This window comes from Eucalyptus grandis, chromosome 11 (assembly GCF_016545825.1).
Source record: "Eucalyptus grandis isolate ANBG69807.140 chromosome 11, ASM1654582v1, whole genome shotgun sequence".
Taxonomy (NCBI): domain Eukaryota; kingdom Viridiplantae; phylum Streptophyta; class Magnoliopsida; order Myrtales; family Myrtaceae; genus Eucalyptus; species Eucalyptus grandis.
The window spans coordinates 23,697,584-23,833,968 of NC_052622.1; the positions used below are offsets into that span (position 1 = coordinate 23,697,584).

General features: G+C 39.8%; 19 protein-coding genes across 28 annotated transcripts; 12 read left to right on the plus strand and 7 right to left on the minus strand.

Moving 5' to 3' along the window:
* The first annotated feature begins 7,410 nt into the window (after positions 1-7,410).
* On the plus strand, positions 7,411-11,245 carry LOC104445672 (plastid-lipid-associated protein, chloroplastic). Its single transcript, XM_010059580.3, has 3 exons — positions 7,411-8,162; positions 9,776-9,971; positions 10,716-11,245. The coding sequence occupies exons 1-3, from the start codon at positions 7,663-7,665 to the stop codon at positions 11,028-11,030; spliced, it is 1,011 nt and encodes a 336-aa protein (XP_010057882.2). The 5' UTR covers positions 7,411-7,662; the 3' UTR covers positions 11,031-11,245.
* Positions 11,246-11,954: 709 nt separating this feature from the next.
* LOC120289841 (probable transcription repressor OFP9) lies at positions 11,955-12,419 on the minus strand. The gene has a single exon (XM_039305206.1). It carries the CDS (start codon positions 12,417-12,419, stop codon positions 11,955-11,957), a length of 465 nt encoding a protein of 154 aa, XP_039161140.1.
* A 3,584-nt stretch (positions 12,420-16,003) lies between these two features.
* Positions 16,004-21,933, plus strand: LOC104445673 (pyrophosphate--fructose 6-phosphate 1-phosphotransferase subunit beta). The gene is made up of 16 exons (XM_010059581.3): positions 16,004-16,275; positions 16,582-16,743; positions 16,886-17,007; positions 17,322-17,375; positions 17,467-17,573; positions 17,705-17,810; positions 17,998-18,061; positions 18,964-19,052; positions 19,691-19,822; positions 19,945-20,115; positions 20,200-20,315; positions 20,520-20,631; positions 20,750-20,834; positions 21,185-21,229; positions 21,315-21,383; positions 21,546-21,933. Exons 1-16 carry the CDS (start codon positions 16,080-16,082, stop codon positions 21,620-21,622), a joined length of 1,707 nt encoding a protein of 568 aa, XP_010057883.1. The 5' UTR covers positions 16,004-16,079; the 3' UTR covers positions 21,623-21,933.
* Positions 21,934-24,002: 2,069 nt separating this feature from the next.
* LOC104445675 (probable 26S proteasome regulatory subunit 10B) lies at positions 24,003-31,341 on the plus strand. Of its 2 annotated transcripts, XM_039305415.1 has the most exons (14): positions 24,003-24,246; positions 24,887-25,041; positions 25,328-25,489; positions 26,204-26,334; positions 26,484-26,625; positions 26,799-27,070; positions 27,722-27,846; positions 28,996-29,039; positions 29,479-29,610; positions 29,840-29,917; positions 30,337-30,419; positions 30,504-30,626; positions 30,826-30,886; positions 30,983-31,341. In XM_039305415.1, exons 1-14 carry the CDS (start codon positions 24,108-24,110, stop codon positions 31,145-31,147), a joined length of 1,812 nt encoding a protein of 603 aa, XP_039161349.1. In that variant the 5' UTR covers positions 24,003-24,107; the 3' UTR covers positions 31,148-31,341. The 2 variants fall into 2 exon arrangements, with proteins under 2 accessions (XP_039161349.1, XP_010057886.2); XM_010059584.3 differs by lacking the exon at positions 24,003-24,246 and having other exon boundaries at positions 24,893-25,041; positions 25,328-25,481.
* Positions 30,930-32,186, minus strand: LOC104445674. Its single transcript, XM_010059582.3, has 2 exons — positions 31,664-32,186; positions 30,930-31,548 (listed from the first exon to the last, which is right to left on the minus strand). The coding sequence occupies exons 1-2, from the start codon at positions 32,107-32,109 to the stop codon at positions 31,500-31,502; spliced, it is 495 nt and encodes a 164-aa protein (XP_010057884.2). The 5' UTR covers positions 32,110-32,186; the 3' UTR covers positions 30,930-31,499.
* A 1,081-nt stretch (positions 32,187-33,267) lies between these two features.
* Positions 33,268-36,631, plus strand: LOC104445677 (plant UBX domain-containing protein 4). The gene is made up of 4 exons (XM_010059587.2): positions 33,268-33,527; positions 34,888-35,173; positions 35,729-35,824; positions 36,063-36,631. The coding sequence occupies exons 1-4, from the start codon at positions 33,379-33,381 to the stop codon at positions 36,441-36,443; spliced, it is 912 nt and encodes a 303-aa protein (XP_010057889.2). The 5' UTR covers positions 33,268-33,378; the 3' UTR covers positions 36,444-36,631.
* Positions 36,632-37,960: 1,329 nt separating this feature from the next.
* LOC104445676 (O-fucosyltransferase 15) lies at positions 37,961-42,634 on the minus strand. Of its 2 annotated transcripts, none has more exons than XM_039305557.1 (10): positions 41,812-42,634; positions 41,136-41,228; positions 40,951-41,033; positions 40,646-40,724; positions 40,449-40,537; positions 39,835-39,955; positions 39,596-39,739; positions 39,123-39,454; positions 38,727-38,967; positions 37,961-38,537 (listed from the first exon to the last, which is right to left on the minus strand). In XM_039305557.1, the coding sequence occupies exons 1-10, from the start codon at positions 42,244-42,246 to the stop codon at positions 38,229-38,231; spliced, it is 1,926 nt and encodes a 641-aa protein (XP_039161491.1). In that variant the 5' UTR covers positions 42,247-42,634; the 3' UTR covers positions 37,961-38,228. The 2 variants fall into 2 exon arrangements, with proteins under 2 accessions (XP_039161491.1, XP_039161490.1); XM_039305556.1 differs by having other exon boundaries at positions 40,646-40,707; positions 40,935-41,033; positions 41,812-42,628.
* Positions 42,635-46,170: 3,536 nt separating this feature from the next.
* Positions 46,171-53,895, plus strand: LOC104445681 (malonyl-CoA decarboxylase, mitochondrial). 4 transcript variants are annotated; one of them, XM_039305514.1, is made up of 16 exons: positions 46,172-46,511; positions 46,736-46,848; positions 46,993-47,083; positions 47,181-47,307; positions 47,406-47,589; positions 47,847-47,991; positions 48,071-48,161; positions 48,778-48,836; positions 48,908-48,985; positions 49,444-49,527; positions 50,645-50,826; positions 51,696-51,824; positions 52,067-52,139; positions 52,264-52,349; positions 53,124-53,208; positions 53,335-53,895. In XM_039305514.1, exons 1-16 carry the CDS (start codon positions 46,428-46,430, stop codon positions 53,347-53,349), a joined length of 1,626 nt encoding a protein of 541 aa, XP_039161448.1. In that variant the 5' UTR covers positions 46,172-46,427; the 3' UTR covers positions 53,350-53,895. The 4 variants fall into 4 exon arrangements, with proteins under 4 accessions (XP_039161449.1, XP_039161448.1, XP_010057894.2 ...); XM_010059592.3 differs by having other exon boundaries at positions 46,173-46,511; positions 46,733-46,848; XM_010059595.3 differs by having other exon boundaries at positions 46,174-46,511; positions 46,694-46,848.
* A 446-nt stretch (positions 53,896-54,341) lies between these two features.
* On the minus strand, positions 54,342-56,114 carry LOC104445680 (chaperonin-like RBCX protein 1, chloroplastic). The gene is made up of 6 exons (XM_010059591.2): positions 55,898-56,114; positions 55,712-55,806; positions 55,103-55,220; positions 54,885-54,901; positions 54,727-54,789; positions 54,342-54,633 (listed from the first exon to the last, which is right to left on the minus strand). The coding sequence occupies exons 1-6, from the start codon at positions 56,052-56,054 to the stop codon at positions 54,553-54,555; spliced, it is 531 nt and encodes a 176-aa protein (XP_010057893.2). The 5' UTR covers positions 56,055-56,114; the 3' UTR covers positions 54,342-54,552.
* A 1,327-nt stretch (positions 56,115-57,441) lies between these two features.
* LOC104445679 (transcriptional elongation regulator MINIYO) lies at positions 57,442-68,700 on the plus strand. 3 transcript variants are annotated; one of them, XM_039305511.1, is made up of 12 exons: positions 57,511-57,655; positions 58,559-58,624; positions 59,555-59,936; positions 60,379-61,525; positions 62,450-62,565; positions 62,733-62,920; positions 63,500-63,605; positions 63,687-63,944; positions 64,028-64,216; positions 64,317-66,629; positions 67,468-67,677; positions 68,105-68,700. In XM_039305511.1, exons 3-12 carry the CDS (start codon positions 59,700-59,702, stop codon positions 68,294-68,296), a joined length of 4,956 nt encoding a protein of 1,651 aa, XP_039161445.1. In that variant the 5' UTR covers positions 57,511-57,655; positions 58,559-58,624; positions 59,555-59,699; the 3' UTR covers positions 68,297-68,700. The 3 variants fall into 3 exon arrangements, with proteins under 3 accessions (XP_039161447.1, XP_039161445.1, XP_039161446.1); XM_039305513.1 differs by lacking the exon at positions 58,559-58,624 and having other exon boundaries at positions 57,442-57,655; XM_039305512.1 differs by lacking the exon at positions 57,511-57,655 and having other exon boundaries at positions 58,498-58,624.
* Positions 68,331-73,984, plus strand: LOC104445678 (heterodimeric geranylgeranyl pyrophosphate synthase small subunit, chloroplastic). Of its 3 annotated transcripts, XM_039305518.1 has the most exons (7): positions 68,349-68,468; positions 69,199-69,360; positions 69,651-70,105; positions 70,967-71,095; positions 71,329-71,401; positions 71,528-71,613; positions 73,262-73,984. In XM_039305518.1, the coding sequence occupies exons 3-7, from the start codon at positions 69,690-69,692 to the stop codon at positions 73,296-73,298; spliced, it is 741 nt and encodes a 246-aa protein (XP_039161452.1). In that variant the 5' UTR covers positions 68,349-68,468; positions 69,199-69,360; positions 69,651-69,689; the 3' UTR covers positions 73,299-73,984. The 3 variants fall into 3 exon arrangements, with proteins under 3 accessions (XP_039161451.1, XP_039161450.1, XP_039161452.1); XM_039305517.1 differs by lacking the exon at positions 69,199-69,360 and having other exon boundaries at positions 68,331-68,464; XM_039305516.1 differs by lacking the exon at positions 69,199-69,360 and having other exon boundaries at positions 68,335-68,468.
* Positions 73,985-84,589: 10,605 nt separating this feature from the next.
* LOC104445682 (chitin elicitor receptor kinase 1) lies at positions 84,590-89,729 on the plus strand. The gene is given in 12 exon segments (XM_039304571.1): positions 84,590-85,294; positions 85,297-85,356; positions 86,139-86,172; positions 86,417-86,562; positions 86,693-86,898; positions 87,376-87,465; positions 87,953-88,046; positions 88,128-88,279; positions 88,357-88,448; positions 88,581-88,719; positions 88,830-88,928; positions 89,146-89,729. Coding segments are annotated over 12 exon segments (1,857 nt in total). The 5' UTR covers positions 84,590-84,714; the 3' UTR covers positions 89,311-89,729.
* A 1,566-nt stretch (positions 89,730-91,295) lies between these two features.
* On the plus strand, positions 91,296-98,238 carry LOC104445683 (leucine--tRNA ligase, chloroplastic/mitochondrial). The gene is made up of 21 exons (XM_039305653.1): positions 91,296-91,812; positions 92,097-92,241; positions 92,344-92,400; positions 92,955-93,074; positions 93,154-93,258; positions 93,380-93,603; positions 93,702-93,768; positions 93,856-94,010; positions 94,229-94,493; positions 94,615-94,809; positions 94,910-94,989; positions 95,102-95,164; positions 95,293-95,374; positions 95,816-95,893; positions 95,963-96,064; positions 96,154-96,326; positions 96,434-96,611; positions 96,851-96,928; positions 97,075-97,206; positions 97,344-97,652; positions 97,778-98,238. The coding sequence occupies exons 1-20, from the start codon at positions 91,406-91,408 to the stop codon at positions 97,584-97,586; spliced, it is 2,949 nt and encodes a 982-aa protein (XP_039161587.1). The 5' UTR covers positions 91,296-91,405; the 3' UTR covers positions 97,587-97,652; positions 97,778-98,238.
* A 1,179-nt stretch (positions 98,239-99,417) lies between these two features.
* On the plus strand, positions 99,418-104,798 carry LOC104445684 (glycosyltransferase BC10). Its single transcript, XM_010059598.3, has 11 exons — positions 99,418-99,621; positions 99,712-100,019; positions 100,126-100,242; positions 100,722-100,822; positions 101,508-101,579; positions 101,695-101,776; positions 102,303-102,383; positions 102,470-102,511; positions 103,339-103,398; positions 103,616-103,762; positions 104,240-104,798. The coding sequence occupies exons 2-11, from the start codon at positions 99,744-99,746 to the stop codon at positions 104,417-104,419; spliced, it is 1,158 nt and encodes a 385-aa protein (XP_010057900.2). The 5' UTR covers positions 99,418-99,621; positions 99,712-99,743; the 3' UTR covers positions 104,420-104,798.
* Positions 104,799-106,000: 1,202 nt separating this feature from the next.
* Positions 106,001-107,926, minus strand: LOC104447557 (peroxidase 29). The gene is made up of 3 exons (XM_010061279.3): positions 107,725-107,926; positions 106,921-107,272; positions 106,001-106,524 (listed from the first exon to the last, which is right to left on the minus strand). Exons 1-3 carry the CDS (start codon positions 107,908-107,910, stop codon positions 106,127-106,129), a joined length of 936 nt encoding a protein of 311 aa, XP_010059581.3. The 5' UTR covers positions 107,911-107,926; the 3' UTR covers positions 106,001-106,126.
* Positions 107,927-109,949: 2,023 nt separating this feature from the next.
* LOC104445687 (pyridoxal phosphate homeostasis protein) lies at positions 109,950-114,576 on the minus strand. The gene is given in 8 exon segments (XM_010059600.3): positions 109,950-110,451; positions 110,646-110,744; positions 110,845-110,978; positions 112,340-112,427; positions 112,543-112,589; positions 113,882-113,948; positions 114,268-114,359; positions 114,362-114,576. Coding segments are annotated over 8 exon segments (732 nt in total). The 5' UTR covers positions 114,486-114,576; the 3' UTR covers positions 109,950-110,370.
* A 2,466-nt stretch (positions 114,577-117,042) lies between these two features.
* LOC104447559 (stigma-specific STIG1-like protein 2) lies at positions 117,043-117,474 on the plus strand. Its single transcript, XM_010061281.2, has one exon. The coding sequence runs from the start codon at positions 117,043-117,045 to the stop codon at positions 117,472-117,474; it is 432 nt and encodes a 143-aa protein (XP_010059583.1).
* A 10,889-nt stretch (positions 117,475-128,363) lies between these two features.
* Positions 128,364-129,149, plus strand: LOC104445689 (stigma-specific STIG1-like protein 1). Its single transcript, XM_010059603.3, has one exon. The coding sequence runs from the start codon at positions 128,398-128,400 to the stop codon at positions 128,890-128,892; it is 495 nt and encodes a 164-aa protein (XP_010057905.2). The 5' UTR covers positions 128,364-128,397; the 3' UTR covers positions 128,893-129,149.
* Positions 129,150-130,599: 1,450 nt separating this feature from the next.
* On the minus strand, positions 130,600-132,156 carry LOC104445690. Its single transcript, XM_010059604.3, has 3 exons — positions 131,186-132,156; positions 130,968-131,009; positions 130,600-130,812 (listed from the first exon to the last, which is right to left on the minus strand). Exons 1-3 carry the CDS (start codon positions 132,042-132,044, stop codon positions 130,685-130,687), a joined length of 1,029 nt encoding a protein of 342 aa, XP_010057906.2. The 5' UTR covers positions 132,045-132,156; the 3' UTR covers positions 130,600-130,684.
* Between the last annotated feature and the right edge of the window lie 4,229 nt (positions 132,157-136,385).

Consider the following 136,385-nt stretch of genomic DNA (forward strand, 5'->3'; position numbering starts at 1 on the left):
ATGCCGGTTTGGGGTTTTTTAAGGTATTAACCCATAAATTTTTTATACATGTTCAATTTGGTTCATGGATTATATGCAAATATTCAATATTATCCTTGAATATATTGAATATTTTCATATAGGTCAGGGGTTAAATTGAACATACACCAAAAGTACATAATTATATTAAACAATTTAAAAGTTTAGGAATGATGTTGCACATTAGGATAAAATTTAGGAACCACATTAAACAAATTAAAGGTTTAAGGACCATATTTCATATTGGAGCAAAATTTAAAGGCCATCTATGTCATTTTCCCCATCAATAATTATTTGGGTGTTTGCTTATTTAATGATTTCATAAGAACATTGACATCACTATGAAAGAAAATTTAAAAAAAAAAAAAAGTTCTCATAATATTTGAAATTCATATATGAATAAATTAATGAATGAGGAGATCAATTTATTAAAGGGGATAAAGAATTAAAAAAAAATTAAAGGACACCTTTGAAATGAAGGGTATGGTTGCTTGTTTACGTATGACTTAGTAGCCAATTGTGCTAGTTTTTTTTTTTTTTTTTTTTGGTCGAAAGCCAATTGTGCTAGTTGACCCTTTGCACAGAACTAGGCAAAACCCTAACTATCTCGCAATGTCAACTAGTTGCTTTTGTCTAATATCAAAATTGTGAAGTTATATATTTCTTCTGCACACATGTGCAGCCAGCTAGGTTTTCTTTGTCTACTCAGGTTGTTTCGTACATTTGAGGGTTTTCATGCCCGAAGCAACATCGTTCTAAGGTCATTAGTGCATACCTTACATACAACTCTTAGAGAAATCCGGAAGGTTTTTTGCTTTATTAAGACAATACAAGCACATGATTAGAGCAAACTCTTAGAGAAATCCGGAAGGTTTTTTGCTTTATTAAGACAATACGAGCACATGATTAGAGCAACGAAAGTCGGATCCATCGGTAGATTCTAAGAAAACCTAGAATCGTAGAGATTTTAAGCGGTGTGTATTGATATAACTGTTGAGGTGTGGATATAATTGGAGATTAAATCAATCAGTGCTTTTTTTTCCCTTATGAATGATACATATGCATCATGCTTGTGCGAATGTGATAAGTAAAATTAGGAAATCACAGAGCAAAAAAAATTTAGTTATAGTTTTCCTGTCTTAGTATTGCTTTAACCCTGAAGAATCATTTATATGTAATCAAGTCGAGTCGATGGTCCCCAAGTGAGTTCTCGCCCATATCTTGTACGTCCACCTCCCATCATCATCAATTCAAGTTTATGTTCAAAACCTTAACTTTGATTGACTTGAAATCCGAGTGTGAAAATCAACAAATTTAGAATCCTATCAGGAATCTGAGTGAGTCAATTCTTGACCTATAATTAAAAACCAATCTTGCGATTTCCAATTGCAAAAGACCAAAACGGGGAATTGAATCGCTCAACTTTTGCACCAAGCGATTCCTGATCCTCGAATCTATTTGTGAAACTGATCACATTTCTTTCTCTTAGCAAAAACACAATAGTTTGTCATAAAATTTAAGAATTGCATCTTTCCAATAAGAAAACTAATTTATTGACAAAGGGGACCATTGTTCAAATCATAATGATCACAGCCGATTCTCAATTGAACCAAACTCGATAATCACCCCTGTCTTTGGCGAAATCAAACCATCCTCACAAGCGATGTCTACTTCAGTACTATACACTCAAAATAGTTTGAATCAATTATTCATTACACATACACCTAAAAGAACAAAGGTATTTGATTCTTGATCTTAATGTACAATTGTTGAGATGATTTTCATTATTTATAGATATTACAAATTTTACACTTTGTAAGGAAATAATATGACACAATGGAAAATAATAAATGAAGAGATCATTATATTACAAAAGTTGTCAATCTCTTATTTCTAGCATATCCAAAAATCAGCTTGTGATTTTAATTGATATCTTCAGATTTTTTTCCTTGATTAATAAACCGGTGCCTCTACTACAATGGAAAATAATAAATGAAGAGATCATTATATCACAAAAGTTGTCAATCCCTTATTTTAGCATATCCAAAATCCGATTGTGATTTTAATTGATATTTTCAGATTTCTTTTTCCTTGATTAATAAACCGGTGCCTCTACTATAACGGAAAATAAAAAAATGAAGAGATCATTATATTACAAAAGTTGTCAATCCCTTATTTCTAGCATGTCCAAAAACCAACTTGTGATTTTAATTGATATTTTCAGATTTTTTTCCTTGATTAATAAACCGATGCCTCACTCTTCTTTGGTGGTCGCGATGGTTTAAGCTCTCCTCCCTCACGAAGAGGAGGAGTTCAAATCTTCTCACGGTCGCTTTGGGTCTTAAGTGGGACGTCGGGGGTGGTGAGCCCTCCCGCTACATGCCCCCCAAATTTACTCACAAACCGACTGTACAGAATTTTTGAGTTACAAAAAAAAAAAAAATGATAAACTAAACCAGTGCCTCTACTACACCATCTATCCAACTCTGTAAATCTACACAATCAATCTTTCTCCACCATCCATCTAGTTGAACTTGACTCAATAATGTCTGCATCTATATAATAAATAAATAAATAAAAACTCAATTAGGCAGTCCAGCGTCAACTAATGAGGATAACAACAAATGATTAGGATGGAGAGACTATTTGGTGTTGGGATTAGAGCCAAAGGGAAAGCGCCGGGACTGAAGCAAAGTACGCAATGCCTCGAATCCTTTACTTTAGAAAAAGTGGGAGAACAAGAAGAAAGCTGGACCTACCGAAGTTGACGTGACCCCTATCAGATCATCAAGGGCGCCACATGGCGCATCATTTTTCCTCCTCCTCCTCCGTGGTCTTCGCTCCCAATTTTCAATTTCGAAACGGCTTGCCGCTTTGGCCCTTTGGCCCTTTGGCCCTCTGGTCAAAGGAATCCCTCCGCCCAACGGCTGGGTGAAGAAGGATATGATGCGATCACATTTTTTTGGGGAATCAATGATTGGGGATCGAGGGTTGGTGCCTGGTCCTTTTCGCTGCCTTTTTTCTTTGGTTTGGTCCAAAAGATGCGAATTTGGAATTGACTCGAGAAACGCGAAGGGGAATTGTGTATGTAGGAGAGGTTTCCATGGCGGGTTTCATTGTGTGAAGCTCGGCACGGCATGTTAAATCCGGAGGATTAGTCAATTCGTATGTGGAGCTCGATTGGGTTTGATAGTTTTGAAGGATATGAGGGGTGTATGCTTCTAGATTGCGGAACGATTTTTCAATGTTTAGCATTCAAGAATTAGGGATGATCATTGGATCCGATTCAATTTGGAATCTGACCTAAACTAACTGGTTCAAGGCCAGTTTCAAGAGCCACTAGGGGTTGCCTAATGGCCAGCGAGAAGGGGAAAATAGAGAGTTCAATTCCCTCCACATTTTCAGGGGTTGGGTTGGGGTGGGGAACGTTTAGTTTCATATGGAAAATTTGACTCTTACACTTTATAAAGAGGCAAAATAAAAGTTTAAAAGTAAGTTGAGAGTTAAAGTGGCATAGACAAAAAGCAAAAAAGAAAAAAAAAAAAATACTGGTTTTAAGGAACATTAGTTTGGTTCTTGAGATGATTTTAAATTGATTTTGGACTATTTTTAGAAAAATTCGTTTCCACCCATTAAGATTTGAACCATGATTTTCAACATGAACAAATAAACTTTTGAGCTAATATGTGTGAGCCAAAGGCCGAGTTCAATGAGAATCGATTTGGTTCTTGAACTAATTTAAAATTGATTTTGGATTATTCTTTAGAAAATACTTTTCACCCATTAAGATTCAAACCATGATTTTCAACATGATAAATAATCTTTTGAGCTAATATATGGTGATGGACCACATGCTTATAAAAAACATATAATTTTCATAGATGTATTTCAACAACCCCTTTTATGTGCAAGCCACATTAGGAACGACACGTGGATTTTGATGAATGAAGTCAACGCTCACACAAAATAAATTGGTATAAAACTTAACTATGATACTATATTAAAATGTTCAATCCAAAAGCTTAAATCGATAGGTGAGGAAGTCCACACATCTATGAAACGTATACAAACCCAATAGTCATGTGACGTGGGATGATACTTCTATAAATCACAGTATAACTAGTAGCTCTTGGATCAACCAGTTTGGTTTTCAATTTCAATCTTTTGAATATGGAGGTCACATGATCAATTCCTGATTCTAGTCCAAGAACCGACCTCATTTGAAACCGATCGCCTCTAACCCAGATTATCGTTGACAACAAAGATAAGTGACAAAAAGCTCAAGGCCCAATTGAGCACTAACCTTGCTTTGACAAAAGAATTCTCCATGCAGACCCGCCCAAAGAAGAAGAAAAGAACTCTGGCCTGTTCATAGGCCTATCATGTGAGCTCGGAACAGGCCTTTATGAAACATTTCATGTCCGCCCAAATTGTCTTGTTGGGCTTAAAGATCAACCCTCTAGTGTTCAAACCCAAGGCCGTTCATTACTTTTTTTTTTTTTTTTTGTCCCGGATAAAAAAAATTACTTCATGTCGAGATATTTCATGATTTAGGGTAAGTTCGAGCAGATCAGGACAGACCCCAAAACTATTTTAGGTCAAGCATATTACGATCATCTAAAAGATATTTCGCAATTGGGACTAGGGAACCAGTTCTACCTAGGAACCGGATTGAATCAACCATAGAAATGGGTCCAATTTTAGGTTAGAACCTATTATATGAAGTTGGAATAAAATGATTTATCTTTCCTAAATGAATTTAACTTCTCCATTGCTTCATATTTTTATTTGTTTTGTATTAATATTTTGCTAAATCTTCTTTTGTTGCTCATATTATTTTGCCATAACTATTATTTGTTTAAGTTTTTTTTTTTAAATGAAGCAAAAAAAGAAAGAAAGAAAGAAAAAAAAGAGCCTAGTTCTTGGCTAGAACATGGAACTAAACATGATAAGTTCTGAGATCGGTTTTCAAGTTGAATATCGTAGGTTTTGGGTTCTACACCCATAATCGAGACAATGCAACCTAATCAGCTGAAAATTGTATCCAAACGATGGGCTGAACAAACAAGCTTAATTAAGGTCAAAACTAAGTGGGCAATTAACAATAGATAAAAAAAAATAACAGGAGCTTTCAACTATACGTAAGCAAGCATTATTTTGTAATATCTATGTAAATCTTCATCCGCTCGAAACCGGTAGCTTAGCCACGTCAGGTTCAATTATAATTTGACACCTGGTGGACAAGCATTTAATTTAATCGATAGGAATATCCCTTTATCATCGATGAAAACTATGGCTTGTTCACATAGGAAGTTTCCAACTTGGATTTCTCCTTCTCCGACAGGACCAACACTTGCAGATAATATATTTTCTTATTTCTCTAGATAATAAAACTCTTGAGCTACTGTACAACTTTTGATATAATAAAACTCTATATATTACATAGCTTACCAATTCCCAACCTACAATCTTTCAAGTGGTTCCAAAAAATTAAAACTAGGAACTACCGATTCTCAATTCAAATCCCCGATTCTGTCAAAGAATAAGCTCATTTGTTTTTTTTTTTTTTTTTTGTGAAAAATAAAACTCTTGTAATAAAAGATAAAGTTGTATCATTGCACTATAAAAGCATATGTTGTTCAAGTGATTATGTTATTTATTAATGTGAGAAAATCCTGGTTCGATTCTCGATAAGTATAGAAATATACTTTCTTCAAAAGAAACTCTAAAACCGATGTAAATAGTTGAATTGGTTTGAATAGGTTCTCGTGTAGAACCTGTTCTAGGTTGGTCAAACCGGGAATTGAACCGGTTGTTCTTAAAATTCATGTGAGTCCTGAAAAGTTCCAGAATTCATGGTCATGCCAAAGGCATTATTTGCGGGATTCATTCAGAACTACGAAGTCAATTCCCAACCTCTCATAAAAAGATGGTCTTTGTTCTTTTTGCTAGCTCCAGAGTCCACGTGTCAGCCTCACGTGGATCTCCACTGATTTGCGCGGGCCTTACCTTATTCGCAATGACCAAAACACCCTCCACATAAATTAAGCCCATGATGATTTGTGGCAGCTTCTTTGGAGGCGCAACGCGCTGCTCAATTTGGTTTTCAGCTGCACCATCTCCCCCGGCAAAGGTGTCTGATTTGGGCTTAATTCCCTTTTAATTTTTTTTTTCCATCTTAGATCCAATTTCAATCCTGTAATCCCAATTCTAATCTAAAAAGTTTCTCTAAAAAAATTGCAAATTTCCACTATAGCCCCAAATCTACCTCTACTCCTAAAAATCACTATCGATTTCTTCAAAATTATAAACATTAGAGCCAGTTGGGGGTTCATTATCATGACATGTATCTTCATCAATGTCTTCACTTTAGTGTGGGGGTTCATTATCATGACTTGTATCATCATCAACATCTTCATTTTGATATGGGATAACAATAGCCTCTTTATACTTTACCAAAAAAAACAATAGCCTCTTTATATTAGTGACTTTGAAAAAAAAAAATTCGATTTTTAAACACGGGGTAGATTTGAAACTATAGTGGAAATTGATGAGTTTTTTATAAACAAAAAAAAGGGTTTCGGGGTAGTATTAGAACTGCACATAAATATGACTTATTTAAATTGTCTCATGAATATTGCAAAAGAATAGAGCTCAAGGACAAAATGTGACAATTTAATTGGGAAAGTGAAATGCATAATAATGTATTTGAGCATCAAATTCATAGTCTCTTGATTCATTAAATAACCTTTCATGTCTTCTTTCAAATCTTGGGCCGTATAGATTGATATGATGGTTCTTCCGGCATTGATCAATTCACGCGCAATGGAGGTTCACTTCTTTATATACCATGAAATACAACATCACGTCAAGTCATTAACTCATTCTTTGACAATTTATTTTCTTATCTCATGAGTTAATGAGAGATTTCATTAGTTCATAGTGCTAAGAGTCACAATAGGCTTATTTGTTCAATATAGATGGCATCCTTATCTACATATTCCTACCAATTGAAGATATACTACCTTTGACAGCATGAGTGCCAAATTAAGAGTGGATTAACATTTCCATCACTACCAAATCGAGAGCGATTGACATTTCCATTACTACCAATCTCATGAATTAATAAAACACTTCGTGAGCTGTAATCCAATATAGGCTTCTAGACTAATCAAAGATACATTGTATTTGACCCTGAGTACAACTCCCGATCATCGAGAATGATTAACATATCTATTGTTCCCAAATCAAGGGTGATTCCCATTTTAATTAATACCAAATTAAGAGATGGAAAAAAACTGAGTGCTGACTCAGGGGCAAAAGCGTCTTTCCGCCGGAGATGCCAAAACCTCATTTTGTCAGTGGTTTAAAACGTAGTCTTGCATCGCTCGAACCTCGAACTCTCCAAGTCTCCGATTGTCGTCGGACTCTTCTGTCGTTTCATTCGATTCGTCTTCTTGCAACTCGAGTTCGGAACGAAAGCGCGTCGTTGGTTCCTCGTTCCTCGTTCCTCGTTCCGGGCCTTGCTCTGTCCGCAGAAACCTTCCCCTGTTCTCCGTTCGTGCGGTCTCTGTTCAACGAGAAACCTCCCCTGTTTCTTGCCGGAAAATCAAGAACCGTCGGAATCCGGTTCTTGGCCCGAAAATGTCCACCGTCTCGCAGCTCATCCATTTTCCATGCGTTTCCCTCTCGTCGAGCCCTACCCAGCACCGTTTCTCCCCCAAGCCTTCGGTCCTCGCCGTGGCCAACCCCGGAATCGCCTCCAGGATCGCCTGCGGCTCAAGAATCCGGCACGGCAACCCGGGTCGCCGCGTCCGACCCGTGTTCCGGGTCAGGGCCGCTGAGGACGGCGACGAAGGGGTGCCCGAGAAGGGGGAGGAGGAGCCGGTGAGTGGGACCAGCGGCGGCGGGGCTGCGGTGGCGGTGGCGGAGCCGGAGGAGCCGGAGCCGCTGAAGGAGGTGCCGGAGATCGCCGCGCTGAAGAAGGAGCTGGTGGATTCGTTCTACGGGACGGACCGTGGGTTGAGGGCGACGAGCGAGACGCGGGCGGAGATCGTGGAGCTGATCACGCAGCTCGAGGCGAAGAACCCGACTCCTGCTCCGACGGAGGCTCTGACGCTGCTCAACGGGAAGTGGATTCTTGCGTAAGTTTCCGTTTTTTTGGGGTTTTCATCGGATTAGATTGGTTGATGAATGGGAATCTACTGGTGACTTTCTTGCTTTCGTTTGGAGTTACATGGAGAACGTGTTTCTTGATCATGGTTAGTCCTTTCTTTTAGCTTAACCAGGAACTGCATTAACTGAATTAACTGTGCGTTGGTACTCAATCGAACTTTGAAGAAAGATTTCAGAGGAAACATTGAATGTGAATTCAAGGAGCTTTGAAGAAATCATAAAAGTTAAACAAAAAGTTTTCTAAAATGTTTCAGTAAAAAACGGAATATTGCAAAACAGCTCATCCGTAACTTAGGATTGACGTTGAGTATGATTTGCCTGCGTATGATAGAACTATCAGGTTGATCATGTGATCTGTGATGAATAATTGGGAAGAAGTTTGACAATTCAGCGTGGCTTTAGTATCACATGCCATGTGTAGATATCAATTCGACAAGCATTTGCTAGAAGTGGCAGGACAAGTGACCCCGGCGTGTAAAACTAGAAGGTGTCGAGTCACTATCTACCAGTACCAATTATTGGTTTCTACTGTTTCAAAGGACCAGAATGGGTACCGCAATATATTAGGTTCATGTACCATGAGACTAGCGAATTGACCAAACTCGGCCATCATGTTTGGAATTGTGTTTGGTTGTTTGGGTTATGATGAAATTTAACTGCTTAGCTTAGCTGTAAATAAAATCTCAATCGAATCTTAGCATGGTAACACTATTATGCTTATGCCATGGAGCTGCTCTATGACAGCAACACACGAGCTTTTTCCTCTATAGGAGGTCGGTTACATGATCCTCTTTCAACAGTTCTTTTTTCTAGAACCATTCATATCTCTAGCAAGATCCAAGTGCCCAACATCTTTCCTTAAAGTGTCATTTGTTTCATCTCAGTGTGGCCACTATAGTTGATACTTACATCTGCTGCTTTGTTTTGAACACATGGTGTTCAAACCTATTGTCTCAGCTTGAGTATAGTGCTTTTATTGTGCTTTCCAGGTGAGATGTCTTTTAAGATTGCTGACACGGTTTATGTAGCTCAAACTCTTCTTCATGATGGAGATTTCATTAGGAATATGTACCTTATATTGATGACAACTACTGACAAGGACGGAGTATTTAGAAACTGTTCCAAGTTGCAGACTTTGCTTGAGTTGCTTGCTATACTTTCTTTCATGAATCTAAATGATGAACCGAGAGTAAAATCATATTCCGGTTCTGTGGTAACAGTGGTATAAGCTCCACGAAAGTTTGTCAGAGTAGTCTAAAGTAATTGATCTACTAGCCGGTATCATGTGCAGCTGGTTCCATGTCTGAGGACCTAATGTGCATGCTTGCAGAGATAAGTTTGCATGTTTGTTTACGCATATAATTATTCATTGCTTTGTGCTTGTTCCATTTGTCTTCTGCTGTTTCCCAAAGTTTTCCGAAGGATCTACTATTATATCTCCAATTTTCCTCTTTGAGTTTGTACCTCATATTAGCTGTTTCCTAGAGTGCCCATTCATCTTCACTGTGCATATAGACACTATGCAGTTCTCTCAAAGTGCATGTTGTTATATTGTGTTTTCAACTAAATTATGTGGTTGCAGGTACACCTCTTTTGCGCAATTATTCCCATTGTTGGCACGGGGTACCCTGCCATTGGTGAAGGTGGAGGAGATATCTCAGACCATTGATTCGGAGAATTTCACTGTCCAGAACTCTGTCCTGTTTTCTGGGCCACTGGCTACGACTTCTTTTAGCACCAATGCCAAATTTGAAGTCCGAAGCCCCAAGCGCGTGCAGGTTCATTCTTAGTTCTTTAATGTTATTCTCTCTGTTACAACTCTAAGGGTCATTTGATTTGAGAGTTTCAATAGTTATTTGCTAAGAAAATTAAGGAACTGAGAAAATTGCTTTCTTCAATGCCATATGGGTAAAATTGGATGCCGGATTGATGGAGTACTACTTTTGCTGTATAAATGTCAGCCAAATGAGAATGAAAGACAAAACATGTGAATGAAAAATGGATAAATTCTACTTTTGGTTCCTGTATTTTGATGCTTTTACTGATAAGTCCCTGTACTAGTAATTCATCTAATCAATTTATTCTCTTTTCGCAAATTTTCTAATCAAGTTCCTCAGCACCAAATCCAGCCAAATGCAGCTGATGTAGCCATCGGATGATGTCGTAGTGTCGTGTGGACTACATTTTTCCAATATTGAACGTCCACTTGGTTGTCCATATTGGCTTTTTTTTTATCCTCATGAGCATCTGCATATTTTATCTGCATCATACTGGTGATGTCCAGCAGCCATGTCAGTTGAATTTGATTGGATTCAATGTCAGAGGGACTTGATTAGAAGAAGAGTGAAAGTACAATAGCACAATGTAAAATTTTCTCTGAAAAGTAATACATAAAGAGCTCATGAAAATTCCTGGAGAATCAACATCATTAATTATCAGGAGTCGGATCTTCCTTGTTCTATATGTTTCTCACCTACCTACATGCAGAGACAGCGGTCATGCATTCTCCTCTGTTATTTCAGATCAAGTTCGAAGAAGGCATCATTGGAACTCCGCAGCTCACCGACTCAATTGTCTTACCGGAGAATGTCGAGTTCTTAGGACAAAGGATCGATCTTGCTCCTTTGAAAGGTTTGATCAACTCTGTTCAAGACACTGCTTACTCTGTTGCAAAGACCATCTCCAGCCAACCACCCATCAAATTCTCCCTCTCAAACAACAATGCCCAGTCATGGCTACTCACCACCTACCTCGATGAGGAACTCCGTATCTCGAGGGGAGATGCTGGAAGCATCTTTGTTCTTATCAAGGAAGGTAGCTCCTTGTTGTCGCTGTAATTGACTAATAAGTGAAGACTCCTTGTAGTGATCACCATACTTCATCGAGAGGATATCTATGTTTGAGCTGTGGTGTATGTTGATGATATTATGTGTAAAATAAGTCCTCCGATCATAGTCTGCTAAGGATTCATAGAGGTTTTTAGTAGTTGAGAACTGAAGTTTAGCTCATCTATGAAATTCATATCGATCATTTATCTTCTCGAAAGTTAAAAGGAGTTTTAGATAGCGTAGAGAAAATTCTTTGTTTCAAAGCCTTACCTCCTCCACTTCATCAGTTACCTAATTTTCGTTATGAATTGATTTTGGACCAAACAATGGTTTTTCTCCTTTGGATCAATGACCTCAACTCTGGCAAGCCCTGACTACTCAAATTTACTCGTGAACTCAAATTATCAGTCTGCAAACCTCAGTAGATACCCAAGCACGATATTCATCTCCAGGAAGATGAGGTTTCTTGATCTATCAACTGATTGAATCTGATCGAAGGTTTCTTGATCTTACTTTTGTTTCCCTGATTAAGACAAGCGCAAAGATTCCTTTCTGCAGCTGTGCAATGTTTTTACTGATAATCTTTCTCTGGCATGATGGTATTAAATGAATCACTGATGTATATTTGATAGACTAGAATCGACTTGATCCTCTCTATCAACCGAACGGCCATGTTATATCTTGTTTGATTCGAAGGCTATTTGTCAAGTAGTTAATGTCGTCGGACCTCACCATGTTTCCCACGATGAATACTTACAGATTTCATTGCATGCATCCCCTAATTTCCTTATGAAGATCAGGTGGTTAGGTTTGTGTTTGAACCAGGATGCCTCTCTTGCTTAGCAAGAGATTTCTACATACAAATGTGATTTGAATGCAGGCTTGACGGCATGAGCCTTCCCCTTGGACAATCCAAAAGTCCATCATTTTCATTTACTTCCTAACAAACAAGTTAAAGCAAACATCATAAAATGCCTCCAATATAACTCCCCTACTATCCTCACAATTCACAGAGAGGTACCAATCCAATAGTCGCCGAAGGCCTTTCGCATCTACAATTCCGGTTGACGTTATCATCTGGGCCATGGAGTCTTTGAAATCTTGCACGGGATCATATGATTCCATCTCTACAGCGACTATCAAAATGAATTCAGTCCTTCCCATTCTTCGCTTCCTTTGCTCTGCACGCCTCGCCTCTTGCCTTTCTCTTATCATTTGGTCAAGCCGCTCTTGAACCAAGGCGTGTGCCAGGCTCGAGATTGCTCCGACCCGGTCCAGACCGTCGCTCTCGTCATCCTCCTCCGACGAGGAAACGCTGAGTCTGCAGCCGCAACACAGGTACTCACACCCTCTGCTCTGAGGCCTCTGCTTCTTGGATAGCCCTGAGCTCCTCCTCATTCTTAGTCATGAAGGAGGAACTACTGAGGAAAACTCTTGCAGGAACCAACCATTTATGAGCAAAATTAGCAAGTGGGTCTCATTGGGAATGATTATGTCTTGAGTTGGTAACTTGTGGTACATGTCCTTTAAAAGGAGTTGAAGCTGTGGTTGGGAGAGGAAGAGCTTTTGGAGGGGAATGGAGGGGGTGTGAATTGTTAATTGGGATTTGTGATGATGGTGTGGACAAATCTCAAAGTATCTTGATTCCCTTTGTAGATTAGGGGTTGGTGGCAATGCTTTTCTTGAAGTTGAGGTTGATTGGGAAGCAATAGGATTAGTGAAGCTCCTAGGGTTTGAGTAGTAGTCACATGGGGAGTTTTGTTGAGTAACAAAGTTGAAATAAGCCTAATTCGGATCAAATGGTGCTTAGTTAACATCCCTAGTAGTGTTGCTCTTTTTATTTGTGATTAGGTCTAGGAATTTTGCCCCCACGAACAAGCTTGATCATCTCGGTCATGAGCAATTTGCTTGAGGAGCAGAAGGAGAGGAAGAAAGAAATGTGAAAATTTGATGGAAGGACCCGATCCCAATTCAATTTGACAATTCTCTTCATTTTTTACCCAATTATGAATTTTGAATAATATTGCCCCCATTCTACTTGCCGAAAAATGTCTATTGGCAAGCTCAGGCTTTTATTTAAAACTAATTTAGTTGCTTTAGAGTTTTATTTGAAATAGAGTTCACTTTTTTTTTTAAAAAAAAAGACCCTATTTTAGGTCCTCATTTGAAAATTTTCTAAAAGTTAATAATTATTGATAAGAAGTGAAATGCTATACTCTAAGAAAGACTGGTGTGAACAAAACTTTCAAGTGTACACCTTCAAAGATAATAAAGGATTATTATATTAGGGCCAATCATGAAAAGGCTTATTATATGTTAATCTTTTCATCGTGTCTTGAATGAGTGATAGATTGCGATACGACGAGAGCAAAGTTATATCTTTAAAAACACAAGACTTAGGGCGCGTTGGTAACGATTCTGTTCCAGGGTGTGATCAAAACTTTCAGGAACCGATTTTAAGCCGTTTTGGTAACCTATCCAAAATTCCGATCAGGAATAGAATCCGTTTGAATGTACCGTATTCATTAATTCTATTCCAAATCAATTTCTTTTAATTTTTAAATATTTTTTACTTTTTCCTTTGTTTTCTTTTCTTTTTTTTCTTTTTTTTTCATTTTTTTTCATTTTTTTCTTTTCATTTTCCTTTTTTTCTTTTCTTTTTCTTTTTTTTCCTTTTTTTCTTTTCTTTTTCTCACCTTCTTCTTCTTCTTCTGGCTCTGGGCGACCTCACCGGGCGTCGCGGGCCCTCGGCGAGGCTGGCCCTCGTAGGCCAGGCGGCCCTCGCGGCCGACGGGCGAGGCTGCCTAGCCTCGCCGAGGCTCGGCCGAAGGCGGGCCTCGCCGCCTCGGTTATATCCGGGTTAATCTTTTCATCGTGTCTTGAAGTGTGCGGTGGGACGGCGGTGGCGGATTGCGGTGGCGGGCGGCGGTGGATGGCGGTCGTGAGATGGGAAGGGAAGAAGAAAATTTATTGATTTTGATTCTCAAACGAACAAGAATCAAGATTCTTGAAAGAACAAAAATTTTCAAATATCTTTAAAAAAACATAAAAGACTTAGGATGACATTACTGTACTTTGACAAGATTTGAGAATGGAATCAAAAAGAATCAAAACATTTTCCATCTAGGTTACAGTAGCCGGGCGAGCTCGCTCACGGCCGGACGAGTCACTTGATGCCCTAAACCTTCTTCACCCAAATGAAGAAGAAGAAGAAGAATAGAAAAAAGGGAAAAAAAAGAAAAAAAAAAAAAAAAAAAAAAAAAAGAAAAAGAGGAAAAAGAAAAGTAAAAAGTAAAAAAATAAAGAAATTATTTAAAATTTATTTAAAAATCAAAAGAAATTAATTTGGAATGTAATCAATTAATACGGTACCAAACGCAATTCTATTCCGAATAAAAAAATTTTAGCTGGAATTGGATCCTAAACCTTCTTCTACCCTTTACAATTGGTGCTCTTTAGCTGGAATTGGATCCACTTTTCCGGCCAAGTGCCGATGCGGCAAACATGTACAAAAAAATGGCCAAAATTTGGTCAGAGCATATCAATGCAAAACATCATAACATGGTCATCCCATCAACAATTTGACACAAGTTTAGTGAAAAACGTTGCAAAAAACCACAAATTCAATTTATAGAAATTGAAATTGAAGTTCAATGTAATTGTAAAGTTCACAAAACATTTAGGGATCATCCACCTCGATCGAATTTACACGATTTCTGTTTCATTAGTTGTTTCTGTCTTTAGTAATCCAACCCTTCCACTAGTGGTGAAAACTCCTTGACATTTGCATCCTTCATCCCTAATTGAATGAGAAAAATGCCCCAAATGCTACACTCTTGTCTTCCCATTCAAGATGCTAATGGGCTAAAACAAAAAGAAAAATAATTCACAAGAACTATGTCCCAAAAGCCACTGCGGCATGATATCTCAACTAAACCATCAAATTCGAATTAAATGAATTTAAATCAAGAAATTCTATGGTCTTTGTGATTTCCACAAGGTAACCAACAACCAAATTACACATCCTTGTCATTGGGCTGATCCCAACAAAGGGCAAAAAGCAACATCCCAACTTGAATTGGCCCACCCAAATTGACCTGAATTGGAGATATAGAATATCCCCAACAAATCTCCTCCCATACCACCAATTATCACCATAAAAAGGCAAGTTTTTCCCAATAATAAAGATCTGATTAATAAGCATCATCGATATCCAATTAGGCAATTAACCCACAAGCTAACCCTCTTTCAAAGAGAAATCTTATATGGCACAATATCCCCATGGGATATTCCCTTCCTTGCTTCTCAAAGCCTCAAATCCACACCAACCCCCAAGAGGGAAGGTTAGGTAAGCACTGAACCACACACACCAAGATCTGAACTGACCCCATAAACCATGGCAATAGAATAAGCACAGATAGATACCATCCAACCACCCTTATTAGCAAGTGAATTAATGTTGTAGACATAACCCTAGCACGGAGAACCAACCCGTTAGAAAAAAAAACAGAACATATGGGCGAGCTGAATTACCCCAATACCAATCTCTTAAAACCGATAAATTCCCACGAGATCGAGTTCACCGTCGACGCTACATCATGCAATAATTTGCGTCCGGCCTCAGTCGATCCCTATACTATAATAGCGATGTAATCGTGTCGAAATTCGCATGAATCTCTCAACGATTGATTAACCAAAAGTGCTGATTAATTTATTCTTTTCCTTAGGATCAGCATGTGAAAATCTACGTTCTAGAGATCCCACGAATCGCACCCCCCTACCGTCATCGTCATCATCCGACGGCACGCGCACCAAACCGTCCAAACACTTCACCCCTGGGAAATCCCCAAACTGCCCTCGCGCCCGGACGGGCGTGGGGGCAACCAACTTTCTCTTCGCTTACGCCGGGGGGCGGAGCACCGAAGCACGAAAAGACTATTTTGCCCCTCTGGCGGATTTAAGATTTATCGCCCGATTTCGCACACTCGCGCACTCTCACTCTCTCTCTCTCTCTCTCTCCCTCGCAGTCTCGCAGCGTTAGGTACAACCGGAACGCCGATGTCGCCGAGCTTCGTGTACAACGGCGATCTCGCCGCCGCCGCCGGCGGGAAGCCGGCCGGCACCGGCCGCGTGGCCTCCGTGTACAGCGACGTCCAGACGAGCCGCATCGACCACGACCTCCCCCTGCCGTCCGTGCTCAAGGGCCCCATCAAGGTCGTCGACGGCCCCCCGAGCTCCGCCGCCGGCAATCCAGGTCCCCCCCTCTTTGCCACATCCGTTGGATCCGGTTAAGCGTAGAGGCCTCGGTTTTTTAGCTTGGCTGTAGAGTAGAGCCTTCGCGATCGTTGGAGGAGTTGTTGATCCGCGGTTTCGGATTGCGTGCGCGTGATTTTGCGAGGGAATACTGTGCGCTTCGCATTTTGAGGACCGACGATATGTAGTTTTTCTTCTTTTGCCTTCGGTCGGCTGTTGCTTGCTGAGTCGAGCACGCTGTTTGGAATCGAGGTTACGTTTGCGGTGGGGTTTGATAGTGTGCGTGGTCGTGGTGGTGTTTTCGCAGGGGAGATCGCGAAGCTCTTTCCGTGTGTGTTCGGGCAACCGTCGGCAATGGTGGTGCCCAGTGATTCCGCCTCCGATGGACCAAGCCAGAAGTTGAAGATAGGAGTGGTGTTGTCGGGAGGTCAGGCTCCTGGAGGGCACAATGTGATTGCTGGAATCTTCGGTGAGAATCATAATAATCTTATGATGCTCTGGTTGATTATTATGTGATTCCTCTTTCAATCGGTTGATTCAGTTATGATTGTGTCTCTAAAGATGGACCTTTAATGACAATTTGTTTTTAAAAAATTTAAATTTGGTGCTAGATTACTTGCAAGATCGCGCTAAAGGCAGCACATTGTATGGGTTCCGTGGTGGTCCTGCTGGCATCATGAAGTGCAAATATGTGGAACTCACTCCTGAGTACATATACCCTTACAGAAACCAGGTGAGGCTGTTTAATTGTACAAAGGAAATGATGGCATCCATTGTGAGATATGACGTGCCAGTTATTCATTTCAATCATGGGATTTCAAGAAACCTTTGGAACAAATAGTTGGGTGGCTGCTCTGTTTTTTTTTTTTTTTTTTTTTGGTGCATGGGGAAGCTATGTGCATAAATCTAAAAATGTAGGTTGCAAAATAATCAGACTTTGACTGTGTAGTAATGCATCATCAAACTGCAGCGTGCACATGTTTGTTAAGTGAATGTTTGAGCAAGCTGGCTAAGCACTTCACATTATTTTCTTCTTGCTTCGATTAGGGTGGCTTTGACATGATCTGCAGTGGGAGAGACAAAATTGAAACTCCAGAGCAGGTGAGTCCACTTCCTTTTTGTTCTCTTGGTTGAATAGGATTACCATTTTATGCAAGAAGATGAGACTGACAACTTCTGACCCTTTTTTCAGTTTAAACAAGCTGAAGAAACAGCAAAAAAACTTGACTTGGATGGCCTTGTTGTTATCGGTGGAGATGACTCAAACACAAACGCTTGCCTCCTTGCTGAAAATTTCAGGTACATTTTCCCTATGATTATGTTTGTAGTTATCACTTTATGGAATTGGATTGCCCTATAATAGGGATATTCTCTGCTTTCACTCTTATCACTTTTTGTTTTGATTCTTTTGATGGCATTGGTACATCCAGGAGTAAAAACATGAAAACTCGAGTAATTGGATGCCCCAAAACCATTGATGGTGATCTCAAATGCAAAGAGGTTCCTGTGAGTTTTGGATTTGATACTGCTTGCAAGGTAAACTTTAGCTGATTATGGGATGCTGAACTCCTTGTTCTTAATTTGGTTTTATATTTGAACCGTTCTAATCATGTTATATGCTGATTGTGCTGATGTGGGATGCTTTGATAGAGATGCAACGAGAATTGATAATTGTAATTCCATCTTGGAGAGGCTTCTCATGTGGTCTATGTCTCTCATGCAGATCTACTCTGAACAGATTGGCAATGTGATGGTAGATGCTCGGTCAACTGGAAAATATTACCACTGTTAGTACCTGATTTGAGTGTTATAATATAAGTTACTATACTACTATGTCGTCAATCTTGAAATTTCTACTTTGCTCAGTCCCTTCCTTTAAACAACATCAGTTTTTAGTATTTGGAAAGTTGTTGGACATTGCGAACAACATATAAGCAAGCAGGTCAGATCAATCATCTTGAGCAGATCTTACTTTGATTCTGCTTAAATGTCTAATTATTTTAAAGTTAAAACAATCCGAAAAGAGAAGTCAAATTCGTATGGTTACTCTAATGTTTTAGGACACTACTGATTTCCTTAAAATTATAAGCAAAGCACCGCAAACTTTTTCAACCTCTCCCTAGACTTTCACACACCTCCCTTTCTACCAGTAATGTCAAACACTTATCGTCTTCTGTGTTGTTTTAGTTATATCTGATCTCATCTTTTAAAACATCAGCTTTCCTTCTCAGGCTGCATTGTTCAACCTAACAATTTGCCTCCTGGTCTGATGGCGATTATGTATCTTCTAAATCCTTTATTTTTTTGACATTCCTAAATTGCAATTCACATTTTCTGAAATACTTTTGTGCTGCAGTGCTGTTCTTTTTCCTCTAGGTGTGATTGTATTTATTACTAATTATGGTCCTATCTCAGTCTAAACAATGCAGCTTGCCTAATACTTCTACAATTCTCTATCTTTTGCATGATCAGTTTCATTGCTGATGGTGGTCCTCTCTAATCTCAAATCTATTCTTGTTTGCTTTCCCTGTCAGTTTCCTTCACTCAAGTTCTCTGGTCTCAAAAGAAATGCATCCGCTATATTCATTCATTTAAGAATTGAATATGCTGTGATAGCTTGTTGGAGACATGATGCGTTGCATGATCCTTTCTCATCTGCTTGTTCCTTATCCTATGCTTGCATATGCAGTTGTGAGGCTAATGGGACGTGCAGCTTCTCACATCACTCTAGAATGTGCTCTGCAAACTCATCCTAATATCACCATTATTGGAGAAGAGGTAATTTTCTTAGTCTTTCATTTTGCTTGGATATGGGAATGGCGTAGCCTAGAGGAGAGGAAAAGGAACTATGTTATGTTCTCTTGCACTTTAATTCTCTGTCTATTATATTTGTATATATACTCATCTGTTGACTGATTTTGTCAATAATGATCCACCTATGGTAAAAAGTTTTAGCTTTAGACATCTCAATGTCGCTTGAAAAGAAGAGCAATATATGGCACACCACAGTAATTGAGTGTTTCAGTCTGGTGTCTGTCCTGAAACGTTTTTGGCATTTTTCTTTAGTACATTTATGTGCACTAGAAGAAGCTTTTCTGGTTCCCCCATGCTTAGGATGCTCTTGAATTTTTGCTGATGATTCTGAGGCAACTTTTTGTATTTCTAGCTTATTGCTGGAGTAGCTTGTCCATTTTGTCATAGACCATTTCTTGATTAATACTGACTTTAGGCTTTACCTAGTTTTCTTCCACTTGAATTTCCAACTTAATCTTTGCCTAATTTAGTTGAGTGTTCACTTGTATATGGATGTCACTCGTACAATAACTAAGTAAAAGTGTTAATAACAAGCCTTTTCGTAGAAATATCATTGCCATAACTGTTGAATGACCAGTCATATGAATTACAACTCGATGCAGGTCGCTGCCAAGAAGCTGACTCTTAAAAATGTCACTGACTACATCGTTGATGTTGTCTGTAAACGTGCGGGATTTGGTTACAACTATGGAGTCATACTCATACCAGAAGGCCTTATCGATTTCATTCCAGAGGTAAACTTGTACTTCTTTTAGATGTAGTTTGCAAACCTTTTTAAAAATTAGTACTTAGGACTGACAAGTGACTAGTGAGGATACATCCATGGTAGATACTAATTGAACTGTACTATTTGCAGGTGCAGCACCTTATTTCAGAACTAAATGAAATTCTTGCTCATGATGTCGTGGATGAAGGTGGGCTTTGGAAGAAGAAACTCCAAACTCAGTCTTTAGAGCTCTTTGAATTTTTACCTCAAGCAATTCAAGAACAATTGATGCTTGAAAGAGATCCACATGGAAATGTACAGGTAATTGTTATCATCTTGAACCGTTTCACCTAATATTCAGTTTCTTTGGGTTCTGTCATCATTCTTATTTGTTTCTTTGTTTAGGTTGCTAAAATTGAGACAGAGAAGATGCTCATTCAAATGGTTGAAACTGAATTGGAGAAGAGGAAGCAGGAAGGTACATACAAGGGGAACTTCAAAGGACAATCCCACTTTTTTGGGTAATACCGATTTGTCTGTGAAAATCTGGCATTTCTTTTGTTGTTTTGCTGGAAAGGTGTACTCAGGAAGGGTATCAAATAATTGTACCCTTTTTCTGATGGTTGTAAAATACTTGAAACCTGTAGTTATTCTCGGTGCATTTTCATTTGACCTTGACCATATTGCCTTTACTCTTTATTTAATGCATGCTAATTGCTTTTCAGGTATGAAGGCAGATGTGGTCTGCCGACCAACTTTGACTCTACGTATTGCTATGCTTTGGGTTTTGCAGCGGGAGCTCTCCTCCAGAGTGGGAAAACTGGGTTGATATCTTCAGTATGTCTTTTTCCCCTAACAAAGTTCACTTTATTCTTGATGGTGGTCCTCATTTCCAGTTGACTGGTCTTTATCATCTGCTGAACTGATAGAGCTCACGAGCATAATATATCTTCAGGTGGCAAACTTAGCTGCCCCACTTTCGGAGTGGACTGTTGGTGGAACCGCTTTAACATCATTGATGGACGTTGAGAGGAGACATGGTATACTAATTTATTGAGATTCTTTGTAGGATGATGCTTATTCTCTTTTCTGAGACTGAATAATTAAATGGTTCTGAAGCTAGATCATCCTATTTAGTAATTGCGTGCTTCATGGAAGCAATGGGGAGAATGACCGTGGACTAGGTTTATCCCTGTTCTGTTGATAGTGTGGCTGGATCTTTAAGTGGGGTTCAGTTTTGATTTATCCATCCTAATATCCCGGCGGTTTGTTTATGTCTCACAAAAATGACAGTTATTCCTGTCTGTCTATACACGTGTGCATGATTGTATGTATCTATGCCCTTAAATTTACATCTTAAGCTGAGTCCGAAATTTTTATCTTATCCCAGGTAAGTTCAAGCCTGTGATCAAGAAGGCAATGGTGGAGCTTGAAGGTAAAAACTGCTGCATGCAGTACACCTGCTAAATTTGACGGTACAAACCTGGATCTTCTAAGCAATGGATATTTTATTGATGTAGGTGCACCATTCAAGAAGTTTGCGTCGATGCGGGACGAGTGGGCCATCAAGAACAGATATATCAGTCCTGGTAGGTTCTCTCTCCTTTTTATAACTAGTGTGGCTTTTCAGAATGTTCATCACTACGTATGATCTGTTTGATGCATGTTTGCTATTTCTTTGTGGTCTGTGGTCGTGCATTCCCTTCCTTATATGAGTGTCTTGTTATATTATTCCTTGCATTTCATTGCAGGTCCTATTCAATTTAATGGCCCAGCATCAGATGCAGTCAACCACACCCTTTTGTTGGAACTTGGAGCTCAAGCTTAGATAAGTGAACAATCTCGTGGTAACGAGTTCCTGGAGAAACTCAAACTTTTCTTGGCTCAGCTCCTGATCTTTTTATGTTTGTTTTTCTCGTTGCATTGGATTTTTGTAGAACTTAGAGGTTGGTTAGAAGTATCGTCCAAGTATGATGGCACAAAGGCTTTCCACATCAACTTGGTATCTATAGGTGTTCATTTCAGATTCACGGCCTCATTCTGCTTTGTGACTACTTATTAGTTGCTCATGTTGTAGCTCTGAAACTAAATTATGATTTGAGCTAATAAATCGATCGTTTGGCGATGCTGGGTAGATGATATTGAGATGCCTCATGGGCTGCCAATAAAACTTTTATTCGTGATCATCTTTTATGGTGGGATGGTTGGTATCGGTTGTTCAAGAGTAAAATTCCGAGTCAGACTGGATAGCGTTTCTATAGGTAGTATCACTCTTTTTAATTGTGCCGAGTAATTTTGTAGTAGTAATTTCTCGAATCACCTAAAAATTATCAATAGGTGAATAAGTAACGTTTAGAATGTTAGTGAATATGAATGGTCAGACATTGATGCCAATCGTGTAATCCTAGAAATGATGAATTGCGCAAAATGAGCTGTAGACAGGCAATGGCCGATAAAGACCATTGTCTCCTGGTAAGGCAAAACGAAGACAGATAAATCTGTGTTTGGTTGTCTAGATGTAAAAAGGATTTTTGTGAGTTATATCTATTGTTTGGTGAATTGTAGTAATAAAGTTAGATGTTTTCTTATTTTATCATGTCCGGAAACTGCATATTGGTATAAATTTGCCCTTGTGTACTGCTTGTAAAAGAGTACCCTTCGTGTCGTCATTGACTCTCAAGAAAAAAGGAAAAAAAAAAATACAAACCCATTACTCTAGAAAATTTGCATATTAATTCTGGAAAAAACGTTATAAGAGGCTTTTTATTTGTTGAAGAAAAATTGTAAAAATGTATAATTTGAAAAATATGTTTTGTCAAAATTATTGTTTGAAATGATTAGTCAATGGAATATGCAACAAATGATTAGTTAATGGAATATGCAACTATGCATTAATGACAATAAATTTATGTTTAAATATTTTCGTGGACGAAGAAAATACATTTCATGCATTTTTGTAATTGATACAAACAATTTTTTTAGAAAATTATTTTCTAAATTGTTCATTTTCTGCAAAATAAATGAATTTATTCTATTTTGGAAAGTAGGCAAAATAAGACATGATAAAATTTATCATATTTCAATTTTTATTGTGATTATCAAACATGGTCCAAAATTTTGGACAATCACGAGAGAGGACATGTCTGTGCTAAAACCTCCTTTTTAAAAATTTCCTCTTTGTTTCAAAGGTGTATATTCCCACGGTAAATTTGGAATAATCATGTATATAACACCATATCAATAAAGTTTTAGATTTCGAGTGCAATGCAAGTCTATTCCATTTCGTTGTTACCGAGTCAGTTGTTCAAAAATTGGGAAAGAGTAATTTCATTGTCGTTCCACTTCTAACTTTCATTGAACTGATGATGGCTAGAGTGTACACATCACTCTCGAATCCTTTCAAGGAGATCCATGCAAGAGCCAGATCGATCCATACTTGACCTTTTTTCTGTTTATGTTAGATTCATGAGCATACTATACAATTTCCTGCGAGAACTGTCTTTCAAAAACTCGGATTATCTGAAAGTTCACTTTCCATGCAAGCAAATGCCCTTTCATCACAATGCCAACGATCGCGGATCCCCTCATCACCGTTGAGATCCTTGTGGCAATCATGTCACTTTGCCAACAAGCTGCTTCCGCTACCATCCATCGCCAACACTCAAATTCTCATCCAAGTCCGTCATCTTCTTGGATACCATTGTTACATTGCGCCACCACCGTGCAAATTCAAAGCCACCATTTGATTTTGAATTCTTGTTGTTTTTAAAATATTAAAAGAAATTTTATGTTACAAAAAAAAATTGAATATCATAGCAAATGCACTTTTACTCTTTTTCTGTTATGATAATATAAATTTTTTGTAATTACAAGATGCGTTCGTATGGTAAAAAACTTATTTAAAGAGCAGAAATTAAAAAAGGCTATGACGTTACCATAAACGCCGCTCACGCAAAAGGCCAAAAAGGATTGCACGTTTCACAAGAGCACTTTCGTCATCGAATCTTCCAGGATGTGTCAGGAGCCAATTAAGGTTGCAATTAACTACTACTTTTTCTGCCGACCAAAAAAAAAAAAAAAAAAAAAACGACTACTTTTTCTACCATACATAATACAATCTCCTCAGAAAAGCCCAAATTCCATTTTCACCACTTTGAAAAAAATGTACTTTCCGGACCGACTCTGAAAAGACACACAATCTCTCTCTCTTTACCAAAAAAAAAAAAAACAACACACAATCTCTCTCTCTCTTTCTCTTCTCCACCGGCTTACTTTTTTCTCCGGCGGAGACTCGCCGAGAGCGAGCAACCACCATGTCGGCCCCCAGGAAGCTGCTGCTGACGTCAGCTCGCTCCTGCCGCCGCTCCGCGCTCTCCTCCAGAACCCTAGCGCCGCCGCCTCCGCCTCCGCCGCCGCCGGGATCGCGCCGCCTCGCTCCCCCGCTCGCCCCACGTAACGCACCGCCTCCTCCTCCTCCTCCTCCTCTCTCGTCCGCGTGTCTTTCTCCCGACGGTGCGGATTCGATCGCTTCGGTCTGCTCCGCCGTAGCCGCCGACCGAGCGCGCTTGCGTGGATCGTAGTGAGAGCTGCGGATTACTGCTTTTTGAGCACTTCGTTTGGTCTTCTCGGTCATTGTCCTCGTTAGCTCTCGCTGTTGAAGTTCGCTTCTGCTGAACTTACACGCGATGTTCGTGGTTATCGAGCAGAGTGTCAAAAAGTTTGAATTTTTCCGAGTCCTTTCCATTTCGCTTGTTCGGGCTTTCGATGGGTCGGCAGCAAAAAATCGCCTCGGAGTTGCTTCGGTTTGGTGTTTGCGCGACAGAGTGGTGTTACTTAATTTCTTTTGAAAGATATGTTCTTTTCTCGGTTCAGTGTCTGTGCTTGCTCCTGGAGGACTTGCTTGAGCCTGAATTAGTTTTCTTATATCGTGAGGAATGCTTGTTGCCTTGGTGGATTCGTGTCGGGCATAAATTGATGAACTGAGAGTAAATGATCATGGTCGATGAAATGAAAAGATCCATTTGATTCCTTTTCCCGTGTCTTTGCAATTGGCGAATTGAATATCTCTGTCTGTCTGTAATGACAATTGCAGGGGCACTAGAGCAACTTGTTAATCTTGATATGGGTAAGATCCAGGAGGCTAAATTACTGCCCGATGTTCGCGGAGCACAATTTCTATTGCCAGCTGTCTTGGCTGGACTCTTTGGAGCTGGAGCTTTGGAAGTAGCATATGCAGATGCTGATAAGGTCTGATTAGGAATTTAATTGAAAGACCTTGTTCTTTGATCTTTAAATGTTTTGATGGGAAGGACAAATTTTATTTATGAATAAGTGAGCTAGGAGAGATCAGTGTGTCCTGCTTATGCTGACACATACAGAGTTGGCCTTGTTGCCAAGTTGATACCTATCTTATCAAGTTTAAGTTGTGATCTGAATTCCAGGTTCCTGATGTAATTGCCAAAGTATAGGGTAAATTTTGTTACATGATTGTTTATATTGAGTATTGTACAGAACCTAATTTCACTTTGTACAGCCTGTTGAGAGTCCTCCATTGCAGTCAGAGTCACCATCGGTCGGTGAAAAGCTGGAGGAAATTGCCAGGACAGAGCGACAGCGTGTTGAAGAGTTGCTCAAAAGTAAAGGAATGCATTATGGTTCCTACCCCAGGTTTTCTGTCGGTGTTAAAGGTCAAAAGGTTAATTCAGTAGGATGTTTTCTTCACAATAATTTTTTCTTATTCATGGCGTAACAGTGATGGCTCTTTTCTATAGTGTAGTTTCAAGAATTAAATTCTGGCCGACGTGAAGGAGTGTGACATGATTTTTATCATTGGCTATAGAACTGATTGATACTTCTGAAGAAGATTTATGGTTGACCTTGGATCAATGTTCTTAATCTTGTATAATTTGGAGAAGTTGGAGTAAGGTGTAGAATGACTTATGAAGCAATGCATATTTATGACTGATTTATGAAGTCTTTCAGCATATTTTGACAATAGGAAACACATATTTTGTATTTTCTAGCGTGAAGAATATAATTTTGACTTATCTTTGAATACGTGGTTTTGTCCTATCTTCGAATACATGGATTTGAAGTTAAATTCAACCATGTGCTATTTCATTGAAATTGAGGTGAAAATATTACTTTGAGATTTGGCTCTCTATAGCATGCATCATCGTTTGAATATGTGTTTGTAAATTCAACTACTTATCAAGAAATAAGATTATTTGTTAATTAAACAAAAAATTAGCGTCATTGGCACAACTTATGATTTACCAAACTACATGTTCTTGTTGCTCTGTGGGATGTGCTGCCCTCACCTCCATTGTGCTTTACATGGACCCGAATTCCATCTAAACATAATTGCATGGTTTGAAGCTCTTAAATAAAAATTTATTGTGTACTGCAGGTAACACTGAAGTTTCAGGTCCCTCCTGCATGTGAAATATCCCAACTAATTGCAAACCTTGTTTCCAACCTTGGAGTGAAGGCTGAGGAGCACAGTGGTGGTTCAGATGTGCTGTTGCGTGGTTGGGACAGGTAAGTTGATTGCCTTTGAGTGGTCGACTCTCATCCTCATCACTGATGGCAGTTCATTTATTGTTTCCTTTTGATTCCTTGTATTCCTTTGGAAGTATGATGGTTCTGCAACGAGTTCACTTAAGAATGCTTTGTGCTTGTTTTTCCAGTGCAGTTGCTTGGCAGCTAATGATCAATCCTCCAGAAAGGCAAAGAGAAGCAGAACAAGAGGATCGTGCTGAAAATATAAAGAAACAGGAGGGTGATTTATGCATTCTTATATTTCACTCTCTTATCACTGCAGATAAAGCGGTGAGTTGTCATTTCTCATTAATGGAATTTCGTAGTTGCCTCATTATTTTGCGTTGGAGCTGAAAAACTTGTAAAATATCTATCTCATGAACTGTTTCTTTATATTTTCAGCACGATCCTCTTGTTCTGCTTCTGAAAAACTAGTAAAATATCTATCTCATGAACTTTTGCAGGAAATTGAGTTCATGAAGCCAGGAAGCTTGACTCTGAAAGAGCTGGAAGCTTTTGTGTCTGCCTTGCAATTGGCGGGTAGAAAGTTGGGGAGTAATAAGTCTTTAGAAAGTAGACCTAGGGAAGGTACCGAAAGGAAAACAACCCCAGAAAAGACGATTACTAGTCTTCAGTCAATGGGAGTGAGAATTTACGGTATTGATGAACCTCCTGTTGATGTTGAAAGCAAGAAGTTATCGTGGGACAACATTGCTGGGTATGAAAAGCAAAAACGGTATGTGAAGTATTACATTTATAAAACCTCATTCATATAGTTTCAGTTAGCTTATTGTGCACGTATTGGGAGGCTATTTGAAGAGCTGTATTTATAAAGGTATTGGATAATGCTTTGCTAATGCAATAGCGTACTAATTTTAGAGATTTAGTGTCATAATTGTTCTGCTTTAGCCCACAGCAATGGCATGGATGTGTGCCATGTAAAAGATGGATTAAAAATCCATGTAGTTAGCTGTTTCTACTTGCCTCTTCTCTGGAAATTTAATGAAGGCGGTGACACAGTCCTACTTTTACTTGTGTAGAAGTGGATGTGCAGAATTATCTAAGGTAATAATTGAGGATGCAGACTTGGGAAGTCGAGGACAGCTTATTCATTCTACAGTGAACTATTATCAGCTTTTGTTGATTGTCAGCATTTTCTTTATTCATAGGTTTTGTGATCTATTTTTGTTTTTAGAGGAAAAATTATCGAATCATTTTGTCAAAGGTAACCTAAAAGACTTCTATACTACATAGCAAGAATACTGGTTGAACTCTATTTGATGTTTGTATTATCAGAATTTATTGCATCCTTTCCATTAACCATTCGATAGCATCATGGCCACATGTAATACTTATGTACAGTATCTTTCACATGCTTGTCCTGAAGGGAGATAGAGGACACCATATTACTGGCTTTACATAGTCCAGAGGTGTATGATGATATTGCTCGTGGAACAAGGCGCAAGTTTGAGTCGAACAGGCCTCGAGCAGTGCTCTTCGAGGGTCCCCCAGGTTTGTCTACTATTCATTATTTAGTTAGTGAAAAGAATTTAAGTGAACTAGCGGTTATGGCCGATGATTTTACTGACCTCTTTCTAGTCGTACTTTTTTGGAGACTTACCATCTAAGGCCCTGATCTATCTCTTTTCTATTTTCTGGGATTTTTTTTTTAACTGTATGAGCCTTGGAGTAGTTATTGAACATTGGCCAGGTTTCACTTGAAAGGATAAGAGCAGAGAGCATTTCAAGGAATAAACTTCTACTCAGATTTTGGATTTTTTTTTTTTTTTTTTTTTTTTTTTTTAATAATGGACGCTCTCAGTTGAGTTGAAGAGTAGATTTTGGTACTACACGAAAAGTTGACATTGTTAAATCGACCAGCTTCTTTTTTTAGTTGGGCTGGCAACCCTTGGTGTGCATTAATGATAGTTCACTTTAAATAAAAATGTGTTTGTGTGGCAATTTGTAATTATCATGCTAGAGTGCACAATTGGCACAACAGTTATTTGCTGCCTGTTGCAATGACCATAATAAAAGCGTGGCTAATTTTTTCTTTTTTATTTGCTCAAGTTCCTTTTGACAACTTCTGTATGTGACAAGTGTTGATGTTATTGTCACTTATGAATGGAAAAGCTAGAGAAGCTGCTGAGTTCCTGATCGTTTATAGGTGCTGCCTTAGTTTACTGACATTAAAAGACCTTTTAGACTGTATCCCCCTCCCCCACCCCCCTCCTCTTAAATAAAGCATATGATGCTTGTTAATGTCGGCACTTGAGCTAATAAGTGGGTTAATTCTCCTAATAGTGGTCCATGAGTTATTTAAAATACATAGAAACTCTCCTAAATTTGGTAGGAAGAGTGAACTTTATAAAGCATGTATCTTTTTTTATGCCTGAGTGGCAATAAGCTTTTTCTGTTCATTTATCATAGTTATTCCAACATTCTTAGTAACACTTCTATAAATAGGGAAGCCATTTAGTTTGAGGGTTTTGAAAATTCACCTCGAGTCGCATCAATTATTTTGTGCAATATTTTAGGCTGCTTCCATTGGAACAAATTACTTGCGTTAAAAATTGCACTGGCATATCTTGTTTCTCTGTCCTTTCTTAGTATGACAAATTAGTCTGGCAAAGCTTAACTATGGTACCTGTCCAATTGCAGGTACAGGGAAGACATCATGTGCTCGTGTTATCGCCAATCAAGCGGTATGATACCACATCAGCTGATAAGGACATTCATAGCTGCTATCTTATCTACGTGACGCATGGCTTTTGCTTTCTGCATCATGCTCTCAGTTAATTGGCTGTTGTGTTTAATATCGCCCTCAAGTGATAGATATATTTCTCTCCTTATGATGACTATGCTAAATAGTTAATAATATGTGCTGCATGGTTGGGTGCATTCGTTGTGTTATGCCTTATAAGAGGAGTATTAGGCGAGAAGTGTTAATTTTATTGTGTCTAATACTGATTTCTTAAAGTTATGTTGCTGGAGTTGCTTTCACTCTAATTCTAGCTGCTCTTTGTAGGGGCTATGGAATGTGGGGTTCGAATTTTGTTTTCCTTCTAGTGATAGTAGCGGGATCTTTGGACTGCCTTTGATTGAATTAATATCGCAATACATGCTTACTACATGTCTTTGCAGGGTGTCCCATTACTGTATGTACCACTGGAGATTGTCATGTCAAAGTACTATGGTGAAAGCGAAAGATTGCTGGGACAAGTGTTTTCACTTGCCAATGAATTACCAAATGGCGCTATTGTTTTCCTAGATGAGGTATGTCTGGATGATAGGCAAGCTCTTCTTGCTGAAGTAAATTTCTGTGGGAGTTCATGTTATACTTTGTAGAAAGAGACAACTAGCAAGCATGGAGAGATCATAGAGTCCAACATACGACAACTCTTCATCCATTTCGTTATCTTATACGATTGAGCTGGTTCTAATGTTTCTCTCCTATCAGTTGAATATGTTGAGCTCCTAGTTATGATAACTTTGTACCTTGAAGGTCGATTCTTTTGCTGTTGCTCGTGATAGTGAAATGCATGAAGCTACAAGAAGGATCTTATCAGTATTGCTGCGACAGGTAGGAGAGGGTGTTTCCCTAGGTTTCGTGCATCTATGATATCTGATATTGTCTAGTGTGGAAAGAATATCACTCTTATGTGAATTTCATTTCTGAATACTACTTTCGATCAATGATGTAGATGTGACTAAACAAATCTGTGTCGGTGTTGTAGTCAACCTATATTTGCAAGAACACCATTCTTATCAGACTTGTTTAGATTAATAATCTAGACATTAATGGTAGAACGTCTTGGTCCTTTGCCACTTGATCATGAGGTCAATTCTGCAAGTTAGCTTAAGCTAGTAACCCTCGAAGGTCCTTTATTCTGTCACTTTATACATTTTGCCGTGCTATTCTGTCATATGCTGTCTCAACACCTGCCTTTAGCGTTCCTAGCAATTGCAGGACTCCCAGCAAATTGTTTTCCCTTCTTGTAGATTGATGGATTTGAACAAGATAAGAAGGTGGTCGTGATAGCCGCAACAAATAGGAAGCAAGACCTGGATCCTGCATTAATCAGGTAAAGCAGGTGCATGTGTCTGCAAAGCACCAATTATGAGTTGATCCAGTCACTTGGTAATTTGCGCTACTCATGTTCTTCCAGTCGGTTTGATTCAATGATCACCTTCGGCCTTCCCGACCAACAGAACCGCCAGGAAATAGCAGCTCAGTATGCAAAGCACTTGACAGAACCTGAGTTGGTTGAATTCGCTAAAGTCACTGAAGGGTTAGTCCCTTAAAGTCTATATTCCATAGCAACTTCTTGTTTTGGTGCTTTAGAGCCAGGAATCTGTTTATTCTACCGTTCTTTTTTTTATTTTCGCATTCTGGTCCATACTAATGGAGATTATTACTTTCTGTCCTTTAATTCGTTCCCAAATGCTTTTCTGTGAAGCCCAACTAATCTGAATGTTCTGTTAAACCAGGATGTCTGGAAGGGACATCAGAGATGTGTGTCAACAAGCAGAGAGATCATGGGCTTCAAAGGTAATAGTTGGCATGGACGATGAGTTTTTCCTAAGCCATAGAATGGGAAACAAACGAACTCAATCAGGGTTTCTGATTTTTTTGTTACATTTGCAGATAATTCGCAGGCAAGCGAACAAGGACGAGGAGGGGATTCTCCCGCCTCTGCAAGAGTACATCAAGAGCGCCACAAGCCGACGGAATGCATTGCTCAGCGTCGCGGAAGAGAGGGCTGGAGATCCCACGACTCACAAGAAGAAATTCCAGTTGGATCTAAGCTAAATTGAAGAGGCATTATTGCCTCCAATTGGCGGGACGCGTCCCTTACTCTTTTACATTCTTCTCTTGTCCAAACTCACCTAATTCTGACTCTTTCCACTGTAAAAGCATCACATCTAGTTTACTCATGGCCACAAGCGGATTTACAGTCATTCCTGTCCGAGGCGGCAAACGCGGGCACTTCGGAATCTTATAAACATCAACTGATGGTGAAGATTCGCAGACATCGACATGTACGTGAAAAACTAACATCAAAGTTACATCCTTTTTGCACACTTTTGAAATGAATCTTGTAGCTTACCATAGAGACGAGAATGAAAGCAGCAACTGAAGATCCCACGCGCGTCTACCCACTTCAGAAGAAGAGATTACAGTGCAGCAAGCTGAGCAAGAGAGCTCCTTCCCTGCATTTCGACCGCACCCAGAAAGGCGAAAAGAACAAAAATTCATGAATTCAGCCGGTTCAGTGAAATCGGCGCGAGCCGCCGGGAGCGGCAAACGGGTGAACTAGTGCGTTACCTGGTGGAGGCCGACGGCCGGTCATCGTCCTCGGCTTGCTTCCGCTTCCTCCCGCCGCCGCCGCCGCCGCCGCCGCGGCCCTTCCCGGCCACGGCCGCCGCGACCTGCAGCTGCGTCTGCAGCAGCATCCGGGTCATCTCGCCCTCCAGCTCCGCCCGCCTCCGCTCCGCCTCCACCCTCAGGGCCTCCCGGGCCTTGGCCATCTCCACCTCGGCGTGCTCCATCCTCAGCATCGACTCCGAGAACAGCCTGAAGCTCGTCGCCACGCCCGCGGCCGCCGCCGCCGCGTCGCCGGAGCTCTCCGAGTCGGAGGAGCTGCCCCAGTCGCCGCCGCCGGAGTCCTCGCTCGAGGTGTGCGCGCCGGAGAAGTGCCCGGTGTCGGCGGCGTGCCCGAGGCGGCAGCCGCCGGCGGTGTCCGGTGTGGTGCGGGGGGAGGGATCGGCCATTGGAGGTGGGAAGGAGTGGAGGTGGTGCGCGCGCTCCGTTCGACGCTGAAAAGGACGAAGCTTTTCTCTCCTTCCTCTGCTTTTCCTTTCCTTTTCCAGAGGCGTTTCCCACTTTCGTCGGCCCCCATTGGTCCACGCGTCGTCGGCGTGCCACGTCAGCTGCCGACGCTTTGAATAATTTAAAATGAAAAGAAATAAAGAGAAAGCTGTATTAAAAGAAAATCCTAAATCTTGGGAGATTATAAATCGGTTAGCAAGGTCGGAGATTAAGAAAAAAAAAAAAAACGAAAGTAAAATACGGTTGCAAAATTATAAATAAGTTTTTTACTCTAGTGGGGACCAATGTCATGTGGCTTGTACTATATATGGAAGCATGCGGTGATTAATGAAGTCAAATCATTGATTGATAAATTGGACATATATGACATATGAAGGTACGAATAAAAAGATATTCAAAAAAATTCATAAGAACTTTTAAAAAAAATTAAAGTTGATTAGAAAGATTATATTGATAAATTGTTAAAATATTATAATGATAAATTGGTTAAATTAAAAGTTTTATAATTAAATTGACATTTGTATAATAAATTTATATTTTTTTTCAAAAAAAATTCTGATTATATGAGTTTGCTATCAATAAACTAATTAATCATTAATCAATACGTTTAAACGAGCCCACAAAACAAAGAGTGTCATAGTCTCAAACTATTTCATACCCAAATGCATTTGTGGGGCATCAAATATAAGGATTCAAATTGTGTCCATTATTAATGTAACAAACTTTTTGCACATTTAACATCAAATGAACGATAGGTGCACCTACAAATAGTTGCGTAACCGAATCTCGATATTAACTAATATTAAAACTGAAAAATACACTGAGAGATGGATTGCAAGGGCCTATGGAAAAAGCTGATGTGGCAAAGACCGTCGGAATTCTTGGAGCATGCTGACGTGGATTTTTGACTGGATTACTTGCTTTGAGATTAGCCCACATGCTTCTAAATACCTCACATATAAGAATAATAATAATAATAATAATAATAATAATAATAATAATAATAATAATAATAATTGTAAGATACTATTTTTTGGCTAAATTGAATAAAATATTTTTAAATAGATGCCGAAACAACAAGCTAACGAGAATCAGAATAATCGCCAATCTCTCTCTCTCTCTCTCTCTCTTTCTTTCTTTCTTTCTCTCTCTTCTGCGGAGCGGTGATTCGATCGGACCGAGCGGCGACCGGCGGCGACGACGACGGCGACATGGCCTCGCGCGACAAGAAGCCGGCGAAGCCCTCCGGCAGCCGGTCCGGCGGCATCCGGACCCTCTCCGATCTGAACCGCCGGTCCGGCCCCGACTCCGACAGCGACTCCGACAACCCCCAGGAGTACTACACCGGCGGCGAGAAGAGGTCCTCCCCCCCTTCCTCCTCCTCCGCCGAAACCCTAATCCCCTCTCTCTCTCTCTCTCTCTCATTTCGATTCCGCTCCTCCGGTTTGCCCCGATTGGATTGGATTAGATTCGTCTCGAGGCGTTCGGCCGAGGGGAAGCGATCGTTTTCGATGGGTCTTTGCTTGCTCTGACTGAAGATGGAGATTGGGATGTTTGTTGTTTCTTGAAAGCTTCTTGTGATTTTTGTTGTTTCTTGAAAGCTTCTTGTTTTTCATCGCTGTTTTCAAGACGTTCCGTGAAGTATGTCATGCATTTTGCCTGTGGTATTCTATTGAGAAAAAGTCGATTTTTGAGTGTTCCGACTTCGTTTGTGTCCACTAGGCAATGAGTTAGATGCCAGTGGAAGGGGAAAAAAGCACTGAAATTTACAGATTGACAGGGATCCCTTGATCGATGATGGCGTGGTAATGGTGGCGATGGCGATGGGTTGGTTTATTGGGAGAAAATTTGGTTCTTGAGTTGATTTCGGCATTTGGGGTTTGTATGCAGCAGCATAAATGGATGTACTCATCGTAGATTTTCTACATCGGAATAAGCTATGTGCATGACGGGTCCAGGTATGTAGAGTGGAGCACTTTTAAGGGGGAGTAGCGTCAAGGTAATCGGGAGTGCACATGTAATTAGATACTGGATGGTGTCTACCTGTAGCGTGGTGATTTCTTAGGTCATTTTACATTGGTTTATGAAAAGAAGGTTGAAATTAGTCTAACTTAATGTTTCATTTGGAACTTACATGCCAAGTCACAATTGCTGGGCTTTTATCTTTTGGTCCACACCTGTACTTGGGGGGCTAATTCTGGTATATATTCTCAAATGCACTGGGCTCGTAGAAAAATGTGGCGTGAAGCCTTAAAATGAGGTTGGGATTCCACAGTATTGAATAGGTATCCTTTTTTATATAAATGTTAGGACAGGAACATAGGTTGTCATTGACAAGAATTCCTTGAAGGTTTCAGTGATTGCTGCTTCTGGCTAAGGGACAGATGAAGGATGCATGAGAATGTACAAGCTACTTTTCTCTGCAACGACCTGGAAACTTAAGGGCTGATGTGTCGATCAACTGCTTTTTTATATTGGATTTATTTATTTATTAATTCAATATTTATGTGCTGATGTTTCTGCAGTGGTATTACTCCTGCGGAAGGACATGAATTTTTTTGTTTATAAATCAGGTTTTGTTTGCGGTGTGATAACTGAGCAGTTAGTTTCCATAACTGAGCAAGTGGGTTGTCTGAAGAAATCTTTGGCACTTGTGTCAGATCACAATGTTATTGACTGTCACAGCTGAAGGCTGACACTTTATGATTTATAATTTGCAGTGGGATGCTTGTGCAAGATCCTTCAAAAGGCAATGATGTGGATTCAATCTTTAATCAGGCTAGACAAATGGGTGCTGTAGAAGGTCCTATAGACAACCTGCTTCCATCTTCAAGTTCAAGGAGCTTTACTGGAACTGGACGACTACTTTCAGGAGAAACAGTGCCGTCAGCTCCTCAGCAACCTGAGACTGTCATTCATAATATTGTTTTCTGGAGCAATGGGTTCACTGTGAATGATGGCCCTCTAAGGAGATTGGATGATCCTGAAAATGCAGCTTTCCTTGAGGTATAAGATCTGATACTTATACTTGAACTGAAAACAAAAACTGAAATTTGTTCTCTAGAGATTTCATTGCGTGAATATCTATGATGTATTTTCAGTTTAACATGTTTAGGCGGGCAATGAAACTAATTGAAATTTGAGCACTGCACCTTTTATTTTTCTCCAAGTGGAAAGAGACATGAAGAATTGATGTGGAGTACTTGGTTCTACGGAAGTCCTGATACATAATAGAGTGCGTCGGCGTTAAAAAAATCTATAGGGCCAATTTGTTCTTCTGTTGTTGATGCTGCTGGTGGAGATCAACTATATAACTGTCAGGAATTTAATCCAAACTCGTTGATTGTTCTTGCCTTTAGCTTGTTTTATTTTGATGAGTGTCTGATGTTCTTTTGGTCTAAATCAAAAGGCCTTGGTATGATTCTTGGGAATTTTTATTCCTGGATCTGGATAACAAATGTGTTGTTAATCTTACAGATAGTTGTCTCCTGGCTAGAACTTCATTTATTTTTCCAGTTCTTCTTTTGCTGCAGTGTTCATGTCTTATTTCTCTCCATGCAGAGCATTAGGAAGTCTGAGTGTCCAAAAGAGCTTGAGCCTGCCGACAGGAGATCCTCTGTTCATGTGAATCTCATAAGGAGGGATGAGAAGTGCCCTGTGAGTAATTTCTGTACTGCTGTTCTTGTTGCAGTGTCTCCCTTCCTTATATTAATAGAGGGGTATACTTAGCTGATACCAGAGAATACACTAAATGGTCTTTTTCATGAAATCATGTGTTTTTATCATTTCTGCTTTTGGTACACGTTAAGAAAACCCCCTTGGTACCACCGCTATAAGACTATATCTAGGCCATTCAGACTCTGTAATTATCGAGTTAACATGCATTGTCTTGCAGGAACCAGAAAAGCATCACGTTCCATTTCAGGGTGTTGGAAGAACACTAGGAAACAGTTCTACCCCTGCAATGGCAGCGCCTGAGACCGCCCCTGCTTCTGTTGACAGTGCTCCTACCCCATCAGCGGGCCTGGTTGTGGATGAGACAATGCCATCAACTTCGATTCAGCTTAGATTGGCGGATGGAACCCGGATAATTGGACGTTTCAATCACCACCATACTATCAGGGACATCCGTGCCTTCGTTGATGCATCTAGACCTGGGGTTTCCAGGACTTACCAACTGCAGATGATGGGATTTCCTCCCAAGGTCCTGACTGAACTCGACCAGACAATAGAGCAGGCAGGCCTTATCAATTCAGTTGTCATGCAAAAGTTCTAGACCCTGCCTCTAACAAGAGTACCGAGGAGGTGAATATGCTGGGTGTCGGTTATGTCGTTGTGGCTTGCTCGTGTTGACTCAGTATACACTTTTGAGGCTGTGATGAATTTCAGAATAACTCACTAGTATTGCCAAATTTGTTGCGTGATGTCATTTGCATGTTCTGTTGGTTCTGTTCCTCGGTGTAATCGCTCTTTGCTTCCTTAAAATAACAAAAGTAAGTTAAGATTAGATCCCACTTCCAAGATCGAAACTAAAAGGCTCGAGTAACACCACCAATCAATCAAACAGGAAATAAATTAAAACAGGCTCCGTTGGAAGTCGAGGTTGAGAATGTCTTGGTATCTTCTCAGGTTGTCCATTAAGGGACCGTCTTTTTTCTGACGGTTTGAAAATGACTTGTTAAATGGGCACTGACCCAGTAGCCAGGGCGGGGATGGAGCCACCTCGCTGTCGGAAACCTAGAAGACCATGAAACTTGGAGTATGCTTACCAAGGTAAATTTCGATAGAATGGCACTACGCGTTACTCCAATAGATAATTAAGGAAGACTTTATCGGTAAATCCTGACTACCTGGGTTGGCCAGATGAGAGTCCTAGTCATCTAGGAAAATCCTTGGAAGCGGTCAACCGCGGTATTGTGACCGCACATTTTAGCTCCTCCATGCTGTGTTGGTATCATATCACACTTCCTGTGTTCATTCTCGATCCTTCGCGCCGACCTCAGAGAGATGGAGGGACAGGCACCAGAAATACAGATGTTCCGCCTACCGCGAACAAAGCGAGAGAGCAAGCATCCGATGAACCGAGACAGACAAAGGGAAAGCGTTTGCTGCTGCAGAATCTTCTCATCGACTCCATACGGTTGAACAAGGAGAAAATGGCATGGAGAGAGTTGGTCCTGATGCTGATGCAAGATCAGACTCCGGTGACTTGGAGGATACAATCAACAAATGGCTGGCTAATTTTAGGAGTGAAATCTGTAGAAAGGGAGTACAAACAATAACGAGGAATCTGAACCCAGATCGTTCGTTCGTTCTGTAGACTTCCTCAGGCTTTTTGTGGGATCAACAACAAGGCCCATCCTGAGGTTGTGTCCATAGGCCCTTATCACAAGGGAGGAGACCATTTAGAGGAATTTGAAGTGTACAAACGGCCGTTCTTACGCAAATTTCCGGATCAAATGAATGGAACTTTTCATTCGCTCATCCGAGTAATGGCAGCTTCCCTCGGAGGAACCATGAATTGCTGAATGGGTACATTCTTAATGTCTGATGCTGACTCTGGGCGAGCAAACCCGCCCAAGAGGTAGTTCAGGCTAATTCACTTGAATTCCGGCCTTAACAGCTGTGGACTTGTCTTATTCAATAAGTAGGTGCCGTTCCTCCCCAGCCTTACATGAGCTGAGGCTACACTCATCTAATATACATGCACTTATTTGAGAAATATTCAGAACAATCCATACCGTGTGAAACAGACCTAAGGTCATTAGGAATCAAGCATAAAGTCGAAAATCAGAAAGAGAAAAGAGGTTCGTTTGCATAAATAATAGCATGAATTGGGCAAGAGAAGTTGGTTGTTATGGGGTGAAAGAATAATGACAATGCTATCATCTCCAAAAATGTAATGTATGAAGATCTTTCTAAGGAACTTTCTCATCAGCTGTCAATCTTCGGTTGATCTGATGACTGCTTATGGTTGTTACAAAATTCAATTGAATTAGCATGTGAAAAAGAATGTTAAAACAATAAACAACTAACAATTGACAGACCCTACTTGGATATATTATTCGGTAAAGCACATACACTCGTTGCCGCGCGGGTACCGGTAAATGCTCCTTGCTACTGGCCTCGTTTGAACATGTTTAGTTTGCCTCACCGCTTTCCTCACCCTCTGTTCAAACACGCGCCATTCTATTGTGTTGTTCTTCGTAAAGATGTCTGCGAGTCTTCTCTTGTTCGGCCTTATTGTCGGCATCTTTCCTCCACCGTAATATATTCGGTAACCAGAGACCAAGGATGACAGCTGACTCCCCGAGTCTGTCATGGCAAAGGCATCTGCTGCGGTGCAGACGATAAAGTCCAAAGCAGCTAACTGCAGAAATTTGAATTATTATGTGGAAAGGCAACAGACAGTCAGACTAACAATAGTTGCGATAGAGCATGGTCCATAATCATTGCATGCTTCTCAAATCGTCCCAAGAAAATGCAGAAAAGAGAAATAACATGTAGAGAAGGCTAATGAAATCAAGCTAGAGGCGACTACTTCACACAGACTGTATACCTGAGACGAAAAGTTTTTAAAAGGTTCCAGTTCACTTGCTGAAAGAAGAGTCTCCTTGGTGACCAAATTAGGATACAAGCTGTTCAAAGCAACCAACCTCGACCTCCCCCCATATATATTCGCTCCAGCAACATATACGTATGTTTTTCTTTTAAAACCAAGAGCAGCTAGCATAAGCACCGCTTCTTCAGGTGTCAAAGGGCACAAGCCTTCTTCCCTCAGGGCAGCAGGAGAAGGCAACCTGTCTCATACAAACAATTTAGGTAGTCAATGAGAAATGGCCATTCTATCAGAAGGAAAATGCTAGACTGTTTCACCAAACAGAAAACCAGGAATGTGCCATCTAAAAAGCAGAAGAAAATAAAAATTTACTGCAGGATGCAAAATAACTCATACTTCGAGCTCTTCTTTAAAAGAGTCAATGCAGGGAAATGGACTTTGCGGAATGCCTCCAATTCCTGTCTCTCTTCTTCGCCTCCACCAAATTCACACAGGGAATGAGCCACCATGTCAATCTCGAACCTCAGGTGCAGAGCAAGGTACTTAGAAGCTTTCCCAGAATGACCTCCCTTTTCTTTCAGCATTGACTCTGCATAAGGACCTACGAGATAATGATCTAGCAATCCAGGCTGTGGACACCGTCGTACTCTCTGAAGAAGCAAAGCCCCGGTTTCTTGTATCTTTGGGACGAATTCGAGAGCGTGAAAATTACATCTGCAACGAAGTCTCTAGATGAAGTTTCCTCAATTAGAAAGAGCAAGCATAAAGAAGGAAACAATAAAAAATAAAGTAAGACTGACTTTAAAGAGAATGTTAAAATCCCTCACAGGGTCATGCTACAATAACTTTGTCTAAGCTTAAACCATTACCTGCAATTGAGATGGTATGGGGTCAAATGCTAGACGATTTCCAAATCCAAGGAAATGGACAACTCTATTCTGGATCAGAAGAGGAAGAATATTCTTCACATAAAAACTTGGTTTTGATTCCTTTCTGATGTCAGTATCTGTAATCTGGAAAAATGCCCATGTAATTAGCACCACCAAAGATGAAGCCTAACAATACTAATTAGAAAGCCACCGGCATTGTTTTGAAGTGAGTAACTCACAAGGCTGCCAATTGCCTCCAAGTCTAGTGATTGTAGCTCTTCAGGGAGCTCCTTCACTATCCGAATATCAGGAGTCAAGTAGTTAATAAAATGCTCCTCCTGATAGATATCGCTGAATCGACTATAATGGAATTAAAGGGTTACTTTCCAATGAGAAAGATAAAGGATAGAGAAGGAAATATCTGACCAAGAAATGTATATTGTGCAAATGTTGAGCCTAATAAACTTTCAGACTTAACAGCGTAGAAGATCAACATTCACCATGGGTATCAACAATAAAGCAACACCAGAAGCATAGTATCTTAACACCCTAATAGACGACAATCTGTATAATGTGTACCCTCCACTACAGTTTCACTGCAACAGAGTTTTTTCCTAAAAGGGAAAATAACATCATCTAGAAGAAACGGGTAATTTGATGAGTTCCTGTTTGAAAAATCTAAGACGACAGAAACTGAGAATGAATTGTCACCTAAATAGTAAAGGCTTTGAATTAATATCTAAACCAAACTATCAGTTTCAACTAATTGTTAACCACAATGATCACAGAGGAATGCGTAGATTGAAGGAAAGTAACTTGCAAAGAATAAATGAAAGATGTGGTAGCAAGTTACCTAACATCTTTCCAGACACTGCTGTATAAAAATCGTGGAACAACAAGAGTTGCATTGAGTAATCTTGCAATAGCAACAGCATTACAGACCTGCTTAGAATCAAGTTGAGAATTTAGTAGAGAAAAGACACAAGCTGCTATAATTTGGCCATCACTGGAATTGAAGTAGTGTTATAATTTTGCAGAGGCATTACTTACAGCTACTCTCTGCTGGTTCAACCCACCATTTGCAGTGACCATTATGTATCCATTGTTACCACCTGTAGAAGTAAAGCTATGTATAGTAGATGGCCCAAGCATTTTCATGGTTTTCTTTTTCATGATGATGCGCTAATTGTTTCCATGTACACAAAGAAGATGACATCATCATCATCATCCACATTTACAAACTCTCCATTTTAATACACACAACCAATGTATCTACACAAGCGCATGCATGCATGGACATGCACGCACATGCGCGCACACAAAGAGAGAGGGAGCTTACCACTGGTTTCCAGTTACGTTGATCTGAACAAGGTTTCCATGCAGAAGCTGGAACAAATGGTTCCTGCCATAAGTCTTTGGGCTCAGGTTTTTTATGACCCTGTTTGACATAACCCAGAGCCAACAGAGCTACCGTCAGATGATTAAGCTCTCCACTCTCCGAAGGCCAAACTGACAAAGTATAAAGATAGTGCATTTGTACCTCTGCCAAGGCATGGGCAGCCCAAGCCAACAACCTTCCATACACACCCGTCCAAGGCTTCACTCGTTTCCAGACACTTTTCATGCCTTCCTTCTGATAAAAGTGAACAGGATCAATAGACTAAAACGTTGGTCTCTGTATATTGCCATCTAGATGCAAATCTTAGCTGCACAAGGTTCGGTACATAATATTTTACCAAACTAAGGTGAGCTTCCACTTTGTTGAACAATACAAAATATTTTCAATATAGAATAAACTCCCAGGAACTTTCGGAGTATTGGCTTTCCTCCAACTACAATAACTTTTTACTTTGGTGGGATTATACTTACATATCAAGAGATCACGTTTGTAAGCCAGTTTAGCAAAATGAAAAGCAAATTCTTGGACAAAAACACTGGACCTTGGCAGAATCAAATACCATAATAATATAGCGACCTACGTTCGTTGTACTACTTCCCTCAATGGATCAATAATGAATGCCAGCCCATTTACAAGGTCTAAAGAAGAATTCATCCATGGAAGATGTCTAAGCTATTCCATTGAAATCTTCCCAGCATACCCTTTTTAGTGACACGTCTAATGAAAAGCTCCACAACCACGGAATGCTTATGCATATAATCCACCAAATAAAAATTCTTCCCAAGAATTGAATCTCAACAGCTGCCGCGGGACATACCTTGACATGAAATGAAACTGCAGAAGACGAATTCCCTGCAACTCCACCTTCAATGCCAACCTTTTGATCTTGCAAGCTCAAGAGCATCCACCAATTCACCAAGAGAAAGCAACCCACCAACCCAATCACCAAAACGACCCCCCTTCTCTTGTACCACCTTCTCGCCATCCTCCTCTTCACCCTCTGCTGAGTTCTGGAGACCTCCTTATCACGGCCCCACAGGAACTCCCAAGCTTTCATCTTTACGGAAGCAAAAGAGGACCCACCATCGCAAGAGACGTCGGGGCTCGAGAACCGGCTCGGCCGGGGCCTGCCGGGCTCGGCTGGGCTGCTCCTCGGGGACCTGGGGCGGAGCGAGTCGGCCCGGAAGCCGGCCGACCCGGGCTGGTTTTCTTCGTCGGGTTGATCATTGACTTCTCCGTTCGACCTTCCCATCTCATAGTTTTGGATCTGGGATTGATCGAAGCAAGTGGGTCCTTTGCTGACGCTCCAAGGATTCGACTTTCCCGATGAACCGGGTGTTCTTTTCTAGGACAAGATGGCAAGTGGATGCGGGGTGGTGTCTTGAGTTACAAGGATCTGGTGTCAAAACATCATCAGCATGCGCGTGTGATTTGAGGATGGCAAATTGCCGAATGAGGAATTTTTCGTTTTCAGTTTGGTTTTTGAGTGGAGGTGGGAGGATGGGGGAGTTCGTGGTCTGGTCAGGTTTCTTCCGTTCGTTGTCTGAAAATCTGCGTTCTTTATTTGTCTGCTCGGGGCAACAGACACGTTGAGACAGTCTGGTCAAAGGCAACGAGATCGGAAATGACGAGGAGCGGAAGCAAGACAACGGCTTGGCCTAGTCTTTGCACAAATCTCGGGATGGTGTTTATTTAGGCTGGGCATGACGGCGTTTCTTATTTTGGAAAGAGTTTATTTTTAAAAGTAATTTTTTTGATAATTTTTTCAAAAATAATTTTTTTCTATTTCTATTTCAGAAAAATAATTTCTAAGTAAAATAAGGTATTTGATAATTATATAAAATTTATACTCCGAAATAGAAAAATAATAAAAATGCGTTTAGTACGAAATAATTTCTTTTCTATATTTATTCATTTTTTATTTTTTTTCACGAATCGTAGGCTACGCCACCATCGATTGGCGGTCGGCGTGATGGCAGTGGACGTTGGAGGTGGTGGCAATGGTCGTGCGGCGGTGGCCAATGGTTGAAGGTGGCCACGGCAAAAGGGAGAAGCAAAAGAAAATACAAAAGAAAATTGGCTTATTTCTAGAATTTGTTCTAGAAACAAAGAAGCCTATTTTTTTTATTTTATGTTTTTGTTTCTATTCCAAAACTTGTTATCGGGAATAAAAGTTTTACTAAACGGATTTATCTATTCTTTTTTGTTTGAAAAACAAAAGAATGAAAAACCTAAGAAACATAAATGTTACCATGCGAGACCCTTAAGCGTGACAAATTTTTTATTGCTTATTATTTTACTATTTGAGTTTCATTGTTTGCGAAAAATATTGACTTGAGTATTGTAATTTCTTAATAAAAGTCCTTATTTGATTGTTATAATTTTCAATAGATTGCTTGACACTTAAGTGAATATATACCAAATAAATATCATGTTAACTAATGTGATGATAATGCGATGGTACTATGATGGCACATGCCGTGGATGCGATTCGATAACTAAGAATGTAAAGGCAAGCAAGCATTTTACCACCATTTGGCTGGAGGACGAGCGAAAATGGTTTGTTTTCTTATGGTTCCATGATGGGTAATGAATTTTATAAGAATATTCGAAATCATGAAAAATTGAGATGTCAACGTTGATCTTTTCTTGACTTTAAGGATTCATATGGTAACATTTTTATTCTGGAAAATAATTTCTTTTAAGAAATAATATTTTCTATTTCTATTCCTTAGAATAAATTCCGAATAAAGAACGTGTTTAGTAATTATACAAAATTTATATTATTGGAATAGAAAAAAATAAAAATATGTTTGGTACGATCCACAAAATTTCCATTTCTTTTAATTTTTTATGATTTTTTTTCTTTTTCTTATTCTTATTCTTCCTTGCCGACCCATCACGATGTTGTTTATTGGCCAACGGCCGATCACCCAGGTTAGCTCGGCTTGTGATAAATTGACGGACGACGGTCGACGGGTCGGTTTGCGAGGTGATGGAGAGCGGCAACGGTGGCGAGGGTGGTCAGCCAGCGGTGGCAGTAGGCGACAATAGTTGACCGATGGTTGGTTGGTAGTTAGCCAACGAGCAATAGTAGGTGATCAATCAGCAGTAGGCAAGTGGCGGCCGACCGACAACTATGGCTGGATAGCAAGGGGGCAATAGCGAGGGGTGAGGGGGTAGTAAAGAAGAAGAAAATAAAAAAATAATTTATTTCTAGAAATTATTCTTGTTAAAAAAATAATTTATTTCTAGAAATTATTCTTGGGAACAAAGGTTGTGAATGACAAAATTTCTGAAACAAAAATTGATTTTTGGCCGAAATCAATTTCTTAATTTCTATTCCAGGACAAGTTTTGAGAAAGAAATCCATTTGATAATGACTCAAAATTTTCATTTCAAAAATAACTGTTTGATAAAGAACAAAATTTCTATTTCTAGGAATAAAAATTGATTAGATAACAACATAGGAAATCCTCAAATACAAAATAATAGTCGAAATAATACTAATACATTACAAAAATTGAAAATACAATTTCATGGAATTTTTGGCATATTATTATCCCTTGCCATTTTGTTAGCAATTGTTTTCCTAAGCGTATTTATTTGGTTTCCCTCCTCGGTCAATGTATCGTTTGCAAGCTTATCATGTGTAGATTCGGATAAGTACTTTGCGAAAGCATGAAAACAGTACCATCAATGGCGCTTATACAACCTTGTCATTTTATCAAAAACTAGTATTATACAAGATTATCAACAAAATAAAATTAATGATATGAGAATTTTACTTTAAAGTAATATTTATGGTTAGAAACCAATCGGAATGTCGGTTTATTTTGATTCTCGAATTGAATCAGTCCAGTTGCTCATTCCTAATTTTTTTATTGTTGCTCAATGAACCTTTAATGGCCCTTGCATAGCAAAGAGAGAGATTTTCTCAAATCTCTTGCCTTCAAATTAAAATTCAAGATTGTGCAACAATCTAATTATTTTGATTTTGCAAGAATTTTGAATCCGTAAAAAAATAAGGTTAAATTTCTAGGCACGTTTTTTATTCACCTATTATGTAAGAACTTTTTCTTCAACTGGCCATGCACTTGCCTTTTCTAGGAGGAAAGAGTCCCATTGTTTTTAAGTAAGCATTTAAGAACTTTGGTCGTTTTTTTAAAATTGGGACCCATTCAATTGTCTTTCATCTTAAAGAGAAAGTTATCACAAAAAATGCAAAAAAAGAAAAAAAAAACACGAGCAAAATAAGAAAAAGAAAATTAGCAATAATTTGTGAAGTTGTGGTTATGAGTGAATTAAGTTAGCAAGAAAGCGCAAGGTTCTTTTATATAGTTTGATTTCGGTTTCGATTTCTATTTCAAAACCGGAAGTTAAAAATTTCAACATGATTTCTTCAATTTCTTTATTTCTTGGAATAAAAATCTGTTTGAAATAGATAAATTAAATGCGTTATACAAACGGTTTATGTCCAAACCTGTTTTGGGGAACAGGAAACGAGAGAAATCGAAAGCAAAAATTTTATCATGTGCCCAAAAAGTTACTTTTTGTTTTATTTCTTATGTTTGTACCAAATTTATTTCGGCCACTTTTTTTATTTTGAGAAATAAAAAAATTAATTAATATTATCAAACGAAATCTGTTCTTTTTCTATTCGGGGGAGCAAAAGAATAGAAAAACCAAGGAACATAAACGTTTCCAAACAACACCTTAATCTCCAATTGAGTGAACTTCAGAAAGGGTGAAATTGGCTAGGCAATTGGATTCGTTCTTCATGAATTTGAGATTAGTTTTGTCTCAAGCCATAGTACATCTTTGCATATTTGTAATTTGATGTGACAACTCACCTTCTTTTCCATAATGATTTTATCCAATCTTTTTCCAAAGCTAATGAAAAGTAGATCTAATTTACAAATTAAACATTTGGGTTTAGGGAAAATAGGCAATCTACAGCAAATTCGATAGTCGCAATACCTCTAAATAGCAATTCAAACCATGAATAGTTTAATAAACTAGTGGTCATTGCTCAAAGTGGGTATGATTCCAATATCTCCAAATAGCAATACAAATCATGAATAGTTTAATAAACCAATTGTCATTACTCAACGTGGGTATGATTCCACTAATAAACGTATGAAAAGTCGCACTTCCCATTCGAGGGTGCGAAGTCCAACACTTCCCAAAATTCGGGAGTAAAATGCAAAATTTCCAAGAAAAGGAGAACTTCGCCACGAAGAAAGGGGGGGAGAGAGTTCCTTCACCGAAGGATCCGGATGGCGGTTGTCGCAGACGACGGGTGAACAGACAGAAGCTCTGTCCGAAAAAGTCGGATTCTTTGCTCGTTATGGAAGCAAACCGTTCAAGATATGACCTTTTCCACATGCTAGTGTAGCAGCAGTGGGAATCAAGAACCGCCCAGAAAAAGGCATGAACAAGAAGGGATTGGCCATTTTGATGAGAGCCAGGATGAGGCCCAGCGATCCCAGCAAGATCCTTCTCTCCCCTCTCGCTGTAATCACTTCCCAAGTTCTCTTGATGTTTCTTGGAGCGTGTCTGGATTTCGGTTTCAGTGTTGTTGCGTTGACCTCTGAGGATGCTGCATTTCTTGATTTTTGGACATGGGACTCTCTTTTGTGGGAAAAGTTGAATTTTTTTTCTCTGCTTTTGTTTTTGTTTCCGGGTGATTGGAGAAGATGATGAGGCTGTTCTGTTTTGAATCGATTACCCAATAGGAGAAAGTGAACCGGGTCGCGCCTGATAATCAAGCAAATCAATCTGGTGGAAGTGGCATGGAACCTGCTTCAGAGAATGGAAATGAACAAACGAACTTCTCATGCCGAAATAAAAGGTTTTCTTTTGATTCTCTACTTTTAAAGAAAACAAAGAAATGGTTTTGAGTCTACCTTTTTGGACCCCAAGGTATAGTTTTTGGTTGTTGTTGAGTTCTTTAACCTGGGATGAAAACATATGGTGTTGTGAATTTGATGGGCAGGCCGTTTGAGCTTGTGAAGGAGTCAATGCACTCGGCAATATCGATGAACAAAACGGAGGTTTTGGATGATGTGCTCAATGATTTCACAGAGGTGGGATGAGTGGTTTGACTGATTGTTAATCAAATTTGTGAGTCAATAGACAGTTATACTTATCGGGTTCTCACAGTGTCAAATATGAAAAATGTAGGGTTATTTTAGCCTCTCTGGAGAAAGCCGTAAGGCATTGCTGCTTTCACTTGCCAAAGAGTACGATCTTAATAGAGCACAAGTGAGGGAATTGATAAAGCAGTATCTTGGACTTGAGCTTCCAAAAGGTTAGCAATTTGGTTTTACATGCGTCTATCAGTAATCATCATTCTTGTATGTGCTCTTGTTGAAAAATTAGTGATGTTTTCGAACTTTGACATTTTAGCTGATCCAGCTGAAGAGGGTAATGTTGTCGAGGAAAGCTCGCTTTCTGCTTTCTATCGTATAGAGAGAAATTTGAGACATGCTCTTAAGCCAGCATATGAAGTTCTTTTTGAGAGATTGAACACGCATCCTGGAGGGTTGAAGTTCTTGTCCATCCTTCGAGCTGATATCTTGTCAATTCTCGCGTAAGGTTATGGTTCATATCATATAAATGATTTGGTTATGTATGGCCTGGACAGCTTCTAACTTTTTGGTGAAGTCAATTTTTTCACCTTGTTTTATGCATGTTCATACTGCATTGAGCAGTACAATAACATTTTTACTATTTAAATTTTCTAATTTCTGATTAATCCTGAAGTTCAGACATTTACATAAAAAGGGCAAGTGTTCCGGCCATAATTAGGAGATCTGATTTTGATTGATATAATCTTCATAAAAACAGAGAGGAAAATATACCATCCCTGCGAGCACTGGATTCCTATTTGAAGGAGAAGCTTGGCACGTGGCTTAGTCCTGCTACTTTGGAGCTTCATCAAATCACATGGGATTATCCTGCTTCTTTGCTAGAAAAGATCGTGGCCTACGAGGTTTGTTCTCTTATTCTTCCTACCTCTGGAGTGTGACAGTTAAGAGCCCTTGCTAGTTTTTTTCCCCTTTTCACTGCAGGCTGTGCATCCTATCAGCAATCTTCTAGATCTCAAGAGACGGTTAGGCGTGGGACGTCGTTGTTTTGGATATTTACATCCAGCAATACCTGGTTAGATCTTCAACATTTGATGCTGCCTATCAATGCTTATCCTTTTTAATGCACTTATTTGCCAGTTGTGTGTTTTTTCTCATATTCCTTGCTGTTACAGAGTTATAGCTAGCACTGAACAGTATATATGATTTCATAAGTTGGAATTTACTTTGCTAGTGCTTTTATGGTATCCCCTTGTTAAGTATGTCCAACCAGCAGTATAGAATATGAAGTTTTGCATTGCTGGACTACATTTCAATGTAATTAAATGCAGCTCTCTTCACGGCATGTTTTACTGGTGTGTGTTAGAACAGTCAAAGATTGTCAATTCAACCATCAAATGATATTTTATTTATTTGGGTGGCTCGGTTTCTTAATTGGTTGGTTGCAATTCATATTTCCCTTGAGCCCCATTCTGTTCCCAAGCATTTTAGCGTCACTTACTTACATTTTGATGATCTCCAACCTTCAAATGATATAACTTCCACAAATGCATGAAATTTGAGTTTCTGGATGTGAGGAACACTGGAGTGATCTCATCGAGAATCTGTCCTCCTCCTCCTCCTCCTCTCTCTCTCTCTCTCAAATTCTCTACTATATTGAAGTCATTGCTTCTGCATGTGATCTTGTGCAGGAGAACCTCTCATATTCATTGAAGTTGCACTCTTGAAAACTGTGGCTCAGACAATACAGGCATGTCTTACATCATATGAATTTTCTTATTTTTAGAGATCTCTATATTTAACTCTTTGATTGGATGACAGGAGGTTTTATGGGATGATCCTCCCATACTTGAACATGAAGCAACATGCGCATTGTTTTACTCTATATCATCAACTCAGGTTGGCTTCTTAGTTTTCGCTTATATGAAATATAGAAATCACAAAGCACGTGATTGTCAATATCCATATCTATCAACAGGATTTAGTGGATTGTTTACAAGTTTTGGATCACGTTTAGCTCAATACTGTCCTTTGTAGCATGCAATCTGGATCTATCTGGATGCCTGAATTTAGCAATTGGAACCTGCTAGGGGGAGTTATGGCTTTTCAGTTAATCTGTAAACTACCATGCTTCAAGTTTGCGCTAATAAAACGATAAAAGTTTGGAAATAGATAAGTTTGACCAAAGCATTTGTATAATTGTTGGTGCTGGGGATTGGCCAAGCAGATGTGAGTCATGCATATGATGAAATACACCAATGGTGTTTCAATGACTATACTAGCATCTACTGTTTTTATGGCTGAAATCAAAAGATGTTTTACATGACTAATAGTATGTGTACTTGGAAATGTTGCAGCCTGGTTTGGCAGGGATCAACCTTGGAAAGTTTCTTATTAAACGGGTCATCACATTGGTGAAACGAGAAATGCCTCAAATTTCTGTGAGTATTTCCAGTATCAGCTAGAACTTGGATACATGTTTTTAATGAGAGAATGTTTGCTTATTCTTTTATATGTAAGACTGAGAAGTTGAATAACTTGTTAGCTAGTTTTGTTATATGTTAAGCTAGCTTACCCATTTGCAGACTCTTTAACTTGGGTTTAACTAGTTTAGAGATGAAATGTTCACTCGATTAATTCCATGAATACTTCACCTGTAATTTTTTAAATTAGAATTGCTATCAATTTTTTTTTTGGGCCCCAATACTGACAAAATGAAGAAATTGCTTGGTTTGTTTCGCCTCCATAACTCTCTGGCTTTTACAACCTTTTGTGTGAGAAGTTATTTACCAATTCACCTTAGTCTGTAATTGTGAGAAATATTTCCATGCTTAGTACTTGTCAAAAAGACCACACTAAGTGTGAGGAGGAGTGATAGAAAATTTAAACACTAAACCACACCTTCAACAGCTTAAACTCCTCAGAGCAATTGGCAATAATCCCACAAAATCTCATTGTAATAGTTAGAAACTACAAAATGAAGTTAATGAAGGTCCTTCACAGATTGGATGGGAATCTCTTACTCATGATTGGTACAACAGTTCAAGAAGTGGGTATAATGCCATGAGTAGAGTTGCTTGTTAGTAGACTGAATTAGGTGAACTTGAGCCACATCTGAATTTATTTATGAGATAGCATTAGAGATCATGGCATGGGGGTTTCGATGTGCTTTGATACAAGCTTAGAAACCATCTTCATTCCATAATCAAGAGTAATTCTTTTACTTTCTAATTTAGACAGTCAAGAGTAGCCAACTTCAGTTGTTTCTTATCTTCAATGGACCGGCAAATAAAAAACATTCCTGCAGAAGGCAGTTTTAAGCTAATTTCTTACAGTCCATATCAGATAAATAAATATTACATTCTCTATATTTCCTCTGAATAGTGCCACTGTTAATGAACCTCAAAATAGCAAAAAAGAAAGATTATGATTCTTAACCATTCATTTAGAACTTTAATTTCTTGAAAGCTTTTGTCTCTCTTTGATGCTCAATTTTATGATTTTTCCCCCAAAATGTTCTTGAACTACCTTGTGAGGCTTATCACTTTTCCCATGTAGACATTTGCTACTCTCAGCCCAATCCCAGGCTACATGCAGTGGCTACTCTCTAAGTTGGCATCTCAGTTAAAGCTGGCTGAAACAGATGATGCCACAGATACATCATCTGATCAATCTGGCTCATCATTCTGGGAAAATATACTTGAACCGGAAGAGGAAAGGGCACTCTTGAACTTGTCTGAGTAAGCCTATTCCTTTATCATGTCATAAGCTTTTGGTGCACTCAATTCCCAGTTCATGAAACTTTGAGTGTAATCTTCTTGAGCTTCCTCTGATCATTTTGCATTGATGATGAAACATCATGTCTCTGTCATCATCTAGTTACCTTAAGTAGTGTTTGGAAGTGCGATGTGTGGAATTGATCCATCAATTTTTCTTGTATTATGGATCTTATGGATCAAACACATGGGTTGGTCCTCAGTATAGATTGTTAATGTTTAAAACAGCTTTGAGGAGCTTATCTCATGATTTATGTCCCATAAGTACCATTTTATACAATGGTAAATTGACCCAGAACTTGAGATTTTAGACTAGAAGATGGACCAATTGTCCATGCGGTTAAGCAGGTATTGATTGAGGATGCAGTATCAATTTTTTTTTTTTTAATTAAGATTTCGATTCATCGTTTACTTAGTACTTGACATGTTATGCAACAGTAGAAAATAGGAAGATTTAAACCTTGGAGTTCCTCCATGGTTAAGTGACTATCTGCCTCCTGATTGCCAATATTTAGTTAATTAGTCGACTGTAGCTCTGCGCTAGTTGTAAAGGATTGTAAAGGACTAATGTTTGGGAGGGTTGTATGATCTACAGAAATCTCTTTTTCTCATGGATATAGTTGTTGCTAGTTTTGGTCTGTTCCTGATATAAGTTATTTAAGTGTTTTCTTTGTTGTTTTGTGAGCATTTTAGTTGCTTATCTGAGATCTTTTTGCTGAATTATGATTGGTAATGTCCTTTTCAGAATAAATAGCTGTTCTTGGTCTGTTTCTCTTCTATGTTCATATAAATTGTTGTGCATCACAAGGTCAACTCTTTGGGTTGGGTTGCAGGGAATACAAAGCAATGACAAATGGCATGGAAGTAATGTTTAATTTGCTGACCACGAATGACTACACATGGACCAACTCACCTGAATTGCTTTCAGTATTGAAGCCTCCTCTGATGCGGCTCTGTGCCAGGTAAATTTTTTTCTCTCCAAACAAAATATTGTGGAAAACAAAATATTGTGTTAGTAAAATCAAAATATTGTGGAAAACAAGATCACAAGTATTGCCGAACAATAGTGATTTGCAGAATGTAACAAGGAGTCAAGTTCTGGTGTTGGGTGAAGTGTTATTATTTGCCATTCAATTTCATTTGCTGTGCAGATAATAGTGGCATTTGCCTACAAAATTTATGAAACTTGGTCAAATGACTGCAGGTACCTTTTGCAAGAGAAAAAGAGAGGCAAAGCATTAGACTCAGTGGCCAATTTTCACTTGCAAAATGGAGCGGTAAACTGTTCAAACTTAAATCTTTTGTAACAAAAGTTAAAACTTCTAAATTATCTAGAAGTATAAACATGCAAAATTTTCTATTAACTTGCTCTTTCCTAATTTTTTCCTCGATTGGGAGCAGATGGTTGAAAGAATAAATTGGATGGCAGATCGGTCGGAGAAAGGACAGCATCAGAGTGCTGGCATCATGGTAAACTACGTGTATAGGTAATTATCTCAAACCAATGTCCCTGAAAGTTTTTGTGTCATACGCAGTTCAAGGATGAGGAAGCATAGCTGAGACATTGTCTTGGCACCTGAATAATAAAACCAGGCTTCCCTCCAGATTTTGCCTTTGCTAAGGGTGCAAGCAACTCAAGCTTCTTGTGAGCTACTTGTGCTTGACTTTTTCACCTATTCAAGATTGGCTCCTTTCTTTTTTTCGAGCTCAAGTCAAGTTCGAGTAGCTCAAATAGCTTGTTGAGCCGAATTTAAGCTTAAAGATACCTGACTTAATTGGATCACAAGCCTCATTGAGTATCTCATTGATTTTACTATGTAATTATTATTTCACCCGTTAATATAATTAAGCACAAATAAAAAGTGTGGGTGCTAGTATTCCGAGCCAAGTTGAGTATGACTGACCTCAGGAAAATAAAGTATTTTAAGTTTTATATACTTAAAATCGAGTCAAGCTAAGTCATGCTTGACTATGTTGAGATAAAGCATGAAAAAAAGTACTCGATTGAGCTCAAGTTGAGGATTGAGCTCAGGTTGAGCTTTTGAGCTTCTAGATCATGAGTCGAGTCAAGCTTGGAGCCTGCCACCATGTTGGCTTGACTCAACACAATTGCTCTCCTCAGTCCAGATGAAACAGGGTGAAGTGTGAAACACATCAAAAAGGGTCATGCTTGCTTATATCAACTTGTTGTCATGTGTTGAGTTCAGTTCTTTTTATTTGGTCTTCATTTTGAGAAGATGATGTGAAGTTATCCACTGCAGGCTGGAGAACATTGAGGAATATGCTCAGTCATATTTCAGTACAGGGCAAATACATTCCTCAGATGACATCCTTCAATATGTAAAGGTAGTATTCTTTTTCCTTGGACAATCATGACTCTATGCATTTATCAGCACTGAGAGCTCGAGATTGGCACTATTAAGCTTTCCTCTTCCCTGCCTACTAATTTTGTGGATCTACTTTTGTCTATAGGGAGTAGAGGCATAAATAATGCAGCTGGGAAGGTTGCATAGTAGCCCAAGTATTCTTCAATGAGAACGCAGTTGTTTTTGCGCATTCAAAGGAAAACATGAGCGAGCTTAGTTATGCAGGGGCATTGCTCATCACAGTCAACTCACGGCAATGGTGGCAACATTTAACTCCGGAAGCAATACAGTAATCAAGGTGTTCTATAGTATTTCTCATTGCACTAAAATCTTTAATGGAGGTTTTGGAAATGACCTCATGTTCATTATCTCATGAATGTCCTGTCTGTTCTTGAGACACTAGCAATTGGACAAGAGAAGTCCATACATCATATTAATTGCATACGAGAAGACAATACCTTATCCAGTTAAATTGACTACAGTGGACAAAATGACGTTCTTCGGGAGCACTGGAAAATTTCGAGAAAATGTTTCCTTCTAAAAAAGGAATGTCGTTATAAAGAGATTGAAAAAGATCTGGGAATATCCAACATTGGGAAGAATCTTCTTGCAAGTAGCCTTGTTACTTTTGAGAAAGCAATGTCAATTTGTCGACAGATTGTACTCTTTCATTTCTTTGTATGGTTCTTCCAAGTAGAAGCATATCCTTTTCAAATTGAGACAGGAACTTCTAGTTTCTACTGATGATAGTACATTGTAGTTCACACGTTGTCGATCCCGCCCCAACTCTAACTTCCAACTCAATGAAACGGAACATAGTGCATAGGTATTCTCTCAGGAGATGAGCGACGAGCCTGAGGCTACCCTTCCTGGATTTCATATTGCTTTGTTAGGTATCAGATGTGTTGTTAGATCCAAAGAAGCTTGAGGTACTTAACAAGTACCATTTTCAAAGATGTCACAACTGTGGGGTTTGATAAAATAGTAACCTCCAAGTCTTTCAATTTTAAGAAGGACTGACCGGTTTCTTCGACGAAGACACCAATAACTCTTGAGGCACTAATTCAATTTAGTTTCTTGGAAGCAGAAGTAGCTCACTTTCGACAAAATATGTAGAGAAATGGCGGTATCGATATCTCTTCATAATATAAGCTCTGTTGGACCCCATCATAGGAGAAAGGAAAGTTCTTTACATGGGAATCTTCATCTAATGATCTCCTTCTATGCGGTAGTTGAAAATCGCTATACAGTATTGTACAATGGTGACAGAACAGATCCGTGTGTATGGCCCGAAAGCACATGGTGAAATGGACCAGAAAACTGATCACTTCCCGCTCTCAGTTTCCACATGACTGGTTTCCAGCACGTACTCCCTCATGAGCGTTGTGTTAGCTTCACCCATCAACTGCAGATTGAAAAATCATCACTCCCATGAATCATCGAATTCGATGAGCCTCCGAAATGGGAAAGCTGTACATAAGAAGAAAGTCGCCTTTACCTTGGAAGCTAGTCGTTTCAGGTTATCCCACTCGAAATCTTGCTTGCAATATGCCGATCGAACCTGGAACATTGTGTAAGCCGATTGCATAAGTAGATGCTGTAAACAACGAAGTAGAAAAGGGAAAGGAAGGAAGAGAGAGAAGCGGATCGACTTACCTCTAAAATGCGCAAAGCTTCGCAGTTCGGAAGACAGGACCATCGTTCACCAGAACCAAAGCTCAAGTCAAGTTCAATATCATAAGCAGGACAGAACAAAACACAGGCACATATTACATTTGATGTTGGAATCATCGGTTTCCTAGAGTTTAAGTATCATTGGCGAGAAGATGAATTTCCTCAATGGATTAGTCCAGAGGGATAAGGAAGAAACTAACCTAAGATCTGGTGCCTCGGGGATTCCCTCATCAAGTCGGCGCAGAATTTGTCCCCGTCGTTCATAGAGTGTCGGCTCAAAAACTCCGTCAGCTCGTCGTACGCTTCCCGGTTATAGCTCTGCACTGGGAAATCACCAGTAAAAGATAAAACTGCCCCAAATGTACATGGGCACATCGTAAAATTGAAACAGTGCTGTGTATTGGCTATGTTCATCAGTGTCGCCATATATTTTGCGTAATAAGACAGTGATGACGACCGATTTTGTTTACAGTGCACACCCTAGCACGTATGCTTAACAGAGAAAACAAAGAGATCAGCAGTTCCGATAGTTTTATAGCTCTTGAAAGCTCATAATTGCCTTAAAAACATCAGCTTGGATAGATCCAGGCAACCTTCATCGATGCATTATCCTCACTGAGGTCAAGCAGACACAAACATGCACACACACTCGTAGCTGTTACGACCCTAGAACTGGTCCGACACCATCATTAATCCATCAAAAAATTAGGGTCGATTCGATAAACAGGCATAGTTCACTGAGTAGCCTATCCAGCACCGGTCAAAATTCTCATGCCTCGAGCTGGTAAAGCAAATAAAAAGCAAAGAACCTGCAGCTGTGCGCTGACGATCCGGACGGCAATATGAGTGAAGAACTTGTGCAGGTGGTTCGCAGCTTTCCTCTCCGGCGATCCTTCTCCGAACCCTGCAATGCAAATATATCAAATATCGATCGACCGAGAGAGAGAGAGAGAGAGATGGGCAGAAAGATAGAGAGAGCATGTGAAACGTCTTACCGGGGACGTACATCTTCTGGCAATGGATGCGAGTGGGCTGAGAGCTCCGGCGCTTGACGCGCAATGAAGCCGGACAGGGACAGGCTTCGTCTCTGTCGTGTCTCCGAGATAGCAGGGAGAGGCTCCGAGAAAACGGGAGGACTGTGCAGGACTCCATGGCTGGTCTGTAGCTCAAGAGCTTGGAGCTTTTCGTTATCCTTTGTGTGTGATTCCTGTGCTGAAGTTGCCAATGCAAATATCTGCAGTGACCTTTAAGTAAAATATCTTCGAGTGCCCAGGTGGAAAGTGCACTTCTTTCCAGAGACTTTCCATGCTTATTTTCCACATGTCACACGGATAAAAAATCCGCGAATCTAGAAATTCATTTCGGACAACTGAACCTTCTCAAGAAATTCAGTATGTCTAAAAATGGCAAAGGATAATTCTGATGGAGGGGAAACATGTGGTGCTTATGATTTCATCAGCAGGACACAGTGCATTAGGAGTCACGTTGGGTATATCCAAAAGTTCTGCGAAATCTATTTACCGAAGTGATTAACAGAATATACCCATGGAGGTGTGACAATTGCGTAAATGAAATTATAATCAATGATGTTGAGTATATTAAGAAGATTTCGATTTATATCGCCGAGCTTGATAAATTCATCGATTCATCTGCTCTCTTGTCCTTTCACAGGGCATGGTTTCAAGTGTTGATAGTAAGGATAAATTTCACAAGGAGTTTTGTCAGCTCCCAGAAAAGAAAAATTCGTGTCATGGGTGATGAGGGAAAGAAGTTCTTATAGCAGTCGATTTGTTAAAAAGTTGACATGGAATTGTTACCAATAGCATGAGTTATGGATGTGAGGAAATATTGGGCATACAAGTTGTGCCAGCGCAATAAATTGAAAAGGCACTTAAGTTGCTACACGTGTCTAAAGTCGGGCAAAATGTAAGGAGAATTATTTTGAACTCTAAAGAAATTTTTGAGTGGACACTTCTCTCTTCTCTCGTGATCAATTTAGAGAATGCTATCTTGAGGTGTTTGGCAACCATTCCCTAGTGTGCTTTGAGATGAAGGTTGGCATTGGGAAGGTTGAAAGTTATTATTATCTTAGTTCGTTGGTAGTCTATCCGCCTCTTATACTTTTGCTGATTTGTGTAGATTGCGTAGCAACAATTGATTTTCCTCTGCTTGATTCTTCTCCTTATCTGGCTTTGTTGTGGGGTGTAAAGGGTTGAGAAAATTACAATGGATTTTCCTCTGCTTGATTCTTCTCCTTATCTGGCTTTGTTGTGGGGTGTAAAGGGTTGAGAAAATTACAATGGCGAGTGTACTTTCAATTAGAATGAGAACATAGATTTACGGTGTTTCGGTATTTTTTTGGCTAAGGGTGTTAGGAAGTGAACTGAAAATTAAATTAAATCGAATCGAAAAATTCAATTTTTTATGTTTGATTTTAATTTAATTCGATTTTTATTAAAAATTCAAATTTTTTTTTTATGAGTTAACCGAACCGAATCGAACAAAAAAAAAAATTAACCAAATTGCCAAACCATATTTCTAATTTTCTCCCGTCTCCTCTACTCTCGTCTTGGTCAGCTTGAAGGTGCGACGGCGACAGGGACGGCGACAGCGGCAGGGACGGCGACGGCGACAAGGACGGCGACCGATTGAGGGATGGCGACAAGGACGGCGACGGTGCCAGATCAGTTCAGCAGAAGCTGAAGGTCCAGTGCGAGCTCGAAGGCAGGGTGAACGGCTCCGCCTTCCCCACGGTAGGTCTCGGCTTTATTTTCTTTTATTTCTTTCGGGCCATGTCGATTTCCCGAGGATCCTGGCTCAGAGGTGTGCGAGGCGACTGGACGTAGTCCATTCTATCGAGCTCGCCCTCATTCGCCAACCCGAGCCGGGTAGGGAGCACCGCCGACCCCTTTTTCTCTGCTCTGTTTTGGCCCGTTTCGGACTCGCAGGACTGGGATTCATCTTGGTTCGGCTCACGCGAGTTCTGGTCCCGCCGGATTGTGCCCGGTCCTTTTTTAGTCTTGGCTTGGTGATTGTTGTGAACCCGAATGCAAATCCGAGTCCCGAATTTGTTGGCGTTCACGCTTTAGTCGATGCACCGCACACCTGTTTGATGAAATGCCTGAACCACATTCACATTGTCTTCTTTGATTCTCGTTCTGTCCTTAGCGTATTTTGGTCATTAGACATGGCTTTGTGAATTTTCACGCTGTTTTGTTAGTTTCTTTGTGTGGCCCTTGCTTTGTGGGTGTTCGTTTTTAGTACAGGGACGATAAATCGGTCCCCTTACTCTTTGAGGTTCAGAGCTCCGCAGGGCAATCGTGGAGACCCGCCCCTAATCCACGCCTTGGTTGTTATGGCTGAAAGGGAGGGTGAGTGGTGAGGGTTTACTGGCCGAGGAGGGGGCGAAAACTAAAAGCTAAAAACCAAAAACCAAAAACAAAACCAAACCCAACCGAAATTTTGGTTCGGTTTGTATTCGGTTCGGGTCTTATTCGGTTCGGCTTTTTTGAAAAACCGAACCGAACTGAACTATTGACACCCCTACTTTTGGCCACTTAATTAAGTTTTCTGTGATTGGCAGATTTCTCTTTGTTTTATTTACTGCTTTTGTTGGGTGTTCCTCCGCTGAATCCTCGTATTATTTGCTGCTGTAGAGCTGATCGACCAACGAAATCAGTTATATTCAACAACTGTTAACTATTTGACTCCATTTATTCTCGGTGAGTTTTTTATGTTTGGGCCTTCTGGTTGCTATTGCTTTGCTCCTCTCATTCCTCACACATTGTCAGTTTTAAACTTTCAAAACGATATTTCCGAATGCAGTAAAAGAATTTAGGACTATTTCGTTTAAATGTCCATTGATTAGAATCCTATTCCTTTTATTCTAGCTCGTGGTCTCTTGCTTTGTTTGATGGCTATTCATGAATGTCTCTGTGCATTGCTCGTCCGCCATAACAGTCAATCCTTGTTAAATGAAGATGATTAAGTTAATGCCACCTTATTTAGATTGTTAACATTAAGCATGACACATGAGCTGTGTGTTTTGCATTGAGTTTGTCTTTTGCTGCTACAATTTAGGCCAGTGATCCTCACATTTTATATCAGCTATGACTGTTTCTTTTTTTGTTTTCATGTCTGCACAACTTGTCAATTAAACATTTGCTTTTTCACTCCAAATGTTGACTCATAAGTTCAAGTTGACATCTTTTAAAGTTATCCGTATACAAAATAAGTGAAAATTGTGATAGCAATAATAACTTTGCACAATTATATACGAAGAAATGCTTTAAATGATGCACATTTTGCTAGAGTGGATTTGGATCCTAATTTATATACAATGAATTCTGATGATGTAAATGGGGAGGGTAGTGCTTCAATCAAATGATATGTAGCATCTGATATGGTACGTCTACGTGATCAAATAGCTATGAATTTAAGAAGTAATTAAGGATATTTGTAATTTTTAAGGAGAATGAGCTTCTTTCCTCAAAGCATATGTTATCATATTTTTATTATAATGAGAGTATTCTTCTTGTAATTGAAAAGCAGAATTTACCAAACAGTTTTTGTATTTTAGGCTAAACTGTTTTGTATTTTTTCAATGAGTTTTCTAAATACTGAACCAAACACCCTGTCTTGCCTCTTCACAGGTGAAAAGGGCTCCGCGCTTCCTCTTCTCTCAAGCCAGCGCCACCTCCGGCGAGAATTGTCCAGAGCTCGTTTGGAGCTCGAAGAAGACGTTGAAGCCGCTCAAGAACAACGCGGCGGAGGTCAAAGAAGGCGGTGGTGGCGGCCATGGACAAGCGAAGGAGCGGCGGGTCAGGAAGCCGGAAAATCCCACCTTGCGGCAAGGTACCGGGGACCATCAAGCCCCAAGTCAATGAGGACGACGCCTCGATGCTCATCGGAAGCATCGTCGAGAAGGGCATCTCTGATGTCCCCGCGACCAAGACCCTCGCCGCCGCCCCGACCCCTCCTCCGAGGGCCACCGTCCTCCCCTTCCCGGTCGCGCGGCACCGTTCTCACGGTCCCGTAAGTTCCTGAAACTTCTTGCACTTCTTCTGGGTGGTGGGAATTTGAAAATTTTGTCTGCTTTCTTGGGTTTATTGAGTAACAGAAGCATTACACGGGAGTTTCGGGACAGGTCACCACTCCTGCTTCAGTATTCTTGGTTCGGTGAAGTGAGGGAAATGGGTGAGTGTTAAGGTTGGCAGTTTCATGTTTGGTTTGTAAATCTAGCCCTTGGTTTAAGCCCGTTTGGAACGTGTTTCAGACGGGTTGGAATGTGTAGTAGTAAAGTTAGTGGTGAAGTTTTAGTTTTGAGTAGGGAGCTTGAAGAAGGTAAAATCCTGGTATGGCATTGAGTTATTGGTTGAGTTTGAGGGTCTTTTTTTATTTGTTTGGGAACTGATGGAACAAGGAAGTTCCTTGGTATTTTTTTTATTTATGTTGATAGTGAAATGTCAATCTGCAGCATTGGGGTCCAGTTAGCACGAGATGGGACGAAGATCATGACAGTGATGATCATGAGGAGGATGCTCAGGAAGATAGGAAGCTTGCTGCTTCTGCGCGGATCGCAGCTCTTGCTAGACCAGTGCAAAGAAAGGAGAAGAGGGAATTGAACTTACAATATTGGAGGGAGCTTGTTGCCGGAAATGATCTCTCTTTTGGTGGTAAAAATACAAAACATGGATCCGCAGGGGCTGAAGTGCGAGGTAGAGAGGTGATCAAAAGTGAAGATAAGCCGAACCTCGCAGATGATACATCTTTAAGTGGTGCAGTTCCTATGGAAGTAGATGCAAAAACACAATCAAAATTTGAGCCCGTGTATGAAACATATGAGGGTATCACAGATGGTAAGACTTCTGCATTGATTGGTTTGCAAAGCTATACAGGTAAAGGTGCTCAAGTTCAGGGATGTTCCCTTGACGGTGACAAGAGTGCTGAGGCTGCTAATTTACTTGGAGATTTGGGGTCTATGCATACTAGCAGTAGAACTGGTTCGGTGAAAGTTTCAACCAATGAATCTGTAAGAATGCTGGACGAGGCAAAAGAGTTAAGTTCCTCGTTTCTCGATCATTCTAGAGAGCAGGAAAATCAATTGTCAAGCTCGCCTACAACCTCCTTGTTTGGATCAAGTGTCAGTGATGATGGGCATAGCCATTCTTCTCTTGAGAGTCAAATTGATGCGGAGAACCGTTCCCGATTACAGAGTATGTCTCCTGATGAAATTGCCGAAGCTCGGGCTGAGATTATGAAGAAGATGGACCCTTCATTGCTCAAGTTGCTAGAAAGAAGGGGTCAAGAGAAATTCAAGAAGCAAAATTTGTCAGGCTCTCAGATAGCTATGGATGGAACACTGGGTAGTCCATTAAGTGGGGCTCAGTCTCTTCAGAAGGCAGAACCACGGAATACGAGGGATGGAGTATCTAATTTGGTATCATCGGAGACTGTAAAAGATAACCAAAGTCAGCAGGATCATGCTGGTATCCAGCATGTTGGACCAAGAGATGGCAGTTTGTGGAGTGCTTGGACTCATAGGGTTGAGACTGTACGAGAATTACGATTTTCATTAGAGGGAAATGTCATTCAAAGTGAAATTGACCCAGTTGTGGGGACTGGTAAGTCAATTGCTAATATAGTCACTTCGAGTTAGTGTCTCTTGTTATGCATATCTTTTGGTGCCTTTTGAGTTGAGATGATGGTTCCTTCTCCAAAAATAAGATACCTAGTTCTTCAATGAGTTCACATCTTGTTAGTCATTACAAATGGGGTTGACACGCACTAGTAACTTAATGATGGGAGCAACTTATCTAGCTAGATCGTGCGCTAGTCACACCAATGAGTCTCTATATAGTAACTAAGGCAATATAGCTTAAGATGTCACACTAGTGCGTTCCTATGTAGTGATTAGGTTCGTTTAGCTTGACCTATTCTTTTAATGAAATGTGCAAGAATGTAGCATGGGCATCGTCATCAACTGATTTGAATAGCAAAACCTAATGTTGCTGGGGACTGCAATGTCTTGAGCTGCTATGGATTTTGACCTGTATAAGAACTTTAATTTAAAATGATGACTATAGAATTTGGGATTGGCTTTCATTCCTTGATAAACACAAGTAGAATGAGCTTTCTTTATAAGCACCTTTGTTTTCAATCGTAGGTCCTACCCTTATGTCAACCTATGGTTGAAAACCACATTTTCCTGTTCCCAGATTTCCACACCTGGGTGATGTCTGACTGGTGTGGCATTTCTGGTGTCACCACACCAATTCTCACTAGACAGCTTTATTAATGAGTGATAGGGTTAATATATGCAGTTTAGTCTGATTAGCTCCCCAGATTTCATTTGCTGAATTTTTGGAAGTGTATATTCAATAACTTACCTTCTTGTCTAGCTTTCTCATCTAGTTGGATCAGAGTATGGCATGTTCTATGCTTGAGTTCTAAGTGTGCATCAGAGGAATTCTTTAATGTTAATTCAAGTTATGTCTCAATTATATATATTTTCTGTGATTTTATCACTTATCGGGACTATACTTCAGGTCAGAACAGGCAGAATGCTGATAATGTTGCCGAGCGAGACTTCTTGAGGACTGAAGGTGACCCTGGTGCTGCGGGTTATACTATCAAAGAAGCGGTGGCACTTACAAGAAGTGTGGTAAGTTGCCTTTTAAATCAGTGCTTAGCTTATATACACTCGAAGCTAATCAGATAGTTTTTGCTTTCTCATTAGTGTTTGTTCTTAAGTTCATATCCTTTACTGCTAAGTTACATAAACCTTCTTCACTACTGGCATATTTGGTAAATAATGAATTGATGCTTCAGGTTCCGGGACAACGGGCCCTTGCACTTCATCTTCTCGCTTCCGTACTTGACAAGGCAATGCACAACATTTGCCGGGATCAAGTTGATCTTGTTGCTGGATATTCTAATGTTGATAAGGATTCAGTGGATTGGGAGGCTGTCTGGGCATTTGCACTCGGCCCAGAACCTGAACTTGTCTTAACATTGAGGTAATTTTTATTGCATAAGTTTTGTCATCATCCTTCCTTCATATTGTTAGTCAATAAGCCGTGGACATGGCCTTGATTTTTGCATTGTTACTGGAAGTTCCATATTTTCTTTTGTTGTGCTAAGCTTATATATACAAATAATTCTAAGCCATACTGCTGACATGGGCTCCTTGATATCCTCAAAAGAGTTTACACTGATGAGGAAATTGTGCATGATGCTTCTTTTTTTTTGTTTGTAACTACCTTATTCACTGGAGCATTAGTTCTTCTGTTATAGGTACACTCCACAACATGTTGAATCAGTGATGGGACTGCTTTGCAATGCTTATAGGGATTGACTAGTGCTTGAATATCCCTTTCTATATTTTCAGATACTTTTGGGAATCTAAGTAATGAGGTCACTTGGTTATGGTCTAAGCTGCTTCTAACTAATGTTACACTGCTTTTCTGAGCATCGTTGGATGATAAATTCTACATTAAGATTATTACTCCCAAAAGGCTTTATATTTCTAGGTTTTGATATCATATCCATCCATTTGAAAAAAGTTGAAGATTTACTTTAATGCTGTGTATTTGCAGGATGTGTCTTGATGACAACCACAATTCTGTAGTTTTAGCATGTGCGAGAGTTGTTGAGTGCATACTCAGCTCTGATTTAAACGAGAACTTCTTTGACAAATTGGAGGTAAAATTTTCTTCAGAGATGCTTATCATTGTTGTAACTCTTCATTTGGTTGAGTTTAAGTTTGATATGTTGTTCTTTCAGAGAATGAGTATGCACGGAAAGTATCTCTACACTGCCCCAGTGTTTAGGAGTAAACCAGAAATTAATGGCGGTTTGCTTCATGGTGGGTTTTGGAAGTACAGTGCTAAATCCTCTAACGTTCTTCCTACGGAAGAAACAGCTGATGATGAATCTGAAGGGAAGCGCACTATTCAGGACGATATTGTGGTTGCTGGTCAAGATTTTATTGCAGGTTTAGTCAGGATGGGAATTCTGCCAAGAATTCGTTATATCTTGGAGGTAGCATGATCTAACTGTTGTGTCAGTTTTCGACCTGTTTACTTCATATAGAAATCATTTTGTCTTCAAATGAATGGTTTCAGACGGATCTGACCGAAGCTCTGGAAGAACGGATGATCTCTATTCTAATTGCAATAGCAAGACATTCACCGACTGCTTCATGTGTTATCATGGACTGTCCAAGGCTCATCCAAATAGTTGTCCACAGATTTTCCATGAAAAGCAGTATGGAAATTCAGCCTTCCAAGATAAAATCTGTTACACTCTTAAGGGTGAGTTATCAGTTCGTATGCATCTTGCACTGGTCTAATCTTTCATGGGACAATTGGTCCCTTAGCCAGCGAAACTCATTTCTGTTTACTTTTTGAAAAGGTACTAGCACAATCTAATAGGAAGTATTGCATCGAGCTTATAAGGAGCGGAACAGTGCATGCCATGATATGGCAGTTGTATCAACCTGCTTATTCGCTTGACCAATGGACTAAACTGGGAAAAGAGCGCTGCAGACTTTCCTCGTCTCTGATGATTGAACAATTGCGGTTGTGGAGGACTTGCATAGAGTATGGATATTGTGTCTCACTCTTCTCAGATATCTTTCATTCCTTGTGCTTGTGGTTGAATCCACCTTCCATGGAAAAACTGCCGGAGAATAATATCATGAGAGAACTTTTTTCAATATCCATTGAGGCATACCTTGTTCTGGCAGCTTTAGCTTGTAGACTTCCAAAGTTTCATTCACAGAAACATACAGGCAATCAAAATACAAAGTGTGCTGGTGATGGTACTGAATCATGGTCTTGGAGTTATGTTATCCCAATGGTTGATCATGGAATAAAGTGGATAGAATGGATGAATGATTCTTGCATCTCTTGGTTCTTTGAGTCGCAAAGTGGAAAGAAAAATGACCTGAGAACTCAATCTCTGATGTCCTTATTGTGGGTTTATTCTTCGGTCATGCACATGCTATCAGTTGTTCTTGAAAGAGTGGGGCCAGACAATGCAATAAATAGCTCTGATGATGGCAAGTCACTGCCTTGGCTTCCCGAATTTGTACCAAAAATTGGTTTAGAGATTATTCGGCAAGGATTCTTTAGCTCTTTGAATGGCAGCATAGATAATGGAATAGATTCTGCAAGAGTTGGATCGTTCATTGAAAAGTTGTCTCATTTGAGACTTAAAAGCGAAAGTGGAACCTCTTTGGCTTCTGTGTGCTGTCTCCATGGATTTGTGCAGTTGATGGTTGAAATTGATCGCTTGATTCAGTTAGCCAAGGCTGGAATGTCTAGTCCTCCAACAAAAGGACTTTCCATCTCAGCAGAAGAGAAAATTCTCGAGGATGGTTTGCTCAAGGGTTCTGTTCTTGATCTACAGAAAGTGCTTGACGTCCTTTTAAATGTAATTGCTTCTGAATGGCACTCAATCCAGTCCATAGAGACGTTTGGAAGAGGAGGTCCTGCTCCAGGAGTTGGGGTCGGATGGGGTGCTTCTCGTGGAGGATATTGGTCAACACGTGTCCTTTTGGCACAAAAAGATGCAGGTCTTCTTGTGTACTTGCTTGGAACTGTTCCAGTGGTGTCGGTTGAGCATATAGCCTTCAGTGAGGGCCAAGCCATTGTTTTGCATAGAGTTAATGGTGCCTTAGGAGCTTGTTTGACTGCTGGCCCAAGGGATAGGGTTGTTGTGGAGAAGGCATTTGACTTTCTGTTTCAAGTCCCTGTTCTAAAGTGCTTGAATATATGTATTCAGCACTTTTTTTCTCTTAGCAGGAGATCTCTGACATGGGAGTATAGTGAAGAGGACCTACATCATATTAGCAAATTATTGTCTTCCCATTTCAGAAAGAGATGGTTGTGTGCAAAGAAAAAGGCAAGTTCCATAGAAGGCAGCGAGAGTACCATGCATAAAGCAAATCAAAATAGTAGTTTTTCTCTTGAAACCATTCATGAGGATATGGACATGTCAGATGAGAAAGAGGAACATCCTCCTTGTGATAATCTGACTATGGAGTGGGCTTACCAGAGACTGCCACTTCCCATGCATTGGTTCATCAGCCCAATCAGTTCATTAGGGGATGGCTTGCACAGTACAGATCAGAAAGTTTCTGGTGTCATTAATCTTGTTCAGGATCATGATGATCTATCTGAAGTTGCTAAAGCTGGAATGTTCTTTCTATTAGGCGTGGAGGCAATGTCTCATTTGGGATGCACAGATATCACTTCACCTGCTCAACATGTGTCACTAGTTTGGAAATTTCACTCCTTGTCCATGATCTTACTTGTTGGATTGTCTGTGATTGAAGAGCAGAGAAGTAGAGATGTTTATGAAGTTTTACAAGAACTCTTTGGACAGCTTCTTGATCAAGAAATTATAAGTAGAAGCACTAGACATACTCTGAAAGATGAGCCTGAAATGGGTAGCGCAAATAAATGGGGATTGTTAAAATATGGATCAGAAATTCATGATAGTTACTCAACATTTATTGAAGCTTTTGTCGAGCAGTTTGCTGCAATATCCTATGGTGATCTGCTGTATGGTCGTCAAGTTGCGCTGTACCTCCACCGTCATGTGGAAGTTTCTGTAAGACTTGCTGCATGGAATGCACTGTCTAATGCTCGGGTTCTGGATCTTCTGCCTCCTTTAGATAAGTGCCTAGCCACTGCTGAAGGTTATCTCGAACCTCCTGAGGTATTGTTCCTGAAAATACTTGTTCTCTTCTTTTTGTTGTTTGTTTGTTCAAACATCATGAACATACTTGTTCAAGCAGTGGAATTGTGGTATTGGTTTGTTTTTCTTAAAGTAAATATATCACCCATATTACTCAAAATGGCGTCAGTGGTTCTTATATACGTATTTTCTCCTCCATTTGTTAGATTAAATTTTTGGGTTGAACTTTCTGCCTAATTTATATCCTTTATGTCTCATCTAATATTTCATTTCATGGTTGGTTTTCTATTATGTCATTCCCTGTTCTTCCATCTGGGAGCAAGAAAATTATCTTCCATTCTACATCTTTTGATGTCTACTTCATGTGTAGGATGGTTGTCTTTTTGTTCTTCATTGCAGCTTGCATGTGAGAGGGGATTCTAAAGTATATACTATATCACTTAATTACGGAATTCTAATGGTCCATGTTATATGTAGTCTCCATTCACTTAATGCCTTCAGGGTTTTTGTTACACTTTTGAACCATTATGTTCTGAAGTGGCTGCTTGCCATCACAAGTATTTCTCTTGTTCAAGAATCTTACTTTACGCAGTTGTGCCATACTTTCCGTTTTTTCTTTGGCACACCAGAAAAATGTAAAATTTCTTTGACAAGCTGGATATTTTATGAACTCTAGATGTAGGGTAGATGTTATCTCTGGGTAAATGCTTTTTTCCTGCTTTGGGTTCTCAAATCTCAGAAGCTGCTGTTTCATTCACAATACACCATTTCCGAGAAATGACTTCACTGAGGATCTTGTGTAAATGCTTAGAGACTTGTATTAAGGTTGTTAATGAGTTTCATGTCTTTTCATTGGCAGGATGATGAACACATCTTAGAAGCATATGTGAAGTCATGGGTTTCTGGAGCACTTGAAAGAGCCGCTGCTAGAGGATCACTAGCATTAACGCTTGTCCTGCACCATATCTCCTCTTTCATTTTCCTTGATCATGCAAAAGATTGTGTTTTGCTACGAAATAAGTTAGTGAAGCCCTTGTTGCGGTATTGCTTCCGGAAGCAACAACATGAGGTATGCAATTCTGTTGAGCAGTTGAATTTTAAGCAGTCTTGTAAAATGTGGATGTAATTATCGAATGCTTTGTTCAATCTACTGGTTACTCTTCTTTTCTTGTGTGAAAGGGAGTAATTTTATGGTGGTCTCTTGCTGCTGGATGGCTATGTATGATAGTTATTGTTCAGGGCCACCATTGTGGAAAGGTTGGGATTTTGTAAAAAGATCATACACTCGCTATCTGATTTGTTCTAGATAACATTATGAGGAAGGGGGTGTGGTGGGGTTCAGGAGATACGTTTTTTCCAACAAATGTGTATATGCAATGTAGATCATGGCTGCTATTTTTACCCGAATCCCTCTGTTTAGGAAGAGGCATGTACGTGATCGTTCTATTGAAACTTGTAGATTGAATTTGACTTGTTGTTGGGATTTGTTACCGCAGGGAATGATGATGGATCTCATCCAATACAAGAAGTCATCCCCATCCAAAATGACTGCACAAGAGGAGGGTGCATCGCAAGCGAGCACTGTCCATGGAAGGCTTGAAGTACTTAAAGAGGCTTGTGAAGGAAATGCCTCTCTCTTGGCTGGAGTGGAAAAGCTAAGTTCCAAGTTTCAACTACTCCAGAGGTGACTTGACCTGATTATACCCTCTGCATCACGTGCAAACACAATCCATGGGGCTCGACGTACCCAAAGAGGCTTGTGAGGGAAATGAGTCTCTCTCGGCAGAAGTGGAAAAGCTAAGTCCCAAGTTTTGTCAACTCCGGAGTTGACTTGGCCTAATTATACTCTGTACAGTGTAGGTATATGTTTTTGCACTCCTTTTAAGTTTTCAGAGTTGGAACAGTGAGGAACAAGAAAAGCTTTTTGTGGTCCCTGTAATTTTTGGTCAGATGGGAATGTGAAAAATGCTAATGCTAATTGAAAGTCTTTTTCTTTTTCCTTTTTACCACTTTGAGAAAAGTTCACTGCTTTCTTAGTTTTTGGATGTGAAAAATGCTACTGGTAAATGAAAGTTTTTTTCCTTTTCCTTTTTACAACTTTGAGAAAAGTTCACTGCTTTCTTAGTTTTTGGATTTTAACATCGGCTTGACATGTTGGCATCATGTAAGCCAAATGTAGAGGGAGATCACTTATGGCTGAGTTTTCATCATCTTTATAATTTGACACCTTCTTGAGAAGCAACATAGAATGATGAAAGCTTGAAACATTCAACGTGATTTAGCGCATGCTTCCCAAATCACAGCCAAACCAAACACTTTGTTGCCTGGATCCTGATAAATATTACAGAACACGGCGTCTTAAGTAAGGAGATGAACAAGGCTCAGAGTACCTCTGCATGGAGAAAAATACTCAACCTCAGGTGCATTTTGATGCCTTATGTAGGTATTGGTAACAAAATGAAAAGTCCATCCCCCTTTGGTTTGATAATCATCAACCCTATTGGTGTTTTGTCTTATTTATATCCTCCTAGAGATATATATCACTCAACATTGAGTTGCTGATAATACTGTCGACAAAAAATGGAGACAGGCCTCCAGCTTGGTCAGGTGCATCAGTGGAGATACAAGCTCTTCTATGTAGCTGCATTTTTCCTATTCGACTCTGAGAATAAGGTCACTAGCTGGTTCTTTCAATGGTGTATCGAATCAGGCTGAAGCAAAGGCTCTACTGTAATTAGGCCTCAAGAATAAGGTCACTGCATTTTTCACTCCAAGTATAGTTTAGTTCAGTAGTCATTGAAGCATTAGTTTTCTGGGTAGAATTAATAAAGATGCGTTTGCCCAGTAAACGTTTACAGTCTAAGGGCTAGATCTTATCAACAAATTAGGACTCCACCAAGCATTTAAAATTTTAGTGAGACATTAGCTGATTTTTGAGAGAACCTCCTTTCTGTCTCAGATTATGTCAAATTCTTCTGCTCTGAGAAAGTATTTGATCTCTGATGTCATGGTCATTCAACAATCCATATTTAATGATTACAGGTTCACGCAGCTTTACTCATTCACGATGATCTCCCCTGCATGGATGATGATCCATCACGCAGGGGCCAGCCATCGAGCCACACCGTATACAGTGTTGACATGGCAATCCTAGCTGGAGATGCGCTGTTTCCTCTTGGCTTCCGTCACATAGTCTCACAGACACCATCTGACCTCGTACCAGAGCCTTGCCTCCTCCGAGTGATAGTAGAGATTGCCCGATCTGTGGGATTCACTGGAATGGCTGCTGGGCAGTTCTTGGATCTTGAAGGTGGTCCAAACTCGGTTGACTTTGTTCAAGAGAACATATATGGAGAAATGGCGGAGTGTTCTGCACTCTGTGGAGGGTTACTAGGAGGTGCCAAAGATGAGGAGATAAGAAGATTGAGGAGATATGGAAGAGCTGTTGGAGTACTGTATCAGGTAGTAGAGGACAGGGCGCTCTTGAACTTGTCTGAGTAAGCCTATTCCTTTATCATGTCATAAGCTTTTGGTGCACTCAATTCCCAGTTCATGAAACTTTGAGTGTAATCTTCTTGAGCTTCCTCTGATCATTTTGCATTGATGATGAAACATCATGTCTCTGTCATCATCTAGTTACCTTAAGTAGTGTTTGGAAGTGAGATGTGTGGAATTGATCCATCAATTTTTCTTGTATTATGGATCTTATGGATCAAACACATGGGTTGGTCCTCAGTATAGATTGTTAATGTTTAAAACAGCTCCGAGGAGCTTATCTCATGATTTATGTCCCATAAGTACCATTTTATACAATATTAAATTGACCCAGAACTTGAGATTTTAGACTAGAAGATGGACCAATTGTCTATGCAGTTAAGCAGGTATTGATTGAGGATGCAGTATCATTTTTTTTTTTTTTTAATTAAGATTTCGATTCATCGTTTACTTAGTACCTGACATGTTATGCAACAGTAGAAAATAGGAAGATTTAAACCTTGGAGTTCCTCCATGGTTAAGTGACTATCTGCCTCTCGATTGCCAATATTTAGTTAATTAGTCAACTGTAGCTCTGCGCTATTTGTAAAGGACTAATGTTTGGGAGGGTTGTATGATCTACAGAAATCTCTTTTTCTCGTGGATATAGTTGTTGCTAGTTTTGGTCTGTTCCTGATAAAAATTATTTAGTGTTTTCTTTGTTGTTTTTTGTGAGCATTTTAGTTGCTTATCTGAGATCTTTTTGCTGAATTATGATTGGTAATGTCCTTTTCAGAATAAATAGCTGTTCTTGGTCTGTTTCTCTTCTATGTTCATATAAATTGTTGTGCATGACAAGGTCAACTCTTTGGGTTGGGTTGCAGGGAATACAAAGCAATGACAAATGGCATGGAAGTAATGTTTAATTTGCTGACCACAAATGACTACACATGGACCAACTCACCTGAAATGCTTTCAGTATTGAAGCCTCCTCTGATGCAGCTCTGTGCCAGGTAAATTTTTCTCTCCAAACTTGAGTATGTGCCTGGCGTGTTAGTAAAATCAATTTTATGGTGGAAAACAAGATCACAAGTATTGCTGAACAATAGTGATTTGCAGAATGTAACAAGGAGTCAAGTTCTGGTGTTGGGTGAAGTGTTATTATTTGCCATTCAATTTCATTTGCTGTGCAGATAATAGTGGCATTTGCCTACAAAATTTATGAAACTTGGTCAAATGACTGCAGGTACCTTTTGCAAGAGAAAAAGAGAGGCAAAGCATTAGACTCAGTGGCCAATTTTCACTTGCAAAATGGAGCGGTAAACTGTTCAAACTTAAATCTTTTGTAACAAAAGTTAAAACTTCTAAATGATCTAGAAATATAAACATGCAAAATTTTCTATTAACTTGCTCTTTCCTAATTTTTTTCCTCAATTGGGAGGCAGATGGTTGAAAGAATAAATTGGATGGCAGATCGGTCGGAGAAAGGACAGCATCAGAGTGCTGGCATCATGGTAAACTACGTGTATAGGTAATTATCTCAAACCAATGTCCCTGAAAGTTTTTGTGTCATATGCGGTTCAAGGATGAGGAAGCATAGCTGAGACATTGTCTTGGCACCTGAATAATATAACCAGGCTTCCCTCCAGATTTTGCCTATGCTAAGGGTGCAAGCAACTCAAGCTACTTGTGAGCTACTCGTGCTTGACTTTTTCACCTATTCAAGATTGGCTCCTTTTTCACCTATTCTTTCAATTTGTTGCGCTGGCATAACTTGAGAAGCTAATGTTTTCTCCAGCATCAAAGCCCATGTCTTTGATTATTTAGTTTCTTTCTAAAATTTTGTTGGTTGATTCCTTTTTTTTTTTTTTTTTTTTTGGGGGGTCGGGAATATCATTTTCATTCATTTTGACAATATTTTCTGTTTGAGCTTTCGGAATCCAATCTACTACTTAATTGGACTCTATTAATATCAACTCGTTTAGAATTCGAGTAAACGTTAAGAGCTCTTGGTCTTCACTACTGATAAGTGCATGAACGTCCCAACTGATCTGTGCTGAGCTTTTGAGGCTGCTTATCAGATCAAAACAATCTGACTCTAGTTCAAAGGAGTCACCAAATCGAGGATAAAAGTACACTAGGGTTTCCACGAGAGCTTGTGATTCAGTTTGTGTTGCGAAAGCCGCCTTGATTGATCACGCGAAGTTGTTTGGAGCTATCTTTGCGTGCACATGCAAATGCACCACCATCGTTCCTTCTAGTTAAGCTCTATTTTAGAGTTCTCCATGACTGAGAACGATTCCTATTCAGAACCCCTACCAAAAACCATCCATGACTTATTCAAATTAATAGCCTGGCAAGAAACATAACAATACTGATTCAAAACTGCAGCAATATTTTGACATTCACTAAACTTTCCATAGGGGAAAAAAGATTGAATCATCCACAAACATTAAGTGGTTTAGAGTGGGGCAAGATCTATTAAGCTGAATCCCTTGAATATTCCCATTTGCGATTACACCTTTTTATTAGAATAAACAGATAGGGAGATAGTGGATTGCCTTGTCAAATACCTCTCGAGGGTTGGAAATAAGGCAGTGGCTCTCCATCGAATTTAATGCTAAAGGAGATGATTGACACGCATTTTGCACTGAAAAATGGATCGATTAAGAGCAATGAACATGCCTTGTAAAGAGGGGCTCGAGCGTGGTTCTTCACATGCTGGGAGGACTTGCCGGTGGTCAGCACGAGGTAATCTAATCGGCCATTGGATTTCCTCGTGTAGCCATGCCCGTTACTATCATCATTGACTCAATAGTGGCAAATCATTCCGTAAAACTGCCATAACCCCTACCATGGCTATTGGGTTCGCCATAAAAACGATGCTTTAAATGATCACTTATTCTTAGATTTTAGTTTCCATTAACAATAGTATACTAGGTCTCTCTTGAGTCATGAGGGCTTTAATGGCTTAAATTGTCAGGGGTGTGCCAAATCCTTTAGAATTCCAACATAGAAATTTCATTTGTAATCCAGTGGCTTTTCCTCTTCTTTCTGACTGTTGTTTGGCTGCTTTTATGCTGGATTCACCTCTGTCATTAGGCACAATTTGCCCCAAATGCACTGGAGTTTCTGGGATGAATTCGTTCTCAATATTTTCGTTGTCCCTTCTTCCGTAGAACTACATCCAGAAGGGACAATAATGGGGATGAATGATCTAGAGTAACTCTCGCCCTCCCTATTTTACTAGAGGCAAAACCCTCAGCTTCAACCTTGGCGTCAGAAGCAAAGCCAACGTTACTTGCAGCTTGGCGGACCGCTTCCTCTGAAATCCATTCGAGGAGAGAGCCCATGGATTCGAAGTGAACAAGTACAGGAGCTAAACTCATAGCAATGAGGAAGGGTGTTTGGTTCTCATGACTTCAGCAATATCAGATGATTAGCAAAGGACCAAGGCCCTATCTGCAAAACACTGTTTTTGGCAGCCTCAGAATCGAAGGTAAAACCAAGTGTGCCTTGTTCCATTTGGGTAAATGCTACATTTTCAATTATCCAGCCTCTTCTCATGATGTTTTGGATAGCTTGGAAGTTATCAGTAGGCGTTGAAAATCATAATCGCATTTTCTGGTTATTTTGTTTCCAGATTTTCCAGATTTTTCAGACTTCTAGATTTTCTAGATTTTCCAGATTTTATTTTTCCAGATTTGTTTGTTAGCTTTTAGGAATTTGTTTATTATGTTTTAGGTGGTGTAGCAGCTATAAAAAGGTTAGATGCCTCATGTAAATATTCATTCTTTGGAGAATAAAAAAAACTCAAAGCAATTTCTCCTGAATTTCTTCATGGTATCAGAGCACGATCTGGACCATTCTTTTCTACCTTATTTTTGAGAGTTTCCTCCATGACAAAATACCCTAGAGCTGCCATGGCAAGCGAGGTTGAGAGTGAAACCTCATATCTTAGAGCTTAGAACTCTCCTCACATTACCCAACCTATCAATATATCCAAAGCTGGAACTCTTCTCATCACCGGTCATAAACTTATCGGTCACAACTTCAATCAATGGTCCCATTCTGTCATGATTTTCGTTTGTGGAAAAGGTAAAGAAGATTACCTAACTGGAGCTGCCGTACAACCTGAGGAGACGAGCCCAAATTATTGAACATGGAATGCGGAAAATAACATGGTGATGTGCTGGCTGCTGAATTCAATGACAAATGAAACAGGGAGAATTTCATGTATTACAAAATAGCAAAGGAGATTTGGGATGCTGTTCATGAAACCTATTCAAACAAAGACAATACCTCAGCCATATTCGAGATCAAGGGCATTCTCCATGATCTAAGGCAAGGGAAATCTTCTGTCACTGATTATTTTAACCAACTCATACGTTAGTGGCAACAACTTGACATGCTGGAAGATGTGATGTGGAGTTGTCCTGAAGATAGCAAGCAGTACAAGCAGATTCAAGATCGAGAACGCATCTACAAATTTTTGTTAGGCCTGAATCAAGAGCTTGATGAGGTACGTGGACGAATTCTGAGCATAGAACCCCTACCTAGTGTACGAGAAGTTTTTGCTAAGGTCAGGAGAGAAGAGACTCGGCAAAAGGTGATGCTTGGTTCTTCAAACAACCAGACCAATCCAGCAAATTCTGCTCTAATAGCTCGAGGATCTCAACCATCCTAAGTCAATCAAACAACAACAACCAACAAAGGGGTGGTTGTCCATGGTGTGATCATTGCAAACGAACGGGTCACACAAAAGACACATGCTGGAAAATTCATGGTTGGCCAGATGATTGGAAGCCATCAGCCTCACATCCTACTCAAAATCGAGAGAGCAGAAGCAACGTAGTCCAAACCGAAACAATCGCTTAGGTAGATTCAAGTCTCTTCAACAAAGAGCAACTGGAGATGCTAAAACAGTTGCTACAAGAATCAGTTTAGAAGGCAACCCATCCAGAAGGGGTTAGTACAGTAATGATACCGCAATGAGGTAATTCTCTAAATGCCTTTAGTGCTAAACAAGAGAAGATTACCTCTTGGGTTGTAGACTCAGGAGCATCCGACCACATGACAGGAGATATCATGGTGTTCAATGAATACAATCCATGTCAAAATGGCACTAGTGTTCGAATTGCTGATGGTTCTTGCTCAAAGGTGGCTGGTGTTGGATTAGTGGTTATTTCAAAAGATATAATATTGAATTAAGTATTATTTATTCCCAAACTCAGCTATAATCTTATCTCCATCAGCAAGTTAACCAAAGATTTAGGTTGCATTACTAAATTTTTCCCACACATGTGAATTTTAGGTTTTGAATTCGGGGATGACGATTGGCAGTGCTGAGATGGATGTGGGTCTCTATCTTCTGTGAGTTAATGCTTCAGAATGGAAAAACAAGAAACTATCATGTGTAGCATCTTGTGCTAAAGAAGAGAGTGACATAAGATTGTGGCACTATAGGTTAGGTCATCCAAATTTCTCATACTGTACTAACCCCTTCTGGATATAAGTGTTATAGCCCACAAACAAAGCGTTTTTATACCACCATGGATGTTACTTTCTTTGAGCACCAATCATTTCACTCAAAAAATACCATTCAGGGGGAGAGTTGTGAGGAATATTATTTTTGGGACACTTTTCATTCACTCGGGTCATAACAAACAAATACAAATTCTGCTTGTCTTCCGTATCTACCCATTCCAACATCTGAGAGTCATCTAACATCCGAAAGTCTTTCTGTCTATCAATTCAAGATGCTACACAAGACAAAAATAAAGAAGTAATTGTCTACTCTAGGCGGAAAACTCAAAAGGAGTTAGATGACCGTATTACATTGAAGCCGGCTCGAGACAGACTTGAGTTCAACACCCACAATAGATGAAAGTAATGCTCCTATAAGCTCAGAAAATTTTGTTGTACCTAAAGATCTTGATCAGCCCATTGCTTTTAGGAAAGGGAAGAGACAGTGCACTCAACATCCCATTAACAATTTTGTGTCTTATGAAAAGTTGTCTCCTAAATACAAGGCATTTGTTTCAACGTTGAGCAACATTCAAATTCCCAAGAATATCCAGGAGGCACTTGCTCAATCCGAGTGGAAAAAAGCGGTTCTTGAGGAAATTCATGCACTTACGAAGAATAATACTTGGGAATATACAGAATTGCTAGCTAAGAAGAAATTAGTGAGATGTAAGTGGGTCTTTATAGTTAAGCACAATGTTGATGGTAATGTTGATCGTTTCAAGGCAAGACTGGTTGCTAAGGGATTCACGCAATCATATGGTATAGACTGCGAAGAAACCTTCGCTCCGGTGGCCAAACTAAACTTCATTCGGGTGTTGCTTTCCCTTGCAACTAACTTGGACTGGCTCCTACATCAATTAGACATAAAGAATGCCTTCTTGAATGGGGAATTGGAGGAAGAAGTCTTTATGGAGGTTCCATCGGGAATTGACACTAAAGAGAGCTTCAACAAGGTATGCAAACTCAAGAAATCCTTATACGGCCTAAAGCAATCACCCCGTGCTTGGTTCGAGAGGGTAACAAGAGTCGTTAAGAAGTTGAATTTCATTCAATGTCAAACAGACCCATACAATGTTTGTCAAGAAGTCAGCTGAAGGTAAAAGAGCAGTAATGATTGTATAGGTCGATGATATAATCCTAATTGGTGACAATCTGGAGCAGATTGGAAAACTGAATAATATCTTGGCAGAAGAATTTGAGGTTAAAGACCTAGGTCAACTCAAATACTTCCTAGGTATGGAGGTAGCTTGGTCACGGAAAGGAATTGCAATTTCCTAACGCAAATATACTCTTGATCTTTTGAAGGAAACTGGTATGCTTGGATGTAAACCGGCTGACACACCCATGGATTCTACAAATAAAACTAAGATTGAAGAAGAAGGACCATTAACGGACAAAGGGAGTTATCAAAGATTAGTTGGTAAACTAATCTATCTCTCGCACACTCGACCAGACATTGGTTTTGTAGTAAATATGGTTAGTAGATACATGAATCGACCAACAGATAAACACATGCAGGCAGTTTTTCGAATCTTACAATACTTGAAGAAAAGTCCTGGAAGAGGGCTCTACTTTAAGAAAGCAGATGAAAGAAACGTGGAGATATTCACGGATGCAGATTGGGCTGGATCTCTCATGGACCGAAGGTCGACAATAGGGTATTGTACCTTCATGTGGGGCAACATGGTTACTTGAAGAAGCAAGAAGCAACCTGTTGTTGCTAGGAGCAGCGCTGAAGCGGAGTTTAGAGCAATGTGTCAAGGAATATGTGAAAGCATATGGCTGACTAAGAAGAATCTTAAATGAATTAGGATTCACTAATACCAATCATATGTCATTATTATGTGACAACAAAGCTGCTATTGAGATTGCCAAGAACTCGGTTCATCATGATAGAATAAAGCATGTGGAGATCGATCGACATTTCATCAAAGAAAAACTTGAGGAAGGAATCTTGAAGCTCTCGTATGTTCCGACCAATCATCAAACAGTGGACATACTGACCAAGGTTTTATCCAGAAATAATTTTGAGAGTCTAAGGTGCAAGTTAGGTATGATAGACATTCATAACCTAGCTTGAGGGGGAGTGTTGAAAATTAGAATAAGATTTTCTAGTTATTTTGTTTCCAAATTTTTCATATCTTCCAGATTTTCTAGATTTTCCAGATTTTATTTTTCCAGATTTGTTTGTTAGCTTTTAGGAATTTGTTTATTACGTTTTAGGTGGTGTAGCAGCTATAAAAAAAAAAGGTTAGATGCCTCATGTAAATATTCATTCTCTGGAGAATTAAAAAAAAGTCAGAGCAATTTCTCCTGAATTTCTTCAGTCGGGCATTTGTGTAGCTGACCAAAGAGAGTAAGTCTACGTAGGGTCCGTTCGTTTCGCGGAAAATAATTTCCGAAAAAACGTTTTTCGGATTTTTTGATGTTCGTTTCATAGAAAATGAACTAGCCAAGGAAAATGTTTTCCATCATTAGAAAAAACACCTTTAAAAGTGAGGAAACCGTTTTCCACTTTTGAGGAGTGGAAAACTTTTTTCATAACTTCTTCCATTTTGCTTCTTTTTATTAATATATTTTCGTTTTATTTTTATGCTTTTTTTTTTTTTTTAAATCGAGTTTTTTTTTTTTTTTTTCCTTTTCTATTTTTCTTTTCTTTCTTTCCTTTTCATCTTCTTCTTTGGCGGCGGCCGGCGACCGCCGCAAGCCGCTCGAGCCTCGCCCCGGGTCGGGCAAGAGCTCCGCCTCACCCGATCCGGCGAAGTCTTGCCGGGCTCGGCGAGCCACGAGCTCGCTAGATCGGCCATCGGGTCTTGGTTGGCCATCGGGAAGTCGGGAAGCCGACCATTGTCGGGCAGGAAGGAGGCGGCGGTGGCGAAAGGAGGAGGAAGAAGGAGGAGGAAGGAGGCGGCGGTGGAGGAAGAAGGAGGAGGGAGGAAGGAGGAAGGAGGAAGGAAAAGAAAAAGAAAAGAATAAAGAATAAAAATTTCGATTTTTAAAAATACAAATAATTAAAAATTCATTTTTAAAAAAAAATATAAAAAATAAAAGTAATGTTTTGGTCAATTAAAAATATTAAAATTCAATTTTTGATAATTTTTCTTAAACAATTAAATTAGCTAACGAATGGTAAAAAATATTTTCCACTCAAAGTTTAGGTTTCGGCCGAATATCGAAAAATAGAGTTATTTTCCTAAAAAATGACTTTCAGGAAAATGTTTTCCGATCGTAAAACGAACGGACTCTACATTCCTTTCATTTTTTTTTTTGATACCACACCATCCATAAACCCAATGTCATTTACTGACCACAGTTTTCCTAAAACCTTTTACAGAGGAATGCCATTTGCAACTCGACTTGGTCTTCTTCATCCATTAGTTTCCGAGCAATTGAATGCAGGATGGAAGAGAAGCCTTTGACATGACGAAATTTGATAGTCACTCTCTACAACCTTGAACATATCATTCTACCAGTTTTTTTATTTTTTCATGGTTCGGTATCGAACCCATGATTTGTTCTTCATTGATCGGTACAAAGATTTTAGCTTCGCTCTTATCATGCCATAATTAGCAAAACATCATTTGGTGGAGTTGAACATAAGTAGAATAATTCTTGCGAATCATGTGATGCATTAACTGAAGAATGAAAACCAGATGCTTACTTGTGCCACTCGAGAATTTCGACAACCCTCGGATATACGATGACCGTGACTGATTATGGAAGTACAGTTGAATGGTGTCGTTGGCACCATGTGTGAACACCGTTTTATTTCATTAATGGACCAATACCTCACATTTAGAAAATAGTCCGATTGTGGGATAGACTAGAGTATTGTCAAAAGCCTCTTTACATAAGGTTATTAGTGAGACCAATCTCACCCATACTTTGCCGATCTTAGAAGAAAAGAAAAGAAAAGAATGAATGATGATGAAACGTCATGGATTGAAGAAGCTACTATTTGAATTCGTCATCGTTAGTACTATATTCAACCTTATTGAGTTGTGCAAATTGCTTTGATGACGCTACACAATTGTACCACCAAAATGTATACGAAATGAGAGGGAAATTTTGGACTTCTATTAATTAAAATTCTGAGCCGAAGAAATAGAATTCAGCCGTGCACGAGGGACATGCACACCCATGCGGAAAAGGAGAAATCGTTCGCGCCCAAAAGCTGCCCCAACCTCTCTCCATTTGGTCGACACCCTAGTCAACTATGAGAGGAAAATTTCTGACCATTGATGCCACGTTGCTTTCTCGTGGTCGGCCAGCAAATTGGGATTAAGAAAAGAATTAATTAAATGGCTGAAGACACGTTGCAAGAGAGGAGCAAGGTGTCGAAGGAAGAGAAGCATGCTGGACACGTACGGATCCAGCTGCCCTTCATGCAGCCAAACCATGGAAAAATGTTCTCTTAGTTGACTGGTTTTGGTGAAAAACCAGCGACTAATCAGCTCGCTTGTACTAACCAGAGAGAAAAGAATTCGGATAGAGAGAGAGAAGGAGGAACCGAGTGAGAAAAATTGTGAGTGAGCCGCGAGGGAGAGAGAGGAGGTTAGCCCCGCCATGAGCACGCCTGCTGCCGCCGTCAACGCCGCCAATCCCCGTCGCCGATTGAGCTGCGTTCAAAGTTCCAAGTCTCTGTTTTTGGTTGCCAAGCAAGCTAGGTGTTGAGGCAAGTGAAAGTTCATCGATCTATGTTTTGCTTGCTGTAATTATCTAGTGAAGTGCTGGTAGATGAGAGAAAAATCAGAATTTGGAGCTGCATGTTGATTTTAGATGAATGAGATGAAGCTGAACTAAGAAACTGAGCAAAAACAGAGTATGTTCTATGGATTTCGGTTTTTGAATTGAAATAAGAACTCAAGGATCTAGCTATGGTGGATTTTTGGAAGTGAAGAGGCTGTAAGATGGTGTAATACATTTGTAAATGCTTGGCCGTGGACGTTGAATGCCGAGATTCAAGGATAGGAATATTTCTCTTTAGGTTAGTAAACTGTTTTTGCAAGAACAATATGACCTCCGGTGATTTCTCGATTTTTCTGGAATTTTCTAGCCAAAATTTGACTTCGAATCCTTAATGAAAGTTGGAAAGAACATCTGTAAGAGTAACATATCAAAAATTTAGCATAAATGGACAAGATTTGGTCGACGAAATGATTTTTATACAGAAATGTTAAATCTGGAAATTTTACAGAACGTTAGTAAGGAATACCGGAATTTTTACTCTCGATACATAAGGAATTTGACTTATTGTTCTTCTTGAAACTTTTTCCTTAGGGTCTCATTGATAACATGTCAAAAATTCACAATTTTTCGAGCTCATTTAGTATTTATTTCGAAATATTTACCAGAACTGTGCATGGTAAAAATCGGGTTGCTCTATTTTCGAATTTTCACAAAATGTCCCAAAGGTGAATATGTTTGAAATGGTTATGTGATATGATGGTACTGGTTGTGGATATTTGTGCAATTTTGAGATTGGATAGTGAATGCATGAAATGGATTGTCCTTGGCATTTGAAAGTATTCTGGTAAATCTAAGATGTTAATGTTGCCGTTGGACCCTCGGGTCAACGATGTCCCGGGAGTCGGGATGCCCAGAGGTTCGAATGAGTCGATGCTCTTTGGATGCCTGGTTGTATTATAAATACATGCCCAGAGGTTTTTCCCCGGGAGTATCGGGATGCCCGGTTATATTATGATACATGCCCGGAGGGTGAGGGGTTGTATTATGATATGCATGCTCGAAGGGTAGGGGTAACCATTTTTATGGCGAGCCCCGGCGATTCTTCGTGATGCCAGGTGGGGTGCGAGATGCCCAGATGTTCGAATGAGTCGATGCCCTTTGGATGCCTGGTTGTATTTTGAATACATGCCCGGTTGTTTCTGTGACGCCAGGTTGGGTGCAGAATCCCAGAAGGATGCAAACATTGGTCCTCTAGGGGATGAAACCTTTTGAATGATAAAACGGACGATTATATTAAGTGTGAGTGTGGTTTGGTTATGGGACTAAATTGTATGGCATGGAATAGGACGTGTCATTACAGTTTGGCCCCATGATCGGGACTTGTGTGGCTGGACACGATACATCTTATTGGTTGAAAATGCACTAGTCATTGCATCGAAGAGTTATATGGTTTAGATGCATACTCATTCATGGATTGCCTATTTTGTCTACCATACTTGAATCTGGATATTAATAGTAATGCTTGATATAGCTTGATGAATCTTTTACTGTTGAGTGGTTGTACTCACCCCGTTTGAGGACTAACATTTCAGACTAGATAAGATACTTCTACCGCTACCGCTACCAGCAAATGGATTGAGTGGTTGGATATGGCCGCGGGGAGGAGGACAGCAGATGAAGGAACTTTTGGACGCCGATACTAATCGATGGACTTTAAGTATATGACTATTGGAAGATATGTCGGTCATCTTTTGAAATATAGCCGAGTATAGAAAGCCTTGTCATTTTGATGTACCGACTAATGATGTCCATCAAGTTATGTAAATAAAAGTGTACGTCTTTAACTTATATAAAATGTTTAGTTGGTGTGCATCGTTTTCTGAATATAGGGAAGGGAGTTGTTGGATACGCTTCTGCTATATAAACTGCGCAGGGACCAATTAAGTGATATATTGTTAGGACAAGAGAAAGGTAAGTGTATTGTGGCGACCCCAACGGATCGGGGGCCATTCGAGGGGTGCCACATTACCTGCTCAATAAATCCTAATTTTCCCGAACATTCAATGCTTTGGCTGTTGACTAAAAATTGTAATGTGTTTTTCATAATCCCATCCTATCGATAGAAGGATTGTTTTATAATATCCTTAATGCAATTAAAAAGAAATGTGGTGAACAGAATCACGATACAAAAAAGTTGTAGCAGAGGCCTTTGATTGCCCCACTTACATTCTTAGTATCATGACAGAAGTTGAAGGAATCTCCCATGCCACCATTGGATCTATACGACTGAATTATCGTATGAATGTTAGAATAATATAAAACTGATTGTTGGATTTGAGCACATTCATGACTTTTGTCTTGATTTATGGTGGACGAGAAGATTGAAGACAAAAGAAAATTATCATAATTTATGATGCGCAATGTTTGGGTAGACTCTCCACCATTCAACAAGGAGTAAATACTTTCATATGGAAAATGGGTGGTCTTGTTTGTTTTTTGGTCAAAGAGCCTGAGGTTTCTTCATCATCAGAAGGAGCAAAGACTTCGTGTCTTTGTCTCATTTATCGTTTGTGTGCCTTTTCTTTAAGCTCTGTGCACCTTTGTTGTTTCATTTTAATGTAGTTAGAAGGAGTGCTTGAAGACTTGTGTTAGGTGGGGGACGTTTTCAGGGGTGTGCAACAGGACTGTCCGAACTGAAAATCGCCCAAATTGAACTGAACCGACTGATTTTAGGTGGTTCTTAGATAGGGCAGTCCGGTTCCCAATTTCTATTCTTGGAATCGGTGGCCGGTCGATCCGGCTCCTGGTTCCAAAATGAGAACCAGACTGACTAGAGATTGGATTGGTTGATTATATATAATATATATTTTCCTACCCCCAAGTGCAAGAACAGAACACCCCCCACTCCCTCTTTCCTTTCTTTCTCCCTTCCTTCTTTTTGTCGCTATGTTCCTGCCCATGAATTAAAATTCGTCACGTGCACCCCCCATAAAACGAGGACCCGGTCTTCTTTTTGACTGTGGGGTGATGCAACGGGGGGAATCTGAAGTGGGTTCCTGCACCGGATGCAATAAAAAACCAGAGTGACAAGGAGATGGACCTAGAGATGAGTGGGAAGATGGAGTAGGGGTTGGAGAGTCAAGGATAAATTAAACGCATTAAATAATGGAAAGGAAACAAGATCGGAGAGAAAAGAGGGAGAAAGGCACCACAACTGGTTGAAAAAGACAACCTTGCTCTGGGGAGGGAGGTTGCTCCTTTTGCTCTTTTTTTTACCGCTCATCTTTTTGTTTGCTGTGTGAATTACCGGTTCCACTGGAACGGACTAAGAACCAATTATTCCTAGATGTTTTCATAGGTATTATGCTAATGTATAAAGATAGAGAGTGAATGTTGCATATGGGCAGATGCCACCAGAAAAGTATTCTCCTCCAACTCGTGCCTCGTTCCAAATTTCCATAGTTGCAATTATTTTTTGGTTTCAGCAAAAATTAAAGCAGGTTATTCTTCATAATGCATGCCAAGAAGATTATTAAAACAACATTAGATGCATCATCTTGGACGTTATCAGTCATTGTAGTGTCTCACGATTCTTGTTCTTGCATTTTGGGCCGTTTGATTCAGCTTTGGAGAAATGATTTGGGAAAATGCAAATAATCTCAAAGGATTTTCCAAAATGCTACACCGTTTGATAAATTGTAATCTCAAATAGCATTGAAAAGTAGTTTTAACGCAAATATCATTTAGCAAAACTCACATCGTAATGAGTTATTATTTTATTATTATTATTTTTAGTCTAAAAAATCAAATCGCTGGCCGGCTAACCGTTGGCTACTTGTTGGAGAGTTGGCCACTTGAGGTTGCGACCTTAGGCGATACCGTCGGTCATAGAGGCCAAATTTGGCCGCCAAATGGCCAGATCTGACCTCCGAATTGCTAGATTTGGCGGCCTGAGCTCACCAAGGCAAGATCTGGCCTCTAGACCACCTTTTGGTCTCTAGATGGCCAAATTTGGCCGTTTGAGGTCGCGTGGACCCACGTGGTGGTCATTGATGACGCGCGACCCCTAAGCGGTGGTGGTGGCTAATGGAAAAGCCTGACTCTTCGGAGGGGAATACGAAGATGAGCAAGGGGAAGAAGGTGAACAGTAAACTTATATTTCCAAAATGCTGGACGTTCAAAGCAGATCCGAACCTGCTTTCAGCGTTGGGAATGCTGATATTTGGCCAATAATCTTTCAAAAATCTTTGTCAAAGGCAAAATAAGACCGTTTGGGAAGTTGAACCAGGCACTCTAAATCTGCCGACTCCTAGGATCTCCAATCCTCACGGGTCAACTGATCTCAAATCAGTCGACTCACCCCAACTCGAATGCTGCCGCCCCCTGAGCTCAAAGCTTCCCTCTTTCCGCGAAGATGATCGAAGCACGATCACTGGTCGAAACTACGGCGACCCGGTTCGCGATACTAGCCTTCCAGCTCGTCTCGATCGTCTGTTTCGGAGCTGAGGCCAGGTGCAGACATGGCTGCGAGCTGGCCGTCGCCTCGTACTACGTGTGGGAGGCGTCGAACCTCACTTACATTAGCACCCTCTTCAACAGGCCAGTCCCCGAGGTGCAGCGCTACAACCCCGGCGTCTCCGGCGGGGACGTCGTCGACGTCGGGACGCGGGTCAACGTGCCCTTCGCCTGCGGCTGCCTGAACGGCGACTTCCTCGGCCACACCTTCACGTACGTGTTCCAGTCGGACGACACGTACGAGGAGGTCGCGAGGTTCAGGTACTCCAATCTGACGACCCTGGAGTGGATGGTCCAGGTCAACGAGTATGACCCCAACCGGATACCGGACGGTGCGACGATCAACGTGACGGTGAACTGCACGTGCGGGAACCGTCGCGTGTCCAGGAGCTACGGGGCGTTCACGACGTACCCGCTCCAGCCGGGGGACAACTTGTCGGGGTTGGCGGCGGAGTCGGGCCTGCCCGCCCGGTTGCTGGAGCTTACAACCCGGGTTCGAACTTCAGTGGAGGGACGGGGCTGGTGTTTGTGCCAGCTAAAGGTCGTACCTTTATCTGATCTTTTCAATTATGAAAGTATTCGTATTATTCATGGATACACGGTAAAATGTAATTCAATCAAGACAATTATCGGATATCATTTCCCATAAAAACACTTGTGACAGTCGCTGTAGAAGTGATATTGTTCGATGGATGGAAACTAGGTAACATCTAATAGATTGGAGAGCGTCTGGTAGACCAGGCATGTGTGTGCCTAATTCATCCTGGCTGTTTGGTCGTGTGTCTCGCGTGATGTCCAAGCGATCGAACAATGTAGGTAATAACTGAGTGTGCATGCAAGGGAAGCGCCCGAGAAAAGCAACACGGTTTAAGTCTCATGAATTCCTGATAAGCATTCTAATGGTGACATGCCCTTTGGTCTGCAACATTTCCTCTTCCTTAAATGTTGAACGAAACACATGGCCATCAACATATATATTATATAAGCTGACTGAGAGAAGCCTGGGGCCTTTTGGGTTTGACATTGGAAAAGCTCAGCTGAACCCTTGAACATGGCTCCCAACAATTAGTCCTATAAATGGTCATTGCTTTTTCTTTGGAAGACTTTTAACATTTGTGACATGTAGCCTATGCCCAGTATATGATTCACCAAAATGAAAATGATGTCAGGAAGTGAAGAATGTTTGATTGCTGATGCCTATAGAACTCGAAGCAAGAAAAAGTTTAGAGATAATAGGATTCTCCTCTTCATTAAGGCTTTGGTTTTGTCATCCTCAGTTACTCATTAAGTTGTTCCTGACATTGCTTCGCATGAATGGTGCAGATCCAAGTGGGAACTATCTGCCGTTGAAGTTAAGGTGAGTCATAGTGTCGCAGAGTGTGAGAGAGTGAATTTAGAGCTTCATTGCGATGTTTCCTTAGTTTCTCATGGATAATCTGAAGCTCCTGTTCTCTGTTTTGCAGACGAGGTTGTTGGATCATTTATGAGCATTGCTTCCCTTATTGTTCCTTCATCTCTAATTGCTTGAGGTCCAATGTCGAGACAGGCCTTAATTTATCCTGCAAGTAACAATGGGTCCAATTTTGATCAGGAATCTCCAGCAAAGCCATCGCCAGTATATCAATTGCAGGGGTAGTGGCAATTGCGTTGGCCACTTTTTGTCTCTTCACTGGTTTCTATCGAATGGAGAAGGTGATGGAGGCATTGGTTCTTTCGAAAGCATCTGATGAGAGCGATTTCAAACACGGACAAGGTACTAATTCTGGCTCCAATTTGTCGTCACTCGAAACAGCAAACGATGCTTTACTAAATGGATCATCTTTGTCTTGGTTTCTCATTTGTGAGCGTTGAACTTTGTGTGATCATTGACTATGCACGACATGGGCATTCAGGTTCAGAAGAAAAAACCTCGGAATCGGAGCTTGATGCTGGTGCTTCGCGTAAGCTCTCAGGTATCACAGTATACCAATCTGTAGAGTTCTATTATGAGGAGCTAGCCCAGGCTACAAATGGCTTTAGCGCAACTAATGTTATAGGGAGAGGTGGCTCTGGATCTGTCTACTATGCCGAACTGAGAGGCGAGGTTCGTAGCTCGCTCCCTAATCATTATCACAAGCAGCAAAAACTTTGAAAAGCCTTTTGAAAAGCATAAAATTACAATTCAGCAAAAATAGCAGACTGGAAATTAAAGAACAGGCAAGTTGAGAGTGGCAAGAGTCATGAGACTGATGTTTAATGATAGCTGATGATGATAGCACTGATGTTAGACATGCGAGTAAACATGGATAGAACATTAAGTGAAACTTGTGCTTCTAACTCTACTGAAGTGCTGGATAGGTTACGCTCCTTCCTCTCTTCCTGGTTTTAGTTACGCTTCTGGTCGCATCTGCTGAAGTTCCAATCTTCTTTGACAAGTTATACATCATGATTTTCGTGAATAACCTATGATACTTTACCATCACTTATTTTTTAGTTCTTCTAGAGGGATTTTGAATGTGACACTCATTGCCTGCCTTTCTTTTTCAAGAGAAAAGGCTGATTTTGTGAAGCTGAAATGCAGAAAACTGCTATCAAGAAGATGGATAAGCATGCATCAAAGGAATTCCTCACGGAATTGAAGGTTCTGACCCGTGTTCATCACTTGAACCTGGTAGGAGGTTTTCCTTCGATTGATCATTTCATGAACATGGCGCCTTGAAATTGGTCTCCCTGCCAAATGGGGGGTTTTTTGCACTCACTTTCTCCTTGAGTAATTCAACGATAAAAATAGCAACTTAGTCAATTACTGTTCCATTTGAAGCGGATCTAAGGTCAATAAATGGGATTAATCTTTGAAACTCATGTACTGATTATCTGGTAGAAAGACTTCACTCTCATTGGTATGTTCTGTTCTAGCTACTGGATGTGTGGACATTCAAATATAATATCCAACACGAACTTGACATCACCATATGAACATTAAGATATTTGCTTCAAGAGTTCAATTGTCGTAGTCAGTGGATAGTAGTATAATTACTTGAGCCCGTGATAAGGAAAATACAGAAAAAGCTCCTGGTCTGGTTGATTTTGAATGATGATGTTCCACGAACAAGAATGTTTAGCGATTTCCAATCATACGCACTCAAAACATTTCACAGGTACGCTTAATAGGGTACTGCATTGAAGGTTCCTTGTTCTTGGTCTACGAGTTCCTCGAAAATGGGAGCTTATGTCAACATTTGCGTGTCTCTGGTAAGACGATCCTCCAGACTCATTTGGATCGCACATCTTGTACTTTTCATTTTCTTCTTATAACCACGTTCCCTTCAATAGAGAAGAAGCCATTGCCGTGGTCCGCTAGAATGAACATTGCCCTGGATTCTGCAAGAGGACTCGAGTATATCCACGAGAACACTGTCCCGGTCTACATACATAGAGACATCAAATCGGCGAACATTCTGATAGACAGGGACTTTCGGGGGAAGGTATTGATAATGCTCTGCTCCAAGTGGATTTGTAACTTGAAATTCTCTCTATCATTGAAGCATATCTATGTTTACAGGTTGCGGATTTCGGTTTATCGAGACTGACTGAGTACGGAAGTGCTTCTTCATACAGTCGTCTTGTGGGTACCTTTGGATATATGTCGCCAGAGTAAGACATACTTTCAAGTTATTCATATTCATCAGAAACATTCACAATGCCAGATTCGCAAACACTGTTGCTAACTGAAATTTCTGTGATTCTGAGGTTGAAGTGGGTTTCACCGGCAATGCTTTTGTGCAGGTATGCTAAATATGGTGACGTCTCCCCCAAAGTAGATGTATATGCTTTCGGGGTTGTGCTCTATGAACTCATATCTGCTAAACAAGCTGTTGTAAAGATGGATGGAACTACGAGAGAAGCAAAAGGACTTGTTGCTTTGGTTGGTCCTCTTTTCTTCACGCCCTCATTTCTCTCTTCTATTCTAGCTGGGGTAATGTCCTAACCATTCCAACAGCTTTTCTTGCACTGAACACGACTAATGTCTTGCAGTTTGGGGATGTTCTAAACCAGCCTAATCCGAAAGATAGCCTCTTTAAACTTGTCGACCCCAGGCTGGATGATGATTACCCACCGGACTTAGTTTATAAGGTACTTCAGTAGTGTTAGACAAACCATTTTTGTCCGAAAATTTAAGTTGTTAGGAAATGAGCTGTTAGCTAGTTCCTAAACAGTTATTTAGCTGATTGTATGGAATGGAGAAAGGTATTCCATGGAATTTGACATAGGCTTAATTGGAGGACTCAACTATCTCAATAGAATGATTGTCCACATACTCAAAAAGCTTTCTCAAGTGTTTGCATTGCAGATGGCCACCATTGCTAAGGCATGCACCCAAGAAAATCCTCGACTTCGACCGACCATGAGGTCGGTAGTGGTGGCGTTGACGACACTTTCTTCTACTGGAGATGATTGGGACATCGGTTCCCTCTGTGAAGCCCATTCTTCCATCAGTCTTATGTCAGGAAGGTAGTAGCTAGAGAGGCACCTGAGGGGAAAAAAAAAGGCATGCTGAATGAACACGAGCCCCAAAATTGTGTGCTGTTGGAATGAACTGTCCTCTGTGAACATTGTGTCGAGCAGCATAGGCTAAATCCCTTTTCCTGGGTTTGTCTTTGTCTCCGGATCAAATGTAGCTCAAACCGGAAGTTTGAGTTGCCACTGTAGAGAAGCATATGCCATATTACTCAGATCAGGATTATAGACTATATTAAGTAGGATGATATTGGCTTGGCCTGAAGAGACTAAAAGGTCAATAGTGTTTCGCTCTGTCAATAGGTGTTTATGCAGTAGAAAGGTAGCAGAATATATGCTTGCCTTGCTTTATTCATCTTGGCACTTTACCAGTTTTATTGTAAGCCTATTTTAATTGTTAGTCATCATGATTTGCTTTGAGATACTGCAAATTTCTCTTGAAATAAGATTATTTCTTCGTGTTCTCTGTCGACATCGATGAAACTGACCACAAATCAGTAAAAACAATGTAAAACAGCCAAAACTGTTGGTTTTGGCTATTCTCTGTGAACCTTTTTCATAAGTCAATTGGTATTATGTCAATCTTTATATATTGGAAAATGTTTTAGAAATTTTGCCAAAAAAGTTTAGTGTGCAGGTCCCAAAGTTTACAAGATGTGGTAAGTAGGAGGTAGAACTACTCTTTAAACAAACAAACAAACAAAATGAGGAAAGGAGGGGGAAAAGAAGGAAGGACAAGTTGAAGAACCAAAAAGGGAGAAGGAAACAGACTATTTACAGGAATTTAATGGTAAGTCAGGATAGAGAAAAGCAAATTGATTTGAGATTACAGGGCTTCAATCCTTGACTGAGGTTAGGGCCCAAGGCCCAAAGCGCATTTGGGCGGGCCTGGGCAATCGTGTCCTCTCTTGAACCCGGCTCCATTCATTTAGACCCGACTAGGTCCGCCTAGACTCGGTTCATCTTATTAAGAAGACATGGTATTTTCTTGTATCAAGGTTGGGTCTAAATAAGGACATTTAGGTTCGATACATGGCCCGATCACTAATCATGTCTAAGTAGAGGAGGCACCAAAGGTCTCAACTCTTCCATCCCTCGAATTGATAGGGATAGAAGCATTTTTGTCTATTATCATGTTGAGCGCAAAACAACATAGCCTAAAAAAAAGCTGAAGTTAGGGGTGACCATGATTGAAGTGAGCCGAAAAATTCGCTCATTGGGAACCGTTAGTTAATTTTATGAATTTCCAAAAAAAAATTGAAATTATGGAACCATTTGTGCAATGTTTTCCAAAAATTCCATCCAAGATTAGTAAAAAAAATTATATTCTAGATCATGTCATAAGTTGATGGCCATTGAATCGGAGAATCAAGTTTGTGAGTGAGTAAAAGATGGAACTAAGACCCATTCAAACTTGAGATTTGCAATTTTGTTTTCATTTTTTTTTTTTGTCGACAAGTCAAAGTAAAACTCCTACAATCAGAAAAACTTTCATCTTTTTAATTGCAAGATTAGTCCGAAAAAGAGGTGGTTTGGACTCATATTGAAAGTTAAGAATTAACACTAAGAGTTGATGGACATTGAGCTTGGGAATTAAGGTTGAAATAATGCTATAAATATGCACACACGGGGTCAATTTTTTATTCAGATATAATTGTTTTAGTTTTTTTTTAAATTTATACAAGGATAAAAATGCTATATATGATAAATAAATAAATTTAAAAGTGAGACAAGATAAACAAGTACTTATTTAATGAGTGTTGAGCAAATTAAAATTTGAGATCTTTGATATTTTCATTTTTCTTAATTTTTTTTATCAGAAAATTTTATTTATGTATTTATTTATAAAAATATATTTATATAGTCCCATCCGGTTCCAAGCGATTCGGGTAGGTCTCGGTTGTTTGGCACGTTCCGGCTAAAGTGCAGGGGAGAGGCTTTAAAATGTAGAAGCAAAGCCCAGGACAGAAGATAAAAGAAAACGGCAAAGGCTTTTTACCCGCCATCAACGGCTGGATTGGTCTGCGTTATCTTGATCCTTCCACCATCCCCTCCCTCCCCTCCTCCGCTTCCAACACACTCCCTCGGAAAAAATGAACACAGGCTCTCAGTATTTGCACAACCCGCTGCTGTCACAGCCTCCTTATCAGCCTCTTCCAATTCCCTTCTTTGCTCAGGGCCAGAGACCGTTCTTGCCCAGAAAACTGACCCCCAGAAGCACCGTCAAGAACGAATTCTTGGGTATTCACTTCTATGGTGTAAAACGTAGAGGGAATGCTTGTGGCAGAGCAAGAATCAGGAGTCGGGTAGGCGGTGAATTGGCTGAGGTTCAAGGGCAGGAGCAGAAGCAAGAGCCTTTGGTGAAAAGAGCGTACCCTTTTCATGAGATTGAGCCCAAGTGGCAAGAATACTGGGAAAAGAACAAAACTTTCAGAACCCCAGATGAGATTGACACGTCCAGGCCCAAGTTCTATGTCCTCGACATGTTCCCTTATCCCAGGTCTCTCTTCTCTCTCTCTCTCTCTCTCTAGTTTCTTGTTGTTGTTGTTGTCAGTGAGTGATTGTGATGGGAAAGTTGCTAACGTCACTAGGCCAATGATGGGAATTGGGAAGCATAGTTCATTTGAGTGTCTTGAGCAACTGGGTTGGTTTTGATCAGTTCAATAATTTAGGTTTATCCATTGGGACTGAATTCATTTTTTTGTTTGGTTTTCATGTTGTGTTCTTGGAAGTTAGATTTTTTTTTTTTTTTTTTTTTTTATTGATGGATTGTTTTCGATTCAGTGGAGCGGGATTACACGTTGGGCATCCCCTGGGATATACTGCCACTGATATTCTGGCTAGATTCAAGAGAATGCAAGGCTTCAATGTTTTGCACCCAATGGGATGGGATGCGTTTGGATTGCCTGCTGAGCAGTATGCGATTGAGGTTTTCTTTTCTATTTTGGCTTGGTGGTTACATGCATTTTTGAAAAATTCTGCTGTGGTTATGTAGTGGTTTGTAACAGGACTTCTTTTATGTGTTTGGCAGACCGGAACCCACCCGAAAATCACAACTTTGAGGAACATTAACCGATTTCGCATTCAGGTGACCTACCTTCCTGGTTTAATGTAGGGCATCATCATAAAGCTGCATTAGCTTGGTCTTGATGTGTTTGGGAAAGAATCTGGTGTCTAGACCTGCCATTGAAATTTTCTTTTTGACCTCTTTTCTCTCGCGAAGACACTTTGTTTTGGCTTCTTTGTCAGATGTACTAGAAAACTGCAAAGAGGGGTTTGATCATCTGAGAGGTATGTTAGCTACTTGATTTCATAGCTTAGAAAGTGGATTGGTTATCTCTAGGGTACTATTAGCGGTAGTCACAAAAGCTACAATAGTCTTGATCAATCTGAAAGGATATCCGAGAAGGACTCAACAAAGTTAAATATTTTTATGAGGTTCTCATGGAGGATCCAATCAATGAAAGTAAGAGCATTAGCAGACGCTTCTTCATATATATTCTCTGTTTCCTTCTGATGCAGGAAAACTTTTGTGGCTACTACTTTATAGTTTCATCATTGACACTGTTTAAAGCAGTTTCTAAGCTTCTAGTATGTGACGTGCTATGCTCTTACATTCAAGCACTTGCACTGTAATTGCAGCTTAAATCACTAGGCTTCTCCTATGATTGGGATCGTGAAATTTCCACAGTAGAACCAGAATATTACAAGTGGACCCAATGGATTTTTCTTCAGCTTTTCAAGAGAGGATTGGCATATCAGGTACTTAAAACCACTTTCTGCTGTCTGAATATTCAGTATTTGTTTGAAATTTTCATTGTCCAGGTGTTTACTTGTTCAGGCTGAAGTGCCAGTAAATTGGTGCCCTGCTCTTGGTACTGTATTGGCTAATGAGGAGGTGATAGATGGTGTGAGCGAGCGTGGCGGCCATCCAGTTATAAGAAAGGTAAACGATGATATACTGAGATTTAGGAAACAATAAGACCTTTTTTAGCTTGGTTACACTCTTGATTTCATTATTTTGAATGGTTTTACAATTTTACAGTGTCATTGTTTATTACAAGCAGCCAATGCGGCAATGGATGCTCAAGATTACTGAATATGCTGACCGTCTTCTTGAAGATCTAGATGACCTCGAATGGCCTGAAAGCGTCAAAGAAATGCAAAGAAATTGGATAGGGAGATCAGAAGGTGCTGAGTTAAAGTTCCGTGTTGTTGATGGTGATAAAATGGAAAGAAATCTAGAGCTAACTGTTTTCACTACCAGACCTGACACAATCTTTGGAGTAACGTAAAACTTCTTCTTCCTCATATTAGCTGTACAGGAACCCTTCCATACTGAATTTGGTTGGGTTATGGCATGCATTCATCCGTGCCTTTCTCTTGCAGGTACTTAGTTGTTGCACCTGAGCATCCCTTGTTGTCAGCATTTGTCTCTGAAGCCCAACGTGGTGATGTACGCTCATCGTCTTCTTATTTTGAGTTCATATTTCTTTCTTTTTAATGGTAAGCAGAATAATAACTTTGTATTTTGCTGTAATAGGTCGAGGAATACAAGGACATAGCATCGAAAAAGAGTGACCTCGAGAGAACTGAGCTTCAGAAGGAAAAAACTGGTGTCTTTAGTGGTAGCTTCGCAGTAAACCCAGCTAATGGAGAAGCCATCCCCATATGGGTTGCGGATTATGTATTAGGGAGGTATGTATCACTAGTTGATTGTTTAATTTCACTTCTTTGGAAGATTTAGAGAATGTCTCATTGCCAAAGTAAATTATTGGAAGCATTTCTCTTGAAAGTGGTCTCTATGACTTTCATTTCTTCTTGTCGACATATTTGCTTGTGTTTTCAAGTTGGTTCTCTTTCCAGAGAGCACATCGTAAAGTATGTGCATCACCTACACTTTCTGCTCCTGGCAGTTATGGTACCGGAGCAATAATGGCTGTACCAGCACATGATACACGGGATCATGAGTTTGCTCTAAAGTATGACATCCCTATCCATTGGGTCGTGACTCCTGATGGGGAAAGCAGTCCTGATTCCAAGGTGGCTTACTCAGGTGAAGGGATAATTATTAATTCCTCAGACTCCATGTCTGGGCTTGACATCAATGGTTTGCTGAGTGGTGAAGCTGCTTCCAGAGTCACTGAATGGGCTGAGAAGACTAGCAATGGGAAGAAGAAGGTGCAGTGTTATCTTTATTTAATACATTTTCCATGTGATTGGAAGGGTTGGGCTGGGGGTGGTTCAAATTGACCATGAAAGATTGCAATACCTGTATTTGCTTAAAATTGTAATTTTGCAGGTGAACTACAAGTTGCGGGATTGGCTTTTTGCTAGGCAACGGTACTGGGGGGAACCTATACCTATCATTTTCTTTGATGAAACCAGTGAGAGTGTCCCACTCAGTGAAACAGACCTGCCTCTTTTGCTTCCTGAGTTAGACGACTTTACACCCACGGGTACAGGGGAACCACCATTGTCAAAGGCAGAGGCATGGGTATATTTTCTGTCACCTAGTCGATTTTATTTTGCCTGTGAAACATTTTTTTTCCCCAGCTTATACCACTAGGATTCTGCTGAATTTAGTTTCTCATTAGGTTCAAACCATGGATCAATCATCTGGAAAAATTGGTAGAAGAGAAACAAGCACCATGCCGCAATGGGCTGGTTCTTGCTGGTAATTATTTTGGTGTGGTCTACAGCAACTTTTTGTACTTGTAAAGTGCAGGTATCAAATGGTCTTATAAAAGTTTTGGGATTTGACTTTGTGCATTTCCTTCTTCAACCAGGTATTATCTGAGATTTATGGATCCCAAAAATTCCAAAGAATTAGTCTCTAAGGAGAAAGAAATGTAAGATCAACCTCTACACTTCATATTCTTCCACCAGTTTGATATTCTTTGATTGGTCTAATGCAGGGATCATGCATCTTATATGTTTGCCTCTCCATGTTAAATTTCATGTTACCATCTTGTCTCAGGTACTGGGGCCCAGTTGATGTGTATGTTGGTGGTGCTGAACATGCTGTACTCCATTTACTTTATGCCAGGTTCTGGCACAAGGTTTGTTTTGAGGGTCTCTTGCCTTTGTCTCTGGCTAGGTTGTCTAATGCTAACTAACCAACTAACAAAAGAAACGATGGGTGAGAATCAGGATTATATTTAAAACATGTGCTTATGTGGTTAAGCCCTTTAATAATCCAAATTACCTTGACCAAAAGCATCATATCATGATTTTCAATAGTTTTTTTTTTTCGTTGGAAGTAGTTCTTAGGGCAGTCTTGGGCTTGTACAGAGCATAAGAGGAAAGTTTAGAGTAAAACTAATTATTAGCCTAGATCTACATGGGTCCGTTCTCTTGGGTAGTTATGTGGTTGAAGTTGGTATGGAAAGGCTTTTAGGTTTTGGAACACGTGCATGTTATTAGGCAGAATGTGGCTGCTTGTGGTGTTAAGCCGATATTATTTACTTCAGTCTCATACTTATCTGCTGGATATGTTTCAGGTTCTGTATGACATTGGTATTGTTTCCACGAAAGAGCCTTTCAAGTGTGTTATAAACCAGGGAATCATTCTTGGGGAGGTCAGTAATAACTGTTTGTCCATATTTTCTTCCATCAGTGAATGCTCTTCTAAATGGTGTGTGTGGCAGGTCCAATATACAGCATACAAAGATGCTGATGGAAATTATGTATCTGCAGAAGCTGCAGATTCATTGGGCGAATATACTCAAGAAGTAGTCACTGAAGAAAAGGTAAGTCGCTTTCATGCATCAGCTTTGGCGATTCAGGTAGAATCACGACATTATCTTGTGCATTAAGCAATACCACCTTCTTTGCTTAGGTCACAAAATCTGGGGAATTTTTTGTACTGAAGGACAATCCTAATGTTCGTCTAACAGCACGTGCTTACAAAATGAGTAAGAGCAGGGGAAATGTTGTCAATCCTGATGATGTTGTTTTTGAGTATGGTGCGGACTCTCTTCGCTTGTATGAGATGTTCATGGGACCATTTAGGTATTTATATACCTTCAATTTTCTTTTCTCCCCCAGATCACATTATCTAGGCTCTTGGTATCATTATGAGGCATTCTCAAGTTTCTATTGTTTCCTTTGGCTTTCAGAGACTCAAAAACTTGGAGCACGAATGGGATTGAGGGTGTTCATCGGTTTCTGGCGAGAACGTGGAGGCTGCTTATTGGTTCACCATCACCTAGTGGTACATTCAAGGGGGGAACGGTGGCAACAGATGTAGAACCAAGTCTAGAACAGCTTCGTTCTCTGCATAAATGTATTGCTAAGGTCTTACTTCTGTTGCATCATCTGTCATTTCCTTAGAATGCCCTGTTGGTTTCTAGCTTGTTAGCTAAGTTCTTGCCATTTTACATGCATACTTTGTTTTTGAATGACAAATGAATTACTAGAAGTGGTTAAATTTCTTTATGAGGACCTGTGGGAATTCAACCACAGCATGGACATGTAAACGATGACTCAGCATAAGAATGATGGAGCTGTCAATTTAAGTTCTCTACCATTTACAGGTGACAGAGGAAATAGAAGTGACGCGGTTCAACACTGGAATTTCTGCAATGATGGAGTTCATTAATGCTGCGTATAAGGTAGCTTTTCTTCTGTTGAATGAAATGCCCCTAGTACCTTATCATTGTTGCTTTATTTACTTCTTCCTTTTTCTCAGCTGTGTCTAGTATAGTATTATGTTTTTGTGAGATCAGTGCTCTATCTTCTTTCCTTCTCTTTCATTCAGTGGGAAAAACTGCCAGTGTCAGTTGCAGAAGCATTTGTTTTGTTGCTTGCCCCATATTCTCCTCATATGGCAGAGGAGCTTTGGTCCCGCCTAGGGCACTCGCATTCATTGGCTTATGAAGCTTTTCCAAAGGTATGTATTATCTTTATTTGTGTGGCTCTTTCTTATCCTGGTGTCTCTGTGATTGCTTGATGGTCCAACCTTCTATAGAGTGAGACCCTCCCCTTACGAGTCACTAGTCATTCCCTAGTTCTGGTTTTGAATGGCAGGCTAATCCCGATTACTTGAAGGAGTCAACTATAACGCTACCAGTTCAGATCAACGGCAAGACGAGGGGTACTATCCAGGTTGAAGAAGGGTGCTCTGAGGAGGATGCTTTCAGATTAGCTTTGAAAGATGAGAAACTCTCCAAGTATCTGGATGGAAAATCCATCAAGAAGAGGATCTTTGTCCCCGGCAAGATCCTAAATGTCATCTTGGACCGCCAAAATGTTAAGGTTGGAGCTCAATAGTCACTTTGACTGTGCACAGTGGAGTTGGTCCTTGGTTACCTCGTGCCAGTAGATGTAAATGCCAAGGTGTGTCTAGCACTTAGAATTTGGTTATTTGCCAGTGTCAGGAGAGTCATGTTTCCCTTAAAGAGACTCCAGTTTTATCTTGTAATCTTTTGTTCTGCTGATATAAACCCACCTCAACATTCCAGATTCTTTCGTAAGACCGGACGGAAGAAGAAGATATGGACCAGGTGAGATCTGCTAGGTCGCTGACATATGTTACCTCGCAGAGTGGTTCCTATGCCATTACTTCATCAACCAAAAAGAAGGCATTGCCTTGTGTGGTGGTAGGTGTTTAACTTGGGAATGCAAACACGTTAGCCGTGAGTCTTGATTCCAACGTTTAGATCCCGGAAAGTGAGGATGCATTCCTTGGAGATGAGAAATAAGACTTTTGTGGGTTTGGTGAAGCAAAGATCGCTATCTCCTGTATCGTATCCTTCAGTCCGTGAGATGCTACCATACGGCGGTTGTGATGCATCGAGCGTATATTCTATTGAGAAACAGTTTGTATAAGTTGCTTAGCTTTGCTTATCCAGCAGAATTCCCTCCTTCACCCTTTTGTATAAGGTGCTGTTTCAATGTCAATGCATCATCATCTGACTCATCAGTTTCTGTGTGTTAAACGTGTTGTCTACAGGAATGCAGGTTGGGGTCACTGTGAACTCAAGCTGTTGACCTTGCAAAAGGGTCTTGTCCTGAGCAATTAGGTGGTGAGAGAGAGAGAGAGAGAGAGAGAGAGATGGTCAAAGATTTCATCGGCAAGAAAAGCCGAAATCAAGAAACAAGAAGTAGGTCGACCCCTCACCGGACGCGCTTTGCCTTCCTGACATTGATGCCTTTCCCACCCTCTTGTTCAAAACACCCCATGTCTAGGTCTCACCTACTTGTTGGCACGTCCCTGTACCATTCCCGGACGGTGCTGTTTAGCCATTACTCTACCCTTAAACAAGCAAAAGAGAGAGGGTGACATTATGCGGAAAGTAATCTTATAAAAAAATGAGCCATAAAATTTATTTCTTAACAAATATATGATCGGCTGAATTGATATCTGTGCCGGTTATATTAGCAAACGGATTTAAATAAATAGGTCATAAATTAGCTTTGAATGAGTTATGAATGGATGTGCAATTTACTTAGGTTTGACCTTACTACATTCTTATCATCTTTTTAATCTCGACCTTGCTATCTCTTGGCCTATTTAAGGATTTTCATTTGGGTAAGGATTTTTGTAAATTGAGTTCAATGTGAAAATGTTTTAACAATATAGGGTTGGATATAATTTATTAGATTTGCATTTCATGAAAAATAGGTCAAAATAGATTAAATATGTCTATTTGGGTTGAATCATACTCGAATTGATCTCGATTCACCTATTCGACAAATCCAACAAAAATGAACGACAAGCTTACGTAGAGGAGCATGCCTATTCCAAAAGCCTACACGATTTATTTTCTGCTACTAATTAAAAGATGTATGAACATCGCGTACACGTAAGAAGTTGACAATAGGAAGATCTTGCCAAGCCGTCTCGTTTCTAGCAATTCGATTTCTGATGTGGTATAACGAATTCGTAAAAGAGATACTTCCCCATTCGAATTCTCTCTCCCTTTTTTTTTTTTTTTAATTCTCTTCACAGGATTATTTATTAGGCAGAGAGAGAGATATAGGAGAATTTTAAAAAATAAAATAAAAATAATAATAAAATAGGGGGCTTGGGCTTTGGCGTCAGCTGATGAATGTGAACTGAAACGAAACCGAAACGCCCTTAATCCACGGCGTCGTTTCGGGCACCCGCGTCGTCTTCCTCCCCCTTCAAAAACGTCTCTGCACGTCGCTTTTCGCCCCGACAAAGACGACGACGACGAAGAGCCCGACCAAGCTTCAAGCTTTCTCTCTCTTCCCCTCTCTCTCTCTACGCCTGCAAGCTTCGAATCCTCCATCATCTCTCTCCAGATGATCTCCTTCCTCCTCCGCCTCTCTGCAATCAAATGTAAGTCTGTTTCTCTCTCTGTTTCTCTCTCTGTGTATTCTGCGCTGCTCTGTGGTGGGGGATTCATGGCGTTGGCTGCTTTGTTGGCAGGAAGGAGGACGTCGGCGGCGGCGGCGGCGGCGATGAAGAAGTCCGCGCAAGTCGTGGCGGTCCGGCACGTGCTGTGGCTCGGCTGGAAGCTGGTCATCCTCCTCTCCCTCTCCCTCTGCCTCCTCGCCCTCTTCCGCCTCCACTCCCCTCCTAACTATTATTCCTCCTCCTCGTCGACGTCTCCGCATCTCGACGTCCTCCGCCGCCGCGGCGCGGGATCGCGCTTCGCCGGCACCCCCAAGCTCGCCTTCCTCTTCCTCGCCCGCCGCAACCTCCCGCTCGATTTCCTCTGGGGCAGCTTCTTCGAGGTTTCCGACGTGATCTCTTGAGATTTCGCGATCGCTTTATCCGCGCTGTGTTGGGGAACCGACGGTTTTTTTTTTTTTTTTTTTGGGTGTGTGTTTTCTTCTGCAGAATGCGGACGCGGCGAATTTCTCGATATACATCCACTCGGAGCCGGGGTTCGTGTTCGACGCGTCGACGACGAGGTCGCGCTTCTTCTATGGTCGCCAGTTGAGGAATAGCATTCAGGTGATTCCTGGAATTCAGAGGAAATGCGTGATTTTTCAGTTATTTTCTTTTTTGGGTTCTCTTCGTTTTTCAGTTTTTCTCTCGGACATGACGATTTTCGGCTCCAAGTTTGTCTTCCCTGAGTTTGAATCAGTAGTTCGGTTGATGGGTTTTTCGTTGTCTCCCAAAAGTTGTTATTTTTAGCTGTCCATGTAGTTGCTGGAGACGAGAAGAATGGAACAAAATACAATGGGTCGTCTGCAGCTTCAATGAAACTATCTTCACTAGACTTGATGTTTCTGTGTATTCTTTTGTTCTGATATTTTGGTCGAAATTGGTAAAGTCGAGTGATGCCTTTTCTTTTGATGTCTTTAGCCGCTAAGGGGATCTAAAGTAGGCCAATTCTTGAACTCTAACATGCTGTTTTCATCCTTTGTTGCCGGTGGTGAGTCGTTCGCCATGATAAGTTGAATCTATTTGAACGTGGTGTGATTTAACAGGTGGGGTGGGGAGAGTCAAGTATGATTGAAGCGGAGAGATTGTTGTTTGCTGCAGCACTTGAGGATCCAGCTAATCAAAGATTTGTTCTCCTTTCCGATAGGTTGGTGTCCTTTGTACTCGAATAAATCAATTTTTGTGTCATGCATATTGCAAGCTAAGAGTTTCTTCTGCATTAAGGACGAGTAACTCTGATTTTGATCCTTCTCCTTTTGGGTGAGCAAACAATCATTTTCTTAAACCAGCAGCATTTAGCAGTATGTTCTCTCTGCTATAAGCAACACAGTTATTAAATAAATACTTCTTTGATGAAGAGCTCAAATTATTTCCATCGTGCCATTTTCTTCTGAGGATAAGTCACTCTCCTTTTATGTTTCTAATAAGCATCTAATTTTGAACGAGTTGAATTTCCAGAAGGCATCCTTCTATATAAATTTCCACATACCATAAATGAGTTTCAATCCAAACCATTCTAGCTGCTGCTTATTTATAGTTTGCTTCTTTGATGTAATTTTGAATTTGATCCATTTCAATATGATCAGAGAGTTTTAAACTTTCAGTTTGTTATCCATTTGCACTAAAATGTGGGCGTAAGATTGTCATTGCTAGATATCAATTGGTCTCTCTTTTCCATATAGAAAGACATATGCTTAGTGTTGATCTATACAAGTGCATTTCCTGGCTTGAACTAGTTCTTCAAAGTTGTTATGAAGTCACATAAGATTTTTTTTGTCCATTTTTCGCAAGACTTGATTATATATGAAGTTTCTCTTTTCCTGGTGCTGCAGTTGTGTTCCTTTGTACAACTTCAGCTACATATACAGCTATCTAATGGCTTCTTCGAGGAGTTTTGTGGACAGGTAGATGGAGGCCTTTGGTAGTTGAGGTGCTTAGCATTGTTTATGCATATAGTGATTTCATGCTTCAATTGATACATTGCATCCGTAAATTGATGCATTTCCTTACAATTTGTAGCTTTCTTGATGCAAAGGAAGGCCGGTACAACCCTCAAATGTTTCCAGTTATTCCAAAAGAGAGATGGCGAAAAGGGTCACAGGTTTTTTGTTTTATCTTTTTGTCTTCCATCCTCAAAAGATGTATCAACTGATATTTCAATGAGCGTTTGTTGTAGCTATTGCATGCCCCAGATAAATTAGACTCGCCTCTGTTCACATCTATTGTGAAAGTTTTTGTTATCTGTGATATGGAAACATAGATAAGTAAATGTGGCTTCCATCTACATGCTAGAGCTTTTATTGGTGTATGGTTTTTCTTTGAAACCTACATGATGGAGCTCTTATTGTGTTGATGTTTCCTTTAGATTTATCAAGTTATACAGAGCGATTATTATATTTTGTATTTCTGGGACACCTGGTTCACCCTTTCTTTGCTCTGTGAATTGCACCTCAATTTCCCATGTTCCATTTCTGTCCTCTTTTTTTTTTTGTGTGTGTTTGTGTGTGTGTGTGTGTGTGGATTTTGATAATGATGCATCTATTGAGCTGATATTTAGTGCTGATGGAGACCAGCATTTTTCTGTGGGCTTTGTTGTATTGATGTTCTTATTGGTACCGCATTTGCAGTGGATCGCCTTAGTTCGTAAGCATGCAGAAGTGGTTGTAGATGATGAGGTTGTTTTTCCAGCATTCAAGAAGTTTTGTAAGGTAGATGATGCCATATGTTATTTGTTTACACTCATTCTTATAAAGTTTTCTGCTTCTCACTCAATTTACTGCTGCTTGCCTACCAGCGACGACCACCTGTAGATGCCAGTAAAGGAAAGCTGAACACTGTGAGTGACTTTTGATCCCTAATAGAGATATATCAATATCTGTACTTTCTGACATGTTATGATGTTATGTTAAATTTTTCAATCTTTTGATTGCTTGGTTTGTTATTGAGATCACTCCCTGCTCCCAACCCTTGCCATGTTGACTAAATTTTTCCCAGCTGTCGCACTGACTAAATGCTAAAGGTTTGCATGATCAACCAACTGCAGTGGTGTTCTGATAATCATCAGTATTCTTTAAAACACAGGAGTGTTTCTGCTTTCATAGTTTGGAGGCTTAACTTCTCTCTGCATGTTTTCAATTGCCCTTTTGGAACTGGGACTTTTGCTCTGTGGGCTTAACTCTTCTCAAGTTCCACTTTTTTGAGAATTCCAAGTATGGGAATTATGAATACATCTGATAAATGTTTGAAGCCTAGAGTTCTGAAGCTGTGCCCTCTGGTAGTTGTCTGGATTGCTTTCTCTGTGCATAGCACAGTTTCAATTTAACCTTAGGGTCATACTCTAAATGCCAAATTACGTATCATAGGAAATGATGAAATGTTTCAAATTATCAATCTACAAACCAGTGTGAACTCTTAAAGGAACTAGCAATTCTCATGCAACAAATCCCGCAGGTTGCTATCGATTGGATACTTCATATTGCAGGCTGTCTAATAGCATATAGCTGGAGATATTTGAAAATTTTCAATGTTTGAAGGATCTAAGTATGGCTAATGAAGTGATTTTGATGTTTCATGGGACCAAATGACTTTGATGCATGATGTTCACAATTGCTTCTAAAAGGGATCTGCTAGTTATTTTAATGTGAGATCTATTGCCAACTGCAGAAACTTCAGAAGCAGCACAATTGTATTCCAGATGAGCATTTTGTCCAGACGTTGCTTTCTGTAAGAAATATATTTTCATTACTCACCCACCTTCTTTCATGTTTACATCCCATAATGCTACATTGGTCATTTTAAGCATCTTATACCTGGCTTACCTCTACTTCAATCATTGCTAGTAGATGCCGCTTGATTTTTTAAAGCTCACATTGCAAGCACCTTTTTACTGGACTCTGATATCACGTGGCTTCTAAGTCCTTTACCTTGTATGTTCTGCTAGTTGAATGAGCTCGACACTGAACTTGAACGAAGAACAGTGACGTATACCTCATGGAACCAGTCGGCTACAAAGATGGATACTAAAGGTTGGCATCCTGTTACGTTTGATTATGCAAATGCCAGTCCGCGACAAATCCAGGCAATAAAGGTCAGTCCTGAGCATGTTTCCCTTTAATTTTTCATTCTCTGAAAATGAAGGCACTTTCTCTAAGATTAAGTTGATGACAGGCTGAGAAAATTATGTCTCTCTTTGTTCTATAGCAAATCTGGCTTAGTGCTTTAGTTGCCAATCTTTGATGCTTAAACTTTTTGTTTATTTCCTTGATCAACTTCCCTGCAGCAGAAGTGGTAGTTTTTCGCTAAGTGAATAAAAGTGATAAATTTGTTATCTTCATAGGCTTCTGCTAAATTTGATTGCTACATAGGTATTTGGGTAACTAATTCTAAAGAATAAAGACAACCTTCCTTGAACTGACCAATCTCTTTGTTTAACTTCTCAACCCTATTAGTCCTTGCAATTAAAACTGCTTATGGTACTTATTCACACTCTTCCACTTAATTTCCCTTCCCTTTTTTCATTTATATCCCATTTTCTAATCCATTGCTTTTATAATCAATTTTGCAGAAAATCAATCATTTGTATTATGAGACAGAGTTTCGGACAGAGTGGTGCCGTGCAAATTTGTCATCTGTTCCCTGCTTTTTGTTTGCGAGGAAATTCTCACGAGGAGCAGCCATGCGCCTTTTGAGTGAGGGGGTGGTCGGTCGCTTTGATGCTTCCTCATTGTTAGATTCGACTCCTTGATTGGCTACACTAGTTATTTCTGAGGGCTCTGGGTGACCTAACAAGTAACAACTGACCAGCTTCAAGACAATTTGGAGGGGAAGTGGAGCACCCTGCTAAAAGTTATGCAGATAAGCCTATAGGTAAATATAGTCAGACGATAGCATTACATTATTAACTACCAAAATTTTGTGACAGCAGCTTCACACGTGCGCTTACCTTTCTTATTGTTATATTTTCCCCCTGACAATTCATTATACGAGTTTTCAACCTCGTCTCTTGGTTCTGCAAGGGATCTCAATTATGTACTATACTTTCTCAGGGGTGGTACTTGTACAATTTAGGCTGTCATTGAATTTTATGAAAAGCATGGCCTACAGTATTCTGACCTTTCTATGAATGCAGTCTGATAATTTCCATATTATATAGTGGAATAGTATCATTAATTTCTTTCAATCAAGCTATTTGCTTCCACACAAGTTCAAATTACATCATCGTGACTAGCGGTGTGAATGGTCCGGGTGGGCCGCTAAGAATCGGTTTCGAAAAATAGGAATTGGGAATTGCCCACTAGTTGCATAGATCCGCTTGGGAACCGGATTGCCGGTTTGGTCCAGTCTGGTTCCTAGGTGGATCATAGAATGGTCCAACCTCCGTACCTTCCTCTTTTCGCCCTCCTCGCATTTATTTATTCTAGCTTTCTCGACCATGGGACTTTTATTCTCCTCAAGTACTAGCGTCACGGCGGCAGCGGTCACGACCTTCGTGCCGCTTCCGTCCCCACCACCACCACCATCTTCGCCACTGCTTCCGCCATCTCCCACTCCTCCCCAAGACCGACAATGAGGAAGACAATAGGGACGATGAGCCATTCTTAGACCTAGAGTTCGCCCCCATCCTTGAAAATGAGGACAATGAGGGGAGGGCTAAGGAGGGGGAGGAAGAGGGGAGGTAGAAGTGGGATGAGTCCAATAATGAAGAGGACGATAGTGATAGTGAATGTGGAGGTGGTGACAAGGATAGCGATGATGTGGAGAGAGAGAGTTCAAGTTCGAGGGGGGGGGAAGAGAATCAGGTTACTATTTAGCCGAGTTCGGACTAGGACTTGAAGGGAGATGAGTGGTGAATTGGAGAGGGAGAGGGAGCTCGTAGAGATTTTGAACTAAAAGAGATGAGATGGAGTAGAAGAGTAGTGAATTGAGATAAGATGGTGATTGGAGCCCTAAATTTTAAATTTACTAATTTAGATTTTTTTAATATTAAAAATTAATATATTATTATAATAAACCGTCTGGTCCGGTTCGGGTGGGCGGATCCACCCATGGAACCGGGAACCAGATGGTTTTCTTAAGAACCACCGGTTCTAAACGGTTCCGATCCGCATCTAGACGGTTTGGGCGGGTTTTGATTCTTTTGTACACCCCTAATCATGACTAGGTTGTTTTGGCAGTTGCAGTTTGTAGACAAGAATGTCTAATTTCACAGCACGAGTAATGGCTGAGGCAGCCTACTAAATGAGGTAGGCACATTGCAAGCGAGGCCCTCGGTGGCCTTAGTTGTGAGGAGCAATCGCATGTGACTTCATTTATATAGCCTCTTGATTTTATTCCATCACACCAATAATATTTAAGAAACACCCACCAGTATTCACACATATGATCAATCAGTGATGAATATGCTTCATTGACTGTGGTAAGGCAAAAGGAAATGCTTAAATTCTGTGTTCACTTAGTTCACCCTGCTGCATTGCTTCCGCACTTCGCCCTTCGTCTTGCTGAGGGTGTTGGCTGAAGATAGCTTGACGAATGCTGAAGAGAATGTGCGAAAGAAGTAGTCCTGATCAATGGCGAACTGCTTGACGATGTCATAAGTGCGAGGATCTCTTGAGATGCTTGAGTCGATGAAAAACAAGCCCTTGCCCAACAATATGTCCCTGTAGTACTGGTTATCGAATATTGTTGGGGTTATGTCGTTGGATGTGGCTGTGAGATTCATTAGGGGATTTAGAGTTGGGCATTGTAGTCTGAGCCGTGCTTCGAACACTGGGTTCATTAGATCGTCGGGTTTCGGGTTGTACAATCTGTCGATGATGTTCAGGCAGTGTCCGGCGCCTAGTGTATGTGCACCTGCAAAGAGCGGTTCACACGGCAGTGTCCGTACTTGTTAGTACGGATCAGCACTAGTCTTGATTCATTCTAAATGGTTATAGCAGCTCAAATTCATGTTACAAAACAAAAAGGATTGGTCGATCTTCAATGTGCAAAATATTATCTACATACAATCGCTATCGAGTTCTACTTCTATGAACAAGTATGTCGCAAAACAGGTACGTTGGTATCACATTAGCTAATGCAAAAACCGTACTCTGATACTGGACTAGCCGTGATCGCCAGAATCTCCTTTTGAAGAGTCTATCAGGCTTAGTTTATTCACGTATAGATGCATTGATGCCACTGATTAGGACAAGTTCTGCCGATGTGTTTTGTTGATCAATATCGAGATTAATGATACGTGATTCTTACCCAAGATCGCGACTGATTCCTCGAGATTCAGCCCTTTAGTCATGAAGATATGGAGGAATGCATCGACAGAAATACTTGGAGAAGGGAGATGAGCATCGGCTTGCTGGTAATTACTAGCTCTCGAGTCTTTCCTTCCAAGAGGAATGGCAATGTGTGGTCCTCCACTCAGAGCCACCGATTCTCTTGCAGCTAGTGCAATTATGTCTGCACAAGATACCTGGCCCGGGCATTCGGCTTCCAATGCTGACTTGACATACTCGATCGCATCGAGTTTCCTGATGCCGAAGTTCCTGGACGATTTTATCTCCGACTTCGAGCCAATCGGGTCGAGAAGTATTGAAGCATCGCATCCCTAAAAAAATGAGAAGTATAGTTATCATGTAGTTATGGAAGAAAGCAACAAGCTCGAGATATTATCAACTAAACAAAGGATAATGCACTCTCAGTATCTCTCTAGAGAGAGAAAAAAAGAACTCTCAATGCAACACCAACTCGAAAAACATGTTTTCAAAGGTGTTCTACAATAATGTTTAACATTCCAGGAAATGGGAGTTGTAAAAAAGGGATGTATTCAATTGAGAAGCCGAATGCTATAACTGTGGAATATGTTAGTTATGGTAAGAAAATCTCTTTGTATGTTCTGAGATCAATGTAGGTAGGGAGTGCAGTCTAACTTTCATGCATTTATGTACGTCTCTCTCTCTCTCTCTCTCTCTCTCTCTTCAGAGGATACACAGACACAACATGACACCATGCATGATTGAGGAAATGATGGAGCGGTTGTGTGTATGAAGTGATGATTACCTGAACTTGGCAGTCGTGAAACATGAGCCTGAGAAAGGCAGCGGGTGCAGTTGCATCCAAGAAAGCAAAGCTCAGCATCTCCCTCCTGACAATGTCCTCAGCATTTGGACATGTTGTCTTGTAGTAATCATAAGCCAGCTGACCATCACTCACCCCAACCCACACAGCCATCAATAATGCTGCCATTCCTATGCACTGAGCCCTCCCCATCTCTCTCTCTCTCTCTCTCTCTCTCTCTGTGTTTGTGCAACCTAAGAGTTATATAGGGGAATGAGGGTGAATTATGGTTGCTAGAAATAAGTGAAGATGAAGATTTATGAGGAGAGTGGGATCACATGAATGGGGTTGACAAAGGACAAGTTAGAGGGAAAGAGTTGGCAGTGGAGCAAGAAATCTTATTGCCTGGTCCCATATTGTCACCCCAACTAGAGAGGTGGAAAGACCACATTATCATAAAAATTCAGCTTCATCAAGGAAGCAACCGTGTCCGCTCTGTGCCAACTTCCCTGGCTCTAAGCAGCCTGATAGCAACAAGTTGATATAAGAAAACCCATGCTGGATGTGAGTCACGTTTCTTGAGCGCCATCAACATAATCTTCCGCTGCATTAGCCTCTTCCTCGGTGGAATTCACGGTTTAGGACAGTTTTTGTGGTTGAGAGCATGTGGGGTCCGAAGGAGTAAATGCATTCCCATGGTGTTCATTTACCATTACCAGGCACCCGGCACAATAATTTCGGGACCGATCGCCATATCGTTCAACTCCAATGGGCAGAAGTTGCCATTGTCTCGCTGTGATCTCCACCCTGCGCACCTGCTTTAGCTACCGAGCATGCTTCATATCCTCCCCCCATCAATGCTTCTATCACACTTGAAACTTTCGTTTTGCTTCAAGCTGGATTCATACTTTCGTGTACGAATATCTCGATGCCCCATGTTTGCCTCATTAATCTGAGATCTTATCTCTTCCTACGGTGAGGGCGACTATTAGAGGGATCAAATGTATGTGCAGCAAACAATTTTTTAGAACTGTTGTTAATGGTTTCATAAAATTTCACGAAAAGTTAAGAAGAAACATGATTTTACCGAATGGCGGTACATGTCAGTAGCAAGTCACACGTCACATAAACTGGTTACTCTAATTCATTTGAAATCATTTTACTAGAATTGTTCCTTGTAAAACGGAAAATTCTTACTTGATTTGTGTTTTTCTTGTTCAAGTTGCTCTTGCATTCGTTGGCACATGATACTTATACCTCAAGCTAAACCTATTGAGATTATGCAGAAATTCACGTCTAGCTAGTAGTCTTCAACTCTTGCCTAAAGTCAATATTTTAATGCGCTCGACCTGCCCACGATTCGCATAAGGACTGACAAGTTGCATGATAGGGAATTTGGGCCTAACAACATGCCATTGGTTGGTACAAACGGTGCTCTGAATCATCATATGTTGAGTACTTAAAGCACTTTAGAAAGGTTTAATGCTTATTTCCTCATTGAGGACCTTTCGTGATCATCTAAGCTAAACCCGAGTAGGTAAAAGCTCGTTTGCCCTACGTCTGGGAAATTCAGAGTCTCTGAACTTTAATTTTTTCTAATGTTTCGCACGCCAAATATTCAAAATGGCACACGAAATTGATATATATGTATGTTCATGGATGTGAGCTGGATTGATCCATGTGGGTTCGGGAGCGTACTTGAAATGGTCGTTTCCATGGGGTCCGCAGACTCAGCACATTAAGTCCTTACAAGATCGATGATGATGTGCGTCATGCTTGGGCAAACGTCCTTTCGCTCTCTCTCTACTTAATGATACGGGTTTGGAATCGGTAGATTGGTGGTGATTTAAATGGTCATGAATGCTTAGAATGTACCGGAAATGGTTGTTCCAGCAAAAAGAAGAAAAAACCCATGCGGTTGTAAGACTTTTCCACACTTGCCACATATACAAGTGATTGAATGACGAACCACCGGTCCCTTAACACCTTGCAAACCGAAGTTGTGGAATATACTGCAGCGGTCCAACGACGTAAATTGGACCGACTGAAGGGTTTTAATTAAACACCGAGTTAAAAGAACAGACTTTAGGTAAAGATATGGGGCAGCGAATAAAGGAAAAGCTTCAGCAAGTGAAAAAACCGATGCAGAGCAAGAGAACGAAGTTCTCAAGAAACCTCACTGTTACGCTGTCTTGAGCCCAGCAACAGCAAGTTCATCAAGAGGTAAGTTATGGCATGATTCTTCATCTCAAGATCTAATAATGACAATGATAGATCAAAATCTGGCTGAGTTAGCATTTATCTGCATTTCACATAAACTAAAGCAGGTTCAAGTCTCACTTCCTTTTATAATCAGCCTTCTTTAAATTTATGCGCTGAAAAGAACTATGGACACAGAGACATCTTATGCAGCAAAACGAACTTTCTATTTTCCTGGTTTCGGAGATTGCTGCTGGACAAGCCAATGTTTATGAGGATGCTTCAAGAACATCTTCCATTCCCAGTGGAAGGGAACGATGAATTGATCCGAAAGAACTCTTTTCTCATCATTGGATCTCTAGTTATGATCATCCATGCTGAAGAAGTGACACTTTTCAAGGCTTTTGAATACGTACAAGTGATCACAATCATCACGATGCTGGGAATATGCTAATCTGATGATTTCTTAGGATACTCCCTTGGGCCAAATATGATGGATCCAATCCTTACGTTTGTACTTCCCATTTCGATCTGCATAGATTCACAAACAAAAAGGAAAACTAAGCATTACCATTTGCTAGACAGGATTTACTAGATAAGGCCTCAGAAGAAGTTTAAGCACACAGTGCAACTGACGTTGACAAATCTCTTAGATGCACATGTTATGTTTGCTCAACATGCCAAGTAGTGGTAGCAAGAAAATCCGGAATTGCAAGGTTCCTTACAGCTTGTTCGAAATCACCGGACATTCCCATGGACAGCTCGCATTTTTCTTCTGGTATTCCAAGTGCCTTGCACACCTCGCTTCTGCAGCTTGCTAATGTCTAGAATTACCAAGAAAAATGTTACTACTAAGGGGCAGTGAACAACCAGCTTCTCAATAGCAAATCATCAAAAAGCAAGTCAGAGATTGCGTGTAATCACCTTAAAGTTCTCTGGCGTTGATGTGTAATCCAGGTTCCCAATCGTCATTAGACCACAGAACTCTAGGTTCGAGCAGTTCTGGCTCACATGTTTTGCAAGCTCCACACAACTGGAGGGTTCGACACCAGATTTTGCTGCAAAATTGTCTATGATTAAGATCTATATGCACAACATTGAGAAAAAAGAACAAGTCTGTCACTTCTTTAAAAAATTTTTCAAAAATTTAAGCCAACACAAAAGAAAGTCTAATAGAAAAACCCACTAAATGGTGCCATTCAATCATGACTCAGAACTTTTTAACTGAATTACTTCTCAAACTTTCTCCCAAATAAAAATATAATTTTACCCCTAGAGATGAATTTCACATTTCTAATCCATTATGCAGTAAGATTTTACCAATATACAAAGGGAAACCCAAACCTTATATTTTTCAATTTTGAAGGAAAATATATTAAGCATGCACAGTAATAACTGTTCTAATTAACTGAGATTTGATCATTTTTAGAGGAGAGAGAAAATCACCAAAAGAGAGAGTTTGGGTGAAGAGAAAGTGCAACCTAATATAGAGAGAAAAGTATTGACTTAGTGAATTAATTTAGCTAAATTATGCCTCATTTATAAGAAAAATATCTCAAAGGTATTCTGTGGTGTTTCCATACATTATAAAGACAATCTTGTAAAGACTTGGCAACTTATTCTTACAGTTGGTTGACGAAAATAATTAGAGGACTTAAAGTAAAATGTCTCGAACAGGTTCAAGGATGTTAAGTGTTATATTTGAAATTAGGGATGTAAAGTGAGACTACCCCAATAGAGAATGCTAAATGTAATTATCCCTAATATCTTAACATGTTTTTTGGCCACAACATATCTAAACATGTTCAAATGCTATTTTTTCCCCCACGGCATGCTTCATTCTTCATTTCTACTCCCAATTAAATCTGATAGCTGATAAACTTCCTAGTTGAAGAAAGAATGGCTGAATACATTCTTTGCACACTTGTACTCTTAACTATAGACACTAAAAAGACAGGATACAGTCCAGAAATGACTTCTACACCGAGCTCTAGCATTTCCGAGTGCTTTGCCTCTAGGAATTAGAAATAAAAGATACAATGCAAAATATCCAAAAAACAGATGTTTGGCATAGATATATACAAATGATAAATGAAGCAGCTTGGATCTATGGTCCAAACTCTCAAAAGGAAATGGCTATAAGTGGATTGATAATGATATCTGAACAGTTCTTGTGAGAAAATCATTACAAAGGGCAAAGCAGTTACTCATGAAGAATTGCTGACAAAACATCAGAAACCGTAGTTTTCATTATGATGAAAAAGTTAAGAGAATAATATTTGTAATATCCATTACCAAAAATAAGGAGATGTCTTCTATCCTAATCCATAAGTAGTCATGAAGATATCATCCTAGCATGAGGGACAAAAATTTTACAGCCTATCAATTCAATAATAATTAAGAAAATTGAATAGCTTACATTCTTCTCCACTGGTATTCACTTGGATAAACACTTTCAAAGGATTTCTTCCAGCACTTGCCACAAAACTATCGAGTCGATTGGCAATCTGAAAGTTCCAGAGTAGTAGGCAAATGGTAACTATGTTAGAGCCTTCCAGATACAGATGTGGATTCACAAACTTCTGATACCTCAAAGAAATAACAAGTAGTGAATTTAAGAACCTTCTCATCATCTACGCTCTCTAAAACCGCAAGATTAGGAACACCAGCTGCAAAGATGAGACATTTTCCATAGAAATTACAATCAAGATGAAAGAGGGAGCAGGGACGACATTATGAAAACTGAAAGAGAACTAAAATTTCGCAATAATATCAGTACAATCTTAAAAACATAGTTTTTAACCATAGATAAAAGGATCCATACATGATAAAATATCTGATTGCCATATGAGGAATCACCTTTCTTAATCAAAGAAAATTGCGTTTAGTTATTACAACTATATATGACAACCTGATCCATCCAAATTAAAAACAAAAAGTAAAACCTACTAAAATCCTAGGGCAAGCATGTCAACATTACATTTCTTACTCTTAGAAATGAACTCAAATGTCTTGCCATAGGATCAGTAAAATTCACGAGATTCAATTACTATTAAAGCTTTATAATGTAGAGCCTAAAGAATATTGACTTCAATCCTAGCTAAAATATTCCATCTGAACATCACGATGGCAGGTTGCCAGAATAAAAAAGAATCAGGGTGGCGGAAAGACAGACAGAAATCACTAACCTTTCTATGAACAATTTCACACACAAAAAAAAAAAAAAAAATCGGATTATGAAGCTAGGCTGCATTTGATGGGTGGGATACAGTGCGGACCTAGATAGGATATAAGTTATCTGATATGGCATTTGGGCTAGTAGTTGGAATGGGATACATCTAACCAAACCCAGATATAGCCCAATATTCACTTAGGATGTAACATAATTTTATCCAAGCCAGACAGGAATAGGATATGAAATTAAAGAAAAAACAAAAGCAGAAAGTGAAAACTATAGGACTAGGGCTAAAGCTGGAGATTAAGGAGAGACAGGAGCACTGCTGCCATGGATGTCGCCCATTGCCTCCATTGATCACTACCCACAACCTTGCAATCTCAAACCAAAAGGCAACTCAACAATTTGGTTTCTCAGATCAACTCACTGCGTAGATTTGGTTTTTGGGCTGCATAAGGATGGCGACCGCCATGCTGTAGTCACAGTGGATCGAGCATTTTTGTCCCACTTTTTTTTTTTCTTTCTCTTAGTCCGATCACTTTGTTCTAAACATAGTTTTATAACAATCTTCTTATCTGCAGTCCGGTCTAATCTTTTGAATGAAAACCACTTAATCAGACATCATATGGTTATATCCAGTGTTGCATCCTGTCACTCACCAAACAAGATATAGCAAACCTGAGGGACTTCATATCCTATCCCATAATATGCAGCCTAGAAATCCAGATTCAAGAGTACAATATGCAGTACATATTGAGTAGTCTAAGAGGCTTAATCGAAACATACTGAGAAGAGGCTTCACTTTGTTGCTCTGCAAGTTCCCAATGAAATGCCATTCGACATCGTCTGGAAGCTGCACTTGCAAAATCAATAATTGGAATCAAACAATTGGAAAAGAACATAACTTTTCGCAGAACTCGATACTATTTTGCATATCGCCAAAGCCAATCGAAGCAAATCCTCGAAAAACAGCAACTTTAATCTTTGAACTTTTCACTACAAACTCCGTTCAGAACAGACACAGAACAAGAAACCGAACTCAGATTCTTCAGTTTCCCCTCAATCACCGCGATCATCCAAATCCCTCCCTCGCACTCGGAATTTCGACAAAATCAACCGCCATTTCAGCCAAAAAAAAAAATGAACTTCGAGCAGCTAAGAGTTCGCGGCACCTGAGGAGCCTTGTCGACGATCTCCTGGACGTAGTTCTCGCCGAAGCAGCGGTGGCCGGCGTCGTAGAGCTGGCGGATGAGGGCGACGGGCTCGTCTTGCTCACCGCCACCACCCGGACGCGGTCAGCGCCGCGGCCGCACCGCTCCGCCGCCTGGCCGACCCGGTGGAGCACCGCCCGGAGCGCCTCCGTGACGGCGGCCGGCGATGACGTGGCCATCTCCGATCGGTTCTCGGCTCGATTCGCGCTCCGCTCCGTCGCCGCCGTCGGAGAGCAATGTGGCGTCTGGAGTCGTGATCGCGTTAATGGTCGCGTATTTATTTTTTTTTGTTCTTTTTTTATTATAATTACTCAGCTAATGATAATATTAATCACTTAATAATATGTTCCAAGGATATAGGAAAATTAACTTTAAAAGGTAGGTATTTTTAGTTGTACTTTCTTGTGTTGATTTTTAAATTAATTCCTATTGTTATGTAGAATGATTTTTACTTTTAAATTTCAATATTTTGTATGTTTTGCTAAGCTTGCACTTTGATTTTTAGTTGATGTAAATTGCTTGAAACCTTATAGGATATTTTAATATTGATAGTTATCTTATAAAACTCATAAATATATCATGTACTCTTGAAGTGCACGGAAATTGTACGATTTTTTCATCTCAAATTCTTATCTTGGTATTAGAATTGTACAATCATAGAAAATTTTTAGAAATTTTTGAGTGCATAGGATGCATGCTCGATGCACACTAGGGTACACTTTGCATCTTGTATCATTCACTTCTTCAATTACCACTAGTACTACTACCTCAATGTGGATCCTCAACATTATTCAACAGTCAAGATGTCCTATCATGATGTCATGGTGTTGTGTAGTCTACACGCGTTAGACTTGTATGTGCCACATCAATCTACCATCATGTGATTTGTACATGCAAGACTCAAATGCAAATCTATCATATCAACCTATTATTGAGTAGGTTACACACATCAAATTTTGTCACATCAACCTATTGTTGCGTATCCTGCTTACATAAAAAATAATTGCATATCCACCATTTTAGAATGATATCGCAGTTCGCTTAGCCTATTGGATTGGCTTTCTACCATCACTCGATCAGATTATTGTCTTAGCCACCCGCACTTTCTTGTTTTTAAATCTTTTCTGAGAACACCAATTGGCAAATTTTAATACAAGTTAGACATATATTTATGAGATTCTCCATATCTTATAAATATCCCTTATTAGTATGTGTTAAATTAAAAGTCATATTGCAAAGACTAGATAGAATTTATAGTACATGAGCTATTTATAGACTTTAGAAAATGGTTATTTAGGATAATAAGATATTACAATATTAATTTTAATCAATTAGAGATACGCACTATCAAGGCGATATATATAATCGTAAGAAATATAGAAAATTAAAAGAGATATGAAGAATCTTGTAGATATATTACTAACATTCCTTCTCAAGCTCAAGTGATGTAGAAGAAGTGAAAGTTTGGAGAAAAGATGAAAACGAAACAAAAAGTCTAGGTGGATGTACTTAGTAAAGACATCAATAGTCTAATCAACCTATGATAGAGAACTAATCTCACAAACCATGCTAACTAGTGTTCTCTACTATTGGTCTGACATGTGTAAGTTACGTGACAACAGAACGGACATGCTTGCTAACATGATAGATATGCATTTGAATCTAACATTTGTCGATGCGCTTGAATCTAACATTTCCATGCTATGTGACAACAAACTAACATGGCACATACACAGTTGAGTCTTGTGTATACAGCTTACAAGGCACCAAGTTGGAGGTGAGACACGTTAGGTGCACTCAAAATTTCCTCAATATCACCCAGCCACCAATATAAGAATATGCGAAAGAGAGAATTGTATAATTTATGTATCTTTCATAATGAAGAGCACGCGAGATACTTATAAGTTCTACAAAATGAATATTTGAGGTGACTAGATACTACAACGTTCATTATAATCTATTAGGGATTTGCACAATTAAAGGAGATATGTTCTCAAATATGAAAAATCAAGGGAAAAATGCGGAATCTTTCACAAATATTTCTAGCAATTATTATTTTGTGAGAGGTATAATGCCAAATTCAAAAAGTAGAGGGCATAAAATTTACAGGGAATCAGGCTTAACTCAACCAATTACTACTACTTGTAAGATCGCTAGTTTTGGTTTAACAACTTGGCTGAATTGTGCTGTTGAGCACTTAAAAAAAAAAGTCTCAACATTAAGCAACGAGGCATCTTTCTGTCTAAATTCATAGCAAAACCGTCCTAGGATCCTAAGAATCATCAACCCACAATTATATATAAATATATATAACTTGAATGTTTCACCCCAGCCACAAGTTGATATAACATATAATAGATTCTCACTTTGGAATATTCAGTTTCTCTTTTGACCTTCCAACGCAATTCATACCATAAACAAAGAGGGAGGCGACCGCAATTAACCTTCACCATACCCAGACTGAACCGGTGATATATCACTCCCGTAAATTACGGAGGGGAAGATTCAGAATTGCAGCTAGATGCTCTTGATCCAATCGCGCCATTTTCATTGCAAGGCGAGCAGCCTCATGCGTCGAGGCAGCGCTCAGAAAAGCATGCATGCACGGCTTACATCACACGTCCATCCCCCTTTCTAGTCAACTCTCCCTCTGTTTTCTGTATAAAAACCCTAATTCTCACCCTGCTGGCTCTCACAGCACGAAACTCCACTTTAGCTTGAAGCTGAGGAGCACACATGCCCTCAAGCATGAGTCCGCTCCTACACTTCCTCTTCATTCTCATTGCTGCGGCGGCCTCAGTTGCCAATGCTTCCGGGATGACAGATCCTAACAACGGTGGCGGCGAAGAAGACTTTGAACTGGACACGCTGTCACGGCGGTTCCTCCCCGAGCAGAGGGGAGTGTTGGCGACCGCGACATGTGATGAGTTCCCGCGGTTGTGCCGAGTGAAGAACAGCCGCGGGCCAGATTGCTGCAGGAAGACGTGCACCAACACAGAGACCGACCGGCTGAACTGCGGGATGTGCGGGCACAAGTGCCAGGGCCAAGAGATCTGCTGCAAAGGGTACTGCGTGAACATTATGTTCGACAAGAGGAACTGCGGCGGGTGCAATAGAAGGTGCACGAAAGGGGGCTATTGCGTCTACGGGATGTGCGATTACGCTTGATGGGGGTGGATAAACAGCAATGGAAAGTGAAAAACTAAGCTTTCATTCGATTCAGTTTCTGTTTTAACGTAGAGTTCTGTGGGTCGTCGTGGTCGTATGTGTTTCGCTTGATGATTCTAATAAGAAAGGAGCGTCTTGTCAAAAAAATCTTATGAGAAATCTCCCTGTTATTTCGTGAGTACATTGCTAATATAATGATATAAAGAGGATAAATATCATAATATTATAAAAAAACTGATTTTGTTCCAAAAGTGATGTGATTGAAAGTTGTTAATGTGTCGTCCGATGAGACGAGCAAATTTAGTTAAGGTCGAGGAAATTTAAGGACGGACCAAACCGATGAATTGGGTAATGTTCCGTTGATTTTAAGGTTCGTACTATGCGATGTAATTTGCCGTGTCAGATAAGAAATATTTGTAACTAAGTAAGCACAAAGTGTGAATTAATCTGGACAAAAACATGGCTATTTCCCTATAAATCCTAACGGTAGGGAGACTTTACACAGTACATTAAAATGGATTACTTTAAGTAAATCAGGATGCATGAGATGCTCAAGGAGCCAAATAATACTTAGAATCTGAATATTGTTGGTTTGTTAATTAGTTTGATATAGGGGAAATTATTTAATTTGTCCTAAACATATTATATGAATGCAAATTTAATCCTAATTTTTTCAATTTTATCTCAAATCTATACGCGAAATTTCAATATAATTGTTCCATTTAATTTTTGCTGGAAATCACTGGTGTTGCCACATAGGATAATTGTTAATGGTTAGACCGCTAAGTTAGCGATTTCTAGCGAAAAATTGGCAAGAAAAATTACATTGAAATTTCGCACAAATTTTTTGACTAAATTGATAAAATTAAAAAGTTTAAGATTGAAATAATATTTATGTGACAGTTTAGTACCGATTGGATAATTTCTCCATTTGCAATCGATAAAATAGGTTTGGTTTTTCTTCAATTTATTGTCAAACAGACCTACAATTACAAACGAGCTCTTTTATGCCATTTTCTACGAGCATTTGCGTAATTTATGCTCCATATATAAAGGCACATATATGTAACATATGCTTGGCTCTAACTCTTTTACTTGAACGGGTAAATATTCTTTTATTAATTAGCTTAATATAGAATGGGGAAAAAGTTTAATACATAAAACTAGGTTTGGCTTCGAATAAACTTTCTGTAAAACAGATCTACAATGACAAGAAAACTCATTTGTATCTTTAATATGTACATATATGTCATACACGCACAGTAACTTTTTTCTTTCACTTTCCTTTTTATTCTTTTTTGGTTGGCCAATTTTACTTTTTTCTCTAAGGTGAAATACTTTGCACTATTAAAGTAATACGTAGGTGAGAACTAAATGAACTTTTGACTTAAAAATATAGATGCATGCATCGATATGGTCTCGCTTACATTAGGTTATAAGGAAATTCAACATTAAAATATCACAACCACAATGAATAAAATTACATAAGTAAATGTGCACTCTTTTACGTGCTCTAAGTTAATCTTTTTTCCAGTGGGATACTTACTCATCTGATGATTTATATATTTTTTTGTCAAACCAGAACTTTTGTAACTCCACGCATAGGGAGGGGGAACAAAACATATGCGTTTTTTTTTTTTAAATTTATTTATACAATATATATAAATAAATTAAAGGAAATTGGCATTCATCCATCAGCGCATGATTTGTGTTAGCCGTCTAAAGTCAAACTGGTATCATTTGGGGATGCACGCCGGAGCAATTGCCTCCGCAAACCCCTCGCAAAAACAAAGGGGAGAGCAGCAGATTCCAGGACATTAGGGATGATTTTGTTAATAATCATTATGTTCCAAAAAACAATTACTACTCACAAATGATTTTTCTAATTCTATTCTCTGGACGAGTTTTGAAAATTCAAAAGTATTCGGTAATTATTCAAAATTTATATTTTTGAATAGAAATACACTTGATGCAACTCTTTTTTTTTTTTTAATTTTAAAAATAATTTTATTAGATTTTTCCCTTTTTTTTTTTTCGTTTTCTTCTTCTTCTTCCTCTTATTGGTTGCCGGCCTCGGGAGCTTTGCTGGTGGCTGGGCGAGACTCGACCTCTCCGGAGGCCCACGATTGGCAAGAAGAAGAAGAAGAAGAAAAGAAATAATAATAATAATAATAATAATAATAATAATAATAATAATAATAATAATAATAATAAAAAATAATAATAATAAAGGAGAAAGGCTTGTTAGTAAGTTGTTCCTTGAAACAAAAAAAAAGTAATTTTTTTTTTTTTTACTTCTTGAGTCTATTCCAAATCTATTTTGAGAAACAAACTGGTTCTCGAAAAAAAAAAAAGGTAATAAACGAATCTCTCTTATTTTTATTATTTATTTTTTACCACCGCCCCGTTAGCCGGCGGTATTGGCTTTGTGCTCTCACTCTCATCCGGGAGGAGGGGAGTTCGAATCCCAGCCCTGTCGTTAGGGATTCTTAAGTGTGGCGCCCTGGTGGTGGGTCTTGAGCTAGAGCTCCCCTAATTTACCTCGCTGGGCCGACACGTACGGGGTTTCGGGATCAAAAAAAAAAAAAAAAATCTCTCTTATTTTTTTGTCCTAGAGAACAAAAGAATAGAATTGGGTGCTATTTGGCATGTTACCAAACAAGTCTTAGCAATCCAAAGAGAATTGAAGGTTTTTTTTTTTTTTCATTTTCATCCAAGATAAGCAACTAGATCGATTTGATATAGTAAGTAAACCGAACCAGCCCTAATCGATTGGTTGATTCTCAGTTCCAGTTAAGTCCATCTCCATTCTCGATTTAGAAATTTCGGAGCTGCCTTGCAACTGATTTGGTTTTGGGTTCTTATGTTAAGACTACCCATTCTAGGGCGAATGCGGTTCTTGGTTCCAGAACTTTGCAACTGCCCTTTAACAAGACTTCATTTGTACTATGCCATGAAAGATAATTTGTAGGATCAATTATTATTATTATTTTCAAAAGAAATCCGTTCTCGTATAAAAACAAGAACTGGCCGATTCCATTCCGGATTGCAGATAAACTGGAAGTTGAATTGTTTTTGGCCTCGATGATTCATTAGAGGACACAAAATTACAAATAATTTAGTAGCAAGATGAATGGAATACTGATGGAGAAAGATTTGAACGACATTTCTTTTCATTTGATGCATTGTTTAATTAACTTTTGCCCTTTTCTTTTCTTAAAATGTCGAACAACTCTAAGGGCCTATCAGGTAATGTTTATGTTCCTCAATTTTTCTGTTCTTTTGTTCTCAAAAACAAAAAAATAACATAAATCTATTTGGTAGCAACATTTAATTTTTCTATTCATTGAAATAGATTTGGAATAAAATCAAGTAAAAAAAACTTACTTCCTTGTTCTCGAAAACAAATTCTGAAACAAGTCATTTTATTTTTTTCTTTTCTTCTTCTTCTTTCTCCTCTCACTAGTCGTCGGGCCTTGGCAAGGTCAAACTCACCTTGGCACATGACGTTAGCCTCGCTCAACCATGGCAAGGCCAACCTCGTTGTGGCTGGTGAGGTTTGCCAGATTTGGGCGAGACCAATCTCGATCGGTCACAATGAGATCGCCGGCTCTCATCTTTGGCCATTAACTAGCCATTACCAAGGCTCAACCACTAGCTAGAGGGGGAAAAAAGAAAAATTCAGAAAAATTATAAAAAAAAATCTTAGAAAATTAAACTAAAAGAAGTTCTATGTCACAAAAAAAAAAAAATGAAGTGTCATACCAAAGGCACTAGAGACAAGAGCTGGCAACTAGTTACAGGAGGGAGAAGAAGGGAGGAAAAATAAGAGAGAAAAAAGAAAAAATTCTGAAAATTTAGAAAAATCTTAGAAAATTATAATTTGAAGGTCATACTAAATGCATTCATGTTCATTTTTCTATTCCATGAGTAGAAATTTTGTGAAGTTATCAAATGCGTTCGAATACTCAGAAACTTGTTTAGGGAATAAAAATAGAAAAAATTATTTCTTAACAAAAGTTATTTTCGGGAGGAAATATGATACCAAGCACACAAGAAGGTTAAAAACATATTAATATTAAACTTCATAATAATTTTAAATCACGTCAAATTTTTTTATAGTTTAGTATTGCGATCGACACAACCTTAGGAGTTCGGTGCATGAACATAGTTACCAAAGATTTTCTTCTGAATATCGTACACGCACATAGATTTTTCAAGCAATGAAAACAAGAAGAAACAATATCTTCTTTTTTTTCGTCTCGTTAATATTAATCGTAGAGGGAGGAAAAGGAAAAATTATTTGATGTCAAAGTGAGTGAGATTGATACCCGACCCAACAGGCGATAGCATTGACCCGGTCGACCAGATTTTCAAGTTCATGTGTATTCACATAGATTTTGACAAAAAAAAACCGCAAATCCACGGTCAAGGTGGGTAATTGAGACGTGTACAACATATCCGTAGAAATTCAATCGACTTCGAGAGATAGTGCAAGTATAACCGATACCGAATCCGATATTCGAAGAAGACCCGTTTCTTGCATCGTCAAATTGACAACGTGCGATTTGGGCTTATCAGTTTGGTCATGTAATGACAAAAAAGGCTCTTGTACGTGAACAATTAGTGACAAGATCATGGTCATTAGATCATCACACCATGATTAGCTCTAGTAAACATAGACCGGATGATTGTGTTCACACAGATTAGATGCCAATGATGAGAAACTTGTTGCTTCAAAGTCCAAGGTCACATCTCTGCTTGGTGTGTACTTGTAGAGGTGATCGGTTCTAAAGTGGGTGGGAACCCACACTAAAATTGGGAACTATACCATAAGAGTTGGTTTCTAGTTTGTGAAACTAGGAATCGGCCCATCTAGTTCTGGAATTAGACCGGATTGGACCGGCTGGTTCGATTCCATTCTTGGATGGGTCCAAGAACCAGTGGTGATATCTATCTTTTCTTTTCTTTTCTATTCCCTACAAGATGACAAGTGTTGTTGCATAGTCTAAACTCTCAATCTCAGTTGAAAGATGCTAAATGTGTGATGGAATCATTAAGTTTCTAATGAAAAAATAGTATCGATCCAGTCTAGACAGTTCGAATGGTTCGGTCCACACCTTGAACCAGGAATTGGATCGATAATCACCAATTCCAAATTGTAGGAATAAGGAACCACCCCGAACCAACAAGTTCGGTCTAGTTAAAATGCTATTTGCCAGGACCCACGATTAGGTTTTAGTCCAAGCTACGAAGATGGAATCGTTATGCACTTAATCTCACCAAGAATCTCTCTTCCGCTCCTTAATCTAGATCACGAGTTCATAATTTCTAGTTTAACACTGCATGAAGATCCTTAAGATAAGTTATCTCGTTACTACGCCCCTGCCTCAAGATTATCACTAAAAATCAATGAAAGAAATCAACTGGAAATTTCGTCGTGGTGTTGCATCGCCTGCATAAGTCAACCAAAGCACATGAGCACATGCGCAATTCTCTCGGTTCATCTCCTTTCTCGAACTTCATGTTGCTCTCTTTGTTTGAAATTCTTGGCATTGGTTGGAATCCCAACTTCCATTTACTAGAAATTTGCATAGAGAGATTGATAAAGACATCCTCGTTACCGATATATGGCATTTGCTTCCCTGCTTCGATTTGCTATAAATAGGCACCTCATTCTCATTGATTTTGCATGATTATCAACCTCCCCTAGCCACCCTAGTTCTCTTTATCCGCCAAAACGATGAAGTTATCAAACTCATTTTGTATAATGTCAGTTCTACTTTGCATTACGCTTGTTAATTCTGAGGTACCAGGTATTACAAGTCCAAGCATCGTCTCCTCAAGCCATGAGGACGAATCCAGCGTCGAGGCTCCATTTCCCCTCCGTTTGGGAAACCGTTTCCTTGCCGAGGGCGTTCGTGCAACCATGACATGCGACAAGTACCCTAGGGTTTGTCGTGCGGCGGGTAGTCCCGGCCCGGACTGCTGCAATAAGCAGTGCGTTGACGTGGCGACAGACCGGCTTAATTGCGGGGCTTGCAGGAAGAGGTGCAAGTATGGTGAGATGTGTTGCCAGGGGAAATGCGTGAATCCATCGGTCGATGAGAAGCATTGCGGGCGATGCGGTAACAAGTGCTCGAAAGGAAGTTCATGCGTGCATGGTTTGTGTAACTATGCTTAGAGATGAGGGTTTCATTGATTTATATACAAGTGAAAATCGGTTATTGCATGTTACTAAATAATAAAAATAAGATTGCTGTTACAGAACAGTTAGCAGCTAGCTAGATAGGCATGATGCTTAGATATATGAGTGTGTGTGAATGCAATAAGCAGGCAATGTAATTGCAATATGGCATAGGGGCTAATATGGCCCATGCAGATTATTATGTAATGAATGCATGCAGTCTTAATATTGTCATTATTTACATTACAAAACATATGTAAACTCTTTCCCTCCATCAAGGTTTGGTCAGTGTCGATGACAATTCATGTGATTTTAACATGCTTTAGAGCTTATTTGGTGTGATTGTAGCTGAAGTGTGGCAGTTCAAAACGTATTACATTGTAACCGTGTTGTGAAGTGTTCTGACTTTATATATGATAATACATTTTTTGAAGTTGCAAGTTGAGTGAAGTAATTCATTTAAAACAGCCATGAGCTACTGTAGTTATGGAGGTGTTCCAGTTGTGATGTATTTGCCAAACATCTTCTAAATGTTGTAAATGGCCGCACCACCTCTTTCAATAACTGAAACTACTGAAGAGAAGTTGTACCAAACGACCCCTCTAAGTACCGAGGCCGCTAGCCTATCTAGAATAAGCACGCAAAAGATTTAATTTGTGAGGGCCATTTTTAAAACCAACAATCTATTGAGGCATTACACCTATCTATATTTGGTCGTGGAAAGCGTAATTTTAAGCCAACAAAATAATGACTTGTTCATTCAATAATTCTAGCCTAACTCCAGCATTATAACGATTTTAATGGGGCTTTAGATTACTTACTTGTCACCATGAGATTTTTCTTCAATTAGCATCCTTTTGGGATCGTCGAAATCTTCAAGCATGAATTTCATCGGAATTCCCTTTAAAAAAAATATCTATATGATTAGCACTGAGAATTTGAGAGAATGTAGTTATAAGAAAATTCTGGAACGAGTTACCTCGTTTAAAATGAAAAATAAAGATATATATCTATATATATATATCAAGACATACTAACAGAACAGAAGAATTCACATCAGGGGATTTATGCAAATGAAGAGGATTCTTGCGCAAGGTTGGGCCGGTCCTTCGAAAGGGCTCAAATCCCTTCGAGAGGGTAAGTCCGGCCCTTCGAAGAAGCAACAACTCCCTTCGATTAGCCCTTTGACGGGCCAAAATTTCCCCCTGCAAGGTCCACCGGTCCAACCTTGCGATTGCCACATCGCAGTCGCAGGTTGGCCAACTGCCAATTTTTTCCTCAAAATAGTATTTTTGTAGTTGTTTATTTTTTATTATTCGAATTTGATGGAACTTTGCTTGGATATAATTCTTTTGTCTGATGTCCGACTGACCCGATACTTGCACTCATGAAAAAGGATCGCGACTTGAACTTTCCAAAAATGAGATTTGATATTCGAACTAACGTTGGGATCATGGATTTCCAGGAATCGGGGCGAATGGACGGTTGAGATGAAAAGTTACAATATTTTTTCATTAAAAATCTAATCACCGTGATTTTTGGGGTATTGGAAAGCTTATAAGTTGATTTTTAGGATGTAATTAATTAATCGGGCCAATTATACAATTCCGGACATTTCCCAATTGGGTGTTTGTGATTAAAAGATATGATATCTTTAAGTCTAGTGTCCCATTTGGACTAATTAGGTATCTTTGGAAAGCTCTTGATGAATGCAACCCAATATCATTTTGTAATCGAACTTTTAATAAAGTAATATTTTCGGTCATTCTTGGTCAAACCTTAAGAAGAAAATTTGACATCTAGAGTTACCCCTCTTTATAGTTATGCCCAGTGACTAATTTTTGGCTTAATATCATGAGAGTTTCGATGTTATGGCCTTGCATCTCGTTTTTATATATCAACTCATTGCAAGATCACTTTACATATATAACGTCACTATCTAATGATTAGGTTGTTGCTTGAAAATCTCTTTAACATCCGAAACATTTCACATATCACCCACCTCATTCAACAAATCATGTGAACTGAATTTGCATCAATTAGATACATACAATATTCGATTCACATGAATCGATCAATATCACGTAAGTCATTGGGTTGATCTGGTACGCATTACAGATCATGAGACAATCTGAACCGCAAGACCGAGTTTATGGCCGTGAGTCTAGGCATCAAGCTCAAACGTGCGTTTGTTCCTCTCATTCATTTTTCAAAAGCGAAAGTCAATCGGTTTGATGATTGACTTAATGCAACAACGAGCACCATGTTGCCGGGCCAGGATGCGTTTGCGGACAGATCTCGAGTCCTATTGAATAGAGAAAAACCCTAAAGAAATAACTCGTGAATATGTGGTCAACAAGGCCGCGCGAACATTTCCTGTAGCTTCCTGGTTGACTTATCGCATGCCATAACCGGAGAATATCAGCAGTACTCTAGGGTTGCTGTGATCTCTCTGACCTGTCAATGTATCGATTAGTCAACACAAACCTAAAATTATTCCCTACGTTGTTTATATATGAGAAGTCAAAAACCAAGACAAGAAAAAACTCAACGCACGAGTTCTTGTTCAAACCTCGATGTGCTTCTGTACCGGTTTTATGAATATTTATGATTTTTTTGAAGAACCTTCCTCATTATCTTCATGTTTGATTTTCTCTATGGAAATCAGAAACTGCATTGAATATGCAATCGGTGGCTCAATGGAGAATACTTGTTATTCTCCAATAGATCCACAATTTACGCAGCTTGTCGAAATTTGTTTCAAATCGAAATTGATTTGCATGGCCAAAGAGTCTTAATTTGACTAATTACATCTATTTTCTTTTTCGGGAGCTTATTCCAGAGGATCAATAGAAGTTTTGACTGAGACCGTCAAAGAAAGTACCTAGGATACAAGAATATTTTTATTTTATTATCTTTTTTGCCAGACTTTTTTTTTTAAGGTTAGGTAGTTTTCTTGGGTTAATTTTTGCGCACCCCACTAATGATAGCGTGATTATTTAGGCTTGAAGCTCTCTAAGAAGTGCTTTTGACATTTCCTTGCAAAATGGAAATTACTATTTATATTTGCATATGCTTGTACAATATTTGGGGTGTTTAGTATTGCATAAGATGCATATTGTAAAATGATATAAGTACTAAAATATAAATCTAAAATTTAAAACCTAAACCAATCACAACACGCGGAGAATGATGGTTGTGCAAGGAATTGCTTTCATGTGGCTTAATTCAAGAGACTGCACGGATTCTGAATCATAATCTGGAAATGCACGCTCCTTGAGATAAAAAGTCCTTGCAATAACCTCTCGGTGACTATAGATAAATTTTAGGTCAGTCCATCCTGTCAATTTTGGCTAAAAATTAATGATGTGAACCCCTATCATCTTGCATGGCATGGACGGCACTAATATGGATTTTTCTTATTAATTTTTATAGTCTTTTCTTTTTTTCTTTTTAACTGATTAAGGTGGGCAGGTGGTTGCCAGCCATCAACCAAGGCCGAGCGACTCTCATTGGCTCAACCGGCGATGCCCTATAGCCCTCACCCAATTGTGAGGAGGCCCGTGAACCCAGTGAGAACCACGACCCTCGCCCACTTGTGATTGGCGAGGGCGCCTTAGCCTTCATCCAGTGGCTGGCAATGGTCAGGGGCCTTGACTAGTGGGTGGCAACCCCTTGCCAGCTCAAATCAATTAAAAAAAGAAAGGAAAAATAAGAATAAATAAATACATAATACATAAAATTTTGGAAATTAAAATTAAAAAAATTCCATGCCAACGGTTGCTATACCACATAAAATAGTTAGTGTCCATGTCATCAATTTTTGGTGAAAATTGGCTGAATGAGCTGAATTGACAAATTGTCAAAAGATTTAGAACTAAATTAACTAAATTTAAATGTGTATGGCTGAATTGACATGATTGTAATAAGTTTATGATTTTTTTGGTAATTTTCCCCACTTAAAATGTTTTGCTAAAACCTTCCAATAATAGTAAAAATTCCACAAATGTTAAGAAACTAATAATATTTGGTGATCATCGTGCCTCACGGATGAGGAGTGCCAGGATGTGTTAGTTTGATCCCACCTCTTAGCGTCGAGTTTTAAGAAAAGGGGCAAAGCCCAATTATTACCTTATTCAAGTGTCGCGAGTTTGAATCCTCTCGCACGTACTTAGTTCGGACCTAGCTAGAGGTATATATATATATATATATATATATATATATATATATATATATATATGTATGTGTGTACACTATACGTATACACAACCAAGGCTAATGTGATAATGCAATAGCATTAGCAAGGAATGTGTTGTCTCAAAATCAATTTCTTGGAAATGATATCTCCCTCCTTTGGTGAACTTCATCGCCGCCTCCCCTTCGCAGATATCATGTTCGACTTGATTTACACATCGCACCGAAAGTCAAGGTTGACCTAATCGTCATACAAAGGGGCGTGTCGTTTTGTAGGTACAGTACAGATACCGTATAAGATCGTTCTTCGTTCAAACCCGTGAGTCCGGTTTCCTCTTTCAGTTCATCAAAAGCCTAACTCCGCTTACTTTTGAAAAATTAGACAACATTCCACTCCATTTATCGCCTTATCGGACGAGCCATGCGTTGTCCTCATTCAGCATGAAGGATCTCTCTTGTATAAATATCCCCTTTGCGTTTCATTCCTCTCCATCAATACCATCTCTCTCTACCTCTCTCTCTCTCTCTCAAGCTCACAAAAGATGAAGTACCCAAGGAAATCATTCCTCATGGTATTGCTCATTGCAGTAGCGGCATTCAATGCTGCATCTGCAACACCATCATCTTCACAAGGAGGAGGCTCGTACCTTGCTTATGGGGAAGAAGACGATGTTCCGGGTGAGACCGGCGATTCGTCCTCCCTCGAAACCCTGGAGCCACCCACTTCTCTCCGAGGCACGGGCCGGCTCCTTGCAGAGGCCACCAGCTTGAGGACCGCGCTGACGTGCAACAAGTACCCGAGGATCTGCCGGGCCAAGGGAAGCCCCGGGCCGGACTGTTGCAACAAGAAGTGCGTGAACGTGAGCACCGACAGGCTGAACTGCGGGATGTGCGGGCACAAGTGCAGGTACTCGGAGATATGCTGCAAAGGTCAGTGCGTGAACGCCATGTTCGACAAGAAGCATTGCGGGGGTTGCAACAACAAGTGCAAGAGGAAGAATTCTGCTTGTGTCTATGGGATGTGCAGCTATGCATGAATGTGAAGCGGCGTGAAGATTTGGAGTCGAAGGGTCTGAAGCAAATTGTGCAGTTATCATCGTATTAAGTGAATTTGTTGGTAACTTGGTACATTTTGTATATGAGGTACTATTTAGAAAGTCTTGATTTGTTTTTATGTTACTGAAGGTAATAAAGGCAAGGCCAACATCATCGTGGTTGATTGGACCTTTTGCCCCCAAAATTGTCATCGTTCAAGCTAGTTTAAACGTAATAAGAGCGGTTTTGTTATTTTTTAGTGATCGGGATTAAGGTAGGGCACAAGATCGATTTCCAGTTTCAGTGTTTTGAGAGAATTATTGTCAATCTCATGAACATGTTGCATAAATACTGCCATCTCTGAAAGGAGAAGATATTATGCGAGCATCCTATATCATTTTACCCTGCATAGAGTACTTATATCTAAACGCTATGTACTTTATCTCAGTATGGCCTAAGGTTTCCTTTATCTATCTCTAACAAGGACCTTATTGGTGATTACAAGACTCGGTATAACCCGCATGAGTCGACCACAGACTCATGTCCTGGACATTAAATCTCGATACCTTCTACATGTAGAATGATGGTGAATGGCGGCAACACCTCCCTAGATACAGAGTGAATCTCGTCACCGACATCTAGAAGAGAATTTGTCTAGATCTCAACAGCGAGATCTCATAGCACACAGAGAGGGACAGGGACAGGGACAGGGACAGGGACAGGACGAGGACGATGGTAGTAGATATGACTGCAACAGCATGTTGGCTGAATGAGGAGATAGTGATGGAGAGTGATCGGCAACATGGTGCGACGAGGTGACTGGTAACGTAAAGAGAGAATGAGAGATGGTGAGGTAGGATTTGATACTAAATTCATTTGGCATGTGTCGACTTTTAATGGAGGATCCATACAAAATTGGATATATCTAAACCTAACGAATTTTGTCTCGACTTACCTAATTTCTCCGATGCATGATCATTCCGAGACTACAAATTGTGTCAATGCTCCTCTCTAAATCGAAGAGACTGCAACTACACTAAAAAAAACTTGGGCTGGAGATCATATTTGCTCACGTATCACCAAAATTCAGTATTATATACAGAATTTTGTATATCCTTTTTAAGTCCCTCTTGTCAAATTTGACAGCACTCATTGTTTTGGCCTGATTAGGGTTTTTCTTCTTTCATTTTCGGCCTGAAATGGTCAACACCCTTGAGTGTCGGTGCTTGTTCTCCTGAAAAGCTTGGATCAACGAAGAAGTTGACTGAAAAAGAGCACTTTATTTGGGCCTTTGCTTAAAGGCTCTTCTATAATTCGGGTTGAACAAGCATATTAATCTGAAGTAAACACCAGCCATACACAAAATGAACCCCCAGCCCCAACCGATAATCACCTCTTGACTTGTCGTTTTCGTTTGACCATCTATGATGATTCATTTGGTTATCTAAATTAGTATAACCATTGGATTTGGGAGGTGCTTGAACTAGCAGTGTTAACTACTGTGGTTGAGTGAATTTCAATAATTGATACAGTGACTTCGACATGGGGTTTATATCACTCGACGGCTGTGATTATGTGATCTCCGATGAATCGGATTTATTTAAGTTTCTCACATCGAGTGACACACCAAGTGCAAAAAGCAAGCATGGCTCGGTCTGACGACAGCGTTATATTGTGTATTGCAAATAAATAGAATCAAAGAGGACTCGGGAATGAGAATAAGCAGAATATATATATCTAGGATCAAGAAAAGCAAGCAAGAGGAGATGTCTGTCTTCACATTGCTTTAGTGTACTAAAAGAGCCTGTTGTCATTAGTTTGGACCCCACATGTGACCGGTGCTTTTGCCCTCACTTTCTTCCAGAACCAAATCCCAGCACCAATTCCTATGGCTCCTGCTCCCGAAACTGCGGTCACACTCCCTGTGCAAAGCCCAAAATCGAAACACAAAAAGAAAAGTTTGGAATTCAGCTTATTATGAGTTCATAATCTGAACCTCAAATTTCACTGTCAAATGCTATCTGAAGAGGTTCAGTATCAAGAATTTGGAATCAATATGTCTTTGGTTTTCTGTTACCTGCAATTACTGCAGTCTTGCTGTGCCCCGAAATGCTGCGATCTGCAAAACGGCACTCAATTGAGCCCAGAAACTCATACCGCGGAATTTGATAAAGAAATTAATCAAGATCGGAATGTATAAATAACGATCTATATCCCTAGCATCAGGTTTTGCAACATGTAACATCAAATGTTCACCAGAATATTAGCAGATAGGCTCAGAACGCTGAAACATACCTTTACAAGAAGCGGTACCATTCCTACCCTCACAAATACACAAGAAACTCTCAGTTTGTGTATCGAATCCGCAAGTCCCACCACTCTTCAGATTGTCCTGGCATGTCAAGCACCGAGTGGTCACGGGAATGTCGAAATCGACCCTAATACCATACTCTGCGATCTGATCATATGGACCTGCGCCGATGTTCCTCCAATACACACTAGTGTAGCTAGCACAGTATCTGAGCATGAGCCTAAGTGACTCAGTGGCTTTCGGATAATACGAGCAACAAGAACTCGATCGCAATGCCGAGGGGCACTGCGGTAAGTGACGGCACAGGTAGCTCGAGCTGTCGCATGATGAGTCGCACCGGTCAGGGTACCGCTCGCAGAACATCGGCTTCGGCTCAATGATAACATCCTCCTCACTGCAATTGAAGAACAAGTAATCATTCTGAGGGGAGAGAGATAGATGCGTGCTCGTGTCAAGGCTAAACGCACGCGTGGGGCGGAAGTTGTCGCGGTCCAGGCAGTTCCACATAAATGGGTCGATCAGCAAGATGTGCGGATCAGTGTAGCTTATGTTGCGAACCGGGTATCGGCCGGAGGGGGTCCGGAGCTCCAAATTGCCGGTGTCAGAGCAAACGAGGAGGTGACGGTAATAAGGGCTGCCACATCCGTCGTCGATGCCGAACGGGTAGTGTATCGGAATGGCTCCGCATGAGGTTCTACAGTGGCTGATCGATTGAGCTGGTGCTAGGATGATAAAGAAGACCAAGAGATGAGTTATCTGGAAATGGAGGGCTGGTGATTTGATGGTGAGGAGGGAAGCCATTGGAGGCACTACTAAAGTAGAGAGAGTAGAGATTTGCAGCATAAAAATGATTTGAAGCAATTACAGGAGAAAAGCAATTGAATGGAGAAAGTTAAAGGCTTGAATGGGGTTGATGTTGTCTCTCATCTGCACAAGGAAAAGCTAAAGCGTTATATGGAGAAGACCAAGGAACATTTCTGTGGGGTTCACACTCTTCAGCTTTTATGCCTTTTGTTCTCTTTTTCGCTACTTTAGTATCATTTTCATTTAAGGTACACTGTGCTTTTGCTTCCTTGCAAGTAATGAGAAGATCCCCAGCTGAAATAAATAAATAAATTAGAGATTTTTGAAGTTCAAGAGAGAGTGGGTTGAAATCAGAAACTTTACTTCTTTTCATGATACTGGCATCTAGCCTTTCTTTCTGCATAAATTATAATATAAATGGTGTATTAAAGAAATTATCATTCCTTCCTTTTGATGTAGATCTAACTAGCTACCGATAATAAGGAGTGAGCACCAAGTTTGATTCAACTTGAGAACTAGACCGAACTAACTGGTTCAAGGCCTATTCTAGGGAGAACCCTTTAGTTCCTGATTCCACAAACCTAGAACCAGCCTAAGATAGGTTTTGTTCTCGATTTCAAGGTCCAAATCGCCCATTCGCAATTCCTCAATCGAATTGATTTTGAATCTTCCTTTAGAAAAAGAAAATTCTTCTGCAGTCATTCTCTTCAATATGAAAGGAAATAACCACTTGATCAATATCTGTTTATATAGTGAAATAGTGCAACTTTTATATCTTATTATAAAAAAATAAAATAAAAAATTGATTTTTCTATACAAAATAAAAAAAGTGGGTCGGTTCGTTGATAAAATTGAGAATCAAACCGGGATCCAACCAAGGTAGTTCCAAATTTTTGGAATCAAGAGACACAAGACCGGTACTTGATTCTAGATTTCTAACCAAGAAGCAATCTTTTTTGCGGACAACATCACTACGAATGCCATTGCAATCGACCAAACTAATCATCATTGAGAAAAATCGATACCGATGCAAAACTCCATTAGGAAAAAAAAGAAGGTATTTTCAAACATTGGACACAATATGTACATTACCCATTGATGACAAAAATTATGGATACTTCAACAGTAGACAAAACCTTTTATAAATTAAGGTGATGCTGATCAAGTCATTGTCACAACCTTAATAGATGAGTCCATGGGCTTGTGATTTGTTTTGTAGAATGGATCAAATATGTGGTGGGCCTAGTCCGGCCTGGCCTAAGCTTCTCCATTCCTAGTCGGGCCGGGTAGCCCCTCGTCTTCGGGCTAGTATTTTCTGAGCCCATTCCTACAATTCCGTCGAACCGTTTCTTGAGATGACACGGGAATAAGATCCCGACAGGATCATAGAATAAATCGAAACGAGGGAAACTCGCTTTGAAATCATGTTGGAATATGACTGAATGAAATAATCATTGTGCCCATGGGCCTACATCGCTTAAACAAGGGATCCTATGATGGAAATTTGAACCACCGAAGAAAAGAGAACTTGATACTCCTAACTAAAAGTAATTTGTAATTATTTAGATAAGACTACTAATTGGCTTGATATCTAAGTTGTATGGATTGTACCCTCCACAGTGTTCTGGCTCTCATAATAGTCTAGGATTTAAATTGCCTCTTGTCCCACATCAAACTTTTAACAAAAAAAAAAACAAAGGACTTTAAACACATAGGACGCATTTTGATAATGACATGAATTAGATGACATGACCCAAATTGTCAATCCTCTAATTTTTGACCGGTCATATGTGAGGGTAATCGGTCCTAGAATTGGTAAATTAAAGATAAAAAAAATAGAATCTACTTTGTCAGAATTAGTTTCCAATTTTGGAAATCAACATCAGCTCCTCTAGAATTGAACCAGCTGATTGCAGAGTCGACTCGGGAATTGGCTTACATTTGCTTCTTTTTTTCATTTTTCTTCGTCAAGAATATTTATTTCGCAATCGTAATTAGAAATCTTCTATAAAAAAAAATAACATAAAATATTATAAAATACTTCTTCTTTTTTTTGCAACCGAGAATCGCCGTACAGCCCGGAATTTGACGACGTAAAATACTTTAGCATAAGAAAGTAGTAAGTGTTTAAATGTAAGAGATCTATGGTTGGCTTTGAACAAGTTAAAAATCAATTCTACCCAAAAACCTTCCGGTTAGCTGAACCAATCAACGAGTTCTTAAATTTTTTAATCCAGAAATTAATTCGGTACCGGAATAAACTGTCTGATACCATTTGAATAAGGCTAATTTTGTAACTCTCCCAAGTTGAACCGGTCCTATTTCTCACCCCCAATTATACAAGATGGAATTCCTCTTACTATCATTTAGAGCTTCACGCAGTAAGAATTTCATTTGATATTCCCATTGCTTTAAAATACCCTAATATTTTAAGTAAGTCATAATTCTTTACCGAACAGTTCACCCGGGCCGACTCAACCCTGACTCATGGATACAATAAGCGAAAAGGTCAATGGAGGCCAAATTGAATAAGCCCTTGGGAGATGTGAAATTGTTCTTAATTAGTGGAAGAATATTTACTTATACTATATTATATTACATAGAGAGAGAGAGAGAGAGAGAGAGAGAGAGAGAGAGAGAGTCAAAACGGATCATGACTACTTACTAGAGTAGTAGGGTTTCTGAATAATGACGAAAACGATTTAACATGAAAGCAATGGCAATGATAAATAAACTTTGATGTGGACCTTAATGGCTGGGTCACATTAGCTGATCTTGGTGGCATATTGGGTCACGGTGTCACGGGGTAGACTTTCTATTCGACCAAACTTGTTTGAACTAGAGAAAATACTATTTGACAATAATTTTGGGATTATTCACGATAATGCCCTATTGAAAAAATTATATCATAAATTATTGGTTTCAAGGTAAACCGATTTTGAGACAGGAACTTGATACCTACTTAACATGACTTGTTATGAAAAATCGGAATTGGGAACCAAGACACTTATACTGTGGGTTTGATACCAAATCGAAGAGACGCATGCTAAGTAACAACTCTAACCTCTTCAAAATCACACCATCAATTCAATGCAACTTTCTTTTTCAAAGAAGGTGTTTATTAAAGTCAATGGATCTTTTTCCTTTGCACGTACGTAGCATCAGTGAGAAAAACTTTGGTCAAAGAAAAAGTATAAAAAAAAATTCTAAATTTGTTCTATTGATATCGATATATGCATAAATCTTTTAATTTGATAAATTAAGTTAATCTAGCCAATGAAAATTGTTGACTTGGATGCCAACTATCCTATATAGTAGTGCTCACATGGATACTTTTCTTTTTACTTTTAATGATTTCTTTTTATCAAATGTTCCTTTTTTCCTTCTTTTTTTTTTCACTTCTCTTTCCTTTGGCTTGTGGATGGTATTCGACCATAGTCAATGATTGGCCACAAGCGAAGGCCAACGAGGATGTCGGGACCCTCACTAGATCCAGTGAGGGCTCGACCCTCATTGCTAGGGTAAGGCGAGAGCAGGAGCGGCCCTTATCAAATCCAACAAGGGCGACCCTTGCCTATGGCCGACGACAGCCCCAATGCCCTCACCAGCCATGGCTGAGTACCTACCACCAAAGAGAAGGAAAAGGAAAAAAGAAGAAGAAAAGGAAAAGAAAAAGTTAATAAAACTTAAAATTCCCAAAAAAAGGTTCTTAAAAGTATTAAAAATATTTAAAATTGCCAACATTATTAATTTTCAACATAAATTGGCCAAATGGAATAAATTCATATCAATATAAAAAATGTGTAAGACTAAATTAGTCAAATTAAAATGTTTAGGACTAATGATAACAATATAATAAGCGAATGACTTTCTTTTGTAATTTTCCCCTCTAGTCAACCGTCGACATGATCTCACCGGTAGAAACCCTCTCCACATAAATCAACGTCGTACTAATGAATAGTATCATTAAAACAATATAATTAATAACATGCCTCAAGCATGTGTTTGTGTGTAAGAAGCAAATGGCACCACATGCGCACGAATGCATATACGTGTATAGCCCTAAAATTCTCTCCTTCATAAGCAGTAAATCTTTTACAACATATGAAAAATCTGCGATTCGTGTCAGCCCTTTCCCACTTAGTCGGCAGTTGCTATCGAAACGGGAAGAACGTGGGAATGCGATTCTTGGTACGGCAGTCGTGGGGACAACTATCTTGGCAGATCGAAACTTCTAACCTCTTTTTTAGGTCTCAAAGCGTCTCGACAGGTTCTAAAAGAAAAAGGTCGGACGCAATGACTACCCGGTCCGAGGCTTCTCGTGAATCACGGTTGATTATGATGAATACGGAGAACGGAGTACATAGAGGCTGAAGCGGT

Excerpts from the sequence above, each read along its gene's own strand:
- LOC104445672 (XM_010059580.3), top strand. The coding sequence starts at position 7,663 with ATGTCCACCGTCTCGCAGCTCATCCATTTTCCATGCGTTTCCCTCTCG. Across the intron at positions 8,163-9,775 it reads AACGGGAAGTGGATTCTTGC|GTACACCTCTTTTGCGCAAT; the intron begins GTAAGTTTCCGT and ends ATGTGGTTGCAG. Across the intron at positions 9,972-10,715 it reads GAAGCCCCAAGCGCGTGCAG|ATCAAGTTCGAAGAAGGCAT; the intron begins GTTCATTCTTAG and ends CTGTTATTTCAG.
- LOC120289841 (XM_039305206.1), bottom strand. The coding sequence starts at position 12,419 with ATGAGGAGGAGCTCAGGGCTATCCAAGAAGCAGAGGCCTCAGAGCAGA.
- LOC104445673 (XM_010059581.3), top strand. The coding sequence starts at position 16,080 with ATGTCGCCGAGCTTCGTGTACAACGGCGATCTCGCCGCCGCCGCCGGC. Across the intron at positions 20,835-21,184 it reads GGACGTTGAGAGGAGACATG|GTAAGTTCAAGCCTGTGATC; the intron begins GTATACTAATTT and ends ATCTTATCCCAG. Across the intron at positions 21,384-21,545 it reads GAACAGATATATCAGTCCTG|GTCCTATTCAATTTAATGGC; the intron begins GTAGGTTCTCTC and ends ATTTCATTGCAG.
- LOC104445675 (XM_039305415.1), top strand. The coding sequence starts at position 24,108 with ATGTCGGCCCCCAGGAAGCTGCTGCTGACGTCAGCTCGCTCCTGCCGC. Across the intron at positions 27,071-27,721 it reads GGGTATGAAAAGCAAAAACG|GGAGATAGAGGACACCATAT; the intron begins GTATGTGAAGTA and ends CTTGTCCTGAAG. Across the intron at positions 30,887-30,982 it reads AGAGATCATGGGCTTCAAAG|ATAATTCGCAGGCAAGCGAA; the intron begins GTAATAGTTGGC and ends TTACATTTGCAG.
- LOC104445674 (XM_010059582.3), bottom strand. The coding sequence starts at position 32,109 with ATGGCCGATCCCTCCCCCCGCACCACACCGGACACCGCCGGCGGCTGC. Across the intron at positions 31,549-31,663 it reads CGGCCGTCGGCCTCCACCAG|GGAAGGAGCTCTCTTGCTCA; the intron begins GTAACGCACTAG and ends GTCGAAATGCAG.
- LOC104445677 (XM_010059587.2), top strand. The coding sequence starts at position 33,379 with ATGGCCTCGCGCGACAAGAAGCCGGCGAAGCCCTCCGGCAGCCGGTCC. Across the intron at positions 33,528-34,887 it reads TACACCGGCGGCGAGAAGAG|TGGGATGCTTGTGCAAGATC; the intron begins GTCCTCCCCCCC and ends TATAATTTGCAG. Across the intron at positions 35,825-36,062 it reads GGAGGGATGAGAAGTGCCCT|GAACCAGAAAAGCATCACGT; the intron begins GTGAGTAATTTC and ends ATTGTCTTGCAG.
- LOC104445676 (XM_039305557.1), bottom strand. The coding sequence starts at position 42,246 with ATGGGAAGGTCGAACGGAGAAGTCAATGATCAACCCGACGAAGAAAAC. Across the intron at positions 41,229-41,811 it reads CAGTTTCATTTCATGTCAAG|AAGGAAGGCATGAAAAGTGT; the intron begins GTATGTCCCGCG and ends CACTTTTATCAG. Across the intron at positions 40,538-40,645 it reads TGAACCAGCAGAGAGTAGCT|GTCTGTAATGCTGTTGCTAT; the intron begins GTAAGTAATGCC and ends GATTCTAAGCAG.
- LOC104445681 (XM_010059592.3), top strand. The coding sequence starts at position 46,428 with ATGAACAAGAAGGGATTGGCCATTTTGATGAGAGCCAGGATGAGGCCC. Across the intron at positions 46,512-46,732 it reads TCCTTCTCTCCCCTCTCGCT|GAGAAAGTGAACCGGGTCGC; the intron begins GTAATCACTTCC and ends ATTACCCAATAG. Across the intron at positions 47,084-47,180 it reads TGCTCAATGATTTCACAGAG|GGTTATTTTAGCCTCTCTGG; the intron begins GTGGGATGAGTG and ends TGAAAAATGTAG.
- LOC104445680 (XM_010059591.2), bottom strand. The coding sequence starts at position 56,054 with ATGGAGTCCTGCACAGTCCTCCCGTTTTCTCGGAGCCTCTCCCTGCTA. Across the intron at positions 55,221-55,711 it reads TCGTCAGCGCACAGCTGCAG|AGCTATAACCGGGAAGCGTA; the intron begins GTTCTTTGCTTT and ends TTCCCAGTGCAG. Across the intron at positions 54,634-54,726 it reads TGAAACGACTAGCTTCCAAG|TTGATGGGTGAAGCTAACAC; the intron begins GTAAAGGCGACT and ends TTCAATCTGCAG.
- LOC104445679 (XM_039305513.1), top strand. The coding sequence starts at position 59,700 with ATGGACAAGCGAAGGAGCGGCGGGTCAGGAAGCCGGAAAATCCCACCT. Across the intron at positions 61,526-62,449 it reads TGACCCAGTTGTGGGGACTG|GTCAGAACAGGCAGAATGCT; the intron begins GTAAGTCAATTG and ends ACTATACTTCAG. Across the intron at positions 67,678-68,104 it reads TCCGGAAGCAACAACATGAG|GGAATGATGATGGATCTCAT; the intron begins GTATGCAATTCT and ends TTGTTACCGCAG.
- LOC104445678 (XM_039305517.1), top strand. The coding sequence starts at position 69,690 with ATGGATGATGATCCATCACGCAGGGGCCAGCCATCGAGCCACACCGTA. Across the intron at positions 70,106-70,966 it reads GCGCTCTTGAACTTGTCTGA|GGAATACAAAGCAATGACAA; the intron begins GTAAGCCTATTC and ends GTTGGGTTGCAG. Across the intron at positions 71,402-71,527 it reads TTCACTTGCAAAATGGAGCG|ATGGTTGAAAGAATAAATTG; the intron begins GTAAACTGTTCA and ends ATTGGGAGGCAG.
- LOC104445683 (XM_039305653.1), top strand. The coding sequence starts at position 91,406 with ATGAACACAGGCTCTCAGTATTTGCACAACCCGCTGCTGTCACAGCCT. Across the intron at positions 92,242-92,343 it reads CTGAGCAGTATGCGATTGAG|ACCGGAACCCACCCGAAAAT; the intron begins GTTTTCTTTTCT and ends TGTGTTTGGCAG. Across the intron at positions 93,075-93,153 it reads AGAGAGGATTGGCATATCAG|GCTGAAGTGCCAGTAAATTG; the intron begins GTACTTAAAACC and ends TTACTTGTTCAG.
- LOC104445684 (XM_010059598.3), top strand. The coding sequence starts at position 99,744 with ATGAAGAAGTCCGCGCAAGTCGTGGCGGTCCGGCACGTGCTGTGGCTC. Across the intron at positions 100,823-101,507 it reads TTTGTTCTCCTTTCCGATAG|TTGTGTTCCTTTGTACAACT; the intron begins GTTGGTGTCCTT and ends CTGGTGCTGCAG. Across the intron at positions 102,512-103,338 it reads GTAAAGGAAAGCTGAACACT|AAACTTCAGAAGCAGCACAA; the intron begins GTGAGTGACTTT and ends TGCCAACTGCAG.
- LOC104447557 (XM_010061279.3), bottom strand. The coding sequence starts at position 107,910 with ATGGCAGCATTATTGATGGCTGTGTGGGTTGGGGTGAGTGATGGTCAG. Across the intron at positions 107,273-107,724 it reads TTCACGACTGCCAAGTTCAG|GGATGCGATGCTTCAATACT; the intron begins GTAATCATCACT and ends TCATTTTTTTAG. Across the intron at positions 106,525-106,920 it reads GGAATCAGTCGCGATCTTGG|GTGCACATACACTAGGCGCC; the intron begins GTAAGAATCACG and ends CGCTCTTTGCAG.
- LOC104447559 (XM_010061281.2), top strand. The coding sequence starts at position 117,043 with ATGCCCTCAAGCATGAGTCCGCTCCTACACTTCCTCTTCATTCTCATT.
- LOC104445689 (XM_010059603.3), top strand. The coding sequence starts at position 128,398 with ATGAAGTACCCAAGGAAATCATTCCTCATGGTATTGCTCATTGCAGTA.
- LOC104445690 (XM_010059604.3), bottom strand. The coding sequence starts at position 132,044 with ATGCTGCAAATCTCTACTCTCTCTACTTTAGTAGTGCCTCCAATGGCT. Across the intron at positions 131,010-131,185 it reads TGGTACCGCTTCTTGTAAAG|ATCGCAGCATTTCGGGGCAC; the intron begins GTATGTTTCAGC and ends GCCGTTTTGCAG. Across the intron at positions 130,813-130,967 it reads CAAGACTGCAGTAATTGCAG|GGAGTGTGACCGCAGTTTCG; the intron begins GTAACAGAAAAC and ends GGCTTTGCACAG.